At 40.6% G+C, this 121,896-nt stretch overlaps 3 protein-coding genes and 1 long non-coding RNA gene across 6 annotated transcripts in view; 2 read left to right on the top strand and 2 right to left on the bottom strand.

Moving 5' to 3' along the window:
- Positions 1 to 3,163: 3,163 nt before the first annotated feature.
- On the top strand, positions 3,164 to 16,080 carry ercc4 (excision repair cross-complementation group 4). The gene is made up of 11 exons (XM_034194091.1): positions 3,164 to 3,412; positions 5,530 to 5,710; positions 8,702 to 8,897; positions 9,119 to 9,326; positions 9,550 to 9,730; positions 10,377 to 10,499; positions 10,605 to 10,709; positions 12,012 to 12,588; positions 12,672 to 12,764; positions 14,234 to 14,346; positions 14,960 to 16,080. Exons 1-11 carry the CDS (start codon positions 3,236 to 3,238, stop codon positions 15,697 to 15,699), a joined length of 2,694 nt encoding a protein of 897 aa, XP_034049982.1. The 5' UTR covers positions 3,164 to 3,235; the 3' UTR covers positions 15,700 to 16,080.
- Positions 16,081 to 20,000: 3,920 nt separating this feature from the next.
- On the top strand, positions 20,001 to 60,570 carry mrtfba (myocardin related transcription factor Ba). 3 transcript variants are annotated; one of them, XM_034194623.1, is made up of 17 exons: positions 20,001 to 20,164; positions 26,912 to 26,992; positions 29,487 to 29,746; positions 44,354 to 44,419; positions 44,549 to 44,604; positions 44,714 to 44,789; positions 46,312 to 46,473; positions 46,612 to 46,787; positions 47,273 to 47,380; positions 47,564 to 47,814; positions 49,641 to 49,809; positions 51,320 to 52,333; positions 52,442 to 52,558; positions 53,167 to 53,316; positions 53,541 to 53,669; positions 54,524 to 54,584; positions 55,277 to 60,570. In XM_034194623.1, exons 3-17 carry the CDS (start codon positions 29,584 to 29,586, stop codon positions 55,786 to 55,788), a joined length of 3,210 nt encoding a protein of 1,069 aa, XP_034050514.1. In that variant the 5' UTR covers positions 20,001 to 20,164; positions 26,912 to 26,992; positions 29,487 to 29,583; the 3' UTR covers positions 55,789 to 60,570. The 3 variants fall into 3 exon arrangements, with proteins under 3 accessions (XP_034050514.1, XP_034050512.1, XP_034050513.1); XM_034194621.1 differs by having other exon boundaries at positions 52,430 to 52,558; XM_034194622.1 differs by lacking the exon at positions 26,912 to 26,992 and having other exon boundaries at positions 52,430 to 52,558.
- Positions 45,086 to 45,675, bottom strand: LOC117531512. Its single transcript, XR_004566637.1, has 3 exons — positions 45,654 to 45,675; positions 45,481 to 45,483; positions 45,086 to 45,244 (listed from the first exon to the last, which is right to left on the bottom strand). It is a non-coding gene; the product is annotated as an uncharacterized LOC117531512 (long non-coding RNA).
- Positions 60,571 to 69,827: 9,257 nt separating the features above from the next.
- ubald1a (UBA-like domain containing 1a) overlaps positions 69,828 to 121,896 on the bottom strand; it is a 55,619-nt gene continuing 3,550 nt past the window's right edge. The window contains exons 2-4 of the mRNA XM_034194625.1: positions 111,364 to 111,516; positions 105,459 to 105,521; positions 69,828 to 70,497 (exon numbers count right to left, since the gene is read on the bottom strand). Of these exons, the coding sequence (XP_034050516.1) occupies positions 70,180 to 70,497; positions 105,459 to 105,521; positions 111,364 to 111,471 (489 nt within the window). The 5' untranslated portion in view covers positions 111,472 to 111,516 and the 3' untranslated portion in view covers positions 69,828 to 70,179. The remainder of the gene's footprint in view (positions 70,498 to 105,458; positions 105,522 to 111,363; positions 111,517 to 121,896) is intronic.

Raw genomic sequence — 121,896 nt, 5'->3', positions numbered from 1 at the left:
CCATCACTTGACCCAGCTATCTTAGCTAATTATAGGCCAATCTCCAACCTTCCTTTTCTCTCAAAAATTCTTGAAAGGGTAGTTGTAAAACAGCTAACTGATCATCTGCAGAGGAATGGTCTATTTGAAGAGTTTCACTCAGGTTTTACAATTCATCATAGTACAGAAACAGCATTAGTGAAGGTTACAAATGATCTTCTTATGGTCTCAGACAGTGGACTCATCTTTGTGCTTGTTCTGTTAGACCTCAGTGCTGCTTTTGATACTGTTGACCATAAAATTTTATTACAGAGATTAGAGCATGCCATAGGTATTAAAGGCACTGCGCTGCGGTGGTTTGAATCATATTTGTCTAATAGATTACAATTTGTTCATGTAAATGGGGAATCTTCTTCACAGACTAAAGTTAATTATGGAGTTCCACAAGGTTCTGTGCTAGGACCAATTTTATTCACTTTATATATGCTTCCCTTAGGCAGTATTATTAGACGGTATTGCTTAAATTTTCATTGTTACGCAGATGATACCCAGCTTTATCTATCCATAAAGCCAGAGGACACACACCAATTAGCTAAACTGCAGGATTGTCTTACAGACATAAAGACATGGATGACCTCTAATTTCCTGCTTTTAAACTCAGATAAAACTGAGGTTATTGTACTTGGCCCCACAAATCTTAGAAACATGGTGTCTAACCAGATCCTTACTCTGGATGGCATTACCCTGACCTCTAGTAATACTGTGAGAAATCTGGGAGTCATTTTTGATCAGGATATGTCATTCAAAGCGCATATTCAACAAATATGTAGGACTGCTTTTTTGCATTTACGCAATATCTCTAAAATCAGAAAGGTCTTGTCTCAGAGTGATGCTGAAAAACTAATTCATGCATTTATTTCCTCTAGGCTGGACTATTGTAATTCATTATTATCAGGTTGTCCTAAAAGTTCCCTAAAAAGCCTTCAGTTAATTCAAAATGCTGCAGCTAGAGTACTGACGGGGACTAGAAGGAGAGAGCATATCTCACCCATATTGGCCTCTCTTCATTGGCTTCCTGTTAATTCTAGAATAGAATTTAAAATTCTTCTTCTTACTTATAAGGTTTTGAATAATCAGGTCCCATCTTATCTTAGGGACCTCGTAGTACCATATCACCCCAATAGAGCGCTTCGCTCTCAGACTGCAGGCTTACTTGTAGTTCCTAGGGTTTGTAAGAGTAGAATGGGAGGCAGAGCCTTCAGCTTTCAGGCTCATCTCCTGTGGAACCAGCTCCCAATTCAGATCAGGGAGACAGACACCCTCTCTACTTTTAAGATTAGGCTTAAAACTTTCCTTTTTGCTAAAGCTTATAGTTAGGGCTGGATCAGGTGACCCTGAACCATCCCTTAGTTATGCTGCTATAGATGTAGACTGCTGGGGGGTTCCCATGATGCACTGTTTCTTTCTCTTTTTGCTCTGTATGCACCACTCTGCATTTAATCATTAGTGATTGATCTCTGCTCCCCTCCACAGCATGTCTTTTTCCTGGTTCTCTCCCTCAGCCCCAACCAGTCCCAGCAGAAGACTGCCCCTCCCTGAGCCTGGTTCTGCTGGAGGTTTCTTCCTGTTAAAAGGGAGTTTTTCCTTCCCACTGTAGCCAAGTGCTTGCTCACAGGGGGTCGTTTTGACCGTTGGGGTTTTACATAATTATTGTATGGCCTTGCCTTACAATATAAAGCGCCTTGGGGCAACTGTTTGTTGTGATTTGGCGCTATATAAATAAAATTGATTGATTGATTGACCAAATGAAAGCTAATAAAATTGTCTTGCATATGGTGTCAAACACATGAACACCTGTGTAAATTTATCTAATTTTAATGCACAAATATACATATTTTTGATGCTTGGAAAGGATGACATCATATGATACATAACTTTATCTCAAAAATGTTACTCTATAGTCTATACAGCTTTAGTAAAGCTGTATAGACTATAGAGCTATAGAACTATAGACTATAGAGCTAATGAAAAATGAGAGCAAAATCAAAAGTGTTGGATTTATATTTTTGTTCAGTGTATAATTGTTTCCTGGAGGTTAATGCAAAATATTAAAATACATGTTTTGTTTTAATAGCAGTGCTAATATATTCAGTTTCATTTGGCTCATTGTAACTGAATATTTTACTCATTACTTCCAGTGAAATTTATGATTTTGTTTCAAGTTTACTTGGTGATAATTTGGCTTTTTACTTGTCATGTGACGTTCACTGAGCTTGACGCAGCATACAGCTTTAGTAGAGCTGTATAGACTATAGAGTAACATTTTTGAGATAAAGTTGTGTATCATATGATGTCATCCTTTCCAAGCATCAAAAATATGTATGTTTGTGCATTAAAATTAGTTAAAATTTACACAGGTGTTCATGTGTTTGACACCAAATGCAAGACAATTTTATTAGCTTTCATTTGGTACCACTTTCAATGCCATAGCATTAACCTCTGGGAAGCTACAAAGAAAACAAGGACATAATATCCCGAATTTTGCAGCGTTTTTGAAAAAAACTGCATGGCTCTTGAGGCAGGCATAGCCAAGGTCCAAGATCAAAGTAACTGGTATATTTAGTTAAGTTAGACCTTGGAGAATGGGAATAATATCAGTTTGCATAAGTTTGATGAAAAAGGTCTAATTTGAAGAGGTCTAGCGTGACAGGCTTGAACCCAAGTAATGTTATGTAATGTTATGGCTTTGTTGTTGCGTTTGGTTAATTTAAAATTAAATGAGTTACCAAATTGAACATTCTGTGTAAAAGTCTACATTTTTTCAGTCAACGTTTTATTATTATTATTGCTTTTCTGTGTTTTTTTTATAATTTAATTGCCAGTGGTATTTTATTTTGTTTGTGAGCAAATTCTAAATAAATAGAATTGAACCGAATTGGAAAAAAGAACTTTACTTTTCCGTTTATTTATTCAGGCTTCAGAATCCAGATCAGATCAAAGTGAACTTTTTGTCACTTTTTCAAATCAGAGAAACAAAACGAGGTTTTTTTTGTTTTTTTTTTCCATTTGGTATATCCCTCCCCGCCACTAGATGGCGGTGTTCTTAAACAACGCACTGCACACTGTAACGGCGGGTGTCGTTGATCGTCCACTGTCACGTGACTGTTGTTAAGCACCAAGACTTCAGCTGAAAAAACATATTGATCCGGTGCAGCTGTCGCGGTTCCGCTGGGCCTGTGGTTGTCGCGGTTCCGGGATGGCGGGGCCGCTGCTGGACTTTGAGACCGAGATGTTCCTGAACCTGTTCGGCTCGGACGGGCTGCTGGTGGCGGCGGAGGGGATGGGCATCGACCGCATCCTGGTCCAGTTCATGCGCGTTTACTCGGAGCGGGACAGTCTGGTTCTTCTGCTCAACACCACCACCCCGGAACAGGTTCGACCCGCCTTTATGATGTCACACTTTAGGCAGGATTGTTTTTTTTTTCTTTCTGCAAACCACTAAGTCCAAATAAATTAAAAAACAAAGCTTTCTGACTTATTTGTGTTTCCACGTTCAGTCAAAACCACATTTCACATTTAGCCGGTTTAAAGTAGTTTACAGTTCCCAATATCTTGATTAAAACTGATTTAAACAGTTATTAGATTATAGGTTATCTAATTCATACATATTAATTCAGATCAAAGCTAGTTTAAATGTTCCACGGTTTATTTTATTTTGCAAAATTGATCTCTTCCGGAATAGGACCTGGACCATCGGAATATTTTACTGTGCAAGACTTCCAGAAATGTGCAAAGCTGTGGTTTGGCAGCGGACCACCCAAATCTTTTGAGATAAAATCATTTGTAAGCTTACAAGGCAGTTGAGACGTTGGGTTTAGAGCCTTGGTCCGAAACTGGAACTGCACAGCGCCCTTCCAGAAGTGGTGTTCAGATTCAGGAGTGAGAGTCCCCGAGGGGACAAAACAGAGTTTGTCCTGTTTAGAAAACTGCATGGAATAAAAGATATCAGAATTGAGATTCTGGTGTGTTTATTAGGTTGTTCCTCTGTATTTGGACCCAGTTCACATCACAGCTCTTGGCTGGGGTCGTCACATGATGAAACATGTCACATGGTCAAAAATGGCAAAGCTGATGTTTCCTCACAGTGCAAGTGATCGTCCTCATCCAAGTCTCACTAAGTAACCATTTGTTTGACACAAAGTCACACCAGCGGTACCCAAGGATTCCCCAACGAGATGTAGTACCAAAGACATCCAGTCCTCACCTTTGGTCACTGGTTCGAGTCCAGGTCTCTCAACCACACAGTAAGACAGGTCATGTCAAACCTACAAAGGCAAAGTCTGCTCTTTGTCTCCACCCGTGGTTCTGTGGGTGTAGAATTATAATGATTGGGGTATAATTCTAGGTGTGTCTAAGTCCACCTGATTGTAAATGGGTATCGGCATTGACTGGGGGAGTAACCTGCCTGGAACTACCATACAGGGGGAGCTTTGGACTCATCAGCTTCACATGTTGGTGTCCACTGGGCCAATGGGCCTCAGAGACTGTGTAGGACTTCTGACAGTCATAACTAGAAACTGTAAGAAACAGAAATTATTGGGTTTTCACATTTCTCATGGTCCTTGAACTAACTGTGTTCCCTGAATGCCTCTGTCAGGAAAAATAACAAACTCCAAGCTTTTGCCAAAATCGTTTGTCTCATACATGTTTCATTAGCAAAAAAAATTGTCCACAAATAAACTGCTCAATCCCGATTCCATTAAAATCAAAGATCCTGAGTTTCTCAGCACAACTACGAAACGTTGAATGACTCGGCTGAGACCAGGAGTTCCGTGAGAGAAATTCATGAAATCTTCCACTGAATTTCAGCATGAGACACCGAGACGACGGAAAGAATGAAGACTTATGTTGATGAAAGTAGAAAGAGAGAAATGGCATATGTGGGGGAACCACTCCCTCAAGTGGGCACTTGGAAAAACGTAGTATGCATGGATTACAGAATTATTTATTTATTTTTTGTAAAATTGCTTTGCAAAGAAATTAAGCTTTTTTTTTTTTTTTTTTTTATTCCTTTGTGATTTATAACACTGGAGCTCTTGGCAAAACTCTATTGTACCTGCATTAATGGTAAATGCCCACCAGGTGGACATATTGCTCCATTTCAAGAACCTTGGGACGCCAACGATTTGCTTATATTAGTAAATAACTGCACTATACTGAAGAAAATATATATTTTTTTGCCGACTTATAGCTGTGATTGTGATGTTTCCGTAGGGGTGCAGGAGTGAAAAATGAGTCCACATTGAGTAAAAACGAGACTGAAGGAGAAAAAAAAAAACTGCACAGAAGCCCCTATATGGTTCATTTCAGTCCATAAACTGGAGGATTTTGAGCTTTGATTGCTGCTGTTGTCTTCACACCCAAACTATAACCAGTGCGTCGACCTGGACTGTGATCACGTTGTGTCGTCCTGGGTTCAGGAGTCGGTATCGGTCTGAGGAGAGTAGAAACTAGGAAGAACGTTTAACACAGACTTTTTTCCTTTTTCAGGAATATTTCACCGAGCTGTTGCGCGTGGAGGGCGTGACCCACCTACCGAGGACCGTAACCAGTGACGTGCACAGCGCCGAGCGGTATAACGTTTACACCGAGGGAGGGGTTCTGTTTGTCACCAGCAGAATCCTGGTGGTTGATTTCCTCACTGACCGCATCCCGGCTCACCTCGTAACAGGTCAGAACGCCGCTATGTGCGCTGACGACTGAAATTTTAGCTGAAATTTTATTTTTCTTCCTGTGATGTGATTGGTGATGATGATATTTTATAGAGCCCGACCGATATATCGGCTGGCTGATATTATTAGCCGATATAAGCCCTTTTCAAAGTACTCACTATCAGCTGAAATTTTGCCGATAGAACGCTGATAATTTCTCATAAACAGAACAGTTATTGAAATAATGTTTGTGTCAGCAATGTAAAATGTCCTTGCACCGTTTGTCCAGTAGATGGAGCTCTGACTCCATTCAGCTGAGAGCTGCTTACTCCCCTGCTTAAATGTGTTTATCACCAGCCCCCGTAGTTTGCCGTCACACTACACTGATTGGCTGACAATAGCATACAAGTAAGTTTATAAGGATGTTGTTTGTAATAACTTTGCGATTACATTCACCCCACATTTCAGTTCAACTCAGTTTGATTAGCTCAGTTTATGTAGTAATGTGTCAAATGTGCTTCATTGCGTCGGTCACGCTTTTTATTAAGCCCACATTGTGTAGACCTTATTTCTAGCATGAAAAACTTTCGTTTACTGCTAAGTGGTTGAAACATTCAGCTGATCGGATGATTTATCGGCTATCGCCAAATCAGCCGATTTATCGATTGTCGGCATTTTGTTCATCCAAATATCGTTATTGGCATCGGCCTCAAAAAATCCATATTGGTCGGGCTCTAATATTTTAGCTTGTGGGAATATTGTGGGTCAGTCTGGCGGCTGTGAGCAGTCTGGTGCTTGTGTGGCAGTGGTAAAAGGCATGTTCTCAGCAGGAGGTCTACAACATTTAACCTTGACCCTTGCACGAATTTAATGTCTGATTTTTAGAGCTGGAATGATACATTGTGTATCGTGATAATCGTATTGTGGGGCCTGTATCAAATTGTAGTTTTTTTGGCATGAATATAATGATGCCATAAAAAGTCAAATACTGCATGTAAGAACTAATGACCTCTTGCAGAAAAATCATAAGTGATGTATAAAATATACAAGTCAGAAAACACAACATAATTAGTGTGAACAAATATGTGACTATGTATTGTGATATGTATTGAATTGCTTTAGGTGTATCGTCATATGTATTGAATCGCTGTAGGTATATTGAGACATATTGAAGCACTGGAGATGTATTGCAATCTGTGTTGAATCCCCATGGATGTATCATCATATGTTTCGAATCACTACAACCCCTGGCAAAAATTATGGAATCACCGGCCTCGGAGGATGTTCATTCAGTTGTTTAATTTTGTAGGAAAAAACAGATCACAGACATGACACAAAACTAAAGTCATTTCAAATGGCAACTTTCTGGATTTAAGAAACACTATAAGAAATCAGGAAAAAAAATTGTGGCAGTCAGTAACGGTTACTTTTTTAGACCAAGTAGAGGGAAAAAAATATGGACTCACTCAATTCTGAGGAAAAATTATGGAATCATGAAAAACAAAAGAACGCTCCAACACATCACTAGTGTTTTGTTGCACCACCTCTGGCTTTTATAACAGCTTGCAGTCTCTGAGGCATGGACTTAATGAGTGACAAATAGTGCTCTTCATCAATCTGGCTCCAACTTTCTCTGATTGCTGTTGACAGATCAGCTTTGCAGGTTGGAGCCTTGTCATGGACCATTTTCTTCAACTTCCACCAAAGATTTTCAATTGGATTAAGATCTGGACTATTTGCAGGCCATGACATTGACCCTATGTGTCTTTTGCAAGGAATGTTTTCACAGTTTTTGCTCTATGGCAAGATGCATTATCATCTTGAAAAATGATTTCATCATCCCCAAACATCTTTTCAATTGATGGGATAAGAAAAGTGTCCAAAATATCAACGTAAACTTGTGAATTTATTGATGATGTAATGACAGCCATCTCCCCAGTGCCTTTACCTGACATGCAGCCCCATATCATCAATGACTGTGGAAATTTACATGTTCTCTTCAGGCAGTCATCTTTATAAATCTCATTGGAACGGCACCAAACAAAAGTCCCAGCATCATCACCTTGCCCAATGCAGATTCGAGATTCATCACTGAATATGACTTTCATCCAGTCATCCACAGTCCACGATTGCTTTTCCTTAGCCCATTCTAACCTTGTTTTTTTCTGTTTAGGTGTTAATGATGGCTTTCGTTTAGCTTTTCTTCATGTAAATCCCATTTCCTTTAGGCGGTTTCTTACAGTTCGGTCACAGACATTGACTCCAGTTTCCTCCCATTTGTTCCTCATTTGTTTTGTTGTGCATTTTCGATTTTTGAGACATATTGCTTTAGGTTTTCTGTCTTGATGCTTTGATGTCTTCCTTGGTCTACCAGTATGTTTGCCTTTAACAACCTTCCCATGTTTGTATTTGGTCCAGAGTTTAGACACAGCTGACTGAACAACCAACATCTTTTGCAACATTGCGTGATGATTTACCCTCTTTTAAGAGTTTGATAATCCTCTCCTTTGTTTCAATTGACATCTCTCGTGTTGGAGCCATGATTCATGTCAGTCCATTTGGTGCAACAGCTCTCCAAGGTGTGATCACTCCTTTTTAGATGCAGACTAACGAGCAGATCTGATTTGATGCAGGTGTTAGTTTTGGGGATGAAAATTTACAGGGTGATTCCATAATTTATTCCTCAGAATTGAGTGAGTCCATATTTTTTTCCCTCTGCTTGGTCTAAAAAAGTAACTGTTACTGACTGCCACAATTATTTTTCCTGATTTCTTATAGTGTTTCTTAAAGCCAGAAAGTTGCCATTTGAAATGACTTTAGTTTTGTGTCATGTCTGTGATCTGCTTTTTTTTCTACAAAATTAAACAACTGAATTAACATCCTCCGAGGCCGGTGATTCCATAATTATTGCCAGGGGTTGTATAAGCTGAAGGAAACACCAGAAATCAGTTATTTCCAAATTACTGCAAATGTGTTCTCTGTCACATATTTTTGTGTATCGCCCCCTTCAGGTATCCTGGTGTACCGCGCCCATAAAATCATCGAGTCGTGTCAGGAGGCTTTCATCCTTCGTCTTTTCAGGCAGAAGAATAAAACGGGCTTCATTAAGGCCTTCACTGACAAGGCCACGGCATTCTCCTCAGGGTTCTGCCAGGTGGAGCGCGTGATGAGGAACCTGTTCGTCAAGAAGCTCTACCTGTGGCCCAGGTGACCTCCACTAGTAGATTAACTCAACATCATTTCAATTCCTGATATGTGCTTTTAAAACAGGATTTTGAAAGATTTTTGAGTTTCTCATCTTACTGACACTCCAGTGATACAAACCTAAGACCTCCTGTATGGCTGACGGGGTGTTGGTTGTCCTTTTCTCTGACCTCATGTCTTCATGAGCGTCTCTTTTAAAATTCTGACTGCCGCCTGCTTCACAGGTTCCAGGCCTCTGTGAACGCGGCACTGGATCGGCACAAACCGGAGGTGGTGGAGCTCCACGTGTCTCTGACGCCGGCTATGAGGGCCATCCAGAGCTCCATACTGGACATCATGAGCGCCTGCCTGAAGGAGCTTAAACGCTACAACCCCACCCTGGAGGCTGAGGACCTCTCGCTGGAGAACACGCTCGGCAACGCTTTCGAAAAGGTGCACTGCCGTGAAGGTCCTGAGCTTAGGAAAAAGACCGATTTCTGCAGTAGCCAAACCTCACCTGCAGGAATTCCTGCAGAAAAGCAGATTGGACAGTTTTAAATGCAGTGTGAACGCTCCATGTTGGCATTACAATTTTAAGCGGAGTCCTCAGCTGAGTCTTTACGGTTTGAATATCCACGTCTAATGTTGCGTCTCATCTCTTCTTTAATCCGTCCAGACAATCCGTCACTATCTGGACCCTCTGTGGCACCAGCTGGGTGCCAAGACCAAAGCGCTGGTGCAGGACCTGAAGGTGCTGAGAGTGCTGCTGCTGTACCTGACACAGTATGATTGCGTCACCTTCCTCAATCTGCTGGAGTCGCTGCGTTCCAGCCAGAAGGTCTTCGGCTCCAATTCAGGTGAAATGTGGAAACCAGTTTGTCTGCTGATAACGTGGCGCTGAAAATCCATCAGAGAGCCGCCTGTAGAACTTCAGTGTTGCCTCTTATAGGAAGCAGTAAAATGCACAACAGAAGGAAACCACACGGCTGCTTCCTGAACCTCTCGCTCAATACAAATCTGTCCACGGAACACTGTGATAAAGAGTTAAACCATATGAATCCAGTTTTTCTGCTAATCTCACCAAGAGTAATTTTGAATTACAGTTTTAGTAAATATGAAATTTAACAGCCAAACATTTTTAATTGTCCGGTTTCCACCGTGTTGCTTTAAGTTTCAAAGGTGGACCCCCACAAAATTCAAAATTAAAGCACAGATATGCAGAACGAGGTTATTTGGCTTCATAAGATTTTTTTTTGCAGCAAGTGACACACTAACATGAACATGTCCAAATATCTGGACAGACAAAAACTGAGCTGATCCGGACATCACTGAAGGTGATTGATCAGTTTTTGCAGGATGTACGTAAGCAGCACCTTGCAGCCTCCCTGCAGGTGCCACCTTGACCCTTGCACGAATTTGTATTTTAGTTTGTCTGCAAAGTTCAAGGATTGAGTGGATCCACGTTATCCAGTTTGTGCTCCTGTGTATCATTGGAACCGTCAGGGTGGCTGTTTCTGGACTCCAGTACCTCCATGTTTGTGAACGCCAGGCGCCGAGTGTACCGCGTCCCGGAGAGCAAGAAGAAGCTGAAAGCAGGAGCCGAAGCTGAGAAGCCAGAATCATCAGGTAACCGATGATCTGGCGGGGCGGTGCGCTAACGTGTGTGCCATCCCTTCATGTGACTGTGGTGAGGACATTAAAAAGCCGTTTGAATGCTCGTGTGTGTTTCAGAGGTGAGGCGGGAGCTGGTGCTGGAGAAGAGCCCAAAGTGGGAGGCGCTGACCGAGGTGCTGGAGGAGATCGAGAAGGAGAATACGAGCTCTCAGCACAAACCCGGTTAGTGGGTCTCAAATAAACTGAGCAATACCTTTCGTAGTCCATCTGAGGGTGCAGACATTTTTGTCCTATTTGCATCTCTGCTCTGAAGACTGAGTCGACTCATCCCCGCATGTACAGTAGATTAAACTACGACATGCACGTTCTTGATATCTGGTGGGCGTGGGGGAATGACATTTGTGATATCACAATATTTATTTTCGCAATAAAAGAATAGATTTTTAAAGCACAGAATCAATGTAATTCAAATTTCTTTACAGAAGGTTATAGTTGGAAAGAGTGTGGAATGGGAATGAAAAGTAATTTCATCATTTTATGGGTTGTGACAGTGGGGTAAAAAAGTATATTGATTTATTCACACCAACCTGCTTGACTATTGTAGATTCACTGTTCCCAGCCTGGTGCAGGTCTACAAATTTGTTCCTGGTGTCCTTTGACAGCTCTTTGGTCTTAGCCATGGTTGAGTTTGGAGTCTGACTGTTTGAGGCTGTGGATAGGTGTCTTTTATACAGATAACGAATTCCAACAGGTGCCATTAATACAGGTAACAGGTGGAGGACAGAAGAACTTCTTAAATAAGAAGTTACAGATCTGCAAGAGCCAGAAATCTTGCTTGTTTGTTATTGACCAAATACTTATTTTCCACTATAATTTACAAATAAGTTCTTTAAAAATCCTACAATGTGATTTCCTGGAATTTTTTTTTTATCATTTTGTCTCTCATAGTTGAAGTGTACCTATGATGAAAATTACAGACTTCTCTCATCTTTCTAAGTAGGAGAACTTGCACAATCAGGGACTGACTAAATACTTTTTACCCCACTGTACATGGACAGGCAGTAGGTTACTTCAAAAAACTTCAAAAACTGTTGGTTTCTGTATGTAAATAAAAAAAAAAATACACTTAAAAATGTGATATGTATTGTTATTGTAAATTATTTCTGATGCACAGTCACTACAGGTGTATTATTTAACTCTCATCCTTGTCTGGTATTAAAATGCGCACAATATAATGTAATATCAAACTGCAGTACTTGAAGAATCGCGATACGTTTCAAATCACCACCCAAGTATCGGCATACGGGTCGTATCAGCAGATGAATGTATCATCCCAGCCCTAAGATCTGGTACATGTTTGACACTCCAGCTGTGGTTCTGTCTAATTCCATCCTATGTTGTGCAAAAAGGAACAGAACAATCAGTTTTACCGGCGTCATCAATACAGGCCTGAAATCCGTCATTTATTCACTCAGTGTGCCACGTGTACGACGAGCACTTGTGACTGTCTGCTGTCGCCACCAGGTCACGTGCTCATCTGTGCCAGTGACGACCGGACTTGTGCTCAGCTGCAGCAGTACATCAGACGTGGCTCTGACTGGCTGCTCAACCGGCTCTACAGCCGCACCGTCTGCAAGCGGGATCCCGTGGCTGACGCCGCCTTCGAGCTTGACTCGAACAGAAAGGGCAAGCGACATCCTGACAAAAGAGCTAAGGGAAAGCAGCCTGTATCAAAGACGGGCAAAAAACCTGCAAAGAGTAAAAGCAGACCTTCTCTGACCCTGACGCAGATGATGGGGAAAGAGGAGACGCAGGAAGCAGCGGCGATGGGCAGCAGTGGAGATGGCGATAATGAAGAAGATGATATGATGGAAGAAGGTGAAGAAGAACTGAAGTTGGATTTGTCTTCTGATGACTACTACGGCGTCCTAAAGGACCCGCTGACTGTTATTCACCCTCTGAAGGGCTGCACTGACCCCCACAGTCTGACCCGTGTACTGCATGAGGTGGAGCCCAGTTTCGTTGTGCTATATGACGCTGAAATCAGTTTTGTTCGCCAACTGGAAATCTATAAGGCCACCCTGCCTGGAAAGCCTCTCAGGTACTGTATGTGTGAGGAAAAACCATCAGCACCGTGAAAACCCTTCGTCTAATGATGTCATCACTTTTTTCACCCTATTGTAGAGTTTATTTCCTCATCTACGGAGGTTCGACAGAAGAACAAAAGTACCTGACTGCTCTGTCTAAAGAGAAGAAAGCTTTTGAACATCTGATCAGGTCAGAATCACCACAATATCTGTATTCTACAAAAGATGTAATTAAGCAGAAAAACCTAAAGAACCAGATCCGGCCCACATCGTCTATGTCTCCAAACTAAGAGTCCGTATCATGAGGATAAACTGATTAACATTTGGCAAATTTTGATGCGTTAAATTGATTGAAAAAAGGAAGTTTGTTTTGCTTAGAGTGTATCCTGCAGAGCTGTCAGCCACCTGCTGGATGGTTGGTGGAAGCTGGATGGATGATGAATTCGGAGCAGGTGCAGTTTCTAGCGAGGGACCATTTCTGCACAGAAATCCACAAAATTATAGAAACAAACTTGTTTTCTGATTGTTTAGCAGTGGTTATGCTCTAAAACTCAAGTAACACACAATTCCTCACGACCCTGCGGAAAAGATTTTGTATGAATGTGACTGAAGCAGATGTTTGTTCTTCCTTCTCTTTGTCTCAACATATATGTGGTTTTGAAGGTACATTCAAGCACCCCAAGGTGCTTCACAAGGGTAAGGTCTAATCTTACCCACCCCTTGAGCAAGCACATTGGCAACAGTGACCAGGAACAACCATCTGCTCTGCCCATACAGACAGTAACAGAATAACAAGTAAAACAAAGCACAACAAAGAATTTTAAAGACAAAAACTGTTACTACTTGTCCAAAAAAGTCAAGTGGTCAAGATGGTGGACCTGTGAAGTAGAACACAGTTTGGATCATTATAGTCAGTTGACAAATTTGTTACTTAGAAACATCCCCCCAAAGAGCCATAAAGGCCCCCAGACTCCACCAAATGTCATTAGCGGGCACCAGACCTCTACAGTCTGCCTGCTTCCTCACAATCCAATGAAGGTATGGCCAAAACCAGTATGTCCCATCATCCCCAGTACCTGTACCTCTCCAGCATCCTAGCAATGGATGATTCGAGCTGATCCACACTCGGAGAGGGCCTACGAAAGACTTTTTTTATTTCCAAAGCCTACGTCTGGTGGCCACCAAGGTCACTGTTGCTTGTGCCGTGCACAACTAGCATCAGTACTTCAACTCCAGTAGTAGAACCTGGTAATTGAGGCGTGTCTGCTGCCTACACACTGAAGTCTTAATCAGATGTGATATTATGACCAACCATAGCCTGCAAGAGAGATCAGAGCAAAGACAAAACCCCTAACAGACTTTGAGTCATCACTTCTTGTTTTGCCTTGAAAGGATTCAAAGGATTCAAAAGAAGTTTGTCATATGCACATAGGAACATGTTCCCTGCACAATGAAATGTGTTTACTGCATTTTACCCATCCTAATTGCGGGTTATGAGCAGAGGTCGCCTTTTTGGCGCCCAGGAACCAGCTCCAGATGTATATCCCTGCCCTTTACTTCTTGTTTGGACCTTGATGTTTAACGTGTAGGTTTTTTGCAGTGAATTTTACAGTTTTGAGGTTTGAACTTCTTATCCGTGTTGCATGTGTTCCTCTGCAGGGAAAAAGCCACCATGGTCATCCCGGAGGAGAGGGAGGGGCGGGAAGACACCAACTTGGACCTTGCTAGGAATTTAGATCCCGCCAATGCCACCACCAACACCAGAAAAGCAGGTCGGTTTTACTCATCATTGCTACCTACCATGCTTGTGAAGCAGGATTTAGCCACTAGGTACGTTACTGCATACAGTGAGTAGCTCAGTGGAGAAGGAGCAGGGCTACCAATATTTGGACATGGGTTCAAATCTTGCAATGCTACCTGTTTGTTCTAGCCCACCCAGTTGAGAATGGGTACCGGCCTCAACTGGGGGAAATAACCTGAGTCAGGCTGGAATCCCATCTCAGTTGTAGACTCTCACCTGCTTCACGATATGGACTCTGGAGAGGAGAACCAGCACAAATGGGCCTCAAGTGCTAAACAGGACTTATTTACTTTCTTAGTTACTGTAACCTTTTTGGAAGACCTTAACACGTGTTCCTAACCATGTGTCACGAAGAAGACTCCTCCCTGCGTTCAGTGTAATCAGGAGTTTTTAGTTCCATTGAAAAATTTCACCACCACAGTCCTTCAAGGCTCATGGTTTGACAGATGGATACAGCCAGGCTCATAAGTATTTGTACAGTGATGTTGCATGTTGGTGCGCCACCACATTGGAGTTGCTATACCTTAAACTTTGCTTAAATGAGTATCTTAACTGGCTTTTTTTTCCCTCCCTTCAACATTCAGGGGGACAAGAGCAGCCCAAAGAACCTTCACGAGTCATTGTGGACATGCGCGAGTTCCGCAGTGAACTGCCCTCGTTGCTCCACCGCCGTGGGTTGGACATCGATCCCATCACCCTTGAAGTCGGCGACTACATCTTGACTCCGGACATATGTGTGGAACGCAAGAGCGTCAGCGATTTGATTAGCTCACTGCAGAGTGGCCGCCTGTACACCCAGTGCCTGTCTATGACCCGATACTACAGGAAACCCGTGCTGTTGATCGAGTTCGACCCGGCTAAACCCTTCTCTTTGATCGCCCGTTCCAGTTTCCACCAAGAGATTTCATCCAATGACATTACATCAAAGCTAACCTTACTCACGCTGCATTTCCCACGGCTCCGCATACTGTGGTGCCCCTCACCGCACGCCACAGCCGAGCTCTTCCTCGAGCTGAAGCGTGGTCGACCTGAACCCGACGCTGCGGCGGCTCAGGCCGTCACAGCTGAGTCAGACGTGGTGGCTGAATTCTCAGATCTCTACAACCCCAGCCCATATGACTTCCTGTTAAAAATGCCTGGAGTCAGTACGAAAAATTACAAGGCCCTGATAAAAAACGCAGACAGCCTGGCAGATCTGGTCAAACTGAGCCAGGAAAAACTTACAGAACTACTCGGGAATGCAACTAATGCAAAGTTACTTTATGAATTTCTGCATAATATTGCTGATGTGTCTGCTGCTGTGCAGAAAACGAAATGGACATGAACATCGGCAGCAGAAGCTTTGACTGTGGGGGGGATTTGAATGAATAACAAAAACTGGTCACTGGACTGAGTAAAACTTTTAATATTATACAAAATGTAATAGTAAATAAAGTAAAAATTTTGATTTTGTCTCTTTTTTTTTGTTGTTTTGTTTCAATGAGTTGTTTTACGGTTTGTTTGTTTTTTTTACCACTTATTTGAATATTATGATTATTAATTAATTCACTTGGTTTCTTTTGTCTGTTAAAGCTGAAATGTGTAGCATAAATGTACAGAATGAGCAACCATTTTGTATTGTAGTTTTACAGCCATAATATTTGAATTATGAAATAATTTGTAAAGTGTATATTTTTACACCATGGGGATATATATATATATAAAATCCTTGACCTAAATCCAAACCTCTACATAGGTTTGAGTTGGGGGTGAGATAAGATGTCTTTCAGAAGATAATCTGAATCCATAGCAATAGAGCATATTTTATTATACAAAGCATGCAAATCAAGAAAAATAAAAAATTTGGATTCATCTTTTTGTTTCAACTGAGTCATTTCAAGTTAATGCTGATGCACATGATATCTACATTATCAAATTTATAAATTAAAAAGAAAAAAAAATGTTATTCCCTAAAAACAAATTTCTACACACATTTTTAAAGTAGTATTTGTTGACTTTTTTGTTTTCTTTAACTTGCAGTATATTACGGTATATGTTTGACTCGTCTTTGTATGGAAGCACAGCGCACCAGCTGAAAAAAACATTTTGTTATAATGTGGAACTTGTTATAATGCCATTTTTTGTGTAATAGTGACATTTTTTTTCACATGGGATACAAATTCACAAGTGATACTGATGATCATATTTTACTGTGATTCTTATCAAATTTAAACATGATACCTTGCATTAAAATGTTAAGTTTTATGTTTTAACATAGTTACAGATTCAGTCAAACTTAGTGGATGAACTCGGTGGATCATTTTCTAATACCAGCAGGGGCCATAGCAAGTTAAAATCAGGTCACTGTTTAAAATGTTTGAGGCTAACAAGCATTTCTGGCTATTGATGTCAATATTGTCACATGATGACATCAAGCAATGTTGAAAATTTGCCTTATTTAAGATAGTGTCCTCAGGTAGGAAAGGTGATCCAAAACCAAATTCTGAGGTTACAATATGCGAAGTAGAAGCACAGAGCGCGACATGAAAGATTTGTAAACACAGGAAGAATTTCCAGTCCTATGGTTCAGGGTTAGGGTTAATGATTTAGCCCTAACTGGAGAAATTTGAAGAAAAGAGACTGCACAAGGGTTGTCACATAATGATGATCAGCCAGTCGGAGGCATTCTGTCTCTGGCACCTGCAGCCACTGCCCTGAAATCAAAAAGGTGGGCAGTGGAGTATATCCACCTTTACGACTCACGAGCGACATCACCAGTGACAACGCTGACTGAAATTACAAAATATATAAATAAAATAACTTGGCCATATATATTAAAAGCCAAGTGGCCTCTGTGTGCGTGTGTGTGGCTTTGATCACGGACAAACTGGGGAGAGCTGCCATTTGGTGTTTGGTATGTTTATGTATTTTGGGTCGAGGATGAATGGCACCGAAACAGAACGTTGATAGCACTAATATTTTTGGAGAAACTACGGATAATGGTTAATACCAGTGAGAATGGATGTTAATTACATTCTGGACTCACTCCATTCCAGCAGGGAGCAGTAAAGCATCTATATACACTCAACAAAAATATAAACGCAACACTTTTGGTTTTGCTCCCATTTTGTATGAGATGAACTCAAAGATGTAAAACGTTTTCCACATATACAATATCACCATTTCCCTCAAATATTGTTCACAAACCAGTCTAAATCTGTGATAGTGAGCACTTCTCCTTTGCTGAGATAATCCATCCCACCTCACAGGTGTGCCATTCCAAGATGCTGATTAGACACCATGATTAGTGCACAGGTGTGCCTTAGACTGCCCACAATAAAAGGCCACTCTGAAAGGTGCAGTTTTATCACACAGCACAATGCCACAGATGTCGCAAGATTTGAGGGAGCGTGCAATTGGCATGCTGACAGCAGGAATGTCAACCAGAGCTGTTACTCGTGTATTGAATGTTCATTTCTCTACCATAAGCCGTCTCCAAAGGCGTTTCAGAGAATTTGGCAGTACATCCAACCAGCCTCACAACCGCAGACCACGTGTAACCACACCAGCCCAGGACCTCCACATCCAGCATGTTCACCTCCAAGATCGTCTGAGACCAGCCACTCGGACAGCTGCTGAAACAATCGGTTTGCATAACCAAAGAATTTCTGCACAAACTGTCAGAAACCGTCTCAGGGAAGCTCATCTGCATGCTCGTCGTCCTCATCGGGGTTGTCGTAACCGACTTGAGTGGGCAAATGCTCACATTCGCTGGCATTTGGCACGTTGGAGAGGTGTTCTCTTCACGGATGAATCCCGGTTCACACTGTTCAGGGCAGATGGCAGACAGCGTGTGTGGCGTCGTGTGGATGAGCGGTTTTCTGATGTCAATGTTGTGGATCGAGTGGCCCATGGTGGCGGTGGGGTTATGGTATGGGCAGGCGTCTGTTATGGACGAAGAACACAGGTGCATTTTATTGATGGCATTTTGAATGCACAGAGATACCGTGACGAGATCCTGAGGCCCATTGTTGTGCCATACATCCAAGAACATCACCTCACGTTGCAGCAGGATAATGCACGGCCCCATGTTGCAAGGATCTGTACACAATTCTTGGAAGCTGAAAATGTCCCAGTTCTTGCATGGCCGGCATACTCACCAGACATGTCACCCATTGAGCATGTTTGGGATGCTCTGGACCGGCGTATACGACAGCGTGTACCAGTTCCTGGCAATATCCAGCAACTTCGCACAGCCATTGAAGAGGAGTGGACCAACATTCCACAGGCCACAATTGACAACCTGATCAACTCTATGCGAACGAGATGTGTTGCACTGCATGAGGCAAATGGTGGTCACACCAGATACTGACTGGTATCCCCCCCAATAAAACAAAACTGCACCTTTCAGAGTGGCCTTTTATTGTGGACAGTCTAAGGCACACCTGTGCACTAATCATGGTGTCTAATCAGCATCTTGATATGGCACACCTGTGAGGTGGGATGGATTATCTCAGCAAAGGAGAAGTGCTCACTATCATAGATTTAGACTGGTTTGTGAACAATATTTGAGGGAAATGGTGATATTGTGTATGTGGAAAAAGTTTTAGATCTTTGAGTTCATCTCATACAAAATGGGAGCAAAACCAAAAGTGTTGCGTTTAGATTTTTGTTAAGTATACGTATTAAAAGCCAAGTGGCCTCTGGGTATGTGCGGTGTGTGTATGGTTTCAATCACAGACAAACTGGGGAGAGCTGACATTTGCCATTTGGTATTCTTATGTATCAAGGATGAACACTGCCCAAACGAATGTTGATACGATTAATATTTTTGGCAAAATTACAGATATTAAGTAAAAAACGGTGAACAATGGATGTTGATAATTACATTCTGGACTCACGCCATTCCAGCAGGGAGCAGTAAAGCATCTATATATTAAAAGCCAAGTGGCCTCTGTGTATGTGCGGTGTGTGTATGGCTTCAATCACGGACAAACTGGGGAGAGCTGACATTTGCCATTTGGTATGCTTATGTATCAAGGATGAACACTGCCCAAACGAACGGTGATACGGTTAATATTTTAAATATTAAATAAAAATAGTGAGCAATGCACATTGATAATTACATTCTGGACTTACACGCCATTCCAAAACTTTGCATAAATTATTACCACCCTTGAAAAATATCAGCTATCTATTTTATAAAGACTACCCAATCTAGTGCCCATGTTTCCCTGCAGGCAACACGCTAGTATTCTATAAGATAGGTTGCTGTTGATTTGTTACCATTTTAAGTTTATGGTGGATTTTTGTCACTAGCTGGATAGCTGCCCTGTTCACCCTTATTCAATCATTGCAAAACTTTTTTTTATTTTTAAATTCTCAAATAAAATTAATCATCAAATGTGAGTAGAGGACTCAGACCATTTTATGATTATGGGTGTTAAAAAAAACAAACGTTATTTCGGTAATGAATGTCTCTGCTGCACCACAGATGTCTATGCTCTACTACTTGTTAATATGATATATAATATATTTATATTACGTCATACTGTAAAATGAAAAATTCGGTGGGGGGGGGGGGGGTATCCAGACGGGCCCCTTCCCTGACGCTGATACGCTCCTGTGCGACAGTGCCGTGACGTCACTGCATCTAAACCCAAAGCAAGTCGCAGCCATTTTCCTCAGTCAAATAAACTTCAATCAGAGAGACAAACGGTATAAACAGAAGACGGGACTTTAAATCGCTGACATCAACAGATGTCTCACTGTGAAGTGGAGTTCGGTTGCAGTCTGCTTCCCGGCGTTCGGTAAGACGTTACCGTCCGCGCCGTCTTGTTTTTAGCATGAGCTAGCTAACTGAGCTAACAAGCTACAAATGTGAAGAGATTGTTGTTGTTGAGTGTCCGTCATGTGCAAACAGCAGGCGGCACGAAAGGGCATAAGAATATACGTTTATGTAGTAATTGGCGCACTGACAGAAGCATTTGGCCGGTTTTAATTAATTCACCTGTCAGATTTGAAGTAGCTAACCTAGCTTCTCCCACACCCACCCACTGAGAGCCACCGGGTCATTAAGTCTCCTTTTGTGTGGGGTAGTTGTCATTCTACCGCTTATGTCTAAAGTGTCAGCCTGTTACACACACATATGATGGATGCTTAATGAATGAGAGGGGATGAGTTGACGCGTGTCCTGAAGTCAACTTATGCAGTGATGAAGTCATTCACATTAACGTGATGATTTCTTCTGATGATGACAACGTGTGTTGCTTCCATCACACCGCAGACATGCCTTAACAAGTTGCAGGACCAACGGACACAACAACCCGTCTGTCCCTGCCGTCAATGGCCCTTTAAACTCAAGATATTTATTGTTGTTTATCCATTTTTTAGTGTGTCGTTTGTTGTTGCGATTGCTGTTTGGGCTGGTGACTGTGAAGCAGACTTCCCCGGGGCATAATAAAGACATTTTGATCTTGATTGTCCTTATCTGATCTATAGAAATGTGAGCTACTTTTGCAATAAACATAAACAGTGTGGGTGAGTCATGCAGTCATTAAAACACTCAGTGAAAACTGAGTATTACTGTGGACTTTATCGCATACATGTATATCTAAAAAAAAAATACCATAAGGATTCAAAGGATTCAAAAGAATTTTATTGTCATATGCACAAAGGAACATGTTCCCTGCACAATGAAATGTGTCTACTGCATTTAACCCATCCTAATTGCCAGTTAGGATGGCAATTAGGCCGGCCTGGTACATAAACACATATAAAAAGCACACACGTGGTAAGGAAGAGAAAAAAACTCTCATAGCCGCTGCGTTACACAGCAGCAATGAGGAAAAAAAAAACCCCATCAGCACAGAAAAACAATAATCACACAGACAAACAAAGACGCAGGACGACAACCGAGATTTGAAAGTAATTGTTATTTAAAGGCAGTGACTATCTATACGTAGCTGTATTGTTCATCTTTAGTTGTTTTCTTTCTGTATGTCAGGCCGAAATGTCTTTTTGATGTGGCAAACTTTAACACTTTCTATGGTTCCAGAATATTTGTAATATAGGCTGTCTTTACCACAGTTACTTAATAGTTGATGTTGGAGAGAAACATGTTTGGGATTCAAATCCAGAAGTCCAGCACCCAACAGCTTGAGCCACAATGTCTCGCTCTACGCAACAGGTCATAGGGTGTAGTCAACAGACATGCCAGTGGTGAAGAAACCCTGAACAACTATGTTATGTATGAATAGAATTCATCATTCTTAATACGGCTGTGCACGGATAGCCGCTTTCTTATTTAAACTACCTAACGTGATGGTTCATGTACAGCCCCTAAGTTTTGAACTTGAAATTCATCAGCTGCCTCTTCTACGCCTTGATGCCGCTTTTTATCTTGCAATAATCACAGCGGTTTGTTATCGGCTGCCATATGAAGTGACAGAGTCCAGGGCCGTAGCAATAGCCACTTCGTTTTTGTTTTATTTTTTAAATTATTTTAATGTTGCTATTACTACTTGCACTTCCAAAAAAGGTATCTCAAAATATTAGAATATTTCATGACCGACCCCCCCCCCCCCCAAAAAAAAAAATTTTAATGCAAAATTATTGAACTTCTTAAAGGTATGTCATTTTGCCACTGAAACATTGTGTTCTTTAATGTCTGACTTTGTGTCAACAAGACAGAAGGAAACGACCTGTGTTTGGTGGGAACAGAACAGAACTTTGACTCCAGTCAATGAGCGCAGTGATGTCATTGTTTTTGTGTTATCTCTGGATAAAAGCAGACATTTTTGTTGGACAGGGCTGTGGTCTATTTTAGACTCAAACTGCAGAGTCAAGCAGTAGTTTGGCTCTGAGTGGTTCTCATGCTGTGTATGTCTGTGTATGTCACTTTTTTTTTCTGTGGCATCTCTCACAGGGATAATGAATTACAGGACCGGTTTGACCACTTATTCAAACTTTTTAGTTAAAGCATTAATGTGTAACACACATGGTTACAGCTCCTTTTGTTATTGCTGGTTGTAACTTCTGGTGACTGCTTGCTCAATTATTGTTCATTTCTTTAAAGGATGCACCTTGAGGTTATTTTTTTCTTTTTGTCCAAAGGTCGGTAAGACTTCTTCTCATATTATTCAGTTTTGAGTTTCATTATGTGAATAATTTGTTCTGGTTAATCAGGCTTGGTTTTATGCTATGTTCATAGCCTAAAACATCCTGAATTTGTTTAAAAATTATTTTAAAAATATGTCCACTGCAACTCCTTATAGATCCCCAGGAGGTGTAATTCAAATGTGTTCAGAATCCAGTTTATTTACAACTTAGGTAGTTTGAAAACAGGTGAAAAATGTTTCATTGTTTCAAAGATGCCTTTAATTAGCCCAAAACGTTTTTTTTTTTCTAGATGAAAACACGTTAAATTGTAATAAAAGTAATTTTAATCAGTCTACACCTGATACTTAACAATTTAAAATTACATTATCTCTACATTAATCAAATTGAAGTCAGTTTTTAAATGTTTTTAAGGTACAACTGTAGTTCTGTTTCATAATGCTACAGATCTTGAGTTTCATCGTGTGTTAGTTACATGGGGTTGAAGGTCAGGGTGTAGATTAAGTCTGAAATATCCTTGTCTGATGGCCAAATATCTTCTTTGGTGGGTTTCACACCGACTCCTCTAACCTACATGTTACTGTCAAAAATACCACAAATTCTCACTGCAGCTTGATTTTTGTTTTGTTGTTCCAGCAGTAAGGCTGCAGTTATCAATTATTTTAGTAATAGAGTATTCTATCGATTAGTCTGGCGATTAATCGAGTAATTGGATGAAAAGTACTTTTGCGTTTTTAAAGAACATCAACAGTCCAGGGCTCTCCCTAAGCAATGGCTCAGTGTCACTGCACCATCACGCAGATGGTCAAATTTAGTGTATCCCTTTCTGTTTTGCTGGGTAATTATTTATTTTTTCATGTCTTTACAAGTTTTGGATCTTTCCTAGTGTCAGGAGCTCAGCTCAGTACTCCCCTGACACCGGGCCGTAAGCGCAGGCGGTTGGTGTAATCCTCAGTCAGTCAGGCTGCATGTGAACGTGAGCACAGCCTGTGAAAAATGGCTCTGGAGTGCAGCTTTTCCACAAAAGCCACACTGATAAATCCGCTCTGCACCCTGTTGATGAAAACTTGACTTAAAATGCATGTAGAGGACCGACTGTATTCGCCCGGTGGCCCGGAGACGCAAAGCCGTGTCAAAATGAATATTCACCCGATCGTCAGTTGAATAAGGCACAAAATAGTCTATTCTCCTGACCGTGGTCGTGCCAAAGTCTTGACATTTTGCTGAAATGGTGATGGGATATGGCTTTCTGAGGGCAGTGCTGAGCTCCTCACACCGGGCAGAGAGAGACAGCAACTGGCTGTCGGGTCAACAGTCACTCCCCACGTAGGGCGGAGAGCAGCCAGTGGACCAAACCGTGTGCTTTTTAAAAATAGACAAGCACACTGCTTCGCTTTAAATGCGCAGTAAGTCTATTTCAGATGATCAGCGTGGATCCTCTTTCTCTTAAAAGACTTTGTTTTACTCTGTGTGTTGCATTGAAAAGCTGTAGCTTTTGGTACTGTATTGATTAGCTCTTACATGGCTTATGCGCATGCTCTAGTCTTCGTCTGTTTTTTTTTTTCTGGGGACATTACAGCACCACACACAGGCCAGGCATATGTCCTACAATGTTAAACGGAGCTTCGAGGCACAGAATTTGCCTCGAACATTTTTTGTAATTGAATTATTGGCGTTACTTGACTAATCGTTTCAGCCCTATCCAGCAGAATTTATTTGTTTATTATAATGACATCACGAGGTTTCTGCCTCGTATTGTCCCAGGCATTGTTGGTTGGAGCCCTTCTGTGTTAGATTTGAGGAAAGGCCACTTGACATCCTGTGTACTGTTACATAGTATACAAATAATGAATGCTTATGAGTTCAATTGTATGAATATTTCATGACATTCACGTGACATACAAAGCACCAATCAAATGACAAGGATCCACTCAGCCGTTATATAATTACAAATGAGTGCATTTGTGTCCTTACAATGGAAATGTTCAGATGATGATAGATCAGGAGATAGACTGGGATGTTGATTCCTTAAAACTCCTTTTCCCTTAATCAATCAATCAATCAACTTTTTTCTTATATAGCGCCAAATCACAACAAACAGTTGCCCCAAGGCGCTCCATATTGTAAGGCAAGGCCATACAATAATTATGAAAAACCCCAACGGTCAAAACGACCCCCTATGAGCAAGCACTTGGCCACAGTGGGAAGGAAAAACTCCCTTTTAACAGGAAGAAACCTCCAGCAGAACCAGGCTCAGGGAGGGGCAGTCTTCTGCTGAGACTGGTTGGGGCTGAGGGAAAGAACCAGGAAAAAGACATGCCGAGAAGGGGGGCAGAGATCGATCACTAATGATTAAATGCAGAGTGATGCATACGGAGCAAAAAGAGAAAGAAACAGTGCATCATGGGAACCCCTCAAAACCAAATATGTCAGGGGCAGTCTCAGCAAGGTTGCTGCCATCCCGTGTTTGTTTATGTCTTTAGATTTTCTGTTTGGACATTTGATGGGGCGGTTCTGTATCACCTGGTTTTTGCAACCTAGGTGTGGACCCGTTATGAGCTCAGAGTGTTCGTGATGTTGCTGAACTGGACCCAGGTGCTTTCAGAACTTTGTATTCACTTGAACAGTCCACTGGAGCTGCAGTTTGTTGAAATTGAAACAGAATACCGGATTACGGGGATGAAATTCTTAACTTGGGTACGTAGAATATTAAAAATCTTTAGTGTGGCAAACTCTAAATCTGTTATCTAATTTATGTCCTTCTCATAGAATCCTGCTGTTTCCTCTGTGTGGAGGCTTAACTTCCATAGAAACAATTGCAGGTCTTTCTATCAAATGGTGAGCATCACTTTTCAAACATTGATGTCATTTTTGAGTGTCTGCCTCTTTTATTTGTGCATTGTTAAGCATCCTTATCCTCTTTTTTTGTTCTCTCACTGCTTGTCTTCAAACACATGATTCATGCAGCGCCCGATTCCTAAATTAGACATCGGGGCTGTATGTGTGTGCTTTTATTTTAATGGGCTTTTATATGGGTCTGTCAACTGTTTAGTGTCGGGTTGTTGTTCCTTGATGTTGTTGCAAAATTTATGGCTAGTTACCTTTTAAAAATGGATTCTTTTGGTCGTGTCTTTAATCTATTGTAGCGCTACAAAATAGCAGCCACTCTGTTTTAAGGAGACTGTGGTGCTTAAAATGTCTTTTGTTGAGGGCTTCAGAAAAATCTTCTGCCACATGGAAATGTTTGTTTTTTACCTTCGCCTGTCTGTCTGTCTGTTTGTCTATTTGTGAACAGCCTGGAGCCCACATTTTTTCATATCATTATGAAATTTTTCCTGAAGATTCATATCCTTATAGGCAAGACATGATTCAGTTTTCAAAATCCCTGTCCTTTAACATTGAATGAATATTCAAAAATTCATAACTCTGTCAAAAGAGATAGCATTTCTTTCATATTTGAGAGCATTATGTAGGATGACAAAGTTTAATCCGGATCAGATTCAGATTATGATTTTGTGGCCATTTAAATTTAACTTTGAAAACCCCATTTAATGTATATTTTACAGTATGTCTTATTCAAACATGCCTCAATTACTCTCATATTTTAAAGTGAAGTGCAGACTGGCACTCACTATCGTCTGACAAAGTTTGATCCATATCTGATCCAGATTGTGAACGTTATGGACATTTGAAGTTGATATTGAAAAGCCTATTTGGTGTACATTTTGCATTATATCTCAATTAAAAGTGCCTCAGTCACTCTCCTTTTTCTGTTATGGATTTACATACACCACCAAAATTGGATGGAGGTTCCAATTTTCTGCCGCTTTTGTATTTTCCAGTTATCGGCCAGAAACCAGTTATCAACAAGCAATGACAAATTGTCCAAAGCAGAGATCATTTTAGGGCCCCTTCAGACATAACACGAAAGACACAGAAACCGGTGTAGCTGTATATCTTCCCCCCTGGATATCTTCCCCAGTACTCAGCTTCAATCATGCAGTGTGTGAAGGGACCCTTAACAGAACATTGGTTATGTGAAAAAAAAAATTCAGAAACCGAAAATGTTGGAGAAACAAAACCTGACATCACAAAAAACTTTGATTCAAGTGCATGAACTAAATACATACTCCTGAGTGACATATAATCACATCTAATTTAGTTTCTGAAAACCCACTTCTAGCAGGACTTTGACCTTGAAAATTTTTTCCAAGGTAAAATTTGGTGGAATTGAAAACTAGTGTTGGCAGAGGTTTGACCTCTGTGAGCGCGGTGCTCTAGTATTAATTAATTCAAAATTCACGGCTGGATCCATAACATAGCTGCTTCATATTGCAGATCTCACTGAAAAAGAAACACAGTCTCATTGATGGTTCGTCCTGTGTTTTGTTTGTCTGCCGCACTTACTATATTCATGTTTCCTGATTCTGTCTTGTCAGGTTTGACTCTATGGCTTAGCATGGTGATAACAACTCTCGCTGTCTCCTTCCTCAGTGCCCCGCTGTCCTCTGCTACTTGAGGTGAGCATCACCGCACTGAGAGCATAATGAAATTACAGTAACAGCAAAAGCTGGCTATATTTGAATTTACCATTAAGAATTTGCTCCAATTGTAGTTCAGTTACCCTTAAATTAACCTATTATTGATTTATTGGCATGACCCACAAACACGTACCAGTTGTTTGTATCTGATTTTAATCAGAAAGTAGATTTTTTTCTGCATTAATAGACCAGTACTACAACTAATAAACAACCTGCCAGAGACAACAAATGCATAATAATAGTTTCTAGAGAGATGCAGCAGAGATGTCGGAGACTGTTTGATTGTAATCTGTAGGAGGTGCTGACGTGAGACTGAGCACAGTCTGGTTAATTGCCAAAGATGCTGTTGCTAGAGATCTGTTACACAAATGAGGTCCCAGAAAACCACTTTGGGTGACCATTAAGGCCTGTAGTGCTGATTTAGTGACACTGCATCATTATTAGGGGTTCAGAAAGTGACTGTGGGTTAGAGGCTGAGTTTAATAAAGAAGGTGGTGGTGGTGGGGGTTAGTTAGAGCTAACATGAACCAAGGAAGAAGAAATGCCAAATGAGCTATTGTTCCCTTTGAGATGACGTCTGTTGTGGTTTATTGCGATATAAATAAATGAAATTCATTTGAACTGTGGTGTAGTGGTAACTGAAGCGTTGATGTATAAATCACATTCATAATCCAGAAAAGGACAAACTCAACTCAACTCAGCTTTATTTATATAGCACTTTAAAACAACCAAGTTGAAAACAAAGTGCTGTACATAAGACATAACACAATTAAAAGCAATAAAATAGAACAATTATTACACTATTAGACTGATGCACACACACAGGCAGAGTGCAATGCTATATGGCCCAAAAGTTCATAGAGTGGGGAAAGCCAAAATATTATTATGCATATAAATTTTGATGTCACATATTACAACAAAAATCTGCCCTGTACTCATAAACCAGCCCTCATGAGATACAAGAAAACAATGGGGCTGATAAATCATACACTTTTCCTATCAGTTTTACTGCCCTGGAAACTGTGGCATTAAAATTGGGGTGATACAAATCTTAAAACAGGGCGACGCAAGAGAAGACATTGAAAATACCAGGCTTTGTATCACCCTGCTTTTCATCCAATCAGGAGCCCCCATTTCTCAGCCCCACCAATGACACCACTTTTTGTGTTACCCCGGTGACAAGTGCAGGATCCTGAAACAGCATCCAGAGGTCATTTCATTCAACCAAGATGTCTGATCAAGGTGAGAGAGTTTCATCCTCCCTAACAGAGAGAATTCTCCAAGTTGAGTCTCATACTGAAGTTGTGAGACATCAGTGAAGAGGACACTCATGACTTTATAGAGAGCCATAAGTACATTAAATAATTTACATATTTACATGATTTACCTGCATTATTCATTCTACATGCTTCATGTGTATGATTATTGTTCTTTATTTTTGTTGTAATATGTGATAAATCTTATTACATGTCTGTTTATGTATCATGCCCCGATGGATCTGTATCAGCCCAAGTCCAAAGTCGCTCTGTTGTGAAAATCCTGACTGATACATGTCCTAAATGTCCATAGGGTGAGGAAACAGTTTATTGTTGACAGACTGACATGTGCAGATGAAACCTGATTGGGAATAATAAAGTGATGACTTTAAGTCATTAGTTTATGCCAGTAGCTGCAGAAAAGCATATGTCATAATAGGAATATTAGCCATACAGAGTTTGTATTTGTAACAGTTCCTATGTGTGCACTTTAATTAATGGTGCACCATAAAAATGATACACTCCAACCAACATTATTTTGAGGACTTTGAGTAGAGATTGGGAGACTAGTTGACACTTTAAGCCTATAGTGGTGAGAGTGAGCTTTAGCGTTTGTTATGTTTGGACATTATTCAGCAATCACAGCACTTAGACGTATGTCTGAGGCACATCCCGCTGTTTGTGTAGTGCTTTGGGCACTTTCAGAATCTATAGGATGAAGTAACATCATTACCCACAGGAGTGCTGTGGTTCAGAGCCAAAGCAACACATCAACATGGTTAATAAAATCTATTTTCAGTCTGGAACAGATGGATGTGGGACTGAAAAGCTGCTGCTACGAGCCTGTTGGGAAGCCATGGATACTAAAGTGTTTGTTTTGTGCCCCAAAATGTTTCCGTTGCCTCTGTTTGAAACCACCAAACCTACGTCATATTCCAGATTATGAAGGCAGCCTGAACAGAGAACATTCATCCACAACTAGCGGTTTGAAGTGATTATTTGGTATAATAGCCAATGTAGCTCGTTTAATGAATAGCGCGGGCTGATCTCTTCCAGATGGTTGGAATTAAATGCCACCGTTAGCATCGCAACAGTTGGGTGATGTAGTCATGCCAACTTGATAATTATGACTATTCAGAATTACTGGAGTGCTTGAGTTTGCCAAATGTCCTTCAGTGATGCCATTCTGTTCTCACTTGACACTCTTTCTCTTTCAGGCAGGTAGCAGTGAGACTAAACTGCAGGGACGGTCATTTTTACTACTGTTATTTGCCTGGGACACTCCGATCCTCCCCAACCCCCTCCTGAGGCAGGATGGAGCCCCAGGCTTCCCTGGGGCTTATCGGAGCAGAGGGGGATTGTGAGATGACGAGTTTACTGGTACCCAGTCCCCAGAGTGAGGCGGTGACCCATGACATGGAGGAACTGTCGCTCCAACCCACACAGAGCCTGCCTCCACTCAACGAGCGAAAAAATGGTGAGAACATGCTACTGCGGGGATTTATCTTCTCTGTCTGCTGACAGCTGAGGATGTTAAACACAGTTTAAACGTGTTGTCATGCCATTGTCAGATAAGTATAAAAAACTATTTTATTTATTTTAGTTTATCGCAGCTTGTAAATGATATTTATCAAGCCAACAACCAGCCAGCAACACTGTTATCCAGAGCTGAATGTAATCACATCACTGTTTGTACGATCATGACTTCATCTTGTAGCAGCTGAACTCTTTGATTGGCTATAAACCCTTCAAATAAGTCACAGAAAGATGGGCACATAAGACTCTGCGCATACGTTGCGTAGATTAATATATTGTTCCAGAAAGAGCAGAAGGAAAATCAGTAATGAGAATTCAACAGTGCTGAGATTTTTTTTGTTGATGGCCAGTACTGTGTTATTTATTTGTTTATTCTTAAATGCAGAAACAGACTCGTTATTGGCAGTTAATGCTGAATGCTCCACCTCCGGAGATGCCAGTCCACAGACAAGCAGTGCAGGAGATTCCAGTGTACTTTATGAAAAGTGTTTTCTTTCGTTGTAGCAATGAGAAACAGTTCTTTGCTTTGAACACCAGTTTGGCCACTTTATTGGATTGTCCATCATGTCATGAGCAGGATTCCGGCCCACAGCTTCAGCATGTCATTGGTTGTAATTCTTGGATGTAATTTTGTCATCAAAACTTGTAGCTTAATTACCCTCCTTGTAGGTAAAGGGTATTCTGTTTGGTAGCATGCTTGTGTATCTGTGGACACGATCATCCAAAAACAGATGGACGGATTTCCTTCAAACTTGGAGGGAATATTACTTGAATGCATCTCTAATGCTGATTCAACTATGTACTGGTTTGGTCAAATGTCAAGGAAAGTATGCTCTGCAAAACACTTTTTGTACAACCAAGAAGCCGACATGAATGTTTGCGAGTCCTGGTCCTCAGGACCCATAGCATTGAACATTTACCTCCACCAACGAAGTTGGAAGAGGTTATGTTTTTGCCCCTGTTTGTTTGTTTGTCTGTTTGTGAACAGCCCAGAGCCCAAATTTTTTTCACGTCACTGTGAAATTTTGTGGACATTTGAATTTAAATCTTGAAAAGCCCATTTGATGTACATTTTGCATTATATCTCAATCAAATGTGCCTCAATCACTCTCATTTGTGACAATGAGGTGCAAACTGGCTGTCTCTCAGTGGATAGATTAAGTTTGATCGGCATCTCATCCATATTGCGGATTTAGTGGATATTTGATTTTACCATTGAAAAGCCCTTTTGATATAGAATATCTATAATATTTTGTATTATATTTTAGCTGATGAAAAGCCACTTCTAACAGGAGTTGACCTTGAAAATGTTTTCCAAGGTAAAAAGTTGTGGAATTGGAAACTAGTGTTGGCGGAGGTTTGCGCTCTCCGAGTGCGGTACTCTAATTTCCATGTGGCCCTGATCTACTCAGACCAGATTGGCTGAACAGTGGGTCACACCTGATTGGGCTCATTATGTGCAGTTATAGCAGAGAACATATGCAGTAAAATATTCAGTATTTTGGGTCCCAACGACCAGGTTTGGGAAACTGTGATCTAAAGCATTTGTTGATCAGCAAAATCTTTTGATTGATATGACTTGACTTCAAAATGAAGTCAGTCATGTGATGAAATCATACATCATCAAAAATACCGTTGCACACATTTGTGTACTTGTACATTTATATCGTGGAGTGTAGAGCACACAGGGTGTGACATGGACCTTCCTAAAAATCGATCTGATTGTTCTCTTCGCTTTGGCGAAATACTCGTTATCTATCAGTTGTTCAGCAGCCATGTTTCATCTTAAATCATTTGTGAGTTCATGGGCTCAACATGCTTCATTAGTGCAGTTACACATACAGCCAGGCATGCAGTCTGTGAATCAATCAATCAATCAATCAATCAATTTTTTTTTATATAGCGCCAAATCACAACAAACAGTTGCCCCAAGGCGCTTTATATTGTAAGGCAAGGCCATACAATAATTATGTAAAACCCCAACGGTCAAAACGACCCCCTGTGAGCAAGCACTTGGCTACAGTGGGAAGGAAAAACTCCCTTTTAACAGGAAGAAACCTCCAGCAGAACCAGGCTCAGGGAGGGGCAGTCTTCTGCTGGGACTGGTTGGGGCTGAGGGAGAGAACCAGGAAAAAGACATGCTGTGGAGGGGAGCAGAGATCGATCACTAATGATTAAATGCAGAGTGGTGCATACAGAGCAAAAAGAAAAAGAAACAGTGCATCATGGGAACCCCCCAGCAGTCTACGTCTATAGCAGCATAACTAAGGGATGGTTCAGGGTCACCTGATCCAGCCCTAACTATAAGCTTTAGCAAAAAGGAAAGTTTTAAGCCTAATCTTAAAAGTAGAGAGGGTGTCTGTCTCCCTGATCTGAATTGGGAGCTGGTTCCACAGGAGAGGAGCCTGAAAGCTGAAGGCTCTGCCTCCCATTCTACTCTTACAAACCCTAGGAACTACAAGTAAGCCTGCAGTCTGAGAGCGAAGCGCTCTATTGGGGTAATATGGTACTACGAGGTCCCTAAGATAAGATGGGACCTGATTATTCAAAACCTTATAAGTAAGAAGAAGAATTTTAAATTCTATTCTAGAATCAACGAATCACTGCAAGTGGGCCCTCATAAAACTGAATCCTCAAATCCTGAAACTCACATCAGCTTTTCTTCCACTCGCTGCACATTAGCTTCTCATCACTCACGATGTCGGCGTTGTTTTGGCAGCCTGACGGACTGACTCAGACACTGATGGATGGGCAGAAAATCAGCAGGCTGTAGCAGCAGGTTGGATTCACTGCTGCCTCTGCCAGCTCTTAATCATGATGTCAGCGAGAGATCCGTTAATTCCTTAACTCACTGTGATATTGATCACCACCAGGACACTGTGTCTGATACAGTCACCAGATGCACGGCATTTATTGGGGGCTCGGCCAAGTCTGGATTAAATGTGCTTTGGATAAATGTAGGGTTTTGTGCCGTCATGCGTTGCGGTTGATGCTGTCAGACACTGGAAAGTTTTTGTGGAATGTCAACAGGAGTAGTACACACTCATCATCTTGACGTTCTTCGTGTCCCCTCCAGAGAGAACTCGCACCTCATACTTTCCACCGGAACACATGTATCAATCATTCAATTATTTTGTTTCAAAATAAGTTCTTAAGTGGCAGAATGTCTTTAATCTACAACCAAAGTTGATGGAATCACATCACGTTGAGGGTGTTCAAACAGATTTGTTACTTTGTAGCAAATAAACAAATCACAGATATGATAGAGTCATTTTTATTTAATAACGGAACATTCTGGCTCCAAGAAACAGAATTTAATTGCTGTTATTAAATAGAGGGAAAAATTGTGGACTCAACAGTTCATATCATAATTGTGGATTCACAGTTGGTACGTTGTTGCTCCTCCTCTGACTTTAATGATGGCCTCAATTCTTTGAGGACTTCATTTATTTCAAAACAATATTGGTTCCAACTTTCAAAAATAGCAGGTGACAGCTTTGCAGGCTGGAGCCTGGTCACGGACCCATTTTCTGATTTGCACCACACGTTTATAGGATTGAGATCCGGACTGTTTCTTGCCGTGTCTTAGAGCTGCATCACAAATCTAAATGTTAGAAAACACTGAATTGTTTTAACCTCCACATAAGATCACAAAACAAGGCACTTCCTGTCATTTTGAGACATTCCTTATTTTGAGGTGGCTTTTAAAAAAAATAAAATAAAATAAAAAAATCTGCGTTTCAATATTTAGGCTTGAGGTGAAGTTTTGACACAGTTTTCTCAATTTGGTGCTGAATGTTGTAACTGCTGGGATTTAAAAGAATTGCTGGAAATACAACTTTTATTGGTGGAATGGATTTACAACATTCTAAAAAGGACAAAAATGTCTAATTTTGCAGTCTGATGTGGAGAAATTTAAGGAAAAAATCTGTGTTGTAACATTTGGAGTTGTTACAGCTGATTTGTCTTTCTTGAAAAAAGCTTTTACCTCTGATATATAAGTCGCACCTGTTTAAAAAGTGCCTCTTGAAGTGGAAAAACCCATATATACATCGCACCAGAGTGTAAATTGCACCGTTTTTCTGTATCGTCAGCTCTTTAATTTTGCATTTTTTGTGCATTGTTATGTACTTTTTGTTATTATTATGTGTTTATTATTAGAGCTTATTTTGTTTAGTGCTTTGATTCCTGTGAAAGTCCTTTATAAATACTCACCTTAATTATTATTATTAATACCACATTTTTCTATATATAAGTCCCACTGGAATATTAGTTGCAGGTCCTCCCAAGGCTGTAAAAAGCACACAAACAAACAAAAACAAAACAAAAGCTGCAACTTACACTACAGAAAATCTGATCTACTCTTTGCTCTGTGGCAAGCTGCATTTTCACAGACATGACTTTTGTTTTAGACATGCAAATTACATGGTGATTCCATAATTATTTCCCCAAAATTGAGTCATTTCCTTTTTTAACTCGATCCAAAAAAATTAAGTTAATAAACTCAGAATTTTCAGCTGTTGCAGAAATTTTTTTTGTTTTATGTCTGAGATTTTATTTGCTAAAAAGTAAAAAATAAAAATCAGAATAGCCTTTTCTTTGCCAAGTACCTACAAGAATACAAGGAATTTGACTCCAGTTTGAGCTGCACTCTCTGTAAGAGCATGTATAAATATACACTAAACACTGAATAATTCACAGTAAAAAAAATGTGCAATAAAAATGTGTGCAAAGGAGAAACAGACAGATTGAAGTTGTGTATGAATGAGTGAGTTTTTTGGTTGTTCATCAGTCTGATGGCCTGTGGAACAAAACTGTTCCTGTGTCTGGTTGTTTTGATGTACAGAGCTCTGTAACGTTGAACAGAGGGGAGGAGTTTAAACAGTGTGTGTCCAGGATGGGAGGGGACTGCAGAGATATTACCAGCTCACTTCCTGGTCGTGGACCGGTATAAGTCCTGGATGGAGGGCAGGCTGGTTCCGATGATTATTTATTTATTTATTTTATGTTATTTTTTTCCTGCAGACCTGACAGTTTATTGAAGGTCTGCACTGTGAACATCCACTGCATGTGGCAATTCTATAATTTTTGCCAGGAGTTCTTAGAAATACCACAATCCTGAAAAATAAGAAATCAAATCAACTTTATTTATATAGCGCCAAATCACAACAAACAGCTGCCCCAAGGCACTTTATATTGTAAGGCAAGGCCATACAATAATTACGGAAAAACCCCAACGGTCAAAAGGACCGCCTGTAAGCAAGCACTTGGCGACAGTGGGAAGGAAAAACTCCCTTTTAACAGGAAGAAACCTCCAGCAGAACCAGGCTCATGGAGGGGCAGTGGGACTGGTTGGGGCTGAGGGAGAGAACCAGGAAAAAGACATGCTGTGGAAGACAGCAGAGATCAATCACTAATGATTAAATGCAGCGTGGTGCATACAGAGCAAAAAGAGAAAGAAACACTCAGTGCATCATGGGAACCCCCCAGCAGTCTATGTCTATAGCAGCATAACTAAGGGATGGTTCATGGTCACCTGATCCAGCCCTAACTATAAGCTTTAGCAAAAAGGAAAGTTTTAAGCCTAATCTTAAAAGTAGAGAGGGTGTCTGTCTCCCTGATCTGAATTGGGAGCTGGTTCCACAGGAGAGGAGCCTGAAAGCTGAAGGCTCTGCCTCCCATTCTACTCTTACAAACCCTAGGAACTACAAGTAAGCCTGCAGTCTGAGAGCGAGGCGCTCTATTGGGGTGATATGGTACTATGAGGTCCCTAAGATAAGATGGGACCTGATTATTCAAAACCTTATAAGTAAGAAGAAGAATTTTAAATTCTATTCTAGAATTAACAGGAAGCCAATGAAGAGAGGCCAATATGGGTGAGATATGCTCTCTTCTTCTAGTCCCTGTTAGTACTCTAGCTGCAGTATGTCCCTTCGGCTGCTCCCTTGTTTGCACTTGGGGTCGCCACAGCAAATCGAAGGTGGATCTGCATGTTGAATTGGCACAAGTTTTACGCCGGATGCCCTTCCTGACGCAACTCCACATTACATGGAGAAATAATGAATTACAATAGTCCAGCCTAGAGGAAATAAATGCATGAATTAGTTTTTCAGCATCACTCTGAGACAAGACCTTTCTAATTTTAGAGATATTGCGCAAATGCAAAAAAGCAGTCCTACATATTTGTTTAATATGCACATTGAATGACATATCCTGATCAAAAATAACTCCAAGATTTCTCACAGTATTACTAGAGGTCAGGGTAATGCCATCCAGAGTAAGGATCTGGTTAGACACCATGTTTCTAAGATTTGTGGGGCCAAGTACAATAACTTCAGTTTTATCTTACTTACTTTACTTCATTTTTTTAGAAATGATTATTTTACACTGAAATTTAGTTTGTAATGACTCACATTGATGATCAAACTGACTCAGTGTGCATGATCAGTTAACCCTCTGGGGCCGACGCCATCATATACGACGGCTGAGACCAAGCTTTACTAAATTATAAATAACTTTTTAATGATATGAGATTGAAACTTACTTTTTTTTTTTGCTGAAAAGTTAACACCACAGACTTTCTAGCCAGCCATCGGCCATCCTTGTACTCCTCATAGAAGCTGTGTGATGACGTGCGCAATGTGAGTGTCCAATCGAAATTGGTTCACCGTCACATGGTTTTTCAAAATCCAATCGTAGGGCAGATTTACCTCACGTGATAAACCAACAATCGTTTTTAGCACTGATGTGTTACTAGTTGACCATCTGGCTGCTTGCTCCAATGCGCCCTGCGCCATTAAGCACAGCAATTAGTGAAAGTGAGCAGACGGAGGGCCTGTGATGACAATCTCACGTGCTCAAACACAAAGTCTGTGAGTTTTAGAGATGCTCCACTCCTCATTACCTGTGAATGTTATTGAATAAGCCTGTGGCAAGCTCTCTCATTCCAGCGTAAAGCACTGTTTACCATATTAATGGAGCGAGGGGGAGGGGCCTCTCCTCAGAGTGTTAATGGGCCAAAGTGTCAAAGCTGCTTTCAGGGCAGGACAGAACACTCCAAAACACAGTCAAAGTATAAGTTTGTGATGTGACCTTTGTGTAATAGCAGACAGAAATTGCTTTGAGATGAAGACAAACAAAACGCATAGACCATTTTGTATATATTGTTCAAAATGTGCATTTGTGTTTATTGTTAAAACCTTTTTGTTGTGCAGTCTTTCACCCAAGAGCCCAAATTACCTTTATAAAGTGTCAAAACAGTTTATTATAGTTTACTGTAATAAACAACAGTCAAACAGTTGTTTATTATAGTTTACTGTGTGTTTTAAATAAATTTGTGTGGAAAATTATTCTGATTTACTTTTTTCCTTTCTTATTTCTGATTGTAAACCTTTATTACATTTGTAAAACATAACTATAGCATATGTATTCTGAAAGTACAGGTTATCCTGAAAAAAAGAGACATAAAACTTGATTGTGGGATGCAGGGAGAGCTGTTAACAGCAATAAATTTATGCCAGGTGAGTAAACTGTCCAAAAAATGGCCTCGGACCCCAGAGGGTTAAGTTTAATTGTTTGTCAGCATAAATTAGTGCAGGTTTCATGAAAACAGCTTGGGGGGGCGGTGTGTGAAAAATCTTAAATTTGCCACATGGCGGAGGGCAGTTTAAGGGTAGTGATTATGCGATTAACAGGGCACCGTGCAAAAGGAACTCACAAAATAGTGTAAAAGCAAATAATGTCAACAGACTCCTGGGATTTGCTCCCCCCTTCTGGGGTTCTTGCTGCCATCAGAGATTTAACCCACAGACCTCTGAGTGACAGCCAACTTCACAGCTTAAAACTGAGTTTCTGTAGCGTCTGAACACTGTTGAAGCCTCAGACCTCGAATGCCAACAAATGTTTGGAAAAATCTTCACTTAAAAAAAAAGTTTAGATATATGGAGAAAACAGGCAACACACAACTTAGTGGGTTTAAAGCGGCATATACAGGTAAAATTGTGCATTTATTCTATCCCATCTGTGTAAAACTGCTCAGGCATCTGTCCTCAGCACGCGAAGGTCAAAGGTTATCTTTTGTTTGTCGTTTCCCGTAAGGAATTCAGGACAATGCATCAGCTTCACTGGAAGCTGATGAGCATTGGTTTAAACAAACACATCCTCACTGCATACCTCAGCCCAAATGCTTTGGATGTTGGTCTTGATATTCACACTAAGACGGATCAAACTGAAAAAGCTGTTGGAATGAAAACGTTTGTCAACACGAGCATTTTCAGATTTTTCCGTCCCCACAGAAGCCTCTCAATGACAAAAACTGACTTCCTCTTTCTGCTCCTTGCAGCAGGATTTCTACGTAAATCATACAGAATGTTGACATCATTTATTGAGCCATTCCGGGTACGACAATCCGTGGAATTGTCATGGCTCTTACTGCAGAAAAACACGTTTATCACGTCACGCTGTGATGATGAATGAATACCAAACTACAGAATGGAAGAAAATGATGTTTAATCAGCCGAGTCATTCACATGCTGCAGTGCTTGTTTTCACAATAAACATTTGCTGTAATTAGTCGCAATCAATAGATTCACTTGACGAGAGCTTCTTGGTGCACCAGTGCAAAACTGTGCCAGAATCATGCAGCTGCAGGTTTAAGGTGCCCTGACACTTTCATGACTTTGGTCCGCGCACTAGCACACACGTTGTTGTGACGATCCCACCCGCTGTGTTCCCAGCTGGATGCCGTGCTTTGTTCCACTGGCTGCCACGCACTCTGTGCTGGACACTGCGTATATAAAATAATTATTTCGTAGCAGATTAATCATTTTCTCTGCAAGTTGGCTGCTGAAAACGGCTCTAACTACTTCCAGAATCACAGAGGACTGCTCCAGCTGGAGCCGTTCACATGCGTGCACGCTGAACGAGCTGGAGAAAGTCTTTGGAGCCGTCTAAAAAGGTAATTGTTTGTCATGTTTACATTGTCATGGCTTGATTAAAAAAAAAAATTGCATGTTCTTTCCTTCTTGTGTGCAGTTGTAAAAGTATGTTTGTGATGGATTTAACATCTTGTTATAATCGTTCAGACAAGCTGCGCGCTGATGCGGTGCGCTGACGCAACCACTCGCTCTGTTCACTTCTTCTTTATTTGATTTGACGAGCTGCATGTAGTGTTGGTGAGCAGATCGCGCCACGTGGTATGACATTTATGCGTGAAAGTTTTTTTTTGTTGTTTTTTTTTTTGAACATTTCAAAATTCTCTTTGCGCAGTTGCACGTGCCGGCGCTCCTCTCACGTTCAGTCTACACCCACTAAAGACGAGTTTACTCTCCTGCGCGACACAGGGCGTGCAAGTACGTGCATCAAAGTCATGCAAGTGTCAGTGCACCTAGGCTTCAACCAAGTTAGTGATTTTGCGAAATACTTAAACTTTCTTGTTGTGCCTTTGGCGTACGATGATTAGCTCTACAGTAGCGGACATGCAGCTGAGTTGAAGTCATTACATTCAACCCCCCCCCCCCCCCCACACACACACACACACACACACACAAGTAGGTGTGTCAATATGATTTGTGTTGCTAATTCCTAACGTCACTGTTGCTCAGCAGTAAAAAAGATCGGTTCAGTCATCTCCTTGTGGTTTAGTTTTGTCTCTTTTTAGCCAGGAAGGTCATTTGTAGTAAGCTGGCAGAGTGAAGGGGGGACGTGTAAAAGGGGAGGTGGCGGATGTTGCCCCTTAATAGAAACTAGAAGCAGGGAGGGATTTAAAACATAAGAGGACGGGCTGATTTGACTTCTCTGTGAATCATAGATTGCATTTGTTGGTTTTGTTGCACTCATGCTGAGGGTTTCCATTATGATCACATTGCTCGTGTTGAGGACGGTTCTGTGGGGTCTGGATTCTGCAGGAGTCTAGCAGGATTATGGCCGGTGTGGAATTGGAGACACTGAGCGACTGCTGCAGCAGGCTCAGAGCCGGTGAGCGCACCACATCTCTGTTGGCAGTCAGTTTTGCCCAGTTTGTTTTGGAGCTTTTCATTTTTTGTATTTTTCTGCACAGGATGGTAAAGAGTGTTTTGCCTCGCAGAGTGGCATCATGTTTCCATCCACGTGTGCTGGTTCACAAACATAAAGAATGGGTTCCGTTTAACTGGGAATTAAATTGTTGAATTTTAATGGCTGTTTTTGTAACTAGTATGAGATGTGTTCATGAAAATGTGAGACAGAAGAGTTTCAGCCCATAAATATAAAGGATAAATAAACTCTTAGGAACCTCTCAAAGTGCTTTTTGCAGTGATTTAAAGAGCTGAAACAGACTGAACAGAGGCTGCAGGATATAAACAAATGTCAAATTTAAGAAGGACGAGCTGTTCTGGCTGTGTTAATGCCAATCTTGGGCTCATACTCAAACTAAATATGTCCATTCTTTGCCAACTTGACCAGAATGCAGATCTCTGCCTGTTCATGTCAGGGATTTTCTTGGGGGTTGGGGGGCATTATAAAAATTTATGTAAAAGCTTTTATTGAAGTCATGGGACCTTACAAAATCCTGAAACTCCACATACCCTATATCCATGTGTAATGCATTGTGGGAGCTACAGAACAGAGATCCCTCCATCATGCTTTCATTCTGTCATGAAACCTTCTTAATGTGACTCCGCCCATAAGACTACAGATTCAAATGTGATCGTTACATATGGGTAAGGGGCAGTCTGTTGTTTTGCATCTCACATTTTAACAATGACCTTCAAAATGACCTTGGTTTGGGACATTCACACAACTGTTCCAAAACTGCCAGAGATCATACAGTATACAAATAATGAATGTTTGAGGTTAATGGTACAAATCTTTCACCGAATTAAATATTCATTCCTTTGAAAGACTATAAAAACATTCAATATTTGTTGTAATATAACAGCTAAAATAGATCCTTGTCATTTTATATTATATTAATTCACAAACAACAGAAAAGGGACTTATATTTTGGTACCTCCTCAGTGCAGTGGAAAAAAATCACGTCAGAAATTAATCCAGCTTTGGTGCGTCACTGCTGCTCTGACATCAACAATCCAGCATGAACTTTAAATAGGAGTCCTTAAATAATTCTGACGATGAAGTCCGCCGTGCTGTGCATCAAATCATCATCCGTCAGCAAAACAAACTCCGCCATGTTTGTTTTAAAGCTATGTGCCCTCAAGCGGGACGGCACTTGTGCACGCGTATACTACCAACAAAAAAAAAAAAAAAGACTGCGTACTTCCCCAGTGCAGTGAAAAAAAAATCACGTCAGACGGCTTACAGCGCCGTGGATTTGTTTTGTGTGTTTGCTATGTACAGTGCAATGGTACCAAACGTATGGAACCAAATTTGCACTCTAAATGGAACCAAGTTTCACTCTAAATGCAATGTAACACAAATAGGATGAATAACGCATGTCACATGACATACAAAGCACCAATCAAATGACAAGGATCCACTCAGCTGTTATATAAAATGGTCTAGGTACCAAATACAATACCAACACCAAACCAAAACTAAAATCATCACCTGCAGTGAGGGAACGTTTTGGAATATTTTTATAATATTAGCCATTTTGGATTTATGTCTCTCTCCCTTTAAATTAGCAGCAGAAAAACAGGGGGCCCCCCGTGCGTGATGGTTTCCACTTAAATTTTTATGTTTGGCCTAGAGCTCGACCAATACATCGGCTGGCCGATATTGGCCAATATAAGCCCTTTTCAAAGTACTCACTATCGGCCGAACCTTTGCCAATAGAAGGCCGATAATTTCTCATAAACAGAACAGTTACTGAAATAATATTTGTGTCGGCAATGTAAAATGTCCTTGCACTGTTTGTCCAGTAGATGGAGCTCTGACTCCATTCAACTGAGAGCTGCTTACACCCCTGCTTGAATGTGTTCTTAACCGGCCCCCGTAGTTCGCGTCACACTACACTGATCGGCTGACAAAAGCATACAAGTAAGTTTATAAGGATGTTGTTTGTAGTAAATTTGCGATTACATTCACCCCACATTTCTCCTGTTTCATTTGAACTCAGATTGATTAACTCAGTTTATGTAGTAATGTGTCAAATGTGCCTCATTGCGTCGGTCACACTTTTTATTAAGCCCACATTATGTAGACCTTATTTCTAGCATGAAAAACTTTCGTTTACTGCTAAGAGGTTGAAACAAGGGTTCTGGGAATTACTGCCATTCGCCATTAACCCTCTGGGGCCGACGCCGTCGTATACGACGGCTGGGACCAAGCTTTACTTTTTATTTACTTTTAAATTGTAAATAACCTTTTAATGATATGAGATAGAAACTTACTTTTTTTGATGAAAGTTAACTCCGCGGATTTTCGATCCACCGTCGGCCATTTTGGTACTCCTTATACAAGATGTGTGATGACGTGCGCAATGTGAGTATCCAATCGGAATTGGTTCTCCGCCACATGGTTTTCTAAAATCCAATCGTAGGGCAGATTTAACTCGTGATATGGCAAAGATCATTTTCAGGAGTGATATCTTACTAGTTGGCCCGTTTGAATAGCCCCCTAACTGCTCTAAATGCATTTTTGCGTTTTTTTTTAACTTGAAAATTCTTCTCTGTTATAAAGTTAATCAGTATGAGGACAAAGCTTCAGCTTTTATCTCATACCTTTTTTGTTAAGGGTCCAAAAAAATAACATTTTAGTCATATAAAAAAATAATATCGGCTGATTTATTGGCTATCGGCAAATCAGCCGATTTATCGATTATTGGCATTTTTTTCATCTAGATATCATTATTGGCATCGGCCTCAAAAAATCCATATTGGTCGGGCTCTAGTTTGGCCCTCATATCTAAAGTGAAATATTTTTGCAATTCTTTCTGTATGTGTTTTTTAATTATGTTAAATTTTTACTGAGCATCCAAAAAACTGCAACAGTCTTGCAACACGTCTTTACACTTGTGTTGCAAGACTGTTTCATTGTTTGAATAAAGTGGGGAGGTGATGGTCTAGTGGTTAAGCGTTGGGCTTGAGACCAGAGGATCCTTGGTTCAAACCCAAGCCTGACCGGAAAATCACTAAGGGCCCTTGGGCAAGGTCCTTAATCCCTGAGTTGCTCCTGGTGTGTAGTGAGCACCTTGCATGGCAGCACCCCCTGACATCAGTGTGTGATTATGTTTGTGTGAATGGGTGAATGTGAGGCATAATTGTAGAGCACTTTGAGCGTCTGATGCAGATGGAAAAGTGCTATATAAAATGCAGTCTGTTTACCATTTAAAGTCTTTATATAATTTGTTGTATAATTGGCTTGGCGCTAGCTTGGCATGAGGTGTGATGTCGGCACCTTGACTTTACAACTAACATTAACATGATCCGCGTACCTCTGTTGTGAGCAACTGGATTTATAATGTGCTTTAAAAAAAATGCCTGTAGTGTCTGAGGACCTGAGTGAGCGAGGTGCCTTAAGCATTGATTTGCCACAGATTTCACCGCTCACGTCTTGAAAAGGTGCTACCATCACATACCATGATGCGAACAGGTTAGCATTACCATGAAAACTCACGTCACATAACGTAATGCTAAATTGTGTCACATAGCATGATGCTAACAGGTTAGCGTTACCATGAAAACTCACGTCACATAACGTAATGCTAAATGGTGTCACATAGCATGATGCTAACAGGTTAGCGTTACCATGAAAACTTGTCACATAACGTAATGCTAAATGGCGTCACATAACGTGATGCTAGCGGGTTGAAGTAGCATGAAAACTCTCTACCTTCACATACCACAGTGCTAACTGGCTAATGTTAACATGACCTGGGTACCTGCATTGTGATCAGTGGGGTTTAGAATGTGCTTTAAAAAACATTTACAGTTGTGGTTTGAAAAAACTTGCTGCACCCTCAGGTAATTTTACACATTGGTTGAACCCCCCCCCCCCCCCAAAATGTGGTTGATTTTAATTAAACATTGTGAAACTGTCCAGCAATCTAAACCATGCAAGTGTTTTTTCTGGAGGAAGGGGAGGCACTGGGATTTTTTACAAATAGCAACAGTCCTTAAAATTGGCAAACAGGTTGCATGTCCTTTTGAAATGTACGACAGTCAATTTTGAGGTGAAAATCTGCACAAGGTGTTGATTCAGAGTGGCCTGTAGGTCAGCCAATCAGTAAATCTTATTAACTCGTCTCATCTTCATAATTGCCGTTGATGTTCCCTTGAGCACGGCCCTAAATCCCCCTCCTCAATAAGGGTGAACGACAACACGTCAAAGCACGTGAAAGTGAAACTGAACCAAAGCTCCGCCCTCAACCGTTTTACTGAATGAATAAATGTTTTTAACAAGGTGACTTTTTGGAGCATCAGTGAGGCGCAAAAAAAGACAGTTCGGAGTAATTTGTCAAAATGGAAGAAGAAAATACCCGGGATGTGGAGGCATAAACGGTTATTTTGTCTGCATGAGGAAGCTGAAGCGGAGCAGCAGAGGCGTGCACTCTGATGAGGGCTTATTTTTTATTTTTTGGTCATTAATGGTTTTTCTTTCTTGCTTTCAGTCCTGCAATTGAGACTTCAGCAGAGGCGAACCCGCGAGCAGCTGGTGGACCAAGGCATCATGCCACGTGAGTCACGTTGTCAGCAAACCCAAAAGCCTAATGTGCTGTGGGCGGGTATCTGATGATACCCAGAAAATAAGCGTTTGTCACTATGTTTAGTTTGGTAAAACTGAAGTTTGCACATGTGGTTTGCAGCGCTGAAGAGTCCAGCAGCTTTCCATGAGCAGATCCGCAGTTTGGAGAGAGCCAGGGTAAGATAGCCAGTTTGTTTAAAAAAAGAATAAAAGAAGCGATTTATGATTTCTTAGTTCTTCTCATAGGACACCTGAATGACTGTTCTGCACCTTTGTGTGTTTTCAGACGGAGAATTTCCTGAAGCACAAAATCTGTAGTCGTCCAGAGAGGGCGGAGCTTGTCAGGATGCACATTCTGCAAGGTGCTGCTCATCATATCCACTTGTAACCCAGTAATACATGTCAAACCAGAATCCACAGACATGCAGCAAGGTGGCTCGGGCCAGGATTCGAACCTGGGGTCACTTGTAAACTGCATTTTGAGTAGTGTGGTACTCGCTTTAACCCCTGAGCTGGAAGGGGTTGAGGTATGCTGATTATTACACCGGTGTTGCAGACCGAACAGTCCCCCTAAAAATCGGGCCCCCGATGACGCGGTTCACTGATTATCACCTTGTTTCTGCTTCAGACTGTCTCCAGTCATCATCTGTCTCAGTGACAGATAACTGACGCTTTTGTACAACAATCATTTCCATATAAATTCAGCATTATTTCATCATAAAAGGCGGTGGAAGCAATCAGAGCACCGCGGCTAAACGAGCTGCTAGCTGATGCATTGACTGTGCATCAGACATTTCAAAGCCTCATGGAATTTCACCTCGTTTAATTTTATTTAATTTTATTAGCTTATAATGCGCCAAATCACAGCAAAAGCCGTCTCAACGCACCTTACATAAAACAAGTCAACATAAAATTGAATAAATAATTAAAAATGAATAAATTTCATATACAAAAATAAAAACAGAAGTAAAAGAATAAAACAGATAAAAATAAAAACTATCCATAAGAAAGAGAATAAAAATAGGTTTTGAGTCTTGACCTAAAAATGTCCACAGACTCAGACTGCCGCACGGTTGCAGGAAGACTGTTCCACAGGGTGGGTGCACGATACGAAAAGGCTCTTTGACCTGCTGACTACTTCTTCACCCTGGGAACACAGAGAAGTCCCGCATCCTGCGACCGCAAAGCCCGGGCCGGCACGTAGAGTTCCACCAGATCAGCCAAACGTTTCTGCTTAAAACTGACTTTAGAATGATTTAAGAGGTTTTACCTTTATCATCTAATGGTTAATAATCCCATTAATCCATTTGATTGCTTTGGGTGAAGAGACTCCATCTCAGACGTGCTGCTGTGGTCCGAAATGACGCATGTGCAGATGCAAAAGGCGGACCGATTTTTAGGGGCGGACCGTTCGGTCTGTGACACCGGCATATGCAGCGGTTTTGTTTACAGCCCCGTGAGTCCGTCCATCCTTCCAAGTATGAACAAAACGACTCGGCTTTTGATCTGAATTGGACCAACCTTGGTGGAATGATTGAGGGTCAGTCAAGCACAAAATGGTTCAATTTTGAGAAAAAAATAATCTGATTAAAGTCAAGGTTTATATGTGCGGGAAATTTAAATTGGCTGTTGTGAGGAATTGCTTAATGATATCACCTTTTTATTGGTCACATGACCTTTGATATTGGATGACCTTGAAAGGCCAAACGTATGGTCACATCCATTTGGGGGCCACATGTGTTTAACACAGTGTAAGAACTGATTAAATGTTGAGGCCACACAAAACCAGATATTATGGTGTTGCTGAATGACAAAAAATTTATTTTCATCAATCTGTCAAACTCTCCCGGTTGATTTATTTCCCCCTTGTTTCTTGTCCTCCAGAGACGGGAGCAGAGCCGTCGTTACAGGCCACACAGATGAAGCTGAAGAGGGCCCGACTGGCTGACAACCTGAACGAGAAGATCGCCCAGCGGCCCGGCCCCATGGAGCTGGTGGAGAAGAACATTCTGCCCGTGGACTCCAACCTGAAGCAAGCCATCATCGGTGAGGAGGAGACAGACAGGAAGAAGACTTTATTTGGTGGCAGTAATAAGAGTAATAAGTAGTAAGAGTTAAAAATGTAGCATTCTCATTTACGCCTCTAACATTGCGCCGCGTTTCGTGCTGTGACTGTCCGTGCAGTGGGGCAGGTGAACTACACCAAGGTGCTGGATGAAGACAGCTGTGACGCCTTGTCCCCAGAGCAGCCGGCCAGTCAGGAATCTCAGGGTTCAGTCCCTTCACCCGGCGAGGCCAAAGCACCAGAAATGCCCCCTGCAGCTGCTGCACCGCCACCGCGGCTCAGCCCCGTTCAGCAGGTCAGGCACATCACACGGGCTTTGATCATCCGTAATGCTGAAGTGAAGATTTGGTTCTTTTATTTGAAATAAACTAACACTGGTTTATGAATAGATTCTTATTTTTTAGTGACAATAAACTGATGTGAAGTTGCTCATAACTAGTTATTAAGACAAGTGGATTATGTATTGTCTGGTCAAAATGACTGTTATTATTATTCACAACTATAAGTTGTGCTTGTCAGGAAACGCCGGCAAACTTTCATATCTTAAAACTGAACTTTACTGAAGTTTGAGTTTTGAGTAGGAAATGTACCACATACCCCGAAATGCTCACATTACCCACTTGATGGTGACAAAAGCTGCTTAAATGTGTGGCGAGGTTATAGGCAACTTACTTATTGTTGTTGTTGTTATTCATTTAACAAGCTGTATATTCTTTGTATTGAAAATAATAGTTGCAGCCGCAGAATTCATAACAATTTAGGATGTGAAAATGTTTTCAGGCCCTCCCCATAACTACACAACCACAAAATGACTTTGTGAAAGTGATTTGCACCAGTGAGCTGCCCGCCACCCGACCAGCATCAAAACCGGGTCCAACGCTGGTGAAGGTACCCTCACCATCGTGTTTTACACCTGTGTGTGTGTGTGTGTGTGTGTGTGTGTGTGTGTGTGTGTGTGTGTGTGTGTGTGTGTGTGTGTGTGTGTGTGTGTGTGTGTGTGTGTGTGTGAGAGAGAATCACTGCTTCCTCTGATAATTCTGCTCTTTTATTATTTATTTTTTCCCACGACAGCAAAGCCAGCCGAAGCAGCCGTCAGAGAAGAGTCGCAGTAAGAAAGGCAAAGAGCCCAAATCCAGGGTGAAGAAGCTGAAGTACCACCAGTACGTCCATCCTGACCAGAAGCAGGAAGCCAGCGAAGTCTCCATGGACTCCTCCTACGCCCGCCTGCTGCAGCAGCAGCAGCTGTTTCTGCAGCTGCAGATCCTCAGCCAGCAGCAGCAGCAGCACTACAATTATCAGACAATCCTCCCGGCACCGCTCAAGTACGAACTTTAATATCTGCAAATATTTAAAAAGCACAAAACACTGCTCCCCTCAAACCTGTGTGTCTTTAAAAAGGTTCATCAAAAAGTCAGGAATTGTTTTTCACTAAATCTGTTCAGATGGTCTGACCTGGAATTACATTACAATGTTGGATTGGACCAATAAATAAAAAGTGGAAGGGGCTAGGAAATTTTAGTTGAGGAGAGATCCTCAACTAAATTCACTTAGGGGAGGTGATGGTCTAGTGGTTAAGGTGTTGGGCTTGAGTCCAGAAGATCATGGGTTCAAATCCCCGCCTGACTGGAAAATCAGTAAGGGCTCTTGGGCAAGGTCTTTAATCCCCTATTGCTCCCAGTGTATGGCAGCACCCTGACATCAGGGTGAATGTGATGCATAATTGTAAAGTGCTTTGAGCGTCTTTTGCACATGGAAAAGTGCTATATAAATACAGTCCATTTACCATTTTATCCTTTATTAAATGACCAAACCAGGATTTTAATTTTACTTTTTAAGATTAAATTTTATAATTTGAATTTGTTTGACCTAAAATACAAACTGTTATATTTTGGGGTTGGTCTGTTCCAAGGGACGGGTGCCAGGAAATGTATAAATGGAATTTCTTAATTTTGCAAGATGGAACACTTTTACTAATCAACTGATTTTCCAAAAATGTAATAAAATGCAGGAAAGTTCATGGCATCACTCAAATATGAATCAACTTTTTTAATAAGTGATAAAGCATTTTAAACTGTTTTATAACAGACAAATTTCAAACACCTGTTACCATTTTCTGAAATATGGGGATTTCCTGCTTTATGCTCTTTTAAATTAATGTAAATAAAATGTCATCAACTGTGTTCTCGAACCCTGAGAAGTCATAGTGGCACAGTTTGATCATTTTTTCTGATATTATAAATAGGTTAAATGATTACACAATTTTGTAGTGGATTTCTCTCTCTCTCTGTCATCTATCTATTCTGTTATCTCTTTTCATCTCAGCTATATCGTTCCATCTGTCTGTCTCATTCATTTCTATGCATCTGTCTGTCATGTCTCTTCTTTATCTCTCTCTCATGTACAGTTGTGCTCAAAAATGTACATACTCTTGAAGCATTTATGTTTTTTTTTGTTGTTTTTGGCCGTTTTTCAGAGAATATGAATGATAAAACAAAAAAGTTTTTTTTCACTCATGGTTATTGGTTGGGTGCCATTTCTTGTGAAACAACTGTGTTTACTCTTTTAAAATTATAATAACAGAAATGACCCAAATGACCCCAATCAGAAGTTTACATCCCCATGTTCTTAATACTGTGTATTGCCCCCTTTAACATCAGTGACAGCTCGGAGTCTTTTGTGGTAGTTGTGGTCGAGGCTCTCTGATGGTGAAGCTGCCACTGAATATGTCTTGGACTTTATTTACATCAATTATGAAGAAATACAAACAGTATGGCACTCTATGGAGTAAACAGTTCTCAAAAACTGAGTGACTGTGCAAGAAGAGAAGAGTGAGGAAAGCCACCAAGACACCCAGACAACCCAGGAGAAGTTATAGGCTTCTGTGGCTGTGATTGGAGAAATTATGCACAGTGCATGTTTTGGTCAGTTGGCTGAGTTTTTTTTTTTTGTTTTGTTTTGTTTTTTTGCAGCACAGGATGGTTGTCAGTTCTTACTGACAACAGATTTCCTGTTTTTCTGTTTCCTCTCTTTCTGTATCCAGTAATATTCTTTTGTGCACCTTCCTTCTTTTCCTCACTTCCCCATCGTTCCGTTTCCTGTGATGACTACGTCATGGTCTTTGTTTTTTTTTGTGGTTTTATCTCTGTAGAGCCGTGGCAGAGGGTCAAGGCAGCAGCACCAGCCTGCCAGCCTCCATCGTGGTGTCTTTGCCCACGGCTCCACCACCTCCTCCTCCGCCTCCTGCTCCTACTCGTCTCAATAACTCACTGTCCAAACGCAAGCCCGGCGTGTTGCCCACCAACCTGGAGGAGATGAAGGTATTTCTTAGCCTGTTGAGCTGTTCAGAAACTGAACAAGATGTTTCTGATCCGTTTGGCTTTTGAGTCGATGATGTGTTAATAAATCAGCACCATGAGGCAAAAAGATTAAAAAAAAAAAAAAAAAAAAAAAAAAAAAAAAACAGCCATTAACACTCCAGGCCAGCAGGATGCGAACAATAGCCACATGTTGCAGATCAGACAATTTATTTGCATGTAGCCTGGAGAAGAAGTTTGCAACTGGTAAAGACGAGTTAGAAACTTAGGAGCATAGCACTGAATTAATAAGTTAATTATTTCATTAATTCAGACAATTGGGGGAAAGGCATTTCCCCCTCAGGTTGAATGCAGTTCACTTCTTTATAGAAGAGCTTTTAAAAAAAAAAAAAAAAAAGACAAACTTGATTTAATCAATCAATCAATTTCAAACAATCAATTTTATTTATATAGCGCCAAATCACAACAAACAGTTGCCCCAAGGCGCTTTATATTGTAAGGCAAGGCCATACAATAATTACGTAAAAACCCCAACGGTCAAAACGACCCCCTGTGAGCAAGCACTTGGGAAGGAAAAACTCCCTTTTAACAGGAAGAAACCTCCAGCAGAACCAGGCTCAGGGAGGGGCAGTCTTCTGCTGGAACTGGTTGGGGCTGAGAGAGAGAACCAGGAAAAAGACATGCTGTGGAGGGGAGCAGAGATCAATCACTAATGATTAAATGCAGAGTGGTGCATACAGAGCAAAAAGAGAAAGAAACACTCAGTGCATCATGGGAACCCCCCAGCAGTCTAAGTCTATAGCAGCATAACTAAGGGATGGTTCAGGGTCACCTGATGCAGCCCTAACTATAAGCTTTAGCAAAAAGGAAAGTTTTAAGCCTAATCTTAAAAGTAGAGAGGGTGTCTGTCTCCCTGATCTGAATTGGGAGCTGGTTCCACAGGAGAGGAGCCTGAAAGCTGAAGGCTCTGCCTCCCATTCTACTCTTACAAACCCTAGGAACTACAAGTAAGCCTGCAGTCTGAGAGCGAAGCGCATAAAAAAACCTTTGAAAGTCAAAGGACATAAAAGATTTGAATTGTTCTCATACTGTCGTTAAGAACAAAACACTCATTTCACAACAAAAATCCTCAAGCCCTCGCTGCATCTCTGCCTGGATGTTACTGATTACAGCTAGTTAGTGTGATTGAAGAAAAGATTTAAGTTCTGTTCAGGTCCTGAGGCCCATCGGACCGATGCTCATCACCTGGATGCTGAAACATGAAGCCGGTAAAAACCTATGACTCATCCTGGACGGGCCATCAGTCCAGCGCAGGTTACTTCTCCAAATGGGTGGACTGAGATGATTCGGAATAAGAGTCTTGTCCAATGGCAGGGGTTGTGTGGCCGGGAATGGAAGCCAGGAGGGATTACACCAGAACTGAATGAACACAGATTATTTCTCATTGAGAGAATCCAAACACAGCTTCTTACTGACACAAATTTTGTAAAACCCGATGTTTCTGTTTGTCCAGGTGGCCGAACTAAAACTGGAGCTAAAGCTGCGTGGCCTCCCCGTGTCAGGAACGAAGACCGACCTGATCGAGAGGCTGAAGCCATTCCAGGACAGTTCCAGTTCCTCTGCGCCTGCCACCATTCCTGTCTCTGCCACAACCGTGGCCTCTTCTGCCCCCGTGGAGGTCACCACCAGCAGCACCCCTGCTGTTGTCCTCCCATCCCAACCAGGAGCTCCAGAGTGCAAGAGCGTCACACCTCCCGTCTCACCCGTTCCCTCTGATATCGCCGACCTCCAGCTGGATGTCAACATGTCTGACGCTCTCTCGGACCCACAAATGTTGAGTTCTTTCCCAGTGGACCCACAGTCCTCACCACTCCCGTTTATTCAAGTCCCTGAGGAAAAGGACAGGAGGCTCCATGAGAAGGAGCGGCAGATTGTGGAGTTGATGAAGAAGCTTGAGCAGGAGCAGAAGCTGGTGGAGGAACTTAAGATGCAACTGGAGGTAGAGAAGAGAGGCCAAGGTGGATGCACCACTGAGTCTACATCCACACCCTCCAAACTCACTCACGTATCTGCCATCACCCCCGTTGCGACCGTCGTGAAGTCAGATGTGGTGAAAACGGAGGGATCGGTCCTGGGAAACTGTTCGTCCAGTATTGCTGCCATCCAGAACTCCATCCTGGGCTCACAGGCTCTCACAACGTCTCTGCCGGTGGTGGTAAAGTTAGAGCACGTCACCGTTTCTTCTGGGAAACCCCTCCAAATCCAGACCCAGTCCCAAGCAGCAACCAGCCCTCAACTAGTCAGCCAGTCTCAGAGAAGTACTACGTTTGAGGCCCACCCTCAGTCCCAGCCTGCAGCCCCCAGCTTACAGCAGTTCTTTATCAGTCATCCAGGTGGGGTGTCACAGGTGGTTGGTCAACCTCAGACTCTACTGACCACGACTGGCCAGGGCGGAACGCAGATCCTCCTCCCAGCCTCACTGGCCAACGCGACCACCATCCAGCTGCCGAACACCGTCAGTTTACAGGTATGAGCCGAGAGGAAGCTCCGTGAGCCTAATTCAGGGGGCGGAGCCTGTTTCACTAACCGCACTGCGTTCTTTTCTTTCTATTCACCATCTCAGCCTGTTCTTCAGACCACGGCAACTAATTCAGTCCCAGGCGTGGTCCAGACTTCTGGTCCTCCGCTGCAGAGCACGAAGATGGAGGTCTCAGCCGCCCAGCAGTTAGTCAACCCCAATGCTTTGTTACAGGTCAGTTAGACCGCACAACGAAACCGCTTCCTCGTCCTTAATTAAACATGAACTAAATTACGGGTGAGTGCCGACTGCACGCTTGTTAAAGAAGGTGAGCACAACTTCCCATCTCAAAACCAGAATAGTTTTTCACACCGGTGTGTTAAAAGAAATGTTAGCAAACTGTGAAAACTATCGATCGACATTTCCCAGAGTGCAAGATGTCGTCCTCAAACTGAAAGATCCTCAGTTTATGATGACAGAGAAGGAAAAGAAAATGCAAACAAACCAGAAAATATTCACATTTAAGAAACTGAAGTAGGTGAATTTGGATGTTTTAATGAAAACACTCAGAATGATTAATCTGTTATCACAATCGTCAGAAATTAATGTAATCGATTAATGGTCGCAGCTCTGCTGATGGGCGAGAGTTTGTATTTCTTGCAGCTAAAGGATGTGGGCGGAGCGCTTTGTCTCTACTGCACATAAGGACGTACAGTGATTGTAATTATTCTGCTGTACGTCCACGGGAGAGATTCAGAGTTTGAATACGATGGCAGGAAAACGCACTGTAACATGAAACAGTGTTTCCTGTTTGCTTAAAGTTTGTCTTGATCTCCACTCAGACTCTGACGGCGGCCAGTAACGCGTCCGTTTTGGACAACCAGCTGAGACCTGAGATGAACCCACAGTGTTTCCTAGGAAGTTCCCCAGAGAACAGAGTTTCTCCTCGAGTTTCACCCAACCACCACATCTCCAACGGACCCCTCAGCAAGGTGTCGCAGCTCACACGTCTTCATTTCTGACGGCAGAACTTGAAATAAAGTCCTGCATTTTCTTAGATATTGTTTTTAATCATCGCTGTTGAACCTGATAATGTCTAAACTTATAAGATTTCAGGTGTTTGGGCATAATGAGTGTTTATTATGTCTCTGAAGCACCCAGAGTAGTTAATCAGTAGCGTTACCATGTATGCTAAATCCACTTGTGTTCGTCTCAGCCTCCTTCTCCGTCTCAGCCCGCCTTCATCCTCCAACCCATCACTCAGCTTCCCAAGAAGAGAGAACCTCCTCGCTACGAGGACGCCGTCAAACAGACCCGCAACCTGCACATGAACAACATCTCACAGGTTTTATACACAAACATGTTCCTACTGCTGCAGCTTTTAAGGTGCCATATTTTACAGATAAGAAATCACATCTATAAAAAAAAAAAAAAAAAAAAAAAGCATCACGAAGATGGGGGAGAAAAAAAACAACGTATGGTCAATGTCACATTTAGTTTTGAAGAATGTTTTTGTTACTTTTTAAAATTTGTTACTTATTTTAGTTATTTATTTTTTGTGGACATGTAAGTTACTATTGAATGTAAGTCACAGCACCTCTCAAACTCATAAAAAACAAAACAAAAAAAAACTAGATTTGCAAGCAAATATTAAGGGTCCAAGCACCCCCCACGCAACTGTGGGTCCAGGCCTGCTCCGCGCAGGGACCACAGCGAGGCCTTCTCTCAGGAATGTTTTGGAACATGTTAGAGCTCTGAAATTTCTAAATATATGTATTGCAGCACCATCTAGTGGTGCAGTTCCACCAAATTTAGCACTGTGGCTCTAACAGAGGCCGTCCAATCGCACTCACTCACTCCACCGATTGCAACGGTGTAAAGCTTTCCTGTGGTTGCCTCATGGATAAAAAAAAATTATTTGTGTTAACACGTTTTTATTAATTATAGCGCCACCTAGTGTTTTTCACAGGCCATTTTTTTGTTTGTTGTTTTTTCTGATATCTACCAACCCTGTAAATTTAGCATTTCAACTGCCCAAACACGTTTTGTGCCTAGAAAAAATAAAAACAAAAACAATAGATTTTACAGTCCAGAAAATACGGCACAAAAAAGTGAAATTGTTTTTACTTTTTCAAACTTGAGGAATCACTCATCTGTTGGTAAAACTGCCTGAAACTCCTTAACTGACTGTCTCTACAGGTTCCTACAGCAACCAGCCAGCACATGGATGACCTGTTTGACATTCTCATCAAGAGTGGAGGTGAGACGAGCTCACAGTAACCAGAACATTCTGTGGTCGCGCCGGTAAAAAGTAGTCCCTCGTGGTGCAACAACAATATATATATATATATATATATATATATATATATATATATATATGTGTGTGTGTATGTCATTTTTTACAACATTTAATTCTGAATTTAAAGATGCCAAAATTCAAGTAAGTAAGTAAGCTTTATTTGTATAGCACCTTTCCCAGACAAGAGCCACAAGGTGCTTCACAACATAAAAAAAAAAAAAAGCAAAATAATGTATTGCACCAGCTGTGACTCGAGAATGCAGGTTTGGGTTTGAATGTACATGGAGAAAAGCAGCCGAGGCTTTAAGTCTGCTTTGGAACGCAGTCTGTGTTATAATCTGCTGTGATTGGAGAAGCACCAGACAAAAGCTTCTCCCGTCACGGCCGCTGATGTTTGTAACTCATTCACATTTAACCACCCGGTGTCTTGGTGGCTCCCCTCACTAGTCTCCAGGGTGCAACACAACAGCCTGCTCCAGACGCATCTACAAACTGACATCAGTTCAGTTTGAACTGAACTTCAAAAATCATTCATCAGCTTTGAAATGTGTTTTTTCAGCCTTTCTTTGTCTAAAAATAGTTCTATTTATGTACAAGCTGGTGAGTGCTGTTATGTCATTTAAATAAACCCTCTTTGCTTGTTCTCTTTTCAGAAATCACTCCGTTTGTTCACTCAGACGTGCCGGTGCCTCTGGCTAAGACCCTCCAGGTCACCGCCAACGTCACCACTTTGCCCATCCGCAACGCCCTCTCCAGGCCGCCCCCACAGGTGCAGGTGGCTCCACCCCCAACCCTCAGCTCCCTGTCTGACCCCAGCCTGCCCAGCCTCTCCTCGCTGGCTACAGACAACCAGCTGGAGGCCTTCCTGGAGGAGACACTGGCTGAGACGCCGTCAGTGTCGGACCCGCGCACGCAGGGCCTGATGGAGGAGCTGCAGGCTCAGCTGATGGAGCACCAGCCCTACTCGCCCATGGACACATCAGATCTGTCCTTCTGCGACTCCTCGCCACCCTCCTCGCTCCACATGGGCCTGTCTGACCCGGCGCTGGACAACATGGAGTGGCTGGACCTCACCATGCCCCCGGGTCCTGCTGGAGCACTCACACCACAGGGGATCCCGACAGACTTCCTGGATACACACGACCTGCAGTTGCAGTGGGACTGAAGGGAAACAGAGGTGAAGAGTGGCAGAAGAAGTGACAGACAGATGACCAGAGGAAAGAAAAAGGTGAAGAGTTTGAGTTAAAACATGTGACTGTTTAGCGCTGCGTCTCTTCTTCTTACTTTCCCGCTGCACTACAGACGGAGTTCACACTAATTTTACATTTTATCTGCACTGAGCTGCTCGTAGAAACCTGTAGCATGCGCGATAAATGTGTTTTAGACGGCCAGGAGGTCTGAGCGACAAAATCAGTAAAAAAAAAAACTGACAGTTCACGGAGGGGTGTTTGCTGACACCTGCAGGACCGAAACAGAGACACGCCCATTTAAACTCCAGTGACACTGACGCTCTAAATGTGGTTGAAGAAGGGAAACTACGTCAAAGAGCACGTGATCTTATCCTGGCAGTGTTCAGCCAAAACCTGCACAACTCAAATTATGAGCTGCAGAGCTGCCGTACAGCGAAACACCCTGTTTAAACTATCACGGGAGGGGGCGTGTCCAGAAAATCACAGAACTTTCTGATAGACACCTCGACAGTCACCACCAGCTTCACTTGTTTGGTCAGATGTGCCCCACATACACTGGAGCTCTTGGTGAAACTATATTGTACCTGCACTAATGGTAAATGTTCAGCAGGTGGAGATATTGCTCCATTTCAAGGACCTCGAGTAGAGGCTGATGTGGGGACAGGTCGATGAATCTGTTGCACGAAACAGTTGGATGAGTTAAAAAAAAAAAAAAACTTTTCTGCTGAATTCCAAAAAAACTAATGTTGATGATAGCAGATGATCCAGATTAAACTTCTGGAATTTGCTCACTGTAGCACAGACATTTTCAGGCGTTATTGTTTTCTCAAGAACAAGTAGCTGGACGTGTGCGTTGCCTCTGTGAGAATCTGCTGGTGTTCTTCAGATCAGGATCATTAGCTGGATCCACCAGACTGACACCCGCGCCGGCAGAGAGATCCTGGTCCTTCCAGCTCAGTCTCACACGAGCTCAACACTGATTTACGCCTGCAGAGTTTTAACGGGAACATGAATGTAGTCAAAGTGGTTTTCTGTAAATATCGCAACTTTATCATTCAGCCCTGTTTGTAAATATTTTTGTTACTCTGAAACGTATTGATCGCTGATTCTGGAATAGATTACAGTGCATCTGTTTGAACATGGAAACACGTGTTTCATGAATACATTACAAATTTTTAAAACCTTGGGTGGAGACTTGATTTGAGACATTTGAGGACATCGGGAACTTGTGACGTTTGCGCCAGCTCCACCTGCTGAGGAAGTTTGGTTGTTTTGTTGTTCACACAGATCTACTTAACGGAAATACTGTCAATTAAAAGGGATCCTGCGACCCCTGAGGTCAGGCTGATGAACCAATGAGCTGAAGGAGTCCGGCGGACGAGCTGAGGAGAACTATGCACTAACGAGGCGCAGAGAGCGGACAGCGCGCCTCGCTCACCTCACAACAAGGAAATGTGAACTCTGCGTATCCAAGGTGGTCAGAAGTCAGTCGTACGGTTGTTATTGGCATCCACAAACCCAACTGCTGCCAGCGCTATGATTTTGAATGTAGTCTCACCACACGTGGGAAATAAGACTTTACTTACAATGTCGGCAGCTCAATTTTTATCTCGCTGTGGTGACGGGACGGGAACAAACGATGTGAACAAAAGGTGTCTTTGGAGGTCAGTGTGACAGCGTGATGCTCCTGAGTTAGCCGTGTCAGATGGGAAATGACGAGGCGACTGTATGTCTTTCCATAGCAGAAAGCAGCGGTGTAACGATGCATTGAGCTCACACGTCTGATCTCATCTGGTCAGGCGCATCGCTGTCTCAACTGCTGGTTTAATTTATCCAGGATTAGACAAAGATCCTGGTTCCATCGTGTTCTGTGTGTGTCATCTAAAAGGGGCGGAGCCAAGACATTTGAAAACTAGAAGAATCGATTATGTAAAATGTCGTTTTGCGTGGAAATCGTTACTCTCCGCAACTCTACTTTATTCTATGTGCAAAAGTGCAGCTACTTCCTGTAGCACATTCCATTTTAATAACACTTTGTTTACTCATTATGCAATAGATGATCTTTTTTTTTTTTTAAATTGAACACTTTTTAAAATTTCCTCATCCATGAAAAAGGTGTTACAATTCTTCTGTTCCTTGACTAAATTTTTAAAAAGCATTCGTTGTTGATAATTTACACATTTCTAATTTTGTTATGTTTTGGTTTATTGGTGACGAGTTTTGCAAATTTAGGCCGATTATTAGCGCAGCTGTTTCTGCTAACTCTCACCTTCCAACTCGCTGTTGTCCGATTGCCGCCTGAATTGTTGAGTGATGATGCATCGTTACATCCTGACGAGATGTTCAGTATCGTTTGCTAGCGACTGGATTCTGGGCGCAGTCTGCCACGACATTTAGCGCGTGTGGATTTGTCTCCTGCATGTACGTCTTTGTCCGTGTGCATGACTGTATTTTAATCTTTGCATGTTCCAATTTCGGCGCTCGCTCCCGTCGCTGCCCTGGCATCAGATCATTCGCTAGTTAGCATTTTCTAAACCTTACAGCTCCAAAGGCGTCTTATGACTGTTTTTAATCGATATCGCTCACTTTGAAGCACACAGACATGTTGTTGTTGAAAACAGTTTTGTGCTTTTAACATTTTTCATCAATGCTAAATTTATTTTACAGTTTTTGTTTCCTCACATTCAAGTAAAAATGTGTATTTTATGTTCCAGTAGACATTTGTGAGATTGACTGTTTCATTCTCTATGGCACTTTGAAACAAAACATGTTGAAGCGCATTTACTTTTAACCACTTGAGTTCTGTTTGTGGGCACGAGGGGGCGCTACGGGTAGATTAGCACAATTAGAAATGCACAGGACTAGTTACGCTAGCATTTTAGCTGTAACACTGTCAAGGAATCTGGTCAGGAAGTAAAATAATTTAATATTGTTTTGCGTTGATGTTTAAGAAATCTTACATTAATTTGTGCCAACAACAGAATCACAATCTGTCGTGATACAGACAACCTTTGGATTGGTAGGAGTTAATACTTAAAAAAAAAAATGGAGTTAGTCATCATAAGAGCAAGCAGTGTTAAATAATCCTATTTAAAAACAACCTTCTTTTCCACAAAATAGTTCCACTAGATTTCAATCACAAAGAAAGAATATATCGTACAAATACAGGCACTGAGCTAGCTAATTAGCATAGCTCAGTTGCTACAACGTTTTTCCAACTAGCTGGTCTCAGTGCTTAGCATATAGCTAGCACAAAAATACTTGTAACTGTAGCCAAATGATTAAAACATTAGAATTAGAAAAATAAATAAATAACCAGATCCACGGCACATTAGCTTCCAACACAAACTAGCCAAGCACCAAGTTCCTGCTGTTTTGTTAGACTTCATGTGGAAAAAAAATATTTTGGCAGTCCATCATGTGAGTGAGTGCTAAACCTCGTTTCCCCAAAAACACAGTGAGGCGAATCTGAAGTAAGATGTTTTTGGGGAAATGGGGCGGGACTTAAAGTTCCAGTCTGAAGGTTTGCGATCCCCCCCCCCACCAAAAAAAAACATCCACCCCCGATGCTTCCGCCAAATACCGCACAGACATATGAAGGTGAAACGTTGCAAGTCTGTTTGTTGTTCTAATTTTTTTTTTTTTTTTAAGTTTGTGAAATAGTTGCTGCAAGTTGGAATCGAGAGAATTCTTTATTTGCTTGTCAGCTTTAGATATTTTGATACTTGTTGCCAAGAAAATATGGTGGATGAAAAAATTATGTTGAATATGTTATTTTCACACAAGTTTTTGTATTTATCACTAGTTTTTTTGGGGGGGGTTTTTTTGTTTTTTTTTTTGTTTTTTTTAGGTTGAACGTTAAAAGAACATTTAATCTTGTGTCAGATTGTGAAAACCTGTGTATATATTTGGTTTGCAAAGTTTGTTTTATTTAGTACTTTTCACATCAGGCGTTTGTGCTGCAGTAAATCGACACTCGATCATATGACAACACTTCCTGTTAGCCAAAAACAGCTAATAACGGTGGCTCGCCGTTGGTGTACTGTAAGTCGGATCCTGCCTCTTTTTTTGTGCTGACGAGCCTTTACACACAGTACTACAATTTGTACAGTACTACGAGTGTTTCATATCTGTGGTTCCTTCGTTTTTTTTATTTGATCTTCATATGTTTAGTGCGTTTCCACCAAGACACACTGTGGTGGTTTACTGTTCTGGTTCGCGGACCTGAAACCACTTTGACCAAAAAATTTATTTCTAAACCCAAAACATTAGAAAGTAACAGGACTACTGCTGGCATCATGAGGGGGAGGGTGTCATAACACGTCAACAATCCAAACAGACTTGGTTCCAGTTCAAACAGTTCTTTTTCAGAATGTTTTGGGTGGAACTGATCCAGTACTGGCACCTGTTGTGCGTCACGCTGCTCTTTGTTCAGTTGTGTAGTTTCACGTGTAATGTGTGTACTTTTGTTTTGTTTTTTATTATTTCTTTCTAACAACCAAAATCTCGTGGCTCTACCAGACGCACCGATCAACCAGCGGTTGATTTATTTCCTTAATCGTCGCTGAACGTCCTCCACAGACGGTGCCGCGCCTGTTTGTACGCCATACGTTTTGCACATTATGTACATATTTATATAGATGTAATGGATATTTTTATACATGTGTAACATCCACGGGCTCTATTGTGTAAATACGTAAATTGTATAGAAGTGCTGTATGCCTTCGTGTCAATAAAATCTGGTGTCATGTGAAAAACATGCAGATTACATTATTTCTAATCAAACAGTTATTTTTGATTATTAGCGAGGTTAGAGAACTCGTAATGTTTTTCTGCACTGTTGAAGGAAATGACCTTTGACCTTGAACTTCAGCATGCACCTGCATTATATGGATTTTAAGATTAAAATTAATATTTAAAATTTGTCTTAAATAGTCAGCTTGAAACGGTGGTTATGAAATCCAGAACACTGTGTGTGTGTATATCTCAATTAAAACAAAATTATGTTTGTGTCTTTGTGTGGTTTGAATACATTTTTTAACTAAACATTTTAAACAACCCTAAAATGCAAAACACAGCATTGGGAACCAGTTTTGGAAACACATTAATCATCACTAAATATTTTAGTTCATACATTCCAAAACTACAGTAAGCTGCAAAAAAAAAAAAAAAGCACTGTTCTGAAAAACTTGTTTTGCACTTCTTGGCCACCATACTCAACTATTCACACTTCAAACCTTCAGCATTTACCTTTTTTTTTTTTTTTTTTTACTCATTGCTGAGTCAGTGAAACTTGTTGGTTGAACCCCAAACAATAATTTAAATCTTTAAAAGTCTTTGTGGTTTGATGGTAAAACTGGATTTGAAAGCGGCTCTCATCGCGTGTCGCCGTTTGCATATTGGCCTGATTAATTTCCATTATGTTTAAAAAAAAATAGCCTCCTAACACCAGGAAAAAGATACTTATTAACCAGCAGTTTCCTGTTTAAAACCAGTTAAGAAGAAAAAAAAAAAATAACTGTTGGTTTGACAAGTTTTAACTCTGCCTTTGAACCAGTTTATCCTCTTTAAAAAAAAAAACACTTATTTATGTCAATTAACATTGTTCCAAAAGTTTAGATCAGTTAAAAACAAAAATACATATCTGGTATTAATCAGTTTTCATTTCAAAGGACTTTGATCCAGTTTCTGCTTTGGAGTTTGAGATTTCATCTGGGTTTTGACCCGTTTGGTGTAAATTTAGGTTAAGATTGAAGTTTCCGTGGCCGTTACCGTGGTGACCACTGCGTCAGAATGGTTGGTAGGTATGGATGTGCGTCTGGCAGCGGGGGCAATGGTGATGCACGTCCCTCAGTCTGTCCACGCAGAACGGCAACAAACAGCAGCCGGCAACGCACCTGAGAGGAGGACAGCAAGTCAACGTCTGCGACAAAAAAAACTTGTCAAAATGTAACGGGTCAAAGGCCACAGAAAAAAACAAACATACACACCCTAACATAGAGGAGAGGCAACAAATGGTCCACATCACCCAGCTGACTGTGCTGTGGGTTTCTGTGGAGATGACCTGTCGACAGGACGGACACTGGGTGACGGCTGACGTCCGCGCGAGGACAGCAACTTCACCACGGGACAGAGAGAAAACAGTTAAGGAGGGGGCGTCGGCATGAGCAATGACATGAGGTTACTGTGATTTACCTGGTGTTACCGCGTCTGTTTGGACACTTGGCATCACATGGATCGACCCCGAATTTACTGCACAACACAACATTTGATTTATTACTGTACCACCTTTGAAACAAAGACACACACTATAATTACCTTAAGGCACTTGGCTCATGCAAATGTTAGCGCACTAGCATTACGTTATGTGATGCTAGCAAGTTTTCATGGTAACATTAGCATTAGGTTATGTGACTAGTGACATTTCATACTAATATTAGTGTGTTAGCATCACATTATGTGAAAACAGCAAGTTTCCATGGTAACATTACCATTATGTGACTAGTAATTTCATACTAATGGTAGTCTGTTAGCATCACATTATGTGAAAATAGCATGTTTCCATGGTAACATTAGCATTACGTTATGTGACTAGTGACATTTCATACTGTTAGTCTGTTAGCATCACATTGTGACAACAGCAAGTTTCCATGGTAACATTAGCATTACGTTATGTGACTAGTGAGATTTCATACTAATGTTCGTCTGTTAGCATCACATTGTGACAACAGCATGTTTCCATGGTAACATTAGCATTACATTATGTGACTAGTGAGATCTGTCACATTATGCGATAATGTGATAGGTCACGTTATGCGACACCAGTAGGTTTAATGATTAACATTAACATTGTTACGCAGATGATACCCAGCTTTATCTATCCATGAAGCCAGAGGATACGCACCAATTAGCTAAACTGCAGGATTGTCTTACAGACATAAAGACATGGATGACCTCTAATTTCCTGCTTTTAAACTCAGATAAAACTGAAGTTATTGTACTTGGCCCCACAAATCTTAGAAGCATGGTGTCTAACCAGATCGTTACTCTGGATGGCATTTCCCTGATCTCTAGTAATACTGTGAGAAATCTTGGAGTTATTTTTGATCAGGATATGTCATTCAAAGCGCATATTAAACAAATATGTAGGACTGCCTTTTTGCATTTACGCAATATCTCTAAAATCAGAAAGGTCTTGTCTCAGAGTGATGCTGAAAAACTAATTCATGCATTTGTTTCCTCTAGGCTGGACTATTGTAATTCATTATTATCAGGTTGTCCTAAAAGTTCCCTAAAAAGCCTTCAGTTGGTTCAGAATGCTGCAGCTAGAGTACTGACGGGGACTAGCAGGAGAGAGCATATCTCACCCGTGTTGGCCTCCCTTCATTGGCTTCCTGTTAATGCTAGAATAGAATTTAAAATTCTTCTTCTTACTTATAAGGTTTTGAATAATCAGGTCCCATCTTATCTTAGGGACCTCGTAGTACCATATTACCCCATTAGAGCGCTTCGCTCTCAGACTGCGGGCTTACTTGTAGTTCCTAGGGTTTGTAAGAGTAGAATGGGAGGCAGAGCCTTCAGCTTTCAGGCTCCTCTCCTGTGGAACCAGCTCCCAATTCAGATCAGGGAGACAGATACCCTCTCTACTTTTAAGATTAGGCTTAAAACTTTCCTTTTCGCTAAGGCTTATAGTTAGGGCTGGATCGGGTGACCCTGGACCATCCCTTGGTTATGTTGCTTTAGACGTAGACTGTGTTTCATAATTATTGTATGGCCTTGCCTTGCAATGTGGAGCGCCTTGGGGCAACTGTTTGTTGTGATTTGGCGCTATACAAGAAAAAAGTTGATTGATTGATTGATTATGTTATGTGACTAGTGAGTTTTCATGCTGATGTTAGTCTCTTAGTATCATATTGTGTCATGCCAGCTAGTTTTCATGTTAACATTAGCGCTGTGTTATGTGATGCTAATAATTTTTCATACTAATGTTAGTCTGTTAGCATCACATTATGTGACACCAGTAAGTTTTCATGGGTAACATTGGCATTGTGTTATGGGACTAGTGAGTTTTCATGCTAATGTTAGTCTGTTAGGATCACATAGTTGGGTGATTCTTTAACTACGGGCATTATTGGCCTTGTAAATGTATTTTCCACCACACCATTGCCTTACAATATAAAGCGCCTTGGGGCAACTGTTTGTTGTGATTTGGCGCTATATACATGTGCTCTGATGTCATTGTTTATCTCCATAGAAACTACCCAAACAATCTTTCATACAAACTGTTTAAAGGGACATTACAGTGTTGTGGTGGAAATTACCGCAATAGTGTGGGACAACTACATTTTGTTAAAAAAAAACACAACAGTTGTATGACATTGAATACCCCAATTATGTTTTGATTATTTTACTGATATTTTATTCAAAGATATTTTAAAACATTAGAAAAAAACATTTCTTTACCATTCATTATCATTGAAGATCAAAAGTCTGGGTGTGGGACAAGCACAAAACGGCAATATTTGCATATAATGATGCTGAAAAAAGGTGAAAAAGTCATCATAGACTACTAGAACAAAGTTCTTAACACACTTTCATTGTAAAGATAACTATAAAAGTGTGAAATTTCCCCTTTTTTCTGTTTTTCATACAATATGATCAAAGGACATAAGTGCCCGTAGTCTAAGAATCACCCAGTTTTGTGTGTGTGTGAGATAACATGCCCGTGTTTGATGTGTGTGTGTGTGTGTGTGTGTGAGAGATGATAACGTGCCCGTGTTTGGTGTTTGTGAGATGATAACATGCGTGTGTTTAGTGTGTGTGAGATGGTAACATGCGTGTGTTTGGTGTGTGTGTGTGTGAGATGATAACGTGCGTGTGTTTGGTGTGTGTGTGTGCGTGTGTTTGGTGTGCAGTAATTTTTTGTTCCGTCGTGTTGCTGCAGCTCCTCCCGTTTCAGCTGCAGCTCCTTCATCTCCTTCTGGATGGATTCAAGTTCCACCAGTCGCTCGCTGTTGTTGCCGCCCGCTGAAAAGGTCGCACAGAGAACACGTGCACAAAGAAAGAGAAGAACTTCAAGGACTGGAATGTAATAATTTTTTTAATAAAAAATGCTGCCATCAAACTGATTATCATCTTTTTTTTTTTTTAAACACTATGTGAACTTTAAAATCATGGTCCTGTTGGTTTCAGTTACTCACCTTCATCTTTGGTTCCGTCGGTGGTCAGACTCCTCAAAAGGGCCGCTCGCCTCTTCTGAAGGTGCTGCAGTCGAACCTCAATAAGTGCCAGCGATGAGGGGACGCACAACGGTACCAGGTACTGACCAGGTTCCAACTGTCCTTCCTGCAGTAGTTCTGGTTCTGACATCTTCACAAGATGGGTCAACAAGGTGGAGAGCCAAGCTGGTTCAGAGACCACAATCAAGACCTTTTTAATGCAGTTTGGTCCTAGGAGATCCAATTGAAGCCGGGCTGTACGTTTGGCTTTGGGGAGCTCATCGGTAAAAAGCTGCTCACCAGGCGGGACGTGCATGATTTTTTTGAAAGTTCATGTCAACAACAGGTTCAACATCTGTGATGGAGCCACACGGTCGTGTGGAGCACAAACAAATGAGTACCTGCGAAATAAAAAATGCTAATCCACTCAGCAGCCATCAGGATCCAGATCCAGATCCCGATCACCTTTTAATGCTTAATAATAATCAAAGATTATTTACAATTCAAAATATTTATGAGCTCAGCTAAAAAAAAAAAAAAAACAAACAAAAAGTACGTTTGGGTTTGTGAAATTAACTGGTGGTGAAAATGTTTCTACTTTGACATCACTCAGCACAATGAGTTGCCTGGCTGTAAAGCGTGACCTTTGACCCCACGGTATCTGCCCACTGTTGCATCAGTGAAGCTCAGACTCTGTTCCTGACATCCGACTGATATTCCAAACAAACACTCCATTTGTCCGAGTGAGAATAAACAAATCGTAAACACACCAGTGGTGATTTTCATGAATCTTATCGTCTGACCTTTTCCTGTCTGACACATCTTTATTTTTACCTCTGCGTTCGCTTTAAGGTGCCGCAGTCGGGCCGTAATCGAGGTTTGGTTTGGGTCGGAGCAGGTCTGCAATAAATGTGAGAGAAACAAAAGATTTTACTGAAGAATGAACAAAACCCCAGTGTTCCTGAAACGGCCACTAGGTGTCAGGCTGTTACATGAACAGAAGTTAGTGGGGGGGGATTGGTTGCAGCACCAAACATCCATGCATCCACGCATGTGCACGCATGCACGACTCAGCTGTTTGTGGTTCTGAGAGCCGGTGTTCTGTCAAATTGAGCTCCTCGTTGCATAAATCAGGTTCATGTCCGTTAACACGTTCAACAAAATCCAGAACGATGAAGACGCTTTTATGTTCCCTCGTGTAACAAACACAAAACAAACAAAAAAACAAAAAAGGACTTTGTGACATCATCAAATGCAGGATCCCCTTTAATCAAACAACATAAAAAGTGCAAGAACCAGCATTTAAATTTAATCCTGAATGAGCAGCGCTTAGCCACATTTTTACACGCACAAGCTCAACATGCTTGATTTTGAGCTAGCTGCACGCTAGTAAAGGGCATTAGCATGGAGAGCGACTACACAGCATGGGCTAGCATAGCTAGCTAGCGCAGTTGCTAAGATAATTTGACGAAGGAAACCAGTTTTAATGCCACACGTCATCCAGCTGCAGCTATTTTGTGCATTTGGATCTGTTAATACTTTGATCTGGCAGAATTTTATGCATTATGTGGCACAAGTAGCTTACATGCTAACCACCACTGTAGACACTGCTTTGTCGTGTGTGTGTGGTGGGGGGGGATTACAGCTGCTTCTGGTTTTGTTTTGTTGCTTTTCAACAGACATTTGTCAACAGATATGTAGTTCACCAGACCGAGAAGAACTACAGAGGAGTCATCAGTTCATTGACTCATGTTTTCTGAGCACAAGAACGATTTAAAAAAAAAAATCTGGATCACAGCCCACTGATCAGCATCAAATGGAAGCAAAGATGATCGAAGCTCAATTAGGATCAAGCATTAGGCTGCTGATCAGAATCAAATGCTATCTATAAAGTTCATAGAGTGACAATCAGGATCAAAGCACATTAATCAAGATCAAATATTAGCAATCAAGGTCAAAGGTTGACAGTCAGGATAAAATATTAGTAATCAACATCAAAGAGTGCCAATCAGAATCAAATTGTATCTATCAACATCAAATAGTAACCATCGAGATCACACGGTGGCAATCAGGTCAGTGATTAGCCATCAGTATCAAAGCTTGCCAATCAGGATCATATGTTAGTAACCAAGATGAGAGTGGCAATCATGATTAAATTGTAGCACTCGATCACACGGCAGCGATTAGGTTCAACAGGAACAATCAAGGTCTGAGTGAGGCAATTAGCATCAAAGCTCACCATTTAGGATCACAGTGCAGCAATCAGGATCAACGATCTATGCGCAGGATCAAAGAAAGATCAGGATCAAAGCTCATTCGTCAGATCAGAGTGCGTCAGTCACGATCGAAGTGAGGCAATCAGGAACCCATGATTGTCCATTTCAGTACTTTAGTGCAGATCCACATAATAATCCAGGTGAGACGGACAGAAATCTATTTTCAGATCTCGACAGTCCACTAGAGGGGACTAAGGATGCGGACTTCATTTGGGGCTAAAGGGGACTGTGGGGCTTCGGCACTCAACAAAATGCTGTCCTACAGAAACCTGGACATCTTATCTGTACATTTTATTTGACTCTGTTTCATCTGTCTCATTTCTTGGACCTGCACAGACCTGATCCCCACAGGATCATTAATGTTTCATCGAGTCAATGTCCTGCTGTGGTCGCCGAGCGGCCTCACAGTGAGGACGAGGCGCTGCAGACGAGCGGACTGAGAGACAAAATCCCGTTTGATAAGGAAGCTCGCTGTCCCTGCGTGAACACCGTGTCGCTGTCTCTGTGTCCCGCTGCTGCGGCTCGGATCTTCCTTCCTTCGTTTTTGTCACCATTCTCCCCTTATGATGTCACAAAGTCATTTCTGTCGCAGGTGAGTGACTTTTAAAATACTTCCATGCAACTAGTCCACACATGTCCAGTAGGCGGCAGAAAGATCTACAGGTTGTCCAACGTTGTATTTTTTTTATTTTTGTGGAATTGGCGCGGAGTCAGGTCATTTTACAGAGAGCACATCCAATATCACAGACACAAGCTTAGAATACGGTCAGTTAACAAGGTCAGTGAAGATATTCACAGCGAGGTGTCACCGTGCACATATGGGGTCTGGCTCTGTCGGTGGTCATGAGGTGTGAAATCAGCTTCACCTTCTCACCTAAAAAAAAAAAAAGCTGACATCACAATGGAGCGTGTAATCAGCCTGAACAAGGACACGGGTCGACATTACTCGGATCCAAACAGACCTGTGAAGACCTCCAGTCCAGAACCACGTACCGCTGCACTGACGTCCTCAAACAAACCAAACCACATCAACCTGGTTGACATAGAATATTTATTTAGGTTCACAAAAAAATTATAAGTTAATTATCAGGTAGTCCACAAATATTGTGGGAATGGTCTCATACAGTCATACGGGGGGGGGGGGGGGGGGGGGCATAGATGAGTAACCATTTAAGAACAAGCCCGCCCAAAAACAAACAAACAAACAAAAAGCTCCAATTCAACCAAATGATGAGATTGGCCTTCTTATTATAATACCCAGAATATTCCTATTGTCATTTTTTTGAACTGACACATAACTACTAAAATTTTTTTTTCTTCCAATATCAAGTGGGAAAAAGTTCCAAACAGGAGAAACTGTAAAAGGAGCATAACCCAGTTTTTAAAAATGTTAAATATTGCAACTTATCAGGGTCATCGCTGACAAACGCCACCGCGTTATCAATACAATCTATACATCGGAGACGAGTCAGTGTAAAAAAAATAAAACCCTCTAACAGTAACACAGAGTGTATCAACACACTAATGTGTATCTGAAAGTAGTCTGTAGTGTCCCCAAACAACCTGTAGAGGGCGTCTTGAAATTTTCCAAACCAATTTCTTTACTTAAACTTTGATTAAAAAAAACAAACAAAAAAAAAAAAACATTTTTTGAAAATTGTCATTTGTATGATAACTGATTATTTTGACCACACTGTTTTACAAAACCCACCACCCGGCCCCCGACCTTTAACCCCGCCCCATGAACACGCGTCGACCTCAGGTATGTTTGCTACAAAAGATGTTACACGTTATGAACATATCATGCAAAGTGGCAAATCTGTTTACAAAGAGTCAAAGATGGAATCATGGTTTTAAATCTGTGGCCGTTTTTCTTTTTTTTTAGCTGCTTTGATTTTTCAAAATAAAAGCTCAAATTTGTTTGTCCAACCTGTTTTCAGAGCCACCTCCTTTTAACCTTCAAAATAAAACAACCATCACAAATAATATATATTACATGATTTTCATTCTTTTCAAAATATCCAAAATCTCCAGAAAACAGTTAAGTTCAGACTTAAAGCTGCTGAAGGAAAAAGCAGCGATCTTCAGCTAGCTAGCTAAATTGGACTGACAGCTGCTTTTTCTGAAGGGGTGAGGGGGTGGGGGGACCTTTAAAAACAGGTCCTGTGTTGCTTGTTAAGCGGTGAAGGTTGGTTTTAAGAATCCCTGATTGGCTGAAAGAAGTCAGGTGACCACCAGGCGAGGTAAGAGAAGTCCCACCTTGATGGTGGGAACGACAGTATGGAGGCGTTTCCTTGAAAACGCGAGCGTGGACGTGTACATTTGGGTCCTAAAGTCGGCCACCCACTCACACATGCGTAACGTCGGAGTCGTTGAACGTTCCTCTCCTTGTGCGGCACGCGGTCGCACAACAGCAGCGCTTTGAAAAAACAAACACACACTGGTGTAAAAGTTAAAAACAAAAAAAAATTAGTTTTGCTGCCTTGAACAGAAACATTACACAGAATCCTTGGGTGTGACTTTTTTTTTTTGTATTTCTTTCTTTCTTTTTTAGTTCAATAATATTTCTCTTATCTATGGATTTATTTAAGAAAAAAAAAAAACTAAAAACATTTCTCTCTTATTACTACGTGTGCGTTTCTTTTGACATTTGCATTAGTTTTCTCCTCTTCCTTTAATTGTCCACGCAGTTTTTCTTGGTGCACGTAGCTTCCATCTCTTTCCACCTCACCCCCCCCCCCCCCCCCCAATCCTCCCCAGCAGTTTTGGGAAAAAGATTGAAGCCCACTTCACTTCTACCCATTATGGCCCACCCCTCCCCGCTTTCCTCCCTGCCCGAGGTGGGAAGGGCTACTGAGTCCGTTGTGGCGCTTCATCTCTCCGCCTCCATGGCTACACTAGCCTTCTGCTCAGTGCCTCCGTGGGGGTTTACACCCGTGGGCCAGGCGGGGCAGGGCTGTGAAGCTGGCTGCCCCTGAGTCCAGAGTCCCTGTGGAGGCTGGGGCACATTAGGTACATTTGGTTGGACCCCCCACCCGCCCACATGGGTCGCTGGGGGTGAGGTGGCCATAGAGGCGGCCATGGGACTGCCGCTGCTGTTGAAGCTCTCGGATGCCTTGAGCCGGGAGAACATGGTCAACGCGTCTGGGAAGTTGGGGGGCGTCGCTGGTGTGTTGGCTGGGGTGCACATCTGAGGAAGAGGAAGGAAAGACTCATTAATGATAATTAAAAATACAAACGATTACAGGCTTAATGAGACATCAAGAAGCTCGAGTTACTCCAAAAGAGTATCTGTGTCCAATTTTTGGGTTCCAATCTCCATATTGGATGCGGGCAAAATTTATATTACACACCATTTTATATCCATACAAATATAATCAGAATACTGACAAATACATGTGATTTCCTTCACACAACTGTTTTTGCGCTTGTGGAAAAACATAACTTTGGTGAGGATTCGGGGGTTGGAGCGTGTCAGGAAGACGACCAATTACTGCAGATTGTACACTTTCAGCTACTTTTACCCAAGATCACGCCTGAATCTGCAGCAATTAAATCTGACAGACATGTCTGTGGAAAAACATGAAAAAATTTTAAAGCATGTTTAAAACATTCCCGATCGCTACAACGCTTCTTTTTCCACCGACGATTACACCTGGTTTCAAGTTCCAGCATTCAGATTTTTTTTTTCCTGCACCAAAATGTGTAAACAACTGGGTATTAAAAGGCGGTAAAGGGAAACCGACTTTTTTGTCATTAAAAACATTCCACTAATGTTCACCAGAAACCAAATTACAACTCGTTCCGTCTTGTCAAATATGAGGATTTGAAAATGTTCTGCTTTATTTCAGTTAACGTGGTTTATAAGTGGTTTAAAAACAACTATTAAATAAATAAATGTGTCAATAGCTGCGTCTGGCCTGTTTTTAAACGGCTCTGAGTCAACCTTAAACTGGTTTAACTGGATTTAAAGAGGCTAAATTTGATACACAGTTTGTCATGAACAAAAATAAAATCAGAGTTTCGGGCTGTTTGTCGACATCCCCTCACTTTTTGGAAATTTGTGCATTTTATCTCCCACCATTTCTAAGACTGAAGAGGCAAAATGATTGATTGTAAAAACAAATTATATTTAATTATAAAGACATTTGTCAGGACCAAAGTGAAGCCACAAAACCTGCTCCCAAAATATAAGAATGATCCAAAACAAACATCCATCAGCCACCAGTAATCATTAGTGTGTCTATTTTCAGCTGAACCCGTTGCAGTGACAACAGACTACCACCAGATGGCGCAGAAGATGATCTTCCATGAGTCACAACCCACAGTTGTCTTTGCTGCACTGCCAGGGTAACCAGCAGACCGAACCCAGCTAGATGGTGAATACCAGGAAGTCCTGAGATTGACATTAAAACCTTATTTGAGTAAACTGACAAAGCAGAACTGACAGACTGAAGCAGACTCAAATTTCCTGGAGTTTTCTTGCAGTCCTTCAGGGTAAAAAGCCAAAATCATACACAATAGATCCACGGTGTTTAGCACAGTCACTACTTTAGTACACAGTCAACTTTGAAAATAAATAAGTGACTGTGATCAGAGTGTCGTTCATCCCTTGGGGGTGTCATTGAACCCCTGTACCCCCTAAAACTGCCACGGTGTGCAGGTTAGTCCTGGTCGGAGGGCAGATGGAGCCAAAGGTTCTGAGAGGCGCGCAGGTGTGACACATGAGCACATTCACCGTGTAGCCGGTGGGAAACGCTCGCTCACATCTACGAGGACATTTCCTGCAGCAAACAGAGACAAGTGTCCTCTGATGTCCTTCCTGTACTCGGCGCTGCATGACGGGCATCAGTGCTTCCTTAAACCTCATGATGACGCAAGAGTGTGTGCGTGTGTGTGTGTGTCTTGAACTCTTGTGCACAACACAAAGTTTGTGCCTCCTTGAAGAGCTCACGGACTTGTCCCTAAGTGTCCACTCAGACAACAGAATGCTGGTAGATGATGGAAGCATGCGAAAAACATGGTCAGACTTTCTAAAGAAGACTCACATCTACTATATTTTCCAAAGTACAAATTTAACACATCAAAAAATGCCTCTGGAAGAGGCAAACCAATTTTTTTTTAATTTGCACATCAGCTGTTTAATTTGGGGTTTCTTTTTTATGCATTACTGTAGTTCATCTTTATTTTGCCAATTATTCTTTTATTATTTTTATTTAATGCTTTGATTCCTGGGAATGCCCTGGATAGAATTATTATTAATGATAATACAGAGTGTGTGATTTTTCACTATACAAGTTGCACTGGAGTGCAAGTCACAGGGCCTCCCAAACTACTGAAAAGACAAAAAAGAAGAAGAAGAAAAAAAACCAAAACAATATTCAGAAAATAACAATAAACCAGCAAATAATCCAGACAATTCTGTGTGCATGTTTTGCGCAATTATAACTCTGAAATTAAATAACTTAAAATACCCCCACAGCTGCCACACTTGTTCGTATTTTGTACTTCATATTTTGCCTGTGCAAAGTGGCAAAATTTGGCACCTGGTTTCCTCCTCTGGGATTACGAGGCTCAGAAGACGCAGACGAAGCAGGTTACTGCGCATTTTCCCTTTGACCTCGGAGCAGATTAACTCTCGCTGCACTGAAACAAATGGGTCACGTAAATGGGTGATTCTTTAACTACAGGCACTATTGGCCTTGTAAATGTAATTTCCACCACACCATTGCCTTACAATATAAAGTGCCTTGGGGCAACTGTTTGTTGTGATTTGGCGCTATATACATGTGCTCTGATGTCACTGTTTATCGCCATAGAAACTACCCAAACAATCTTTCATACAAACTGTTTAAAGGGACATTACAGTGTTGTGGTAGAAATTACAGCAATAGTGTGGGACAACTACATTTTGTTTAAAAAAATCACAACAGTTGTATGACATTGAATACCCCAATTATGTTTTGATTATTTTACTAATATTTTATTCAGAGATATTTTAAAACATTAGAAAAAAATGTTTCTTTACCATTCATTTTTATCATTGAAGATCAAAAGTCTGGGTGTGGGACAAGCACAAAACGGCAATATTTGCATATAATGATGCTGAAAAAAAGGTGAAAAAGTCATCATAGACTACTAGAACAAATTTCTTAACACACTTTCATTGTAAAGATAACTATAAAAGTGTGAAATTTCCCCTTTTTCTGTTTTTCATACAATATGATCAGAGGACATAATAAGTGCCCGTAGTCTAAGAATCACCCAAATACAGACAAGCACCCGCAGACCGAGGCTCACGTCCAAATGATGTCACAGATTCACACCATCAGAACATTTCACAACACCTCCCACGTCATATTTAAATTAGATTACAGAGTTTAAATGATTGCAAACTTTGAGTGTGTGTATATTATATACACACACTTTTTCATATTCAACATTTTAAAAGCTATCTCGTAAATGCTGCCATTAACCTTTACATATTTACAAAATATGCAATACAGTGGAACTGTTTTAGGCACCTTTGAGTTTTGCTCATTTGCTCTTTCCACTTTCAGTGCCCCCCTCCACCACCACATCAATATACTAATATTTAAGTCTACTAATATTTTAGTTTATGTACTAAAATCAAGTAAGATTTTCCTCCTTTCTACTTCATTTAAAAAAAGCTAAAATATGAACAAACTTCATTCTTATATTTAAGAAGCATTTTTTGATTTCCTTTGAATATTCTAAATCTACCTTCCACCCCACCCCCACCACCACCACTTATCTACAATTACAGAGTGTGGTCTTATAATTATGTTCTTAAATTTTTAATGTTGAAAACTGTAAGTGTCTTTTAATGTATAAATTCTTTTGAAGTTGTTGTCCTGAAGGTGATCTGTATCTAGGTAGCAGCATGCCCTCAAGACTGCAGATGGTCAAAAACACACAAAGATGTTGTAGAATATTATGTCCCTGAGCAGCCTAATGTCAGTGGAAGTATACAAACGTGTGCCAAGATTTAAATGTGCATTTTGTGTACAACAAATTTTCAGAAAAAAAAAACACAACAACCTCTGGAAACTCTGTTGGAACATGAATAGATAACAACAACAACAACCATGACAAATATAACTTCTTTAAGCCTAGTTGACACGGCAAGATAATTAGGCCGATATCAGACCCGATCTTCCCCTTTCGACAATCTTAAGGACGCCCCGACAATCGTGATGACGTTAAAGATAATCTTATCAGATATTCCTGCCGTGTGTGGTGTGTTAAGAGCGCTGTGATCTGTTCAGAAGAATGTCAGGAGCGCTGCGATCGCAAATTGGGGATATTCAACATGTCGGATTGTCTTGGCCCGATATCGCAGTGTGTGTCGTGTCCCCAGCCCATAAACGAGCATGCAGCCTGCTGGATGTGACGTGCAGCCAATCAGAAAGCGAGGTGATGGATGCATGGAGCGAAATCTAAAATCAAAACCGTTGTTATGGCTTACCAGTGGTCGCGCTGTCTCCACTCCTTTAAAGAACGCCTTTTCTTTTTCTTTTTGTATTGTTTTTTTCCCCTCTTGTTGTAAATAGTCCACAAAGTATCTCTGTTTGTTTACTCTGAAGTCATATTTAATCTCGAGAGATTTTGCAAGATTTCCTGTCTGAGCTGGGAATGTTCGTGTGTGAAATCTGTTCGTGTGTGGCGGTGTTGTCCTTACCGTGTGGCTGAACACCACACACTGTACCACCAAACCTGTTGGATCCATGATTTTTTTTTTTTTATCTCCACGTGTGTGGTCTCTCAGGTTTTGGAAACCTACAGACAATTTTAATATCCTGCCGTGTGAACCAGGCTTTAGCTAAACAGTTTTGTATTCATGTCATGTATTTACAATTAAACCTGTATATGTTGTGAAATGAGTTTTTTTTTTTTTTTTTTAGGTGACTATAACACATAAAGAATGAAAATTTCATTATCATAGTCTGTTTAGATTTTTATTACATATGGCTTGTTGCTTGGCAACAAATCATTCTAATTTTAGTATTTTAGACAGTGACAACAGCTCATCGAGTGGATATTTACCAAATCTTCACAATTTATTTTAGACATATGTAACTCAGGTCACTAGGTTTAGAACATGAGGTTGAAAAAGGAATAAAATAAAGAATTTAACAATATTAAATTGTATTCTTTAAAAGAATAAATGTGGCACCATTTAAATAAAATAGTGCATTGTGGGGAAAAAAAACAACAACATTAATTTTAATATTGGAAGCTATTATTTCCAGTTCAGTGGTTGTGAATGAGTTTTCCATCTTTTGCAGACTTCAGGTGACATTTTGAGTGAAATGGCCCTTTAGCTAGTTCACGTGTTACTACATGATGGATGTAGTTAGCCAATCAGGATTCAGTTTGCTGCCGGTGTCCCATCGAGATGAGGTGAACGTCGAGATGAGGTGCGTCACGCTACTGCGCATGCGTACATCGCTCTACCCCAGACTTGAAGACGTCACCCGTCGAGATGAGGTGCCTCGCGCAACTGCACGTGTGCATTTTTTTATTTTGTTTTTTCCGTCAAAGTTTTTTTTTTTTGTTATTAATTGTATTCAGTGTATTTATAGCCTAGTAAGTAAAACATTTTCTGTATTTTACGTTAGGAGCAAAAATGTATGTATATGTATATTTTGCCTGTCGAAATAAGCTAACTCCAGGTTAAAAATACTTATCATTTTATAGTGAGTAAATTTTATACATTACTACGTTCGGATGAACAATTTATACATTTACTTGCCCATCAAAATAACCGAACTTCATCAAGTAATTTTTTCAGTGCACACATATGCAGTTACGTGAGGAACCTCATCTCGACAACGCACCTCCGCTTGATAAACTTATCTGTCAAAATGAGGCGCAGCTCATCTCGACAGAACACCGGCTTGGAGAGTTGTAATTTTTTTTTTCCCCCCACGCTGGTTATCGGGGAGAGCGACACGCTGAGAGTGAAGACAGACACGTGATGGACAACCTTAATATTGCCCTGTGGAGTCTAATGGAGAGTTAGTTTTTCACAAGGATACAAGTTTTGTTGGACTTTTTTCTGGATCTGTGGTGGATGGACAGAGATTTAGCCGTGTGTGCAGTCTGCGGTGCAACTTCAAAGGATGTGATTTACCACAGCCATTTTCAGCTGCTGCAGCTGTTAGCAGTATTCACAATTGCTTCATAAATACTTGAAATTTGATTATTGTGACAAGCTAGATGTTAAAGAAATGCTTATTTTATCTCTTATGTCACCTGGCTCTGCAAAAGTGGATCAACCTGGAGTTCTGTCTGAGTTTTCACCTGCTAGGAGACTGTGCTTAACATTGAACCTTCTGGTGAGTGAATCTTTTTGTCAATCAATCAATCAATCAATTTTTTTTTTTATATAAACGCCAAATCACAACAAACAGTTGCCCCAAGGCGCCTTATATTGTAAGGCAAGGCCATACAATAATTATGTAAAACCCCAACGGTCAAAACAACCCCCTGTGAGCAAGCACTTGGCTACACTGGGAAGGAAAAACTCCCTTTTAACAGGAAGAAACCTCCAGCAGAACCAGGCTCAGGGAGGGGCAGTCTTCTGCTGGGACTGGTTGGGGCTGAGGGAGAGAACCAGGAAAAAGACATGCTGTGGAGGGGAGCAGAGATCGATCACTAATGATTAAATGCAGAGTGGTGCATACAGAGCAAAAGAGAAAGAAACAGTGCATCATGGGAACCCCCCAGCAGTCTACGTCTATAGCAGCATAACTAAGGGATGGTTCAGGGTCACCTGATCCAGCCCTAACTATAAGATTTAGCAAAAAGGAAAGTTTTAAGTCTAATCTTAAAAGTAGAGAGGGTGTCTGTCTCCCTGATCTGAATTGGGAGCTGGTTCCACAGGAGAGGAGCCTGAAAGCTGAAGGCTCTGCCTCCCATTCTACTCTTACAAACCCTAGGAACTACAAGTAAGCCTGCAGTCTGAGAGCGAAGCGCTCTATTGGGGTGATATGGTACTACGAGGTCCCTAAGATAAGATGGGACCTGATTATTCAAAACCTTATAAGTAAGAAGAAGAATTTTAAATTCTATTCTAGAGTTAACAGGAAGCCAATGAAGAGAGGCCAATATGGGTGAGATATGCTCTCTCCTTCTAGTCCCCGTTAGTACTCTAGCTGCAGCATTTTGAATCAACTGAAGGCTTTTTAGGGAACTTTTAGGACAACCTGATAATAATGAATTACAATAGTCCAGCCTAGAGGAAATAAATGCATGAATTAGTTTTCCAGCATCACTCTGAGACAAGACCTTTCTAATTTTAGAGATATTGCGTAAATGCAAAAAAGCAGTCCTACATATTTGTTTAATATGCGCTTTGAATGACATATCCTGAGCAAAAATGACTCCAAGATTTCACAGTATTACTAGAGGTCAGGGTAATGCCATCCAGAGTAAGGATCTGGTTAGACACCATGTTTCTAAGATTTGTGGGGCCAAGTACAATAACTTCAGTTTTATCTGAGTTTAAAAGCAGGAAATTAGAGGTCATCCATGTCTTTATGTCTGTAAGACAATCCTGCAGTTTAGCTAATTGGTGTGTGTCCTCTGGCTTCATGGATAGATAAAGCTGGGTATCATCTGCGTAACAATGAAAATTTAAACAATATCGTCTAATAATACTGCCTAAGGGAAGCATGTATAAAGTGAATAAAATTGGTCCTAGCACAGAACCTTGTGGAACTCCATAATTAACTTTAGTCTGTGAAGAAGATTCCCCATTTACATGAACAAATTGTAATCTATTAGACAAATATGATTCAAACCACCGCAGCGCAGTGCCTTTAATACCTATGGCATGCTCTAATCTCTGTAATAAAATTTTATGGTCAACAGTATCAAAAGCAGCACTGAGGTCTAACAGAACAAGCACAGAGATGAGTCCACTGTCCGAGGCCATAAGAAGATCATTTGTAACCTTCACTAATGCTGTTTCTGTACTATGATGAATTCTAAAACCTGACTGAAACTCTTCAAATAGACCATTCCTCTGCAGATGATCAGTTAGCTGTTTTACAACTACCCTTTCAAGAATTTTTGAGAGAAAAGGAAGGTTGGAGATTGGCCTATAATTAGCTAAGATAGCTGGGTCAAGTGATGGCTTTTTAAGTAATGGTTTAATTACTGCCACCTTAAAAGCCTGTGGTACATAGCCAACTAACAAAGATAGATTGATCATATTTAAGATCGAAGCATTAAATAATGGTAGGTCTTCCTTGAGCAGCCTGGTAGGAATGGGGTCTAATAAACATGTTGATGGTTTGGATGAAGTAACTAATGAAAATAACTCAGAACAATCGGAGAGAAAGAGTCTAACCAAATACCGGCATCACTGAAAGCAGCCAAAGATAACGATACATCTTTGGGAGTAAACTGGGTCAGAACAATTAAATCATACCTTGATGTTTTAATGTCGTTTGTATGAAGGGACATGTTTAGAAGGTATTTTCGATCATTAGCAGTGTTTATGATTCATTTAATTAAGCTGTACTGAGACAAAGGCACGAGTTAAAAATGTGTTTAAAGCAATTTATTATCTTAATCAAAAAAGAAAAAATGCATACAGTAGAATTTTAACCCTTGTTCTGGCCTTTAGGCCGGGTCTTTTTTTTGTGTGTGTGGGTGTGTGTCTGCCCTCTGCTTGTGTCGGAGTCAAGGAGTCGAATTCTTCTGCTGTTCCTCCACGCTACGGCCGTGGTTGTGGTGTTCAACAGTTGTGGCCTAGTGTATGAGAAAAGCCTGGTTGTGTGGACTGTGCCTGTCTTCTAGAATCTGGTAGGACTGATAATTACAAGTGTTAAAAAAAAGTGCTGTGAAAAAAATACCCTTGTCATTGATATGTAGTGAACTGATGTGAAGTTGATTTAATGTACAGACTTTCCTTCCCCTTTGAGAGGGTTTTCATTTGATTTATAGGTGTATTCAAAAATTTATTTTTTTTGTTTGTTTGTTCCTAATGTGTCTTAAATACACCAAGGTTCAGTTCAATAACCACATAGCATATTTTCCAGTGTTGCCTAATAAAGTTGGCTCTCAAATAAAAAAAAAAAACAAAAAACAGCAACAAAGAAAAACCTTTTTAATTTAGATTTAATGTGTTAAAATAGGACTGAAGTTAGGTTTAAAGATTAGATTGCAAAAAGGGTTCAGAAGGTTATCTGGTTTAAAAGCTACCTCATCTCACTCGGTGAGAGAATTTCTTGAATTTTTTTTGGAGAGACAAATTGTACCGAATGCTCTTATTACTATTGGATTGTCAAAAATTTTTTATTATTGTTATCATTATTGTTTTATGTTATTCCATTCTATGTTCCGCACTTAACTAATACAGCAGTGTTCTACAAAACCTATCTGTTGTCCATGAGTCTCGCTTACTCTTGCTACTTGGTTTTTAGCCGAAATACTCAATTTTCTAGACAGCGAACCTAAAATTTTTTGATGCACTGGTCCAAATGCTCATTGTTAATGCAGTCTATGCGCCACTCAGTGTCTGATACAGTAATTAGGTCTGAATTGGGTTATACATATGTCAATAAACATTCTGTTTTTAAAGCCTTTTTTGTACTAATTAACAAGTGACAATGTATCAACACCAGTCAGAATACAAACAGTGATATCATGAGTACATCAAATACACAATATCTGTAATATGTATTTTAGATTTCAGCTAAATTTGATAATGTATTAAACTATTTTACAAAAGCTTTCAAAGATGTGCTACAGCAGTTTAGAGTACTTGCTGAATATCATAAAGATGTCGTGTATAATTTTGAAAGGTTTATAGAAGCCCAAAAACTGTGTACAGTTAAAGTGCAGTGCAACTATGTATAATAAAGTGCAAAACCGCAAAGGACACAACATAAATGCAGTGTGTTTGGCGTCTCTAAATGAATTAATATTTTGCCAAGTTTAATATATAACACTGGTCAAGATGTTTTTCTAGCATGAAATCACTGATTTTGGGTGATTTGGTGGTGCCGATTCTGAATCTGGTGTTAGTTTTTCCCAATCACATCACATTTTTGAGACAAGAAAACATGTTTCTCGTATGAAACATCGAAGCCAAAGCTGCGGTCTCGCAGAGGTCTTCGGTGCCATAAACGATATTACAGCTCTTGTTCACAAATCGTGAACCTGGTTTAAAAACTATGCTTTTGAAGCTGATTTTGTACATGATTAGTGAGTGAATGAGCAACGTTTGCTTAATCCATCAATACTGCCAGACTTTTGACACGAACCAGAAGGTTTGAACATATCACACCCATTTTGGGATCTTTACACTGGCTCCCTGTCTCTGTGAGAGCAGATTTTAAGGTTTTGTTATTGACTTATAAAGTTGTTCATGGACTGGCGTCGTCTTATCTGGCCGATCCGGTGAAACCCGATGTGCCGGCCCAGACTTTGCGGTCGCAGGATGCGGGACTGCTCTGTGTTCCAGGGTGAAGAAGAAGTCAGAGAGCTTTTTCTTATCGTGCACCCGCACTGTGGGATGGTCTTCCTGCGACCGTGAGGCAGTCGGAGTCCGTGGACATGTTTAAGTCAAGACTTAAAATCTATTTTTATTCTCTTTCTTATGAATAGTTTTTATTTTTTATCTGTTTTATTTTTTTACTTCTGTTTTTAATTATGTATTTGATTTTTTAAATTTCTATTTATTAAAATTTTTATGTTGAACTGTTCTTTGTGAGGCGCCTTGAGACAGCTTTTGTTGTGATTTGGTGCTTTATAAGTTGACTAAATTGAATCAAATTGTACAGAACATGTAGATAGCAAAAAAAACAAAAACAAAACAAAACAAAAAAAAAAAACAGGATGTGACAGAGGAATTCTGAGCTCAGATTGAGATTCAGCACCTGAAAATGACCCTAAATCAATTCTCAATGTCCATGCAAAAAAAAAAAAAAGAAAGACCACCAGTGTCATATACCAAATATCTAGACCCCCCCCCCCCCCTTTTTTTTTAAACAGGAATTTGAGTTTCAACTACAGATGACACCGAAGGAGGAGATTTTTTTCCAGCCCCAGCTGGCAACAAAGTTCCTAATAATAAAAATGATATACATCTTCATTTGTAGTCGTTCTGCACAGCAAGGCACAAGATAACGGTTGGTGCGTTGACAGTTGATTCAACGGACAAAGCGTTAGTGGAGCAGCGGGTGTTGCACTGTGACATCTTTAATATAACGTACATGATGCTGCATCACATTGAGAGAACGTGTCACCGGAGGGCGGTGCAGATGTGCAAATGGAAAGACGAGAGGATAACGAGACCGCGCGCGCTAGAGAGAGTGTGCGTGTTCCAAACACAGCCGGCACAAAAGCGTTGCCATGAGTACAGCGGGACGTGAGGATTCACTCTGCGGTCATCCGCCGCATGGCCGCGCACGTCTCCTGAGTGCAGCACGAGGACCACAGGGCTCCGAGCGCGCCTGTCCGGACACCAGGATCCGCAAACCTTAAACACTCCTCTATGTGCATAATGTTTGTCCTCAAACACAGTGGACGTGCAGCTATTTCCAGTCTAACCGACTGCATTCCTCAGAGACGTCAACTCCGTGTACGTCCATGGATGAAAAGAGGCTTTTACATACCGGTAGTTCTACTGGGGATAAAGTTACACCTCATCTCCAGAATCCACAACATTATCCAGCTGTTGTTCAGCTCGCTTCAGTTTGTCCTGCAGTTTCCATCAAGCTTTCAAAGGAATTTCAAGCAAATGGTAGAAATTTCACAATAAAAGATGTGAGATACATGCGTCATTATGATGCCACAAAATGATTTTTTTTAAAATTAGTGAACCTGGACCTGTAGACTTTCAAAGAAAGAGCACAATCTCCCAAAGCCAGTAAAGCTAGTAAATTTTCAACCCCATAATACCAGTATCACATGTATGTTCCACACTTTTTTTTTCTTTTTTTTTTTGCTGTACATGATTTTTTTTAAATTTTCATTAAAAACAATGTGTTTTACCACTGTAATACAAGGAAACGACTTTTTAATGCGTTTAAAACCAACTTTGTGGGTTTAATAAAAAAAAAAAACAACTGACTGTAGGTTATATTTTAACAATAATCCTTATTAGTCTAATACCACATGGCCTCTGAAAAGTGAGGGACAGTGTCCACAGTTTCTGATGTGTATCAGTAAGTTAGCTTCACATGCTACAATTTACAAAGTGCATGATTCACCCTACATAGCTAATTGATGTGGCTGAATCCCACATGTACACCTCCCTTCCTCCTTTTTTTAATGGAAGTCTGAAGTCAGTGCACTGCATCACCGGACTACACGTCACAATTTTGACTTTAGCAGCAGTGGAACATCAAAATGTAAGTCCCTTTTCTGTTTATAAATGAATAAAATATCAAATGACAAGGATCTATTTTAGCCGTTATATAAAACAATTAATGAACGTTTTTAACATTATTTCAATGGAATAAATATTTAATTTGGTATGGTATGTGCCAGCTTTCACCTCATGAAATATTCGTACCATTGAACTCATAAACATTTATTATTTGTATACTATCTTAATTCTGTGCAATCCGTGCGAGGGCACTGCACACTCGGCCGTTTGTGCACTCTCTCCTGTGGCGCACACGCCGCTGCATTTGATGGCGCATGCTCTCCGAGGCTTCAGTGAATTTGCGATTCATGGCAAAAAGAACAAGAAGCGACCTAATCCAGGCTAGACTGACAGATCTACGCATCATAACAGCATCCTAATTTATAAAGACTGTTCCAGCAAATTATACAGACACATAAGTATCTTGATCATGAAAATCATCAGCTGACTGATCAACTAACAAGCCAACAGATACACCAATAATGTACCTTCACAGAGTTATAAAAAAAGAAAAAGGAAACTTGAATGGAAACCCACATTATTTTTCTCTGTCACGTCCTAGTGTGAACCTGTGACACGTTTCTGTTTTCTCTCTTCTCATTTGTCTTCTCACTTCCCTCCATGTTGTCGTCTCCATGCAGTCTGTGGCTAACAGTTCTCACGTTGTACTACATCAGCACTTACAAACTGTTCAGACAGATCTGCGATTCCTGTCTCACAGAAGATTTCTCCGGTACGGCACGCAGCCAACTTCATCGGTTTAAAGGTTTGAGCTCACAGACAGACAGACAGCAGAAGAAACACATTCAGCCGTGATGTCTCTTCTAAAACACTACATTAATTCTGTGTGTTGTTCTTTCTTCTTTCGGCATCACAACAGATCAATCATTTCCATCTCACCCTGTCCTCTGTCTCACCAACAACCTGCATGTCCTCCCTCAGCACATCCATAAACCTCCTCTTTGGCCTCCTCCTGTCTGGTGACTCCATCCTCAGCATCCTTCTCTCTATATACCCTGGGTCCTTCCTTTACACATGTCCAAACCATCTCAAGCTCTCCTCTCTGACTTTGTCATTCCTATTCAGAAAATTAATCCTGTGTGTATCAGGAAATAAATATACTTTTAGTTCCTTTGACAGTGGGGAAAAAGAAAACATTGATTTTGGCACTTTATTCAACATACTGTATGTTCTCACCGACAAAACTAAACCAATTCAGACAAGGTGCAGCGTTATAGTGACACCGTAACTACAAAAAGACAAGGTGTATTCAAAAACATCTACACCGTGAGGTATCCCCACTTCAAAAGCTCATTTTGGAATTTGTTTAATCTCAGTGCCAAATGTTCTATGTGCGTAAAGCCCGACCTAAAAACATAGTACACACCGTGCTATGGAAGGCAGACAACTTTAGTTTCACAACCTCCCAATTTCAACAACATAAAAAGAACTGCCTGAACATGGAATCTGAAAGACTCTGGAGACATATTTCAAGATTTTATGGAATAGTCTGCCAGTCAGGACAAGGCAGTCTAATTCTGTTGAGTCTTTCAAATGTAGACTGAAGACTCCTCTGTTTTCTTTAACATATGTCATGAGTAGGACATCTTTGTTTGTTTGTACGTGACGAACCTCGTTTATATGTAGTGCGCTGTATTTTATACTGTGAGCTTATATTTGTTATAAGTGTTATTATAATTATTTTACGGTTTTGTACTTTGCTTTTTCAATTTATATTGTTTTTAGTATATGTAATTGCATATGCTGAAGCACTCTGACTTGGTACTAAAATAGAAATAAAAGCACAGTCATTATTATTATTATTATTATTATTATTATAGAAAAACGAAAAAAAAAACAATCCACAATCCACTCTTTCAAAATCTGTTCTAGAGCATAAGGTTATTCCAAGCTATTTCCAACAAATTCCAAAAATTTGATTAAAACTAAAATAAATGATTTGAAAGTGCGCATTATGGATCATGAAGCTCCAACTACAACAATACTCAAACACCAACGAATTTTCATGCCAGTAAAAACTTTAATTTAATCTGTAGTAATTTTATTGTAAAATCAGGTCTGTAAGTATTTGGACAGCAAACGTTGTAATTTTGACTGTAACACCACCACAATGGAGTTAGCATCAAACATTCACCGTATTCTTGTAGTGTCGACTTCCAGCTTTAATTCAAGGAGCTTAACAAAAAACATCGCAATTATTTAGGAGTTAAACACCTTTTAATACACAGCCACTCCATTTTCAAAGTCCATAAGTAACTGGACAAACTAAATACGAGGTCTATTAGAAAAGAAACCAACCTTTTTATTTTTTCAAAAACTATATGGATTTGAATCACGTGCTTTAAGGACGCTCGGCGCGCCGCGCTCCGTGCCGCCATCAAGAGCCACAAACCACCGGATCATTTCTAAACGGATGGCTCTGTGGATCCGAGACTGTCGTGTGCACTTTCTCTGGTTATCACAAGAGCTGGACATCAGCCATTTTCCAGCAGATTTCACTTTTAACAAGAGATTTTGTCATGGAAAGCCGAGCGGAGGCTTCGTGCGTCACGTCCGATTTGCTGATGGACCGAGACAAAGGAACACCTCCGTTTTGGTCTCACAGGACGGCTTTCAGACAGCTGTCGGTGGTTTTTCCATCGAGTGATTATCCGAGAAATTGTGGATGTGCCTGGACATGCCAGAACATGTCCCGTGAGGCTTCATCACGGCGTTGCTGTGCGCCATGCGGCACCGCCGCGACGCGCGAAGCCTCCGCTCCTCTTTCCATGACAAAAACTCCTGTAACAGTGGAATGTGCCATTCATTTCCAAACTGGACGCTGTTTTATCCGGGACGTCGTCTGACTAGCACAGGAATTGTGAAAAGACGTGGACATCAGCACTTTTTCGGCACATTGAGACAGACGTGCGGAGGAACACCGTGATGAAGCCTCACGGGACATGTTCTGGCATGTGCAGGCACATCCACAATTTCTCGGATAATCACTCGATGGAAAAACCACCGACAGCTGTCTGAACGCCATCTCAAAGCCGTCCTGTGAGACCAAAACGGAGGTGTTCCTTTGTCTCGCTCCATCAGCAAATCGGTCGTGACGCGCAAAGCCTCCGCTCGGCTTTCCATGACAAAATCTCTTGTTAAAAGTGAAATCTGCCGGAAAATGGCTGATGTCCAGCTCTTGTGATAACCAGAGAAAGTGCACACGACGGTCTCGGATCCACAGAGCCATCCGTTTAGAAATGATCCGGTGGTTTGTGGCTCTCGATGGCGGCACAGAGTGCAGCGTGCCGAGTGTCCTTAAAGCCGTCCTTAAAGCTGTAGTAACAGTCCTTATTCTCTGTGAAGCCCGTAAAATTTTCACTGAAAGCCAGATAAATTTTTCTAATGGTTTCCAGCTGCCTGTCTCTCAGTTTCTGAAAAAATTCTGATGGAAAAAAAAAAGTCCAAATCATTCCACCATTTCCAGACATATAAAATCCGCAGAGGGGGTGGACCACTCCTCACTCAAAGCCTGCTCACAGGCGAATGACGCAACTGACAGGCGTGGAAAAACTCATGCATGCGCACGAGGGTTCAAGCTTGTCTGACGCAATCACACGTGATTCAAATCCATATGGGTTTTGAAAAAAATAAGGTCGGATACTTTTCTAATAAACCTCGTATTAGCACTGTTAATACAAAATAGTCTCTTTAAGTCAGTTTTCTTTTGACGTGTTACAGGATGGGCACAAGGACATTTTAAAGTCACTGAATGCGGTAAATCTGTCTGCAGGAGGCAGTTCTCAAAAAAGTGAGTGACCCCACAAGAACACTAGTGAGGGAAGCCACCAAAACGTTGATAATTCTGAAGGAATTACAGTTTTCTGTGACTGGAGAAATTGCATAATGTAACTTTTGTGGGCTGTATCCACCAGTTATACAGCTGTATAGAGAAAAGCAGGGGTCTATGTACCCCCCCCCCGGAAAGAGTTTTCTTCTGACCCCTCTTTGAAGATAAATGTTAGACTTTTTTTTTTTTGGTTGAAATGTGGATTAATTTTTTTTTTAAACAACTAAAATGCCATTCAATCAATATTATGGGTGTTCTAGTTTTCCTACTGTGATGCTGCACTTTGGAATTGACGCGCCATACAAATATACAGTGGAACCTCTGTTTTAGAACGGCTCTCTTTAAGAACAAATTGGTTCACAAAAATATTTTGTGAACAAAAAATGCATTATATTTTGAACAAAGTCTTGGTTCACAAACAGCTCCGTTGCAGTAGGTGGCAGTAATGCACCGTGTTGGGTTGCAATCCACCAATAAAATCGAAAGAAGAAGCAGCAGCAGCAGCAGCAGCACGAGGATACTCCGCCTTACGGTGTTTATTAAATTATATCTTTGGGGAATGCGCGGTGGTTCTCCTAATGGTTTATTTTGTTGTGGATATTAAAAGTTATGCATATTTTATCCAGTAATCATAAATTAAGTGGAGCTAATGGGTGAAGCTATCAACAGCTGCTAAAAGTGCTAATGCTGTTAGCATACAACATTAACTCCATCTAGAGGTTCACTGTAACAGAGCGTCTGATACGTTCAGAAGCTCAGTTACTTGATGTTCTTATGGTCTTTTCTGTACAGGTAAGATGAAATTTAATGGTCTATTTTATTATAATTACTGTACAATATTTTGTATAAGATACTATGCATATTCTTTGTATTTTGTCTGCCTTTTATGCATGAAATGTTGTTAAAAAAGTAAAATGCAGTGTTCTTTTTGGGGCCAAGAACTGATTAATCCATTTTACATTGTTTCTTATGGGAAAACTGGTTTTGGTTTAAGAACAACATTTAGGAACCAATTAAGTTCTAAAACACTGTATGCTCATGGAAGATACTTCCATGAAGCAGACACTCGGTCCAGCATAGAGCATAAATTTTTGGCTAAGCCCGGTAACAACAAAAAGAGGAACGGGTCTGTGTTGTGGCGATAACGTTTTGAAACCACTTTGGAGCTGTGAGGAAATTAGGAGCTGAAACAAAATGGGATGAGCAGGACGTGGAAATACATGAGAGAAGCTCTGCATTAATTGTACATGTTGCTGCCTGTCTGTTAAATGTTTAAATGGGGGAATGTTCTCATGGTGGCGAGTTTTTATGTTTGTTGTTTTTATGGAAGACACCGAGCTTTGGCGGACGAGGTGAACACGTGAATTATTCTGTTTCTTTGTATGTTTTGGTTCTTTTATCTGCTGAGAAAAACTGCCACTGACCTTTTTTCATTTTGATAGCAGCCCCCCCATAGGGGACAAAAGGTGTAATAAGCTGAAACAGATTCTGATTTTTTGTTAAAAAGGAAAAAAAAAAAAAAATTTTGATGTCAGCACTTGATGTCAGGTCAGGACATTTCTTTCCCAAGTAACAACACAGATGCAGACACATGCTGCTGAGTGTTTCGGAGAACTCCAGTGATCTTTATCTTGAACCCTCAGCCCTCTTCAGCCTTGTCTCCCTGCAGCTGAGGGTCTTCTCGTGTGAATATTTCATACACACGCCGACATGGTTGACTTTGTGCTCTCGAGAGTCTGCGTTGATTATTAACCAGGTTATGCTCCATCTTGATGTGTATTTTCACGCTCTCCAAGCACAAAACAATGGCGAGCTGTGCAGCGGCTCCCTCCTATCCTGGCCTGTTGATCGGTAATAGAAACAACTTGGCCAAAGGTCAACACGAGGGAAAATAAAGCAAAATTATGGTGCGAACAGTTCCGGAGCGTTTACTAAAGGATCTCTTTGTTAAAGTTAAGCACACACTAAAGATCAGCTGTTTTTCCCCCTCCCTACTCTTCCACATTTGTAATGTGAACCACAGAACACCATCAAACAAGAATTCAATTTCCAAATACCTTAACGTTGCTCCCACAATAAGAAGATTGTGCATTCAGAGACAGTGGTCACCAGCAGCTTTACCGAGGAATAAAAGACCACTTGTTTTTTTTCCCCCCTGAGAAACCCCTAAATCCAAACCTGAAAAGGCAAATGTTGTTCCACCCAACCAAGCTGGACGAGGTGTTTGCTGCATTTTATTCAGTGCAACAATGTTGCCATCAATTTCAGTTTATATGATCAAAAGTTCCAGTACAGCGATGTGTAAAAATTATTACAAAAACTACACTCCAATTACTAGAGGTGTAACAGTGTACATAAAAATATGGAAAATTTTGCGTGTAGGTCTTTTGGTTTGGTACTTTACCAAAAGAAAACAGCAACTGCATTTGTAAAACTTTTTCTGGCCGTGGAGTTCTTCTTTGAAAGGTCGCGGTTGCACCGGGCAACGTTAACAACAGACCCCATGTTGTTATTTTAGCATATGCTGTTTGGAAAGATTAAAGATCCTCATATAATAATTATGACGATGGACAACACACGGATCAGACATTGTTCACCTGCGGTCAGGTATGGAATCGGTTGTACGTAGAACATCTCCCATAGTGGACGGCAGTGGCAAAAGAAAAGGTGAATATGGGGTTTTTCTTGCATAGAAAAATGTGGGGTGGCTGCCTCATTACAATTTTCTATCAACTCACTCAACTGGCATAAACAGTGGGCTTCACCCAAGGCAAAGATTCGAGCATTTTTGTTGTTTCATCGTTTTAACATTATCGCAGGAGTGCATGCACATTTGTTCAGCGTATGTGTTGGCAGAACACCCCGATCAGATTCTGCTGCCACGCGACACGGGGAAGAATTTATCAGAATTTATCAGTGCAGCTCAAAAAGTCACAGAAAACAGAGAGTTTTTTTTTTTTTTTTTTACACACAAATACTTTTGTCATTTCAGCCGGTAAGTTTTTCCTCTGTGAAACAGGACATGCGATTGTTTATTGGACAGAGCGATACAAAAAGGATGCAGATTTTACACAACAGTAGCATCGTAAGACAGTATTTTTCCCTAACACTGCTTCATGAAGCAGTGCTTCGTGTGACCTCACAAGTACACATAGTGGCATCAAAGGGATAATTAGTTCTATGATGCAAGGTATAAAACATCACAGAGCTGCGTTAGATTAAATTGTGTTTCGTTTAAGTATCAAAGCGAAGTGACTTGGTGAAAGCTTTGACACGTGTGTCACACTCATGCCTTCTTCTTTTGGCTTTTCCAGCAAGTAATATCACAGTCACTGCTATCTGTCTATCTGATATGCTCTTGCCATAAATAAGTCCATTCAGCTGCTCCCTCGTCTTCACATAGAAGATCCAAGGTGGATCTGCATGTTTATTTGGCACAAGTTTTACACCGGATGCCCTTCCTGATGCAACTTCACATGGCAGGGGTGGGGACTGAACCGAGAATCTTCCGCACTGAAAACAAGCACACTAACCACCTGTCATATATATATATATATATATATATATATATATATATATATATATATATATATATATATATATATATATATATATATATATATATATATGCACTTGTCATAAACACAATAAACAAGACAGTCCTGTTGTGTGATATCAGCCTCATTTCCAACCAGGAAAAACCCTGGAGTGCAACACAAACACAGCTCCCTGTGGTACGTATTTAAGCAGCCTCTTGCTAACAATTCAGACCAACGCAATAACAGACCACAGGATCCTCTGTTCAAATCCATACCAGACCAGAAAAATCACTCAGTGCCCTTGGGCAAGGGCTTTCATCCCCAAGTTGGTCCTGGTGTGCAGCTGAGCACCTTCCCTGGCAGCATATTTTCTGGACTGTATTTCACAGCTTCTGGACAGTAGTTGTACAGCCAGATGATCATTCATGAATGTACACGGCACATGCACCCAGAGAGGGAACCCTGTTAAACCATTGGGACGGCAGGTTGACCGTGCGGTGTTTTGTGGCGTGTGTGCACTCGGTGACTCAAAGAGTCAGCGTGAAATCAACGCTAAGCCCGCTGCTCATAAACACATCTGGTCCCCGCAGCAGTCCCACATGGACTGCCATTCCCCGTGTCCACTGATCTAGTGTGTGTGTGTGCCTACATAGAGAGTGTGCGGTTTGGTTTCTGGGAAGCGTTGCTCTTGGAAACATGCAGGGCAACACGCTGGAACATGCAGCGCTCAGGCCAAGCCTTTTCAGATGTGGCTAACTGTTTGGCACAGCCGTACAACACACACACACACGCTATCTAACAAATCAAGGCATGATTAAGTGTGAAACCTGAGACATATTGCTGCACATATACACTTATAGTAGTGTTCAGAATAATAGTAGTGCTATGTGACTAAAAAGATTAATCCAGGTTTTGAGTATATTTCTTATTGTTATATGGGAAACAAGGTACCAGTAGATTCAGTAGATTCTCACAAATCCAACAAGACCAAGCATTCATGATATTCACACTCTTAAGGCTATGAAATTGGGCTATTAGTAAAAAAAAAGTAGAAAAGGGGGTGTTCACAATAATGGTAGCATCTGCTTTTGACGCTACAAACTCAAAACTATTATGTTCAAACTGCTTTTTTTAGCAATCCTGTGAATCACTCAACTAGTATTTAGTTGTATAACCACAGTTTTTCATGATTTCTTCACTTCTGCGAGGCATTCATTTTGTTGGTTTGGAACCAAGATTTTGCTCGTTTACTAGTGTGCTTGGGGTCATTGTCTTGTTGAAACACCCATTTCAAGGGCATGTCCTCTTCAGCATAAGGCAACATGACCTCTTCAAGTATTTTGACATATCCAAACTGATCCATGATACCTGGTATGTGATATATAGGCCCAGCACCATAGTAGGAGAAACATGCCCATATCATGATGCTTGCACCACCATGCTTCACTGTCTTCACTGTGAACTGTGGCTTGAATTCAGAGTTTGGGGGTCGTCTCACAAACTGTCTGTGGCCCTTGGACCCAAAAAGAACAATTTTACTCTCATCAGTCCACAAAATATTCCTCCATTCCTCTTTAGGCCAGTTGATGTGTTCTTTGGCAAATTGTAACCTCTTCTTCACATGTCTTTTATTTAACAGAGGGACTTTGCGGGGGATTCTTGCAAATAAATTAGCTTCACACAGGCGTCTTCTAACTGTCACAGCACTTACAGGTAACTCCAGACTGTCTTTGATCATCCTGGAGCTGATCAATGGGTGAGCCTTTGCCATTCTGGTTATTCCTCTATCCATTTTGATGGTTGTTTTCTGTTTTCTTCCACGCGTCTCTGTTTTTTTTGTCCATTTTAAAGCATTGGAGATCATTGTAGATGAACAGCCTATAATTTTTTGCACCTGCGTATAACCTGTTTTATTGATTTATTCTTTTTTTTAATTCTCTCATTTTATTTTTTTATTCTTTACTGTTTTATTCTTATCTACAAGAGTCAGACAGAAGTCAGACTTCCAGAGCAAGAATTTTAGCTGAGGAAGCTTCCGCGATTTGAAGCGAAACGTCCTCGCGTCAAGCAACCCAGTCCAGTCGAAGATTCAAGCTTCTCTACCTGCGTATAAGTTTTCCCCTGTCCAATCAACTTTTTAATCAAACTAAGCTGTTCTTCTGAACAATGTCTTGAACGTCCCATTTTCCTCAGGCTTTCAAAGAGAAAAGCATGTTCAACAGGTGCTGGCTTCATCCTTAAATAGGGGACACCTGATTCACACCTGTTTGTTCCACAATACTGACGAACTCGCTGACTGAATGCCAAACTACTATTATTGTGAACACTCTCTTTTCTACTTTTTTACTAATAGCCCAATTTCATAGCCTTAAGAGTGTGCATATCATGAATGCTTGGTCTTGTTGGATTTGTGAGAATCTACTGGTACCTTGTTTCCCATGTAACAATAAGAAATATACTCAAAACCTGGATTAATCTTTTTAGTCACATAGCACTTCTATTATTCTGAACACTACTGTATGGAACCACAACAATGGGACAACACGGTCTTCACCTCATTCTAGTAATGTTTGTAGTGAGACAGGAGCTGCCTTGTTTCTATTGTCACAGACGCACAAAAGCAGCTCTGTGTTAGCAGCATTGAGCTAAGTACCTAGTATAAAGTTGTGCTATCAGCCCATTTGATCATTACTCCTGGCTAAGACAACTCACCTCCCTCTCCTGTCCAGTCTCAACTGTCAATGAGTCAACATGGAGGATTTTCATGTAACAAGACTCCCTGCACTCGACTGTCGTGACAGTTTGAGTCCTACGCATCATTCTGAAGTGTTGACATGTGACAGAATTCTTGTAGAGAATGATGAATTTCTATCGCACATCTGTCTGTCGTCGCAGAATCTGTTTCCTTCAGGTTCAATCAACTGTCTCTCAAATTTGGGACACTGGGTGAAGCTGTTTTAATAATCAACAGTAACGTTGAGCCGCGGTTGGCCGTTTCTGACTCTGTAGCCTAGCAAGCTTAAATGATTAGCTAATTATCAACAAAGGCATTAATTTTTTTTTTCTTTACTGTCAATCAGCACATCAATTAACTGACTAAACCGTATGCTTACGCCCAGAGAGGCCACACCTCTTTCTCCTCCTCCTGTGACGTGCTGATAAACAGATGGCAGTTGAGAAGGAGGATGGAAAAGCAGAAGACAGTCATCAGTGTCTTGACATCATGATTTATAGCAGTAATTATATACCTCCGCTCGTCTGTATGAGCAAACCACATTTCCCAAATCTCAGCAAGTTCAGCACTTAAAACGGCAGAATTGCTATAAATTGTTTTTTAAGCCACACCCGGACAGCAAAACCAAATGTTTGTAGTTATACCAGAAACGCCCCCTTATATACACCAACACCCCAAAATCCTCCTCCGTCCTCCTACAGAGTCTTCATCCTGCCGGGAAACAAAAGTTTAAAATACAGACTAACGTCTCTGTGAGAGATGAACGTTCATAAAATGTCCCTCATTCAGTGAAAAAGCCCAGTTGAGGCGCTACAAAAGGAGGTGAAAGTTCAAACTGGAGAGACGTTTGTTGGTGATTGCTGTGTGAAGTCCAAGAAGCTGAGTTAATCACATCAGCAAGAAGACAACTCCGCAAAGGTGTTCAAACAGATGTTTTCGCTGACTTTAATACATCATTAAATGGAGATATAATTATTGTTTTATAAAGATAGCTGGCCGATATTACACCTCCACCACCTTGTGTGACGTAATCTGTAGGTTGTAATAATGAATTGATATGAATCAAAAATGAATTTTCATGGTACTCGATCACTTCCTACAAGGTGTATCATCTCCAGCTATCAGCTCATTTTGGCTTAATAATGCAGACGTTTCCCAGCAAAACCATCAAAGTCTACGGACTCATCATCTCTTATTACCTCATTTTACATACCGTTTTGGTTCTGCGTGTTGGTAAACACACTCTATGTAGACTCCAATACAGATACCGCCATGTTTGTTGTGCGTGATGCACCCTGGGAAGGCGAGGGAGCATACGTGGACTTTCAATGACTTCCCAACATGCTTATTTCCTTTAGCAAAAGCTCTGCTTCTACTTATGTTCGGCATGGGTGAAGGTGATCACTGTGCCAGAAATAAGTTTTTTTTTACTGCAGTGCTGCCACCAGATGGCGGACACGCTACATTTATATTACAGACCCTGATCTTGCCCAATTGAAGTTTATATACACACACTGGTGTGCAGAAGTAAGTAGGTGGTTTCATAATTAAATTTTACAGATTACCAGGAGAAAACACCAGTTCATGTATACTTAATGACCATATAATGGAAAGTGGACCTTTACACACATGACAATATGGATACACGGTACCATGAATCAATTTAAATGTAATGTGATCTGGTCAATGGTTTGATTTTAACGTTATAAATCTGTTGAGTTCAATAAACCTGGTTTATTTGTTGGAACGGACCCCATCTTGTTTCGGTATCTTCTAACTCTCGGAAAAGTTTGAAGGTCGACTCATGTTCAACTTTGTGAGGTGAAAAATAAAAGTTAACATGTCTGACAGTGTAAAAGTTATAACAGAAAAATGTGCTGATTTGAACTTTATGGTCAGTTCACAATTTGTTAATATTGTCCTTTTGGTTCAGAACGGAAACGTTATGCTATGCCATGTTAACAACAGAGGATTTATTCATCTGCCTTCTTCTATGCTACGTTTTGTGCTACTGTATGTGGCACTGCCTCCAGTGATGAAGATGAGCAAAGGCAGTGCTGATGAGCTGCAGCATAGTAGTAAAAACTTGAAGACCCCTGGTTCTTCATGAAATATGCATTTGAAGGAAAACAATACCACTATCATTTCTGAATTATATCTTAGCACATGTATCTAGATACACAATTACACATGCACAGCACTCTTTGTTGCTTTGTTAGTGACTTATCCAGCTGAGTCACATGACACAGCCACATGTTCCCAGACGGCAGCGTCCAGCTGGGTGACTTCCTGCTCTGTGGTCACATGAGGATGCACTTATTTTATTGTGGCTGTGCATGCCACACGTGCACAGATATTGTTCATGGAAAGGCTGATACTAGTGTGAACACTAACATCTGTTCTCTTACTCACTGTAAAGAAATAGCTATTCTTAATCGATTGGGGGGGGGGACAAAAGAGAGGGGGAAAAAACAGATTTTTAAAAATTGTCACCAATTTTTCTGACAGACAATTATAACTGTGTCCATATGTATCTGGACACAGGCATGGTTTGTTATTTTCTCACACATACAGCCGCTGAAGCTCGTTACCTCTTCAGTGACCTCGCAGGAGTCCTGGTGGCTTCCCTCACCAGACTGCTTCCTGTTAATTTTTTTACGGTACAGTCTCAGTCACAAGCTGTGATAAACCTCCACGTGTCCAAATACATATGAGCTAATATGTTTGAGTGAAAATTACATTTCTGATGATCTGTTTACCTGTAGAACTCAAAACTAATACACAGCTCAGACAGTCTTGTTATTTAAGAAAAGAAAGAAAGGGAAAAAAAAAAACAAAAACAAGAAACTTGTAACTGAAAATCAGTGGAAACTTTTTTTTTTACTACCATCCTTGGACTGACATACTGTTGTACACCTTTGATTTATTTAGATTTTGACTTGTTACAGACTAAACAATCTAATAAATTGACAGATTAATCAATAGAAATGTAAACAGCAGCTTCAGCTTTGAGAAACAAAAAAAATAAAACATGAAAACGTTCCCTTTGAGAAACAGAATTGTTTAGCCATTTTTGACTTAATGAATAAATTAGTATTTTTTTTGTTCATAAAAACCTAAACTGCTGACATCTCTTTGGAATTTGAGGATTTTTTTTTTTTACTTCCTTTGAGGCGAGTCACAGAAATAACTGACAGAATAAACATGAATGTGAACACTGCAGCCATGACGACGACGTAAAACAGAACCGCATGAAATAATCACTTTTGACAAACTAACTTGATAAATGATTTAAAAGATTAATTTGCTGTCAAAATATTTGACTCATTTTGTCAAGTACTGCCTCATTTAATTTGAAAAGCACACACTGCACATAAAATGACCTCCATGATTTCCTAACGTGCTAAACTGCCAAAAACTACACGAATACAGGCTGCAGCCGGTCTGAGCCAAAATAATCTCATGGATTGCTCAGTTTGCGCATACTGATGAAATGCTGGAATTTAAAAGTAATCACAGTACTCTGAACTAAAAGCAAAAAAAGAAACGAGTTCAGCCATGGCGCTGTAACAAAGTGAATTAGATATCAGCACCAAGGAGCACCGCGGCCTGATGATCTGCTGGGAATGTTGGTTACACTGTCCGACAGCAGTGACTCACACACCCGCCTGTGTACAAAACACACGTGCACGCATGTCTGTAACCAACACAACATGCAGACGTGCGCGCTGGCAAAATGGGAGAAGTGAGTGATTACAGCAATGATTCACTCAACTCACGGACAGTCTGCAACTTCCATCATTCACTTTGTGGTGTGGTTTAAAAACTCAGCGCCGTCTGGAACAATGAATAATATTCCCCAAATTATAGGGAGACATCTCGTTAAATCAAAGACTGTTCTTATTTATTGATCAGGTGTGTGTGTGTGTGTGTGCGCGCGCGTGCGTGTGTGTGGAGGGGGAAGGCTTACAAAAAGCCATGACATTAAAGTGATTCAGTCCAGTTTCAGCCTTTTCAAAAGGAGACTATAAATACAAAAATAAAATCCTCTTTTATCCAATTGTATTTGTCACATGAATCATGTGCAGTTCAAATATTCTGAGGGACACTTTTGACTGAAGTCATATAAAGAATTCAAGAATTTTTCTTTTCTTTATAAAGAAAATGTTTGTGGCTGTCAAGTTTATAAAAAACACAAAAAGGTTGTTTACAAACACTAATGATCTAAATAAATGGTAAATGGACTAAATTTATGTAGCACTTTTCCATCTGCATCAGACGCTCAAAGCACTTTACACAATAATGCCCCACATTCACCCCGATGTCAGGCTGCAGCCAGACAAAGTGCTAGGGGGTTAAGGAACTTGCCCAAGGGCCCTTAGTGATTTTTTGGTCAGGCTGGGATTTGAATAGAGGATCCTCTGGTCTCAAGCCCAACGAGACCGATGATCTACACAAAGCTTCTAGTTTCCAAACGCCGATGATCTACACAAAGCTTCTACAACCCCTGGACATAAATTATGGAATCACCGGCCTCGGAGGATGTTCATTCAGTTGTTTAATTTTGTAGAAAAAAAGCAGATCACAGACATGACACAAAACTAAAGTCATTTCAAATGGCAACTTTCTGGCTTTAAGAAACACTATAAGAAATCAAGAAAAAAAGATTGTGGCAGTCAGTAACGGTTACTTTTTTTAGACCAAGCAGAGGAAAGAAATATGGAATCACTCAATTCTGAGGAAAAAATTATGGAATCACCCTGTAAATTTTCATCCCCAAAACTAACACCTGCATCATATCAGATCTGCTCGTTAGTCTGCATCTAAAAAGGAGTGAACACACCTTGGAGAGCTGTTGCACCAAGTGGACTGACAGGAATCATGGCTCCAACACGAGAGATGTCAATTGAAACAAAGGAGAGGATTATCAAACTCTTAAAAGAGAGTAAATCATCACGCAATGTTGCAAAAGATATTGGTTGTTCACTGTCAGCTGTGTCTAAACTCTGGACCAAATACAAACAACATGGGAAGGTTGTTAAAGGCAAACATACTGGTAGACCAAGGAAGACAAAGCGTCAAGACAGAAAACTTAAAGCAATATGTCTCAAAAATCGAAAAATGTACAACAAAACAAATGAGGAACGAATGGGAGGAAACTGGAGTCAACGTCTGTGATCGAACTGTAAGAAACCGCCTAAAGGAAATGGGATTTACATACAGAAAAGCTAAACGAAAGGCATCATTAACACCTAAACAGAAAAAAACAAGGTTACAATGGGCTAAGGAAAAGCAATTGTGGACTGTGGATGACTGGATGAAAGTCATATTCAGTGATGAATCTCGAATCTGCATTGGGCAAGGTGATGATGCTGGAACTTTTGTTTGGTGCCTTTCCAATGAGATTTATAAAGATGACTGCCTGAAGAGAACATGTAAATTTCCACAGTCATTGATGATATGGGGCTGCATGTCAGGTAAAGGCACTGGGGAGATGGCTGTCATTACATCATCAATAAATGCACAGGTTTATGTTGATATTTTGGACAATTGAAAGGATGTTTGGGGATGATGAAATCATTTTTCAAGATGATAATGCATCTTGCCATAGAGCAAAAACTGCAAAAACATTCCTTCCAAAAAGACACATAGGGTCAATGTCATGGCATAGGGTCAATGTCAATGAGCAGATCTGATTTGATGCAGGTGTTAATTTGGGGGATGAAAATTTACAGGGTGATTCCATAATTTATTCCTCAGAATTGAGTGATTCCATATTTTTTTCCTCTGCTTGGTCTAAAAAAGTAACCGTTACTGACTGCCACAATCTTTTTTTTCTTGATTTCTTATAGTGTTTCTTAAAGCCAGAAAGTTGCCATTTGAAATGACTTTAGTTTTGTGTCATGTCTGATCTGCTTTTTTTTCTACAAAATTAAACAACTGAATGAACATCCTCTGAGGCCGGTGATTCCATAATTTTTGCCAGGGGTTGTAGTTTCCAAACGCCGATGATCTACACAAAGCTTCTTGTTTACAAATGCCGATGATCTACACAGAGGTGTGTTCATCAAACAGCTTCTAAAAACAATTTCCTGGTTGTAAAAAAAAAATTTGTGCTTGTGCAGTTATTTCAATCACTGTGTCAGACCTATGACAATTAACTGACTATTAAATTAATAAGTTTATATATATCCAAATTCTCTGATTTCAGCTTTTTAAAGGTGAGTAATTTCTGGTTCATTTTAGGTGTTTATTTCCTGCTGTCTAGCAGTAAGGTCATTGAGGGTGTCGTCTTGGGATTTGGGGAGCAAAAGAAGAAGACATTTTTCACCATTTTGTGACATTTTACAGAACAAACAACTAATCAATTAATTGAGAAAATAATCAATTAATTGCTTATGACAATAATCATTGGTTGTAGTCCCAGTTTGCGGTCAAACACCTGTTTTATACTTGAGTGACCCCACTGTTTCCATTTGCATCAGGCGAAACCACCTTACATTTTTCTTCTGCAGAGCAATCCACCAGTTAGTGACGTGCCACCATATTTCCAAATGTGACAGAGTAAGTTGATTAACTAATAAAGAACAAAAATATAACAACCTTTCTGATAATCAGTGATTCTGTATTAAAATCAGTAGCAGCTGGCCCATAGGTGACGTTTGGGCGCCGCCCTCCCAGATGTGGAGAGGAAAAATTATGTGTATGTATGTATATATATATATATATATATATATATATATATATATATATAATTTTTAAGTATTATCAATGTCAGTATTACTTAATAGTATGTGCCTACATGTAATCTGAATTATTAAACAACATTTCCACTGACTCATTCAACAGTGCATTTATTGCCACCGACAGAACGTATCATTTCTCTTCTTGGGCGGTCGCTCAAAGAGCCCCTTGAAGTGCAGCGAAATGACCAATTGTGTTTGGTTGCTAAGGAAAAATAATAAATATTTGTCTAATCAGCATCGCCAAATTTAATATCTTGGGGGTGATAGAATGTTTGCCCCTGGACCAATTGTGTGTGGTTGCTAAGGAAAAAACAATAAATATTTGGCCAATCAGAATCACCAAATTTAATGTCTTGGGTGGGGGTGACCTGCAATACAATTTTTGCCCCTGGATTTATCAAAGTGCTGCTGTTTTTGGCAGAAACAAAAACCCCACTGGAGTAAGTTGAACAACTTTGGGACACAGTTTTTGGGAGTTGAGGGGAACCTGGGATAAAAGAGCGACCACAAACTGCTGCACGCTGGCCGCGCTCACGTTAGCGGCTCAGAGTTTGGTAGGTGGAAAAGAAGCAGCACAGCGCCAATAGAAAACAGCTCCCAGTCTCACTTCTTACACATGGAGCCAAGTCTGTTTGAGTTTTTTTTTTTTTTTTTTTTAATGGAGGCACGTGGTTGCACATTGCACTCAGGTCTGCAAGAAAAACAAATGCACAAACCACTTTGCTGAACAGTTCGGACATCTGTCATAATGGGGACAAGGTTTCAGTGAGGATTTGAAGAAAAGTTTTCTTGACTGAGTTTCGGCTGTGGATTTGACCGTTTGGCAGCTCTTCGCCTCTTTAAGGTGAGTCACCCCCCCCCCCCAGAAGGTGGTGTGAACATTTTAGTATGTACATAATGTTCTTTTGTCAATTGAGGAATTTTTCCATATTTTGAAAGAGTCTAAATTTGGTCATATTTTCTATTCTGTTCAGGTCGGTGTCATTGTGAAACCCATGGTCTGTTTGGCTGAAGATAATGGCAGTGCAGTACAGTTTGATGTACTGTGTGTGTAATTGGTGTCAAATGGTGAAATTTTCTTTGCTCAAGAACTTCAGTGTTGTGTTGTATTTGATACTGTTCCTTTCCAAAGTATAAATGAGGCCTAATATAGCTGTAAAAGGTTAACTTTATCTGTGAAACTGCTAATTCTGAGGACGTTAAGTGATTATTAAAAAAATTGTAGTCATTTCCCGACTGTTCATTTGAATGCCTGTACTGGACTAGGGAGGGAAATCTATTGACACACCAGCCCCACCAAGATTCTTTTTGACCAGCCGCCACTGATTAAAATTTAAATCAGGAAAATGTCAAGCAGTCTTTCATTTCAGATTCCCAAAATAGGATATTTGAGGATTTTGCACCAGGAGAGAGAAACGAGACAAAGCCTCTGAGGCTTTTACAATTTTCTGTAATTTTATTGACTAAATAATTAACCATTTTATAAAGATAATTGCAGCCTAATAATGAAATAATAGCTTGCTGCAGCCCTAATCATTTGGATGGAGTCAGGCTTTCATATCGGAACATGTTAGACTTCAAGGCGTACAAAATGTAATGCACAATCCATGCGCTTGGCTCTGAGCGTTCCAGCACATACCTCTTTCATGACAAATGTGCAGCGTCAACAGCAACTACACACCAGATCAAATCATAAGGCAGTAAAAAAAAAAAAAAAAAAAAACTACTACAAAATACTAGCTGATCAATGTAACAACACACTTGGTCATTTCGTTCATCTCAGACAAAAATAACTACAAAATATATCTTTATTATTTCAGTTTTGTTTTGTTGTTGTTCCACCAAATACAATCTTTGTGCTCATGCACAGACACTACCCACACGTGTGCTGCAGGTCAGACGTGATGCAATCATTTTTTCAACACACCAGAACAAACAGAAGCTTGAAATGAATGCAGGATTCATGTGATGCCAAACATGCAGCCATGCAGTTAACAGCAAATATGTTTGCACAATTCCTCCATTCGGCTGAGTTCACATTACTCAATTCATTGTATAAATAATCCATAATTGCAGCCAGAGCCATTGGTCATGAGGCACTTTACTGATTAAAACAACAGAAAGCCAATACATTATATTTAATTAACAATACATGAGAGCAGCAGCCTCAGGCTGGAGATACTGCCAGGTAACAAGCTCAAACACTGATCACCAATTTGGTTCAAATCCCTGCACGTCTTCCAGAAGAAGGCAGCCGTTTCTGGATGCTGACATGCATCCAAAACAAAAGCTTGTGTTCTGCTGCTCAAACGCTGTTTGTGTTTCGTGATGTTTAACCAGAGTGTGCAGCAGCCCTAATGCCTTCCAGTTTGCTGCGAGTTGTCTGGTCCTGATCTGTTTCAGGGCCGCAACAACACATCAAGGCAAACATTCAGTGCAAAGTGGGGGGGGGGTCTTTGGGTGGGAGGCAGCTGTATTTTTATTATTTAGGTAAACAGGATTCACGTTACAGATGTTTGAAACTCATTTACAGCTAGTCAAATTTAACTGGGGAGGTTGTCATACCACTGCAGTAATAACTTTCGAGTTAAAATTATGTTTAATTCTTTAACTTCATGATGTCTGAACTGCAAAGTATTACTTGTCAAAATTCAGGATGCACGGTGTGGTTTGTCAGCATGATTACAGCATGACAATTGACTCTAGTTTTACAGTTATTAGCCAATTTATCATGTAACCCATTAATAGTTTGCTTTTTGCATCAATTCTGTATCGCTGCAGATTAAACGTTAGCTTACATTATATAAACTGAATTGACCCTCAAAGCTTCACAACCCACTAACAACAAATTCAGTTTTAAAAATAATTTAAAAAGTCAAAATTACACACTTTATCACAGCCATACATTGTAAAATAATAATAATAATAATAATAATAAAGAAATAATAAAAAAAAAAACAGAAATTCAGATATTCACATTTCTGACAAAGCATGGGCACAAAATATTTTAATCAGGAAAAATAAACAAATCTGTACTTTAAAATGTGATATTTCTTCTAAAAAGACAAAAACAGTCATCCTGTCAACCACATTTTGCCAAAATGAGCAGTTTGATCTGTCCTGATTCTGTAAAAAAAAAAACAAAGAAAAAAAAACATAACCGATAGACAGTAATGAGAGAAACAATAGAACACAAAATTAAAACTTTGCTACAGTAAATGGATATTATATGAAGTACTCCAAATCCCCCCTCCCCCCAGGCTCAGCACTGGTAAACCTGGGGGGGGGGGGTTGAAGATGCATGTAGAGAGCCCATCTTTTCAATTGTTTTGTAAATGATCAAAGAAGATGTAGGTTTTTTTCTTCTTTTAGGATCTATGACAACTGGGACAGTGTACAAAATACATTTTTGCATTTTTGAGATCTACCTACTTCTAGCCATGATATCCCCCCCAAATAAAAGGACAGGAGCTGGGGGGGGGGGGGGGGTTTAACAGGTTCCCTCTACACAAAACAGAAGCCACAGCATCTCATTTTCTTCAGAACTATGTGACAACATAAAACTGTATTTTTACTCCACATTCAGATGAAGAAACATCAGCAATGTGATACTTCCAGGGCTTCCTGGGGGGAGGTTTGGTGCTGGTTACAGTCTTAAGATGGTCATGTTTGGGTATTCTAAACACCATAATGATCCTTTGGGGATTATCGTTATAGATGTCTGCCGTGGGTTCACACAGGCAGGGAGGGACACACCAAAGCCTTGCACCATCACAGGTTTTGGCATTTAAATCTTCCCAAGAAAAGACCCAACTGTGACACCCCCACCCCACTCCTAAAAAAACCCTGTCTGACTCTGACAATACAGAGGAGGAAGTTGTGCACATGGCGAACAGGGCCCTTCCTTCCGTTATGTGTGACAGTTGAAAAATTAGGCATTTCATCTCTCTCTCGCTCTCTGTCTTTGCCTGCCTCTGTTTATTTATGGAAGCTCACAACATGGCTGACGTGCTTTATTATTGTTAGTACATCATCATTGCACATGGTTTCTATGGGTTTTTTATCAACGTTTCAAAAACACTAGCATTTGTAGCATGTGTAAAATGTCACCAACAGAAAACTAAGGCCTGGTTCACACGGCAAGATAATTAGGCCGAAATCGGACACGATCTTCCCCTACCGACAATCTTAAGGATGCCCCGACAATCATGATGACGCTAAAGATAATCTTATCAGAAATTCCTGCCATGTGTGGTGTGTTAAGAGCGCTGTGATCTGCTCGGAAGGACCAGGGCTGTGAAATGAAAATTGTGAAATCTGAGGAAAATTCGCAGGGGGGTAGATTGTAGAATATTTTTTTAATTTACATTGTTGTGTAAATTCATGTAGCCTAAATTCATTCAAAGCCACAATGTCTTTTTTCAATCAAAGAAAGTCTAGATTAATGAAAGAAAAAAAAGGCACATAATATTTTCTGAAATCCTGTTTGAACAGCACAATGTTTATTTTCCAGAGAGAAAAAAATTCTTACCAGTTTGCTTTTCCCGTTTATCTTTCAGGTGTGTTGATGAAGCCAGCAACAATTCCACGCATTCTTGTCCTTATCACACTTTTTCAAAACGTCTTTCCCGCCATCTTCGCTCTGTCTGACGTTGCTCCGTGACACAGACATGCTGCAAAATTCTTCTTTTAAAACTTCAAAGTTCTAAAACAGGGGTAGGCAACCTGTTCCAGAAAGAGCCATGAGGGTGCAGGTTTTTTTTGCAGCCACTGACTCCACCAGGTGATTTTACTGATTAATATCACTTTGAGCAGATGGAATCAGTTAATCAGTGAAATCACCTGGTGGAGTCAGTGGCTGCAAAGAAAACCTGCACCCTCATGGCTCTTTCTGGAACAGGTTGCCTACCCCTGTTCTAAAAGTTTGCGATGTCCACATGCTGCGTTCAGCTAGCTTCGCACAGGAGCCACACAGCGTCACCGCAGCAACCAACCAGTCCCACTTTACAACTGTCGTAACAGCCGGGCTTTGAGTGGCATTTATTTTCCTCCAAACTCCGCGGATCCGAGGAAACTGATTTGTATCTGTAACACACAGATCAGTGTCCACGGACTTAAAAAACTTGCATCATGTCGTAAAAAAAGAGAATGCTTTGTGATAAACATTTTAAAAACTCAGTAACGATCACAATTAAAAAGTACAACACTGACACTCCCGCACCCCTCCCCATGATGAAATCCGTGGAATTCCGCGGAGTTTTCACAGCCCTGAAGGACGTCAGGAGTGCTCCGATCGCAAATCGGGGATATTCAACATGTTGGATTTTTTTGGCCCGATATCGCAGCGTGTTGTGTCCTCCGACCAATACGAGCACGCAGCCTGCTGAATGTGACGTGCAGCCAATCAGAAAGCGAGGTGATGGACGTACAGAGCGGAAAATAAAATCAAAACAGCTGTTCTGACTTACCAGAAAGTCCGGTGGTCACGCTGTCTCCACTCCTTTAAAGAACACCTTTTCTTTTACTTTTTGTATTGTTTTTCCCTCCGTTTTAAATAGTCCACAAAGTATCTCTGTTTGTTTACTCTGAAGTCACGTTTAATCTCGAGAGATTTTGCGAGATTTCCCGTCTGAGCTAGGAATGTTCGTGTGTGAAATCTGTTCGTGTGTGGTGCTGTTGTCCTTACCGTGTGGCTGAACACCACACACTGTACCACCAAACCTGTCACAGCTATGATTTTTTTATCTTCATGTGTGTGGTTTCTCAGGTTTTGGAAACCTAAAGATAATTTTAAAATCCTGTCGTGTGAACCAGGCCTAAGCAGCATCACAGAAAAACACATTAGAGCCACAACTGCTTAACTGTACACTCACCATTTGATGATGATGATGGCCGTATGGAATATTTGTTTCTTGGAAAAAGGCACTGAGTGCAGTCTAAAACAGAGAAGATGAAGGCTTTTCAGCAGGTGGGCGAGAAAGACTAAAAACTCTGCCTAAATATTTGTGGGGTGACATGGCTAATGTTAAACTTGAGAGGGGAAAAAAAGACATTAAATCCAGGAATATGTTATAGGTAAGACACATTTCGTATAAGTGTGAAGGTCATGTGATCAGCTGGCTGTAGTCAAGATCTTGACATTCGCTTATAAACGTGTGCTATGGAATCTTTAAATTTCCAGATCACCTCAAAAGTACTTTTCATTTTACTTGCAACACAGACACACAGTCAGGTTTTTCCTTGATTGCTTTCTTTCAAAACACACCTTATGACATCACAAAGTTACACAGACATGTCTGTCTGTTGGAGCTGGCAGACACATGCCCTCTAGGAGGACCTTTCCTGTTTATACAGAACAACTAAACCAAATAATTTCTATTAAGAAAATCAATGTCATTATCCATCATAAACAACTAGCACATTTCCCTATGACATCATAAAACCAGTGGGGAGAAAATCAGAATTCTGACAAGTGCTGCCAAATGTACAATTATATTTTATAATAACATACAATTTATTTTAAAATTCCACCCTTTACATAAAGTATGAGTTGTACAGTAAGTTTGCCACATCTCTTTATTTCACATGAAACATTTGGAACTAGACTTATTATACATTTTTTGTTAAATATACCAGCAGAAGTTCTGTAAAACTGACCCAAGATTTGGTTTAACTGTTAAAAATCCTGTTTTCATTACCATTTGATGGTCTGTTTGCGTGTTTGTCAGAAGGATAATTCAAAAACTACCAGGCTGGTTTTATGAAACGTGCTGGAAAGATGGAGTATAGGTATCTGTAAAATATTGAGGCAGACCAAAGTATCCCCCCAACATGATGCCAATTTATTTCATGTGAAGAGCATAAGTAATTTCTTATATTAATATTAGAAATTGAATGTTTTTAGAACCTTAGACCCCAATAGGTTTTAGAAGAAGAACTCAACCCTTTTTCTTCCTGTAAATTACGCAATTTCTTAATGTTAATTTACTGTCTTAATGTATTTATAAATTGTTTAGGTTCTTGTTATATTCACACTATTATTATCATTATTATTATTATTTTTACTTCTATTTTGTCATTCGATTTTAAATGGACCACAATGGAAATAAATGTTTTCACTTTCTTGTGTTGTCCATGCATTTTTAACATTATATTTATAATATATTAAGTACTTACATTGAAATTACTAAATAAAGTCATGCACAAACTCACGCTTTTAATATATAAATGATTTAGGACCCCATGCTGGATTAGCGTGTAAGTCCAGAATGTAAATATCAATGTCCATTGTTCACTGTTGTTAGCTAAAATATGTAGCTTCTCTAAAAATATTGGTCCTATTAATGCTCTGTTTTGATGCCGTTCATCCTGGACTCAAAATATATAAACATACCAAACAGAAAATGTCAGTGCTCCCCAGTTTGCATGCGATCAAAACTGCATGCACAGCTTTTTTGTCTTTTCTGTATTCTGCTGTAAGCAGGTGCTTTTTTTAAATTTTAATTTGGAGAGAGACTGTGGCGGAAGACATCGCTTTGCCTCAGTCTCTTGGAAAACCCTCTGCTGGACAAACTATGTAATGACAACATTTACAACAGCCTGAATGTTTTTTTTATTTCTGCATTGCTTATTCAGTAGAATAAAAGTTTTCGTACGACCAAAAATAGCCCCAATACTGATATGTTCCTGAAAGGATCGTATCGGCTATCATCAGCCACCCAATATGTCAGTTAGACTCTAGTCCTTAAGGTCTCAGCTGCCTAGCAAGGTCACGTTTTATTTTATTGGCCATTGCTATTGATATGGTGCTGTACACAAATCGAGAATTGCTATCAGTACAACTCCAATTGTTATTTAAACTGGCCAACAAAAACTGTTGATGTACAAGGCCTTGTTTACACTCAGTTCAAATCAGATTTATTGCACATCTGATTCACATCAGATCACACTAACTGAGTGGCCACATTACATATAGCAAGTGACCAGATCTGATCTGTGTATCCACATTGATTCTTATCCATATTTATTGCTATGGTAACAGGCTAGACCTGGGAAAAACATGGATGACAACAAACTGTGCCTGTTTCTCTCTGAAATTAAATGGTTACGTGGAGCCCAGGCAGCTAACAAACACTTTATTTCCTTGTCCAACTACAGTTTTATTATTCTCCTCCATAATCTGTTGTTTTTGACGGTTTTCTTTGGCTCCACCCTCGCCCCACTTATCCAGCTCTACAGGTAAGGTGCCTTGAATCAACTTCCGTCATTCCAGAGTCAGAGCTCTATTGAGCCGAGTATTCCTTTAACTTTAACTAGTAATGACTTCATGACTTTCTTTGCTAATAAAATTTTAACTATTAGAGAAAAAATTACTCATAACCATCCCAAAGACGTATCGTTATCTTTGGCTGCTTTCAGTGATGCCGGTATTTGGTTAGACTCTTTCTCTCAGATTGTTCTGAGTTATTTTCATTAGTTACTTCATCCAAACCATCAACATGTCTATTAGACCCCATTCCTACCAGGCTGCTCAAGGAAGCCCTACCATTATTTAATGCTTCGATCTTAAATATGATCAATCTATCTTATTAGTTGGCTATGTACCACAGGCTTTAAGGTGGCAGTAATTAAACCATTACTTAAAAAGCCATCACTTGACCCAGCTATCTTAGCTAATTATAGGCCAATCTCCAACCTTCCTTTTCTCTCAAAAATTCTTGAAAGGGTAGTTGTTAAACAGCTAACTGATCATCTGCAGAAGAATGGTCTATTTGAAGAGTTTCAGTCAGGTTTTAGAATTCATCATAGTACAGAAACAGCATTAGTGAAGGTTACAAATGATCTTCTTATGGCCTCAGACAGTGGACTCATCTCTGTGCTTGTTCTGTTAGACCTCAGTCCTGCTTTTGATACTGCTGACCATAAAATTTTATTACAGAGATTAGAGCATGCCATAGGTATTAAAGGCACTGCGCTGCGGTGGTTTGAATCATATTTATCTAATAGATTACAATTTGTTCATGTAAATGGGGAATCTTCTTCACAGACTAAGGTTAATTATGGAGTTCCACAAGGTTCTGTGCTAGGACCAATTTTATTCACTTTATACATGCTTCCCTTAGGCAGTATTATTAGACGGCATTGCTTAAATTTTCATTGTTACGCAGATGATACCCAGCTTTATCTATCCATGAAGCCAGAGGACACACACCAATTAGTTAAACTGCAGGATTGTCTTACAGACATAAGAACATGGATGACCTCTAATTTCCTGCTTTTAAACTCAGATAAAACTGAAGTTATTGTACTTGGCACCACAAATCTTAGAAATATGGTGTCTAACCAGATCCTTACTCTGGATGGCATTACCCTGACCTCTAGTAATACTGTGAGAAATCTTGGAGTCATTTTTGATCAGGATATGTCATTCAAAGCGCATATTAAACAAATATGTAAGACTGCTTTTTTGCATTTACGCAATATCTCTAAAATTAGAAAGGTCTTGTCTCAGAGTGATGCTGAAAAACTAATTCATGCATTTATTTCCTCTAGGCTGGACTATTGTAATTCATTATTATCAGGTTGTCCTAAAAGTTCCCTGAAAAGCCTTCAGTTAATTCAAAATGCTGCAGCTAGAGTACTGACGGGGACTAGAAGGAGAGAGCATATCTCACCCATATTGGCCTCTCTTCATTGGCTTCCTGTTAATTCTAGAATAGAATTTAAAATTCTTCTTCTTACTTATAAGGTTTTGAATAGTCAGGTCCCTTCTTATCTTAGGGACCTCATAGTACCATATCACCCCAATAGAGCGCGTCGCTCTCAGACTGCAGGCTTACTTGTAGTTCCTAGGGTTTGTAAGAGGAGAATGGGAGGCAGAGCCTTCAGCTTTCAGGCTCCTCTCCTGTGGAACCAGCTCCCAATTCGGATCAGGGAGACAGACACCCTCTCTACTTTTAAGATTAGGCTTAAAACTTTCCTTTTTGCTCAAGCTTATAGTTAGGGCTGGATCAGGTGACCCTGAACCATCCCTTAGTTATGCTGCTATAGACTTAGACTGCTGGGGGGTTCCCATAATGCACTGAGTGTTTCTTTCTCTTTTTGCTCTGTATGCACCACTCTGCATTTAATCATTAGTGACTGATCTCTGCTCCCCTCCACAGCATGTCTTTTTCCTGGTTCTCTCCCTCAGCCCCAACCAGTCCCAGCAGAGGACTGCCCCTCCCTGAGCCTGGTTCTGCTGGAGGTTTCTTCCTGTTAAAAGGGAGTTTTTCCTTCCCACTGTCGCCAAGTGCTTGCTCACAGGGGGTCGTTTTGACCATTGGGGTTTTACGTAATTATTGTATGGCCTTGCCTTACAATATAAAGCGTCTTGGGGCAACTGTTTGTTGTGATTTGGCGCTATATAAATAAAATTGATTGAATTGATTGATTCCGGAACTACTTCACTGTTGTTCATGTTGCACTGCAAGCAATGCAGGGGACACCTTGAAATCCAGTTTGAATAACTGAGATGTTCAGATTGAAACAAGTTAGCAAAAATGCACTTTCAGTTGCATTTTAAACCACCTCTATGTGGTTCGAATCCAATAAAAAAAAAAAAAAAAATCAGATCTCGTGTTTTTTTTTTTTCTTTTTTGTGTGTCCAGACTGCCAAAATAGCGTTGCCAGATACAATCTGGATAAGACAAAAATCCAAATTTGAGTGATAATGTTAACAAGGCCTAAGTTTCAAGATGGAAATATGTCAACTGCCTCTTGTACAACTTTGACGCCCTGATGTGTAAGAAAAAAGGAAACTGTAGAGCATCAATAGCCGCTTTGTATTTTATTGTAAATAGTTGTAGGTTAGTGTTTAATTTCTGTGAAACACATACAAAGTTTGAAAATATGAACAATACTTTTATGTTCAGACTTTCAAGAGTCTTGCGCATTCCAGAATATTTGTGATTCACAAACTGCTCAGAACAATTTCAATGATTTTTTTTTTTTTTTTAAAGGTTTTTAGTGTGGATTTGGGTCCACTGGAATGAAGGGTTTGATGGTTTGGGGGGGGTTGCTTAATTTAACAGCTGTAAAATAACTAATATCAGAGAGGACTACTGTCTTGACAAAGGTCTGCACTCTCACTGAGTAACCATAAATTTTCAAGTGTTCTCTCACATTATAGTACGACAGCGTTTTAGGGCCACATTGAATCTCTTTTTTTAAGACTTCGAGAATAAAGTCGGAATTTTACGACAATAAAGTCATAATATAATATTACGACTTTATTCTCGAAGTCCAAAAAAAAAGGGAAGAAATTCAATGTGGCCCAAAACTCCGTCGTATTATAGATTTAAAGTTCAACTGAAAACAAAAATAATAGAGATTTCCCACTAACAAAAGCAGCTTTTTAGCTAAAACCTCATTGTTTTTACATAAAGACAACAAAGAAGTGCTTTATGACGACAACACGTAGCATGTGAAGTCGTAAGAATGTTTAAATGAAAGAAAAAAAAAAGGAGGAAACGATAAGGCTGCGGTTATTGCATAATAGCTGGCCTCATGTGTCAGATTATTGTATTTAATCTAAAGTCTAACTGGATATATGCTAGCTGTGCTGCTCGTTTAGCCCGCCGTAGAAAGAAACAGACTTCACTGGGGCTGACAGTAACTTTGTAGAGAGACCGGGTGTCTTTGTTTGGTGCCTTTAGGAGCCTCCGAAGCGGCCACGGAGAGACATAAACATTAGCCGCGCGGCTAACGGATGGCTAGCAGCGTTTCCTTCCTCCTCACCTCGAACTGCCAGTGTGCCGCCTGCAAAAGCTGCTTCGCCTGGTCCGCCGCGCAACCCGCCGTCAGGACGAACTGGTTAATCATCACCTGATGTTTGAGTTCATCCATTTTCCACCAAGCCCGGTGTCCTGCTCGCACTTTCAAGTGTTTTTTCCCTCTTTATTCACTCCGACGGCGAGTCTCAGCCGTCCACCATTACAGCCGGTCGAGCAAACACAAATATTTACTGTAGCAGCGCCGCCTGATTGACAGCAGGCGCCAGCCAATCACAGGGCAGCGTCGCCGGTGGGGATTTGTATGTCGCCAGACGGTTTTTCGCCCCACCGGGAAGTCTTCTTCGCGTCTATCGCGACCAACTTTTAAAGGTCGTTTGTTCCTTCGCGTACGTTTCGAACCGCCGCGCACGTTCGACGGTGAAATCCCCCACAACGGCGGCAGCGGCGGTGGCACGTGCCGGCTCGAGCACTGGCTTTTGTTTTGGACTACAAGTCCCGTGAGCACGCGCTTTGTTTGTAAAACTACCGAGGAGGGGCAGACTTCGTGAATGACGGCCGCGCTCGTCCAATCCCCAGGCGCGCTGTGTCACCATGTTGCCAAATATGGTAAACAAATCCACCGCCGCCAATCTGATCGCTCCGAGTTAAATCAGGGGCAGCCGTCAGCCGCGCGTGCACATACTCCAGTGTTGTGTCTACAAGTTTTGTTTTTTTTTTTTTTTAGTGCTGCAGTGAGATGCGTGCTGTGTTGCCAAATCCCACCGGCGAAACAAGTATAGACGTTTGTGAAAAGGAGCCCAAAGCAAGAAACCTCTTAAAATGAATTAAAACAAGTAACGAATGGATTGTTTCACAAACACTAATAACTAACTAAAAGCATTTAACTAAATAATTCATTTTTTTTGACGCTTACCTGGGTCACACCAGTAATTATGAAAGTTGTCATCAGGTGCGTCAGGAAATGCACCAGGTGTGAAACTTGTGCCAAATCAACATGCAGAGCTACCTTGGATTTGCTGTGGAGGCTTCGAGTAAAAACAAGGGAGCAGCCGAAGGGACTTCCTTACTATTATTATTCAAGACACATCCATCATAAACAATAAGCAGACCTGGCAACACTTCTTGCACGCACCAATACGACCACTAGATGGTGTGCGGCCTGATGCGGCATTGCATCCGGTCACATGCTCGTTTTTTCTTTGTTAAAGGGACACGCCTTACAATTTTCCAAACTGTTTCAGTGCAAACACTGGTTCTGTAGGTGTGAAAACAAGTTTCCCCCTGTTTGAGTGATGATGAAGCAGCAAGTGTGACATTCTGTGCAACTGAAACTGTAACGTTGCTGCAGAAAAATCATGAGCGCATACCTCAGCCAATGAACAACCAGATTATGAATTGAAAATCATTTGTGTGATATTCCTAATAAATCAGCAAACCGATGCAGGAACAAACAAAACATCCCGATGCCTGTAATAAGAAATGAATAAATGGGAAAGTAAGCGTGGTTTGTTTGTATGACGAAATTAATCACAATATAACTGTACAATCAGCCAAGAGATATAAAAAAAATCAACACATTAAATGTACAATTTTAAATGTTTTAAATTGCACTGATTAAAAACGCTTTTGTTCAGAAAAGGAAAAAATATTTATTGAGTAGACGCGTCAAATGAACCTTCTGTTATCTAACACCGCTGAGGATTGTGGGTAACCAAAATGTAAACATCCTTTAAAAAAAAGGTTAAAAAAAAAGAATCAATGGGCATGTTCGCAGCGTGCGACAGTGAAGAAAGGATGGAAAACAGCGTCCCCTGCCGGTGAAACGAGGTAGCAAAAGAATTGAGTTTACAAAAACAAACAAAAAAAAAGAAAACGGCGTGACACGAAATCTTTCGAAATGAATAATTTTATGTGTTTCACTTCATATGTATATGATGTACTGGCCTTGTTCGATGTTGCTATTTTAAAAGTTGCTGTGTTAAAGTACATATCGTTAATATTTTGTGTTAAACTATTGCAAAAGTTACAAAAGGACAAGAAAAGCTAAAAAAAAAAAAAAAAAAAATGTTCTTTTTAATTTTACAAAGTTTGTTATTTTGCGCCAACTCGTGTGATACCTCTTCAGACAGAAAACAAGTTGGACAATATGGAAAATACAAAAATGACAAAAAATTGCAGTGATTTTATTAACAAATTAAATGAAGCTGACCACACGAAATCTGAAATATCTTTGGTTCATGCTGTTTGCAGTGAAACAGAAGTTGACCTATAGGTAAGGATGACTCCATATCAAAAATCAAATCAGTTTTATTTATATAGCGCCAAATTACAACAAACAGTTGCCCCAAGGCGCTTATATTGTAAGGCAAGGCCATACAATAATTACGGAAAAACCCCAACGGTCAAAACGACCCCCTGTGAGCAAGCACTTAGCGACAGTGGGAAGGAAAAACTCCCTTTTAACAGGAAGAAACCTCCAGCAGAACCAGGCTCAGGGAGGGGCAGTCTTCTGCTGGGACTGGTTGGGGCTGAGGGAGAGAACCAGGAAAAAGACATGCTGTGGAGGGGAGCAGAGATCAATCACTAATGATTAATTGCAGAGTGGTGCATACAGAGCAAAAAGAGAAAGAAACACTCAGTGCATCATGGGAACCCTCCAGCAGTCTAAGTCTATAGCAGCATAACTAAGGGATGGTTCAGGGTCACCTGATCCAGCCCTAACTATAAGCTTTAGCAAAAAGGAAAGTTTTAAGCCTAATCTTAAAAGTAGAGAGGGTGTCTGTCTCCCTGATCTGAATTGGGAGCTGGTTCCACAGGAGAGGAGCCTGAAAGCTGAAGGCTCTGCCTCCCATTCTACTCTTACAAACCCTAGGAACTACAAGTAAGCCTGCAGTCTGAGAGCGAAGCGCTCTATTGGGGTGATATGGTACTATGAGGTCCCTAAGATAAGATGGGACCTGATTATTCAAAACCTTATAAGTAAGAAGAAGAATTTTAAATTCTATTCTAGAATTAACAGGAAGCCAATGAAGAGAGGCCAATATGGGTGAGATATGCTCTCTCCTTCTAGTCCCTGTCAGTACTCTAGCTGCAGCATTTTGAATTAACTGAAGGCTTTTTAGGGAACTTTTAGGACAACCTGATAATAATGAATTACAATAGTCCAGCCTAGGGGAAATAAATGCATGAATTAGTTTTTCAGCATCACTCTGAGACAAGACCTTTCTAATTTTAGAGATATTGCGCAAATGCAAAAAAGCAGTCCTACATATTTGTTTAATATGCGCATTGAATGACATATCCTGATCAAAAATGACTCCAAGATTTCTCACAGTATTACTAGAGGTCAGGGTAATGCCATCCAGAGTAAGGATCTGGTTAGACACCATGTTTCTAAGATTTGTGGGGCCAACTACAATAACTTCAGTTTTATCTGAGTTTAAAAGCAGGAAATTAGAGGTCATCCATGTCTTTATGTCTGTAGGACAATCCTGCAGTTTAGCTAATTGGTGTGTGTCCTCTGACTTCATGGATAGATAAAGCTGGGTATCACATCCCCGCATCATCCCAGCAGTTTCTGATTTGGGGCTGAATTTACCAGATTGAAACACCTGCAAATTTCAAAAGGTACTATTATTAACTGTCAGCAGTACTATGGTCCTAATGTACAGTGCATCCAGAAAGTCTTCACAGTGCTGCACTTTTTCCATATTTTGTTATGTTACAGCCTCATTCCAAAATGGATTAACTTTTTTTTCTCAAAATTCTACACACAATACCCCATAATGACAATGTGAAAAAGTTTGGGTTTTTTTTTTAGATTTTTGCAAATTTATTTAAAGAAACAACTAAGAAATCACCTGTACATAATTATTCACAGCCTTTGCCATGAAGCTCAGGTGCATCTTGTTTCCACTGGTCATCCTTCAGGTGTTTCTACAGCTTAATTGGAGTCCACCTGGGGTAAATTTTGGAATTACACACACCTGTCTACATATAAGGTCCCACAGTTGACAGTGCATGTCAGAGCATAAACCAAGCATGAAGTAAAAGGAATTTTCTGTAGACCTCCGAGACAAGATTGTCTTGAGAGAAACATTTCTGCAACTTTGAAGGTCCCAAAGACCACAGTGGCCTCCGTCATCTGTAAATGGAAGAAGTTCAGATCCACCAGGACTCTCCCTGACAAACTGAATGATCAGGAGAAGGGCCTTAGTCAGGGAGGTGACCAAGAACCTGATGTCTGGAGAAACCTGAAAATGGCTGTGCATGATGCTCCACATCCAACCTGATGGCACTTGAGAGGTGCTGAGGACTGGATAAAACTGTGCAAAGATAGGTGCACCAAGCTTGTGGCATCCTGTTCAACAAGACTTGAGGCTGTAATTGCTGACAAAGGTACATCAACAAAGTATTGAGCAAAGGGTGTGAATACTTATGTACACATGATTTCTTAGTTTTTGTTTTTAATACATTTTCAAAAAAAAATTGCATGTTGTCATTATGGGGTGTTGTGAGTAGAATTTTGAGGGGAAAAATGAATTTACTCTATTTTGGAATATAGTGCAGCAGATAAGAGAATATTTAGAGTGGAATCCTGCAAATGGTGATTAAAAGCATCAAATTCGGCAGAAATAGTCCTCAGACAATCCTCTTTTGAAAAAACCGATTGGCCACTTGAATTTTCAGTTGGCAGGTAGGGGTCAATTGAAGAATTACACAGGAGTCAAAATTAAAAGATGCTCCAATCATATTGAAACCTATGCCACATTATTTACCTGATCATAACGATTCCAAAAAGGTATAGTTTGGATGGTTTGTAACTTATTTCTATGGCGTTATGGGATAAAAACAGCAAGAATGGTGATAAAAGTCAGTGTCGGTTTGTACAGGGGTCAAAAGTTAAAGTTGCTCCAATTTTGGTAAAAAGTGATGCAAATTACTAGTTGAGTTAATACAGTTTTAAAAATGAATAGTTTGGACTCTGTATCATCCTTACTTATCATGTTACGGGGTAACATATGTCACATGTCGTAGAATCCAATAGACGTAGACCTTGTTTGACCTTTACTTTGGAGGCCAAGCATTCATCACTGTCAAAACTATTCCATTTATTAATCCTATTAGCTCAACCAATAATTTGCATCACTTTTTACCAAAATTGGAGCAACTTTAAGTTTTGACCCCTGTACAAAATGACACTGACCTCTTTGTCATCATTCTTGCTGTTTTTATTCCGTAACTCAATAGAATTCAGTCACAGATAGTCCAAACTATACCTTTTTGGAATCTTTATGATCAGGCAAATAATGTGGAATATTTTTCAATATGATTGGAGCATCTTTTAATTTTGACCTCTGTGTAATTCTTCAATTGACCCCTACCTGACCACTGATTGAAAAGTCAAGTGGCCAATCGGTCTTGTTCAAAAGAGGAGTATCTAAGGAGTATTTCTGTCGAATTTGATGCTTTTATCACCATTTGCATGATTGTTTCGGTTATCTGCTGCACTAAAAAGTGAAGCCTTGTGAGCACTTTCTGGATTCACTGTATCTGTGCTTTTTCCTCAAAAGGCTGGCAACAATAAGAACAGCTGTTCAAACATTTGCTCTTCTCGCCAGCAGCCTTTTGTTAAGAACCTGAACAAACCTGCAGACATTTTTTGCCCCTTGACCAGATGCAACAGCTGGCCTTGTGTATCCAAGTTCTTGCAGCATTCTAGCACAGGTTTATCCCACACGCCCATCCTTGATGTCTGTCCTTAAAACTCTTCTGTTCAATCTCAGCACATGAACTGGGATTTCAACACTCAGGCACACGACAACCTTTGCAAAAGTTTTCTCGCATTCCTGGGGTTTTACTGCGGTGTTGAGGCTGACTCCAATCAGATGTTGGCCTTGTTTAAGGGGTGGCAACTCTAAGTTTTCCCATGTGTGTAGACAAGATTGACCACTAGAAGAGAAGATGTTTAGAGCAGTGAAATCTTAGAATCCAAAGTTCCAACCACACTGGAGTTGACATTCTTTGGTCTCAGTTACATAACTAGAGCTGATGGGCTGTCGGGAGGATAATGTAGAAGGGTCTGAACTCACAATATGATCAAATAAAGGCACAGTTCACATCAGAAAGAGTGTCTGACTGTAAGACCTTTAAGAAACCATTAAGATAAAGGCCGTGGATATTGTTATGGTAACCGTAAGTATGTGTTGGTAGGTTACTTTTACGGCCATGACATGATACCCTAACAGCCCAAATAACCCAAAACTTCCAGAGATACTTGAACCCAAAGAATAACTGAAACAAGCAATGTTGGTTGATATGAAGGGAGTGAAAAAACTAAAGGTCTTGTGCTTCCCATCAGAGAATCAAACCCTGGCCTCCCACATGACAAGCAGGGATATTTACCACTTTGCAAGATAAAAGATTAGTGTCATTTTTGAGAATGCTTGGGTGTACACCCCCTTGGGATCTACTAGGTCTAAGGGAGATTAGACTGAAGATTCTAGTCCAGAAGGGTGTTATTCCAAAGGGCTTTGGACTTTAATTGTCCCAATATTTCAGTGCCATTTGAAGGCTGAACTTCTTGCTTATAGGGGATAAGTTGGGGTGGTTGAGGACTATAGGGCATGCAATTGGGATTAGCAAATGGTGACCAGGTTTAGGGGTTAAAGGTTTGGGTTAGAGTTTACGTGCTTGAGTTACGAATTACAGGTTGGTTTTAGGAATATGCCTGCAAAATCCTTGGGATCCTACGAGTCCTGATAAACCTTTTTAAAAAAAGTATAGCTGCAGTACCATATTCTTCCAGTGGGTGGGAGTGTGTCATCAAGCTCTGAATTACGACAACCGTGCAATTTTGTAATACTGTAGAGTGTGACGGCATTCTTTAATTAAGGGTTAATTTTCTGTTGTTACAAAATGTAGATATGTATTTGTTGTGAATTCTACTTTTGTTGATTGATTCGTAAAAAAGAAAATAAATAAAATTAAAAACACATGAAAATAGAAATAAAAAGAATTGCAAATTCTACACACTTGTATGCATTTGTCCCCTGCACGTTTTAACACATCGTGCATGTTTTAATATATTTTTAAATCAGTGAGAAAGAGCAAAAATTTCAATTGAATTTCAGAAACATTTTGCCCTTTAGAGGCTCTGGTATATGTTGGTGCTAAAGACACTCGGGAGTCTGCACTAAAATATTTTGGTAGCTTATAAATGTTTTATATCATAGAATTGTAGGATTTTATTTTTTTTTTTCATAACATTTTGGCTGCATACTTCATCCAGTGCACTACTTGGGTTGAAGAAATGAGTCCAATGCTTTTGTTTATCCCACTGACCAAAATAACTTCACATCGTTGCAGTTTAACTGCACGCTGCATTCTGTGGGGCCATTTTTTCTTCTGCGTTGCACCCGTTGCTAATATTTCCCATGCTGTTAGCTACACTTACCCCCCCAAACTACAACAAACTTGAAAGCTGCATTTGAAAAGCGGCATTTACAGGTTTCTTTTCTTTCTTTCTTTCTTTTTGACTTTGGTCTCAAAAAGAAGCAAAGGTGTTGCACAATTCTGGAAATGTTGCCTGCATATCTATTAGCATTCCGTTGGGAACACGGACATCGACTTGCACTATATTCTATGATATTGATCAGTGTATGCTTTAAAGCACAACACAGCAGTCACTACCATGCATTGCATGTAGCATAATACTTTTGCAACATATCACATACATAATAATAATGGCGGGTGGGGGGGGGGGGGGGGCGTCCACATGTGAACACAGCTTAAGTCTTGTGTTTTGTTTGGTCAGGATGTGCACTGTGTCGTCAGACCAGGTGCATTTTTTACTTTTTCCCAACAGGCTTGTGTTGAACTTTGTTCAAATTTGTGTAAGTAGCGCAGTGCCCGTAGGAAGTATGTATTCCTACAGTAAAGCGGGAGCTTTGTTGGCGATCTTTGTCGAAGCTGGCGTGTGAGAACGTTCTGCCTTGTGCCAATAATGATGATGACTTCAAAAGAAAGGTTTTGAAAATTAATCACAAAAGTTTCATAATGGGTTGCCACAGCCTTTACCCGAGCGCCCTCTGCTGGCCGTTTTTGGCCGATAAAAACATTGCCGAACGCAATGCAAATACATTTAATTTGGTCACCTTTCAAAGGGGTGAGACTCGTCAATAAAGTCAATTAAATATACAATGGTTCATTTCAACTCAGCTTGGTGTATACGAGGTCTGTCAAAGTAGCGTCCTTTTTATTTTTTTTTAAAACTATATGGATTTCATTCATATGTTTTTACGTCCGACATGCTTGAACCCTCGTGCGCATGCGTGGGTTTTTCCATGCCTGTCAGTGACGTCATTCGCCTGTGAGCACGCCTTGGGAAGGAGTGGTCCCACCCCCTCGACAGATTTTCATTGTCTGGAAATGGCAGAATGAAAAGGACTTTTTTTCCATCAGAATTTTTTCAGAAGCTGTTAGAGACTGGCAGCTGGAAACCACTCGAAAAAGTTATCTGGCTTTTGGTGAAAATTTTACGGGCTTCACAGAGAATAAGGTCTGTTACTACAGCTTTAAGGACCCCTTTAAGGACGTCGCACTCCAAGCTGTGACAACGCGGCACAAGCCACCGGACCATTTCTAAACGGATGGCTCTGTGGATACGAGACCATCGTGTGCTCTTTCTCTGGTTATCACAAGAGCTGGACATCAACCATTTTCCAGCGTCCTTAAAGGGGTCCTTAAAGCTGTAGTAACAGACCTTATTCTCTGTGAAGCCCGTAAAATTTTCACCGAAAACCAGATACATTTTTCGAGTTGTTTCCAGGTGCCAGTCTCTAACAGCTTCTGAAAACACTCTGATGGGAAAAAAAAAGTCCTTTTCATTCCGCCATTTCCAGACAATGAAAATCCGACGAGGGGGCGGGACCACTCCTTCCTAAGGCGTGCTCACAGGCGAATGACGTCACCAACAGGCGTGGAAAAACTCACGCATGTGCACGAGGGTTCAAGCATGTCTGACGTAAAAACATATGAATGAAATCCATATAGTTTTTGAAAAAAATAAAAAGGATCGTTACTTTATTGACAGACCTCATATGTCGTCGTTCCAGGCAGTCAGTATTACAGTATTTTCTGCAGTATAAGTTTCCTCTTAAAGAGGAAAAACCCATATATAAGTCACACTGGACTGCAATTCGCACCTTTTTTCTGTATTATCAGCTCATTTGATTTGGATTTTGTGCATTGCTGAGGTGCACTTCTTATTATTGGCATTTATTCATTCATTACTGGAGTTTAGTTGGTTCAGTTTTTATTTTCCTGTGAAAGTCCACTTTAAATAGTTACTATAATTATTATTATTATTATTATTATTATTATTATTATTATGAATAGCAAACCCATTTTTTGGTATATGTCGCACTCACCTGAGTGTATATTTTTTTTTACTGGTTAGGTTTCCCCAAACCAGTAAAAAAAATGTGACTTATACTCCAGAACATACGGGTACATAGAAATGGCACGGTTTGATGTTTTATAGTTTAAGCATGGACTTTGTTATAAATAACGCTTAACATACACTGCCATCATGCTGCCTTCACTGGGGTTGGCACTCGCTGTGTTGTATCACTCAGCATTTCCAAAAAATACACTTCTCGTGTACCTTGGCCCCACCTAGCTGGCGGCATAGCAACCACTCTTGTCACTGTAAAACGCCTGCTCTGATTGACAAGAGATGGCAGCTGGTCGCTTTGCCTCTGTCTCTTCTAGCTAATGTGACCAAAGAGTGATAACAAAATGAACCCAAACACCAGATAACAAAATGAACAAAAATATTATGTATAGACAGCAAATAGCTCACTAGCAAGAGCTGTGAGCCGAATAAGTGTAGCTCACTAACATTAGCTAGCTAGCACACATTCCTAATGTTACTAATATATCATGTCACATGTAACTAACCATAAGTCAGTCAAAAATATAACTTGTTTCTGAAATTTTACACACACTTGACCATGCTGCCTTTGCGCGCTTCAACCTACCCGGTGTTCTTGTTCAGAACCACTGCTTTCATCCTGATGAAATTCCACAGCTAATAAATATCCGCTCAAAAGTACTTTGTGTTTCACAGGAAAAATATGTTTACAATATGTTTTATATAGATTCACACTATGTATTTTGTCATTTGGGCCCTGCAAAGGCCTGACCCTCTTTTCTGAGGCAATCACTAAACAATCAAATCAGTTCATCAGTTCAAAAAACTTTGCCAGGGCGTTTTATATATATATAGCATGATCAATGTTAGATGCAAAATACATACAGATGATAGCAAAATGATCCATGTCGTAATTCTTAATACTCAGGAACCATAATACATAGACTTTTGCAACCATGGGCGCAATTTGGTGGGGGATGGGGGGACATGTCCCCCCCCCCACCTTTTCAACCAGGGGGTATAGAATATGGTATGTCCCCCTCACCTTCTGACATATATGTGTGTACTTGAAACATGCTATGCCAGTCTTATGTGCAAAAC

This window comes from Thalassophryne amazonica, chromosome 18 (assembly GCF_902500255.1).
Source record: "Thalassophryne amazonica chromosome 18, fThaAma1.1, whole genome shotgun sequence".
Classification (NCBI taxonomy): Eukaryota; Metazoa; Chordata; class Actinopteri; order Batrachoidiformes; family Batrachoididae; genus Thalassophryne; species Thalassophryne amazonica.
The sequence above is the reverse complement of the archived record's forward strand: the minus strand, read 5'-3'. Positions and strand labels throughout refer to the sequence as shown.

What these genes read in the sequence shown, in the direction of transcription:
- ercc4 (XM_034194091.1), top strand. Translation starts at nt 3,236, where the DNA reads ATGGCGGGGCCGCTGCTGGACTTTGAGACCGAGATGTTCCTGAACCTG. An exon ending in GGTCTTCGGCTCCAATTCAG is followed by an intron (nt 9,731 to 10,376) that starts GTGAAATGTGGA and finishes TGGAACCGTCAG; the next exon opens with GGTGGCTGTTTCTGGACTCC. An exon ending in TGAGAAGCCAGAATCATCAG is followed by an intron (nt 10,500 to 10,604) that starts GTAACCGATGAT and finishes TGTGTGTTTCAG; the next exon opens with AGGTGAGGCGGGAGCTGGTG.
- mrtfba (XM_034194622.1), top strand. Translation starts at nt 29,584, where the DNA reads ATGGAGCCCCAGGCTTCCCTGGGGCTTATCGGAGCAGAGGGGGATTGT. An exon ending in GGACCAAGGCATCATGCCAC is followed by an intron (nt 44,420 to 44,548) that starts GTGAGTCACGTT and finishes TGTGGTTTGCAG; the next exon opens with CGCTGAAGAGTCCAGCAGCT. An exon ending in ACCCCAATGCTTTGTTACAG is followed by an intron (nt 52,559 to 53,166) that starts GTCAGTTAGACC and finishes ATCTCCACTCAG; the next exon opens with ACTCTGACGGCGGCCAGTAA.